We start from the raw sequence: 144,179 nt of genomic DNA, 5'->3' as shown, positions 1-144,179 counted from the left end.
TTAACCCTAAACCTACCTCATTCCTCACCCTAGTCCTGACCTCTAACTCCTTAACCCTAAACCCACCTCATTCCTCACTCTAGTCCTGACCTCTAACTCCTTAACCCTAAACCTACCTCATTCCTCACCCTAGTGCTGACCCCTAACTCCTTAACCCTAAACCTACCTCATTCCTCACCCTAGTCCTGACCTCTAACTCCTTAACCCTAAACCCACCTCATTCCTCACCCTAGTCCTGACCTCTAACTCCTTAACCCTAAACCTACCTCATTCCTCACTCTAGTCCTGAGCCCGAACTCCTTAACCCTAAACCTACCTCATTCCTCACCCTAGTCCTGACCTCTAACTCCTTAACCCTAAACCTACCTCATTCCTCACCCTAATCTTGACCTCTAACTCCTTAACTCTAAACCTACCTCATTCCTCACCCTAGTCCTGACCTCTAACTCCTTAACCCTAAACCTACCTCATTCCTCACCCTAGTCCTGACCCCTAACTCCTTAACCCTAAACCTACCTCATTCCTCACCCTAGTCCTGACCTATAACTCCTTAACTCTAAACCTACCTCATTCCTCACCCTAATCCTGACCCCTAACTCCTTAACCCTAAACCTACCTCATTCCTCACCCTAGTCCTGACCCCTAACTCCTTAACTCTAAACCTACCTAATTCCTCACCCTAGTCCTGACCTCTAACTCCTTAACCCTAAACCTACCTAATTCCTCACCCTAGTCCTGACCTCTAACTCCTTAACCCTAAACCTACCTAATTCCTCACCCTAGTCCTGACCTCTAACTCCTTAACTCTAAACCTATCTAATTCCTCACCCTAGTCCTGACCTCTAACTCCTTAACTCTAAACCTACCTCATTCCTCACCCTAGTCCTGACCCCTAACTCCTTAACTCTAAACCTACCTCATTCCTCACCCTAGTCCTGACCCCTAACTCCTTAACCCTAAACCTACCTAATTCCTCACCCTATTCCTGACCCCTAACTCCTTAACTCTAAACCTACCTAATTCCTCACCCTAGTCCTGACCTCTAACTCCTTAACCCTAAACCTACCTCAATCCTCACCCTAGTGCTGACCCCTAACTCCTTAACCCTAAACCTACCTCATTCCTCACCCTAATCCTGACCCCTAACTCCTTAACCCTAAACCTACCTCATTCCTCAACCTAGTCCTGACCCCTAACTCCTTAACTCTAAACCTACCTAATTCTTCACCCTAGTCCTGACCCCTAACTCCTTAACTCTAAACCTACCTAATTCCTCACCCTAGTCCTGACCTCTAACTCCTTAACTCTAAACCTACCTAATTCCTCACCCTAGTCCTGACCTCTAACTCCTTAACTCTAAACCTACCTCATTCCTCACCCTAGTCCTGACCTCTAACTCCTTAACTCTAAACCTACCTCATTCCTCACCCTAGTCCTGACCTCTAACTCCTTAACCCTAAACCTACCTCATTCCTCACCCTAATCTTGACCTCTAACTCCTTAACTCTAAACCTACCTCATTCCTCACCCTAGTCCTGACCTCTAACTCCTTAACCCTAAACCTACCTCATTCCTCACCCTAGTCCTGACCTCTAACTCCTTAACCCTAAACCTACCTCATTCCTCACCCTAGTCCTGACCTATAACTCCTTGACCCTAAACCTACCTCATTCCTCACCCTAGTGCTGACCTCTAACTCCTTAACCCTAAACCTACCTCATTCCTCACCCTAGTCCTGACCTCTAACTCCTTAACCCTAAACCTACCTCATTCCTCACCCTAGTCCTGACCCCTAACTCCTTAACTCTAAACCTACCTCAATCCTCCTGTTATTCCCTAACCTTAATAGCTATAGATATATAGCTTCACCCACAACACCAACAACACACTCATCCCTTCACTCTAGTACTCACTGTAGCTATAGCTCCACCCACAACGTCAGCGCCAACCTACTGATTCCTAAGAATGCGATTTATGAATTCTGAGAATATCTTTTACAGGAAATTAATATAAATCATGCAGCAATTTCTAGAATTCCTATACAGTAACACAGGTACTAACTTTAACAGAAATCAACTTGAATGATTATTTACAATTCAGTGTCCAGTTTGTGGCATTACAATTTACATTACAGTCATTTTTACACAAATCACATTGGTTTACGGTGGTATTAAAGCATGTTAGATAAAATAATCAATAACTATCTCAATTAAAAAAATCAGATATCAACTCAAGCTCTTCTGATCATCACTAGTGCTCACCTTCTGAAGCAATAATGGAAGAACTGAAAAATATGGAGATCCGAATCTTGCAGACTGGAGCTGTTATCTTTATAATGAGATCTCCACATCACATCAAATTACCTGCTCTTACAGACGCTTTAACACACCGAGATGAGACGTCAGCAGTGGATTGACTTTAAGCATCTCCCCAGAGGGTCCCGAGAATCAGGAGAGCAGGAGAATGCACTAACAGCTTTCAGACTCCAACAGACTCCCAAAGAAAATAGGTATGGGTGAAAGCCATTGTGGAGAAATGCACACATAATGTCCACTTTCTGTTCAGCTCTTGTCTAGAATCATAACGCAAGCCAAAGGAAAAGGACATGAAAACTAGAAAAGAATCTCTTCCATGTGTCATACACACGTTAGCGCCACTGACCATACATGAGCACTCTGTGGCAGGAAGTACCTGGCAATAAACAGTGCCCCCTCTCAGTGACCCCCTAATTTAAAAAGACTTACTACAACAAGCCCTTCAACCGTAAGCTTCATACACTGAGATGTATGTGTGTGTCATTACGTTATGAAAGAGCAGTAACACGTCCTGTGAATCCTGAGCAGAGTAATAATGGAGCGCCGAGCGAACGCAGTGTCACCTTCACGGTGATGTGCGCGCTCAGCCTGAGGCGAGTCTCTGCCCTCGGAGAATTACTTCGTTTCCCAGCATGCACCTCCACGTGGCCCTCCTCGTGAACTCCTGTTGCTCGAGGCCGTTTGAAGGCGCTGAGAGTTTGGCTGGCACTCGGTCCACCTTGACTCCTGTCCTCTGCTTCTGCTAACGCTAGCAATTAGCACCTCCGCCCTAACAAAGGTATCAGGACAAGAGGAGGCCAGCTGCGGTGGGACAGAAACAAAAGGATTTTAAGAAGAAAGCAACCTCCAAAATCAATCCTTAGCATATTTGTGTGTACGCCATCCCTGTTTAACCCTTTCTACAGTAACTGGATTAGCTGCTATTTCTGCCATTGCTTCTCCAGCCCTCTGTTATCAGTATGACGTGAGGCTGATGTTCTGCTTGGGTTTGATGTGGAATGACCACACTCAAATTAGATATTCATTTGGTTGGTGTGACCAGAAATCGACTGCGTTTATGTAAAGTGGTCATCTTTTATTGCTTCAAACGCCATTCTGAATAAGCTCTCACTCACTCTAAATCAAACACAGGGCCTCCAGCAGGACAGAAAGTCTGTAGTGATAGGAGACATGGAGCAACCAGTGCTCTGATTCTGCTCTGATTATTTCACATGCACACACCAGGGCTCCTCTAGCAGCAGAATTACACCAGGAGAAAAAAAAAAACGGATCCAGCCAGAAATGTAAAGAATCAGAGACTTTAAAAAAGAAGAGGTCATATGTCAGTTAATGTAAATCTCCCCATTCTTGTCCCCTCAAGATGAAGAGAGAGAGAGAGAGAGAGAGAGAGAGAGAGAGAGAGAGAGAGAGAGAGAGAATGTCAGGAATAGACTGAGAGAAAGAGAGAGTGAGACATATATCCAGAGAGAGGGAGGACAGACAGTGAGAGTGAGAGAAAGTCATTCAGAGGCTGAATAAGATTACACCAGCCCAATAAAGCCCTCATTGCTGCTCACTCTAGGAAGTGTGTGGAGCATGTGGCAGATTACAGAAATAAAGCAGGACGCTAATGTCTGAAGTTCCAGATTTAGATCATGGCATCCCTCTGCCAGCAGCAACAAACTGCTCAGGCAGGAGATAGCGCTATAGTGTTAAAGCCAAATAAATTCGCTCTAATGTCTCCCAATATAACGCCTCCCTAAGATCCCACTGTAACATTCCTTTGCCTCCTTACGTTCCGCACTGACACACTATGGACACAAGGGCAGCATTCGCAGGGCTAGCTGAGGCTTACACACACTTAAGCGGTCAGGGAGACTGAATGCCCAGCAGGATGTAGTGGACAATGGCACAAATTAAAAAATCCCTCAGACTGGCTGGTTATATCACGACAAAAACAAATATTCCTCCATTTTCTCCCTGGTTTGACCGGTGTAAACAGTAGTGAAAGTTACAATGGTATTTAAGTCACTTTCATTACTTTAGTATTTAAGTATCTTTATAATTTTCTTTGAAGTATTGCTGTGATGCACTTTGAGCTGCATCGATGTACAAGTATTATGCAAGTGAAGCTTATTATTATTATTCATTCATTTATTATCTGTAACCCTTATCCAGTTCAGGGTCGCGGTGGGTCCAGAGCCTACCTGGAATCATTGGGCGCAAGGCAGGAATACACCCTGGAGGGGGCGCCAGCCCTTCACAGGGCACTTTTGAGTCGCCAATCCACCTACCAACGTGTGTTTTTTTTGGACTGTGGGAGGAAACCGGAGCACCAGGAGGAAACCCACGCGGACACAGGGAGAACACACCAACTCCTCACAGACAGTCACCAGGAGCGGGAATCGAACCCACAACCTCCAGGTCCCTGGAGCTGTGTCACTGCGACACTACCTGCTGTGCCACCTTGCCGCTCTTATAATTATTATTATTATTACTATTATTATCAGTAGGAGTAGTAGTATTAGTAGTAGTAGTGGTAGTGGTAATATTATAACTTCTAGGTCCGTCCCTGGTCAGAATCCCAAGAGAGCGCTTCTGGTGCTGTCTTCCTTCACCACTCCATCACTCCATATAATGCTTCACCTGTGAGGTAAAAACAACAGACCTGGCTACTTGCTGTTCTCCTCCAAAACTGTTGAGCTGTTTTTGTTTTGCTAGCATCAGTTTGAAACATATAATGGATATGATTAAATTAGACTCAGGAAGGTGGGTGAATCTGGCACTGATGGGAACACAATAACCAGTGACCAGTTAAAAAATAAACGTACCTACATCTCGCCCCCTACATTTCACACCCAAAATGTCCAGGCAACACATGTTTCAGCTCGTTTTTTCAAGGACGTCTGTAAACTCTACACAAAAGCTAAGCATCTCTGCTCATGTATATAGCGCAAACGTAGCCATGCGACGAGAAGGTTGCGCTGAAGGTCATTGAGATTACTGGGAGTGAGCGAGTGAGGAGGGGAAATTAGATGATGAGTGTTCAATTACAAGCCCTCTCCCCCAGGAGCGGCCCAAGGAAAGAGGCGAGATGGAAGATGTGTTGATAGAGATCGCCACCTTGATCGTCAAGCACTGTGAAATCAATTTAGTGCCAGTCTCATGCTTTATACATCATGTATTTTTAACAGTGTCATTTAGAATGCCCTCTTCGCGTAATATTAAATGATGTCACCATATGGCGGCGACTGGGATCGGTCCCATGCTTCAGCTGCTCTGGATTAATTCATCACCATCAGTCATGTTACTTATCTGTTAAATGGGAGCGGATAAGAAAACGCTTGGACTTTCTGCTGCTGGTAGAAAGGAAAATGCCCACTGACCTTCAGCTGCACTCTTTAAAAACAAAGCTCTCCAAATGCTTCCAGGCTTGGCGGTTCGGTTAATGATAGGTGGGGGCTATTTAATGAGTCCATATCTTATATTTACATTGGGTATGATCTCCCTCACACCTCCCGGGGTCAAGCAAAACAAGGACTTTTGAGTTACAGTGCAGTGAAAAGCTCATATCGGTTGACATTGTGTACAAAAAGAATATGTTCATCTCAACGATAAGTAACTGACCATGTATTTCCATGTATTCTATACATTGACATTGATATTAAGCAACAAATCTAGGGCTTTACCTCAGCGTTTTTGCTCCTGGGCTCCCCCTACAGCTGCAGAGGGTAATGCACGCTTACAGCACTGTCCTGAAATTTAAAAAATGTGGGGTGGTTTCCTGCCCACTTCCAAGATACATAGTGTAGATTCTGCAGTGCTGATCCCAGAGTAGCAACAACAGAGGCTCTATTTTCCCTATTACAGCTCAAGGAAGCATCACAATGAAGCTGTAATTGTAAGATAAATATATATAATGAGCTCTGTTCTGATTGGCTGTCCTGTGTTTTGCCTCATGCATGAATAGGGAGCTCAACTCTTGTCAGCAGAATATGCAAATCATCACTGTCCAATTAAAATCATGCATCTCGTACTTTAATGACTGGAATGTGATATAATTACATCATGGCGATGGGGTGACTACATGCACCAAGTCGTATTCTATTCCCATGTCATTAAAATTAAAGAATGCTCTTTATATCACTGTACCTTTAAGACTGACACATGTAAATGAGCTCTGCTTTGAGTGGCTTACCAGAAATGAGCCTCAGTCAGAAAGGAACAGTAGTTGAAACACTCCGTATAACGTGCATGGGTGGAGCTAAAGTTCTCCACCCCTTGCTTGGCAGACTAGGGTTTGATACCCTAGTCTATGCTTCTCTGCATAAGATCATCAGCATAATGCGAATAAAGACAAACGCACATGGTCCTCCTCTGAGTTCTGCCCCAGGAGGGGAGCCCTACACTGAGAGCCTCGGTGGGGGGCGAGGCTTTTCTGGAAGCTTTATTTTCAAAAGTTTGAGAAAGTCTGGGGATGTATACGAGGAAAAGTGAGTGACATGGAGCCCCCCCACAGACCCCCACCCACTCCTTCACTTCTCATCCAGCCGAGGTTACATGACAGCGAGAGGTCAGTCTTATTAAAGAGTCAAAGCTGTGGACGAGAAGGTCCTGTTCCCTCGCACTGTGACACCCTCTGTCACTTAACACCGGCCATGTCCTGTCTGTTTGAGCCTCGCTCTCACCTCCAGCACAGAAACCAACACTGACAGGCATTTGACAAGTGTGACAAGGGCGAGAGAACTGCGGGGAGAGAGAGAGAGAGAGAGAGAGAGAGAAAGAGAGAGAGAGAGAGAGAGAGAGAGAGAGAGAGAGTAAGAGTAAGAGGGGGAAAGGGGAGGTGGAAGTAGGTAGGGATAGAGAGAGAAGTGATAGTGTAATGTCACAACTGTCAAATTCCCATAGAGCTGGATGGAGAAGGAATTAGAGAGAGAGAGAGAGAGAGAGAGAGAGAGAGAGAGAGAGAGAGAGACACTACAGTCCCTCATGCTATCATCCAGTTGGTGAGCGCAGGCACGCAGACGCTCTAAGTAAACAGTAAATCAATGATGTGCAGAAGAGCTGGACGCTGCTCTGAGAGACGCATTCAGACCTTTATATGTCCAGACGCCTCCTGGTCAGACTAAAAGGCTCTGGACATCGGACGGTTGCTGTCAGAGCAGCGATGGACGTAGCACTGGAAATGATCTTACAACAGTGAGTCAGCACATTAAACAACAGGCTATCAGACATTCATCAGATTCGTACCGTCCAAGGGTTAACAGGCGCCGCTTATAAAACATGACCTCAGCAGCTTTAACAGACACCGATTATGGACAAAGATGACTTCCAGTTCATACCACAGCATCGCTAAAGTAACATGGTGGTTGTTTTTTATAAGATGGAAAAGACAGATTGATGTCTTTTACCCCCTGATATAAACCTGCTGATAGAGGAGTCATGGCACGTGTATGTTCATGCTGCACACAGTGATATAAATCAGAGTAGAATCAGAGCTCTGTGTTGGCTTTGGGGTAAGTGCAGGAGCTATGAAGTGGTCAGAACTGACCCCGGTTGTGTTTAATCAAAGGAACGGCCTAACCATTTCTGACTAACAAAATACAAACTGCTTTTTATAGCTACACTATATATATTTTTAAATGTTTTATTACACATGGTAGAACTGAAACCTCTCATTTCAACACAGCAGCAACTACAACCACCCAGGACTGCCAGTCCAAAGGCTTCTTCAACTGTTTCTGGCTGTCTTCCCAACAATGCTGGAATAAAGCCAAGGTCAGAGCCCTGGCCTTTCAGGAAATAACCTCCTAAACTGAAATTTCCACCGCTTGTCGGGATTGATCCTGTAGGTTCCTTGATAACCTCCCACTTTGTACCTCTCCAAGACGGAGTGAACGCTATCAGCTGCCAGAACTCCAGAAAAAGACAGTGTTTCAGAGTGGCAGAGCTGGCGGAGATTTCAAATGTCAGCTCCTGCTTCTGCGAGTGTTTACAGATGGAGCGGAAGGCTTTTGAAAGGGATTTTGTCAGGATTCAAAGACTTGTTCCAAAGCGAGGCGATGCACTCCTTCACGCTGGTGTTAGAAAGTGGTGTGTTCTCACACCTGGGAATAAGCAGCTCTCACAGTTTTAATTTATATAGTTTGTTGAGACTGTGTTTTTCCTGACTCCAAAGTGGGATAATGTTTGTATGTCACATTATTCACCATTTGGTGCCAAGGGATTCCGACGTCTACAGCGTAATTTGTTGACGTCGGCGTAATGGGTTTTACAAATGGATGTCCCAGTCATGTGTGGGTGGTAAAGAACCCACCAGCCCAGGAAGTATGATGCTAGTAGCAGGAGCAGTTTGGTTTTCTGGAAGCTTATTTACACACAACTATTATTACTCAAACTCAACACAGCCTTTCAGAGAGTCTCTATCTCTTGCTGTCTCCCCTTGGTTCTCCAAGGCTCTCTCTAACGTATACCCACCTTCATTCACATGAGGACGATGTTGGCAGGTAATCAGGGGGAGCCAGAGTGAGTGATTCACATGGCTTGGGTCTTGGCATTCAACAGTTATCCTCAATCTCTGGGTGGTCCCCAGTCTCCTCGTCACTATGACAGTGTTGTCTAGCATAGACATCTGTCAGCTGGTGTGACATACCTGGGCAGTTTGCATTCCTCTCTGATATGCTAAACCTTTCAGTAGAGTTGAGGTCAGCTTCAGCTTCAAAAAGAAGTGGTGGGCTGGCATCCCATGTCTTCGCATGTTCATCCCCACCGCCCAAGGATGGTGGCATGGAGTGACAGAGCACAGGCTGCCATCAGTTCCTCACAGCAACGTTCCAAAATGTTGTAAAGCCTTGCCAGGAGATTAGAAGCTGTTACCAAGCTAAAGGAAGCATAAACTATTTTTAAATACCCCTGATATCCAAAAACAAACAGGTTCCTACAAATTCCTGACAATACCGTGTATGTTAGAAAAACCAAAAAAGTCTGTTTTAATAAAGTGAGGATGACTTTGTTGGTGGTCACTTGTACAGAAGCACTGCCCCAGTCCTGCTTAGGATTCTGGACTACGTCTCCCATCAAGACCGTCTCCCTTTTCTCTCCCAACAAAAAGGCATTATTTTATCTAAATGTATTCATTCTTTGATCGCAACAAGCGATCAATATCCATTTAGGCACTATAGCATTGATTTCCATAATGTGCAGCCCCCCCCCCTACCCCCCACCCCCACAACCCTCCACAACCTCCCTGCTTCAAAATGAATCCACTGACATTGTTTTTGAAGCATGACCTGAATTAATGCAGTTGTCTGCGATATGAGGAGAGTCTGCAGTCGAACGTATAGCCTTCCCATTAGTCCGACACTGTGCGCCTGAAGTCCGATAATATCAGCGTTCTTAGATTCCTCCCATTACTTCATCCATTATCGTTAGATGAATATTAATAACCGTGAATCATAAACACTGCAGGTGTTGTTGGATTCCTTCTTGGATTAGTGACTTCATTCTCAATGAGTAGCACGAACACCTGGACGTTCCTTTACCTGACATTGACACTGAACATCTCCCCCATAATGTTCTACCAATCCACCCACGTCCAGCACAGTCAGTGATCCACCAGATGAGGCTCCTAAATGTTCTCTGATAGCCCTTTGACTTTAGATTTTTTTGGGTTTTTTTCAGGCATTTCTTCCTCATGCGCATGACAAGACTGTCCTCCTGAGTCTTGATTCCTCTTAGTGTTCCTCCTCATGCTCTTAAGGGCCTTCTGAATCTTCTCTGTGGTTCTTTTGTGTGATCTTAGAGACTTGGAGCTCTTGGAGATATTAGTGTTTTTAAGTCTTAGTTCTTCTCTGTGATTCTTTATTCTTCTCTTAAGAGTTTCTCGTCCTGTTCTCTATTCGCTCGTGATCTTCTTAGTGTTTGTCCTCATCCTGAGTCTTGGTTTCTCCCAGTGTTTTTTTTTTATCCTCATTCTCTTAGTCTTGGATCATTTTTTGTGTTTTTTCTCAAGAGTCTTTTGAGCCTTGACTCTTCTTGATGTTTGCTCTCATGCCCTTAATCATCTTATGAGTTCTCTTAGTTCTGCTCAGTATTCTCCCATATTTCCTGAGAGTCTTCTGAATCTTGGTTCCTCTTTGTGCTCTTACTCATATTCTTAAGAACCTTTTTTTTTTATTTTGGATTCTCTTTGTGTTCTACCTCATATTCTTTTTAAAAATGAAAGATTTTTGAGTCTTGGTTCCTCTTGCTGTTCCTCTTTTCAATATTCTTTTGAGTTGTGGCTCCTATTCATATTCTTCAGTGTCATTTAAGTCTTGGATCCTCTACTAGTTCTACCTCATGTTGTCTTTTTCCTCTTTGTGTGCATCCTCATGCTTTTAGGAGTCATGGTTCTACTTAGTTTTCTTGGTTTCTTCCAGTGTTTCTTCTTCATATTTTGATAACTGTCTTCCGAGTCTTGGTTCTTAAGAAGTTTCTTCTCTGGATTCCTGTTTTGTTGTTGAGTCTTGTTTTTCTCCTCTCTCTCTCTAAGGGAGTTTCTCGTTCCGAGCTGTGACTGAAGACGTTGACAAGATGAGTCGATACTCCTGTAACTGTCCGCTGATGGTGTAGACCCCGTGGTCAGCGCTGTACGCGGTAGTGTTTACTTGGAAGCGGCTAAAGTTGTGTTTATGTTCTCTGACTCCGCAGGCAATGGACGGTCAGAAGCTTCCTCTGATTGACAGGTTCTCCACAGCAGCTCTGACCGGCCGCAGTTTGGAGCCGACTCCGCTGCCCTTCGTTTCCTGAGTGACAGACCACCGCTGACGGACAGTGAGGCTCATCGGATCAAAGTCAGAAAGTGATGGGAGAGAGACAGGTGGTATGCTGGAGGAATACTGGACCGAGAAAGAGAGAGAGAGGCTTTTTTTTAGGACAGTGTGGATCTTCACTGCACTCTGGTGAAACTTCAATGTAGTTCCAAAAGTTTGGGGACACCCACTCACCCAGTAAATGTGAAATGAAGGGCTTTAACAGGTATCTTTGGTTAGCCACAGAAATTAATTTAAAGTTTGCAGAACAGAAAAAGGACCCAACTTATTTGCGTGTGTTTCTTATAAGTTCGCATCATATTTATTACACGGCATGTTTATGAGCATGTTTTAAGCAGCACTGGTGGGGAGGGAAGCCTGCTGAGTTGCGCAGAGCTGCGCAGGCCACACGCTGATGTGCATAATTTGAAGCAACCAGGTTTAATACAGCTCGGCTCAGCAAGGTGCCCCAGGCTGCGGCGGCGGATAATAATGAGATCCATCCACTTTAAAGACACTTCGGAGGCCAAAGGCGCCATTGGCTGAAATTAAGCAAATTAGCCAGAGGTGAGACATAATGGCCCTCTCTCTCTCTCTCTCTCTCTCTCTCTCTCTCTCTCTCTCTCTCTCTCTCTACATTTCCCCTTTTTCTCTTTCTCTATCTTTCTCCCTCTCAGTCTCATAATTTTTTTCTCGTTTTTATTTTTTCCGGTTCTCAATTCAATTCCATTCAATAAGCTTCCATTTCTCTCTTTTCCTTTCTCTGTTCTTTTTCTCTAATTATTTTTTTCTCACATTCTTTTCTTTTTGACTTTCTTGCTCTCAACCCCCTACCCCCTCTGTACAGTGAGATCAGAGAAACAGTAGATCATGAGAAACAGTAGGAAATGCTGACTGTCCAGAGAGAGAGAGAGAGAGAGAGAGAGAGAGAGAGAGAGAGAGAGAGAGCGAGGGAGAGAGAGAAACCTCCTCAGTTTTCTGTGTTGGCTCAGAGTCACTGAGCTATTTGAATCTGGAAGCTACTCACACAGTTCACCCTTTTCCTTCTCTCTTTCCACCTCTCATCTATCAATCTCTCTCTCCCTGTTTCTTTATTCATTTTTTTTTCTTTTCTCTCTCTCTCTCTCTCATTCTGGAGGTTTGCTGAGGGCAGAGAAGGGCAGAGAAGGTCAAGGTCATGCTGACCAGTGCCTAGTGCGTGTAACAGGATCGTCTCTCTGCTGATCGAGCGTGTGCTTTTCCAGACGACTCGGTGACAGACAGGAAACGTGGGGGAAAATATACGACTTTCCATCCTGACGAGCTATTGAACGGCCATGAGCCCCGCTGACCGTTTCAGATGCTGGAGAAAAATGACCTCTGTCTCGATGCCCATTGATTTTTTTTCTCCACACGTAACGTTTTCTGTGGCTAATAACAGTAATTCTAAGACCCAGTGACCACCGGCCGTAACAGAGCTTTGTGGCGATGGTTTATGGAAAAAACCAACCCTGGACGATCCATCATCGACGTCATCTACAATCCCTTACTGCAGCAAACTAGCACCATTCCTTTTCTCATTCTTTCTAAGTCTCTCTATCTTTCTCTCTTTGTATCAACCCCCATCTACCTGTCTATTTCCATCCCTTAAAAAATCCCTTCTTCTGAGTGAGACACGTGTTGTGTTCGCTCCGTGTCCACTACACCACCCCAGTGCTACCTTCTCTGGCCATCGGCATTGAATGGAGTCTGAGTCTGCTCTTTAACTCTCCACAGTGTAAATATTGACCCATACACCTCGTTTATTTTCAAAGGTTGAAGGGTCCAAACAAATCAGAGAAGAGAGGGGGGCTGAGAGAGAGAGAGAGAGAGAAAGAGAGAGCGAGAGAGAGGTGCTGAGAGAGTAGAATAGATGCAGGTAAGGGCAGGTGTTATGTGAGTCCTCAGGGCCTTTAAATCCTTCTTGTCTCTTCCTCGATCCTCTACAAACCTCTGCAGTAACATTCGGAGAAGAAACCGAACGTGCCGAGGCCAAGGCCCCCTGATAGCTCACCGCGCGTACTTCATTATATTCTAAATCGATTCAACTGCTGAGCATTCTGGGAGGGTGGAGGGGAGTGGCAGGGGAGCGAAGACGGAGAGAGATATGCTGTAGTTCAGCTCAGTCCAGACTCTCCCACTGTACAGTGATCCAGCCAATGAAAGCAGCCATTGTCAGCGACTAATAGTTCCTGTCAGTATTTTACTCTTTGCTCTTCCCCAGTTCAGTTGTTAGCGGGGTCGTCTAGAGAGTGTGAAAAAACAAAAAAATAATAAACATTTGGAGATAAGAATTAAATGTTCTGTACTTACATCAATTAATTAAAATTAAAATATTTGAAAGACAAAGAAATAGAAACAGGAAAATGCTCCGTCTGTTTGCTGTTGTCAGGGCCATGCGGAGGCGGAGGCGGAGTAGTGAAGAGGAATTGACTTCCAAAGGTTCTTTGAGCATCTGGCAGTCTTTCATAAAATTGAGACTGGAGCTGACTCAGTCTCGGATTGCAGCGCCTTCTAAATAAATGCAAAATGTATTTGAACAGTGTGGCACAGTTGTGCAGCGGGTAGTGTCGCAATCACACAGCTCCAGGGACCTAGTGGTTGTGGGTTCGAGTCCCGCCCCTGGTGACTGTCTGTGAGGAGTGTGGTGTGTTCTCCCTGTGTCTGCGTGGGTTTCCTCTGGGTGACTGTCTGTGAGGAGTGTGGTGTGTTCTCCCTGTGTCAGCGTGGGTTTCCTCCGGGTGACTGTCTGTGAGGAGTGTGGTGTGTTCTCCCTGTGTCTGCATGGGTTTCCTCCGGGTGACTGTCTGTGAGGAGTGTGGTGTGTTCTCCCTGTGTCTGCATGGGTTTCCTCCGGGTGACTGTCTGTGAGGAGTGTGGTGTGTTCTCCCTGTGTCTGTGTGGGTTTCCTCCGGGTGACTGTCTGTGAGGAGTGTGGTGTGTTCTCTCTGTGTCTGTGTGGGTTTCCTCCGGGTGACTGTCTGTGAGGAGTGTGGTGTGTTCTCCCTGTGTCTGCGTGGGTTTCCTCCGGGTGACTGTCTGTGAGGAGTGTGGAGTGTTCTCCCTGTGTCCACATGGGTTTCCTCCGGGTGACTGTCTGTGAGGAAAGTGGTGTGTTCTCCCTGTGTCTGCATGGGTTTCCTCCGGGTGACTGTCTGTGAGGAGTGTGGTGTGTTCTCCCTGTGTCTGTGTGGGTTTCCTCCGGGTGACTGTCTGTGAGGAGTTTGTTGTGTTCTTCTTGTGTCCGCGTGGGTTTCCTCCAGGTGACTGTCTGTGAGGAGTGTGATGTGTTCTCTCTGTGTCTGTGTGGGTTTCCTCCGGGTGACTGTCTGTGAGGAGTGTGTTGTGTTCTCCCTGTGTCTGCGTGGGTTTCCTCCGGGTGACTGTCTGTGAGGAGTGTGTTGTGTTCTCCCTGTGTCAGCGTGGGTTTCCTCCGGGTGACTGTCTGTGAGGACTGTGTTGTGTTCTCCCTGTATCTGTGTGGGTTTCCGCCGGGTGCTCCAGTTTCTTCCCATGGTCCAAAAACACATGTTGGTAGGTGGATTAGTGTGAGTGTGTGAGTGAATGTGTGAGTGTGTGTCACCCCGTGAAGGACTGGCGCCCCCTCCAGGGTGTTTTCTTGCCCTGCTTCCAGTGATTCTGCTCCGGACCCACCGTGACCCTGAACTGGATAAGCTGAATGAATAATTTTGGATGTTAATGTTTTAAAATCTAACACAAATTTAGGCAATTTTTGAAAGTTCTTAATAAAATTTAAAAGACTAAATCTCACAATAATTATTTGACTAAAACTAAATAAGTATCAGCTGCCAAAACAAACAGTGCATACCTCTGTACAAATTCACACTCACCCAATCACTCTTCCAGTTCTCCAGCTACAGCTATCCCTACGGAAGCCTGGAAAGAGACATTTTTTGCTTGCTCCAAAAGAAACACACTGCAAGCCTTGGCCTCAAAAAAAAAAATGAAAAAGATTTCTCTTTACAGAAGATTAAGTCTTGGCGCAGTTTCAGGACGAAATACATGTTTCTTTCTCTCTCCTTTCTCCTGAGCGCCGTCTGCCGACTCTGAGTCAGCCTGCCTCGCCTTTTCATATTTCATGAGCCCAGAAAAGATCTGCAGCTTCCTCTCATTGTGATGGTGATTTCCCCCTTTTCTCTTTAATCCCGACAAACCAGATTATGAATGCTCCTCTCCTCTTAAAGAAGGAATGGAAATGGAAATACAACTAGGCTTCCTCTCCCCCCCCCCACCACCATATCCTCCTGGTAGGAATGACAGGTCTCTCTCTCTCTCTCTCTCTCTCTCTCTCTCTCTCTCTCTCTCTCTCTCTCTTGTGTGAATTAATTAGCCAGATTTGTATGAAAATAGGTTTGGCGTGACATCTGGTCTGGCTGGAAGTGCTAAGTGCTAATGAGGCTTATTCAGATGATCTGCGTCTGTTGACTGTGTCTGGCAGAGCAGAAGCAACTGATGACCTGCTAGCCTTATATTCTCTCTCTCTCTCTCTCTCTCTCTCGCTCTCTCTCTCTCTCTCTGTCTCTCTCCCTCTCTCTCTCTCTGTCTCTCTTTCTCTCTCTCTCTCTCTCTCTCTCTCTCTCTCTCTCACTCTCTCTCTCTCTCTCTCTCTCTCTCTCTGTCTCTCTCCCTCTCTCTCTCTCTCTCTCTCTCTCTGTCTCTCTTTCTCTCTCTCTCTCTCTCTCTCTCTCTCTCTCTCTCTCTCTCTCCCTCTCTCTCTCTCTCTCTCTCTCTCTCTCTCGCTCTCCCTTTCTCTCTCTCTCTCTCTGTCTCTCTCTCTCTCTCTCACTTTCTCTCTTTCTCTCTCTGTCTCTTTCTCTCTCTCACTTTCTCTCTCTCTCTCTCTCTCTCTCTGTTTTTCACACACACACACACACACAAATTATCACTTTCATTTTCTTTGTATCTCTTTCACTCTCTAAGTTCAGGTGAAACTCAACTGTCATATCTCTCCATTTTTCACTTTCTTACTGCCTCTCAAACGGCCTTTCACTCTTATATTCTCTCTCTCTCTCTCTCTCTCTCTCTCTCTCTCTCTCTCTCTCTCTCTCTCTCTCTCTGAAGCAGCTGACAGTCAGAGACTCTTATAAAAAGGTTCTTGAGCTTTTTTTGGCCTTGCGTTCCTTCAGGAGACGAGGCTGCAGCTCCAGATCAGTGCAGCAGGAGAAACAGAAGGAGCGCTGGACGGCAGGCAAAGCTCAGTAGAGAACGATACAGAGCATATTTGAGAAAACGAACCAATGAAAGTTTACAGAATAAGAATAGGACAGGATTTGTGTGTGTGTGTGTGTGTGTGTGTGTGTGTGTGTGTGTGTGGCAGGGGCAGTTGCAGGCCTGAGTGTTTTCATGACCACCAATGGGCCAACACTATACGCCATCTTTACTGCGATAAAGCAGCAAACACTGTTCATGAATGTGATTATTTATGATTGTGACATTTATCACACACAGTGCAGCGCATGAAGAATCAACTTGCGCTGGAGTCCCAGAATGAGCTGGTTTACACTCCACGGGGTGGACCTCTCATTTCAAAACCACTAGGTGTCAGTTTAATGAATGTTCCATATCATATTTCTACATTCATGCACTGTTTAATGCGACTAGCCTGTTACCTACAGTGCTTTCCTCAGACTCCTGTTTCCCCCCCAGTCCAGCAGTAAAGATCAGACCGGCACAGAGGCCTGTGTAAGGCACGGTCTGATAAGCTGCTGTTTGTGTGGAGTGGGTTGGAGAGTTGTGTATCTGCAGGTACTTCAGCTAAAGATAGATAAGAGGAGCACTCTCTACTACTTTAAAGCATTATCATCCTATAGAAGTCATGGTGCGTTCCCATCAGAGCAGAGGGTGCACGCATTCGAGTGTATGGGTGTATACAGCAGGGTCTACGTATTGGCTAAGGGTTATAAAAATGTCTAGCTTAAAGTAATGACTTCATTTTTCAAAATAATGACTTGGTTTTACTGAATACATTATTTTAAAGGGGACATATGATGAAACACACTTGTTGTCCAGCCATTTTTTTCGGTGCTGTCTGTGTGGATTGTGGTGTGTTCTCCCTGTGTCTGCATGGGTTTCCTCCGGGTGACTGTCTGTGAGGAGTGTGGTGTGTTCTCCCTGTGTCTGCTTGGGTTTCCGCTGGGTGACTGTCTGTGAGGAGTGTGGAGTGTGGTGTGTTCTCCCTGTGTCTGCGTGGGTTTCCTCCAGGTGACTCTCTGTGTGTAATGTGGTGTGTTCTCCCTGTGTCTGCTTGAGTTTCGGCCAGGTGCTCCAGTTTCCTCCCATGGTCCAAAAACACATGTTGGTAGGTGGATTAGTGTGAGTGTGTGAGTGAATGTGTGAGTGTGTGTCGCCCCGTGAAGGACTGGCGCCCCCTCCAGGGTGTGTTCTTGCCCTGCTCCCAGTGATTCTGTGTAGGCTCCGGACCCACCGATATGCCATGAGTCTGAATTTTAAAAAAATCTGATTTGCATTCACATTTCTCTGGAAAAATCTGATTTGTATCAAAACGTTCAAACCCTGTTATGTGAACACAGCTTCAGTCCCTCCTCACTCCTGCTGTTCCGATGCTGTTCTGCTGCGTCTGAGAATAACTCATCCCAGTTCACGGCCCCATAAACTGGCACAGGGGCTGGGAAAGGATGTTTTCATTCTTTCTCTTTTTTTTTCAAGGAAGGTTTTGTTTCGCTAAGCATTGTGGAGGCAGAGAATGGGCAGCGGATTGAGCTGAAAAAGGAAAGCGAGAGAGAGAGAGAGAGAGAGAGAGAGAGAGAGAGAGAGAGAGAGAGAGAGAGAGAGAGACGGAAATAGATGGCGAGGACGCCCTTATTCAAGGTTAACCCCTCAGAATGCGATCTATTCCCACTGTACCGTCGGCTCAGCACTTTTCGCTTCAGTATCATTTATCAAGGAGAAAGCCGAGTCCAAAGCGTCCGACGCCTCGCCGCTCCGTCCAATCACCGTGACTCACGCAGCTCGCTGTCTGAAAAAGGAGATTTGGAGATTTGGATTGGGAAGTTATTACAGGCATTCACACACTCCATGGATAAGTGTGTCTATGTAATGTTGGTTTAATGGCACTGTAATCCTGTATGAGAGGTGTTCAGTAGGTTCTCTGTACGGATACAATCTACTAATCCTGCAGGTAATTTCTGAATTGTAGAAAGTACAGTTTCTGAGGGGCTACAAACAAACGGTTCATTTCGATCATTAGTTGAGTTATATTCACTACGAAAACTAAACTAACGTCACGTCATAACGTCAGAAACGTAAACAGTGTACTAAAAGGCCATACCTTTCATTCATTATCTGTAAACGCTTATCCAGTTCAGGGTCGCGGTGAGTCCAGAGCCTACCTGGAATCATTGGGCGCAAGGCGGGAACACACCCTGGAGTGGGCGCCAGTCCTTCACAGGGCAACACAGACACACACATTCATTCACACCTACGGACACTTTTGAGTCACCAATCCACCTACCAACATTTGGTTTTAGACTGTGGGAGGAAACCAGAGCACCCGGAGGAAACCCACGTGGACACAGGAAGAACACAACACACTCCTCACAGACAGTCACCCGGAGCGGCAATCAAACCCACAACCTCCAGGCCCCTGGAGCTGTGTGACTGCGACACTACCTGCTGCGCCACCGTGCCGCCCAAGGGCATACATACTATAACGTATTCATTTGTACGTAGTCGTTGCCGTGCGCCCCCGGGATATATTGACAACATGCGGTATTCCAACCAAAACACCACACGGACATGGCGCCGGTGTTGCCATGGTGCTAATTATTTGTTGATGAAGGTTCAAAAGTGAAAGGCTGACTTTGTGATGCTGACTTGTGGGTTTCTAAATTCATTGGTAAAACAAGTAATAGTTTTGCACCTTACACTAGCTAGCTTTAGCTCAACTAATACCTCGTATGTCGCTACTCTGAGCCGCAAGTCATGTGTTTTTAGACGTGCTTGTATGTTTTGTCGCGGCATATGGTGAGTAGTGGAGTAGTAGTCTGACCCTTAATGAAATGCCCAGTGATGCAAATTGACTGATTTGTCGCTGGCCTCACACGTATTAGTATTAATAAACCGTAAAACATCTAGCTACTTCCGAATCTGTAGCTTTATAATGAAATCTCTTTATAAGTTCATAGGCAAGCAAACGTTCACATTTATCACGTTAGCTGGATTATATATATATATATATATATATATATATATATATATATATATATATATATATATATATATATATATATATATATATATGAATTTTAACGTAGTTAACTGTACGTTTTATCTGGTGTGGTGTTTTAGTAGCATATACATGTTTCAGCCATGATATCGGGTTGAGGAACAGTGTGAGCCTGGTACTGTGTGTGACTGTGGATCCCAGGGCATTAGTCCTCCACCCTGTGTTTTCAGAGAATGGCTACATATGACAAATGCACATAAGTGTGAGTTAATAGGAAAATAAAAATATAGTAAATTTCAGTTTTACGTCATACCTTGGCCGAGAACTTCCTGAAAACCCTTCAAACACCTGGCCTTCATTATTTGGGAATACCTAGCTTTACCCATACACACTTTCTATATTCTGAAGTCAATGGTATCAACAGGGATGTTTTTTACCCCACTTGGGCTGCAGTAACAGCCTCTTCTGAAAAGGCTTTGGACTAGATGTTTGAACTTTGCTGTGACACCTGCACTTTTTAATCCGGTTAAATCAAGCTCTGGTACGTTTTCACCCTTGGTGCGGTTCACTTGGGCAGGTGTGGAAGAAGTAATTGCACTCGGATGTGAATCAAAACAACTGCACCGAGACCCCTGAGTCTGGTCTCAGGGGTCTGGTCTGGTCCCGAACGAACTGGTGTGGTTTGTTTGTGGTGAGAATATGATATGACCTCGATCGGAGCCAACAATAAGGTGTACGCCACAGGTCGGTGCTAAATGCCATTTGTAGCCAGGGTGTGCTTTGCTTATTGGATGCAGCAGGAAGGTGAATGGAAAACTGGGTAAAGTTTAGCGGCTAATCGAGGTAATGGGTCAGAAACGCACTAGTCCACAACACAGGACCTTCTTCCTGTGTTTACATTCTTGCTCTCGCCTCAGTCAGGTTTGATCAGTCCACAGTGAGAACATTCACCGCTGATGTGTTTTGGTGCACTTGGATTTTTCAGTATGTGAAAACAAACCGCACCAAGGGGAAAATGCCCCAAAATTAGGAGCTTCTTAACTGATTCGGACCAGAACAAACAAACTACAGGTGTGAAAACACCCTAACTCACCCGAAGGCACTAGAATGAGCTCCTCTGGTTCACAGTCGTGATTTATACGCCTCTAGTTGAAACTCCCATTCAAAGCGTCCCGTCCCATTTCATGTTTTACTCAGGTCCTGGGTTCCGAGTGTGAATGGATGTCAATATTAAGGTCCTCATAAAAGCACAGCATACCCACTTATCCAGACCCCATCACATCGCTGGGATTCCATGATGTTCTGCTCAGTCTGAACAATGGTGTTTACCTGGATCTACCTGATGTTAGCCCCCCCACCCCCACATACTGGGCGGGACCACCCTCCTCACCCTCCATCTGCTTTTGGGCATGAATCTTTAAAGCTTCCAGTCAGAAGCTATCTCCTGCTCTCTGCCACAACGGAGCCGATATACACACCCTCGCAGCTGCTATGATCACCAGCAGTCCTCCAGCAGCAGGGAAGGAGGTAGGAAATACACACACACATCTTGTATTTGTGAACTGTGAGGACATTACATAGACTTCCATTCATTTTGTGAAGGCCTACCGTGAACCATTGCATAAGTACCATAACCATAACCCTGACCTCAGCCTTAACCTTAAAACATGTCTCCGCCTCAAAAAGTAATGATTTCCATTGTGAAGACCAGCTGATGATATTCCTGGCTCTCTCTCTCTCTCTCTCTCTCTCTCTCTCTCTCTCTCACACACACACACACACACACACACACACACACTCTTAGATCCACACTCCATAAGACCCCGAGAACCAGACAATAAAAGCATGCCCTGCGGCCTTATTGAATCCAGTTCTCCCTTCGTGGCCCCTTTGCTGTGAGGGCGTGCTGTTATAACTCCGCTAATGACACAAATTGCACATGGATGGCCTTATTACAACAAAACATACCATTACACTCAATATGCCCTGGTTCCCACTGACGCCTCCCTCCCTCCGCCGCTGCTATTTTGCCTGCTGTAAAACATTTGTCTAGATATTAATCTCAAATCCCACAATCCTTTGTGTGAAATGTCAGATCCAGATTTGAGATTCAGAAAAAGCCTGAAGCAAAACTACTGCTCTGAACTGCACTACACCTGTACCTCCCTGTTCCCCAATCACAGCCTGTATTTCATCCGTCGATCTGCATACTTTCCCAGCCCTCGTACTTCAAAGCACAGGACACCCCCCATAAAACCACCACAGGACAGTGCTGACACATAGGTGTTGGCATGTGTTGCGCTGGGACGAGTGGATCAGACACAGCAGTGCTCTTGGAGTTTTTAAACCCTGTGTCCATTCCCTGACATTGTTGCTCCACCTTGCAGATGTAAATTCAGAGACAGTAGCTCATTTGTCGCTGCACAGTGTGTGTTTTGTCGTCCTCTCGAGCTCCATCAGTCGACGCAAGACGCTGTCGGCTGGATATTTTTGGTTGGTGGACTGTTCTCAGCAGCACTGCTGTGTCTGATCCACTCGTACCTGCAGAACACATGCTTAAACATCACCACCATGTCAGTGTCACTGAGAATAACCCGCTGTGTAAATAATAAACTTCCTGCTCTGTGTGAGTCATGTGACAGTCCTGAGCATTTAAATGAACAATGAGCGTAGAAACAAGGTGAATTTTTGCTAGTTTTCCTGGAGAAAGAGGAAACGTAGGGCTGTAATTAAGAAGTCGATCCAACAGCAGTGGTGGTGATCACACAAGAGCTACAGTGCCTCCATCATCTGGTTGGTGTTAAGTGCATACAGTGAGTAATCAACACACCACACCAGCTTCCACAAGCCTCCACCAGCATCCGCCCCCCTGAGCTAGGCGTCTCCTCCCAGCTCTCAACTCCTCTACCTGCACTCATCACTGCCTGTCTGAGCCCGGCTCCATCTGTTGATCTGGGGGAATGTGTGTGCATATGTGTGTGTGTGTGTGTGTGTGTGTGTGTGTGTGTGTGTGTGTGTGTGTGCCGGGTGGGGGAGACGGAGGGTGCCGTGCTTTTAGAACAGATGTTGCTGTTCTGCTCTTGATCCACCAGGGCTCAGGTTGTTGATTTGTTTAAAGCACGGCTCTCTGGTGGGTCTCATTGTTTATTTGCGTGTCTCCCCCAGTAGGATGCAGGCGTTCCCATCCTTCCCTGTGGATCCCAGATCCCAGTCAGCCTGTGTGGTGGCTGTGGATATTCCAAAATACATCCGGATATCCGCATGTGGGATCTATTTAATTCATCACACATTCAAATAAGGATGAAGGATGAAGGAGAACATATATATGCCATGGCCAGACGTGCAAGAGGGAATTCAGCTACACTGGCCATAAGATTTTGGACACCCGCTAATCCACCAAGAGATTGTGCTCTTTTGGGACAGCGTCAAACTAGATTTTGTGTCGATTCTATGCCATTATGGGTGTTAGTGATCACTAAAGCCATTGCAAATCATCCCAAAGATACTGGATGATCCATCACTTCACAGAATACAGCTTCAATGCTCCACAGCAGAGGGCAGGAGGTGCTTTACAACTCTGCCCCACACTTGACATTGAGCATGGGGACCTTTGCATTTAATTCTCTGTGGAAATTATGGATGCTCCGCTTAAAAAGAAGAGAAGAGAAGAGAAGAGAAGAGAAGAGAAGAGAAGGGAAGAGCAGAGGGGAAAAGAGAGAAGAGAAGAGAAGGGAAGAGCGGAGGGGAAAAGAGAGAAGAGAAGAGAAGAGAAGAGAAGAGAAGAGAAGAGAAGAGAAGAGAAGAGAAGAGAAGAGAAGAGAGAACTGAAGAGAAGAGCCGAAGAGAAAAGCAGAGAAGAGAAATTAAAAGAAGAACAAAATAATGGTTAGGAAGAGAAGAGAAGAGAAGAGAAGAGAAGAGAAGAGAAGAGAAGAAAGGAAAGAACAGAAAAGAAGAGCAGAATAGAAAAGCAGAGAAGATAAATTAAAAGAAGAACAGAATGATGGTTAGAAAGAGAAGAGAAGTTGAGAGCAGAGAAGAAAATTAAAAACAATTCCCACAAAAGAATAAAGGTTAGAGAAGAGGAGAGAAGAGAAATTAAAAGAAAAACAAAAAAAGGTGAGAAAAGAAGGGAAGACAAGAGAAGAATAAAGGTTAGAGAAGAGATTAGAAAAAGAGAAGAGAAGCGAAAAGAAAAGAAGGAATAAAAAGAACAGAATAAAGGTTAAGAAGAGAAGAGAAGAGCTGAGTTGTAGAAGTTGGGAAAGTTGAGAGATGTTCCAGCAGAATGAAGAGGTGGAGTCCAGGCCTACGGCGGCAGGACTAATCAAATCAGAGAAAACGCTGAGTCTCTGCGCTCTCCGTCTCTCTCTCATCACTTCATTAAGGTCATCGCAGTTGGGGGGGTGGGGGGGGTGCGGGAGTGCGGCTGCAAAGTCTCCCCCACTTCCATCTGCAAACCAAATTATTCACAATCCACTAACGAGAGGGGCGCTGCAGTTTGTGTGTGAGGGGCGGGGAGGTGGGAGGTGGGGTAGGAAGGCGAAAGCACCCCAGGAAATACCCCCTGGCGTAGCTGTGGAGGCACCACTGATGATGCCCAGTGTGTTAAATACCTGCTACTGCAGCTGTGCACAGCTGGAGAGTGTAACTCAAACCTCATTTGAGTGTGATGACTAGAGCAGAACTAAAAGAAGCACAGTGAAGACTCCGAAAGCTGTTACAGTGATGCACCGCCCAGTGACAACAGACATTGTTTTCTGAACATTTTCAGACAAGAAACATATCAGCAGTCAGAACACAACGTCCGATTATGTTGTCTTTTTCTGTCTGGCCTGATATCTCCTGAAACACAGTCCTTGACGTTGACCAATAGAGGGACAGAGCACTCTCTGGTGCACACAGTGACATTGTTAGACATGTTTTAGAGGGGCTATAGATTTCTTTAGCCCCCTCTAAGTAAGCCAACCCATAAAATATAGAGTACAGTAAAATATTTCAAAAGTAAAAGACACTAATAAGTGCTCGACTTGTCTTGTACAGGGTGGGCCATTTATATGGATACACCTTAATAAAACGGGAATGGTTAGTGATATTAACTTCCTGTTTGTGGCACATTAGAATATGGGAGGGGGGGAACTTTTCAAGATGGGTGGTGACCATGGCAGCCATTTTGAAGTCGACCATTTTGGATCCAATTTTTGTTTTTTCAATGGGAAGAGGGTGATGTGACACATCAAACATTGCGAATTTCACAAGAAAAACAATGGTGTGCTTGGTTTTAACGTAACTTTATTCTTTCATGAGTTATTTACAAGTTTCTGACCACTTATTAAATGTGTTCAAAGTGCTGCCCATTGTGTTGGATTGTCAATGCTAGCACAGGCTTCCAGTATCCTTAGTTTCAGGTTCTGCACATCTCGCAGCTTCACAGCATAGACAATTGCCTTCAGATGACCCCAAAGATAAAAGTCTAAGGGGGTCAGATTGGCGAGACCTTGGGGGCCATTCAACTGGCCCACAACGACCAATCCACTTTTCTAATCCTAGGAATGCTCGAACCTGACACCCGTAATGTGATGGTGCACCATCTTGCTGGAAAAACATTTTATTAAGGTGTATCCATATAAATGGCCCACCCTGTATGTCTGAGGTGACCATTAAGATGGACGACTCCTTTAAGACAGAAACAATGCTCCAGGTGTTGTGGTCGGTGCCTGGCGGGGTGTGGGTAATAGTGGATCTGCCCACCTGCCTCCAACAGCCACAGAAATAAATGTATATTGGTTTCTAATTTATACTCTCTGTTAGTATAGAAATAAATGATACCACTCTGCGTCTTTCATGATAAGTTTTGTTTATCTTTGTTGTGTTCTTTAATTTCTCCACTCCAGCAGAATTTACTTTTCTCCAGCTCCACTCCTGCCTCATCCTGAGTGCTAATCTATCGCGCAATTTCTCTGTGATTGATTTGGGAGTTGTTAGCAGTACAGACTTGGCTAAAATGAAACCAAAATCAGGCTTTCACATGTGTAAGGAGCAGAGAGAGAGACAGAGAGAGAGAGAGAGAGAGAGAGAGAGAGAAAGGCTGTATTAATAAAAGCTAGTTAGCTAGCATGCTATATTCGCAGCCATCCACATAAAGGACAAGCTGAAAACACAGGAATTTTATTCAGTGCAGCTATAAGTTTTTTAGTACACTCTTAAATATAAAGCTGCTAAAAGGTTCTTTGAGTAATGCCATAGAAAAACCTCGTTGTGTTCTATAAATAATATGTTTAAATTGGTAACGACAGTGTGATGGATGTTTAAACCTTTAAATGTTAATCACACATGCATTTCTTATGTGATAAAGAAAATGGTTCTTTATGGAACTAAAAGTGGTTCTTCTATGGCATCGCTCAAAGAACGTTTTGATTTTAAAAGACTGTATGACAGACCGTTTTTGTTTCATTAGCATACAAAGTTAGCCTCAGCCCAGCAATTAACACTTAAAATGCACAGTGTAGGTTCCAGAAGCAGCCACAGTTCCTGAGGAAGAAAAAGCAGAAACCTCTTCCTTTTGTCATGCAGCAGAATGAAAGGTGATCTCCCCAAAGTACTGGGGGTTATGGGTGTTTCAGTTATGGGGCGGCAGGTAGTGTCGCTGTCACACAGCTCCGGACCCACCGCGACCCTGAACTGGATAAGTGCTTACAGTCAATGAATGAATGTTTTTCACCAAGAAACCTTCAGTGAAATGACAGAACAGAGAATTAAACAGAGAACAGGGATGCTGCGGTGATGCTTCCTGTTTCTGGCACATTAGTATATGGGAGGGGGGAACGTTTCAAGATGTATGTATATATGTATCTTTACACTTATATAGCGCCTTTCTAGACACCCAAGGACTCAGAACACTCGATCCACACATACTGGTGAGAAGCGGCAGCCAAACGCACACAGTGTACTCTCGACCAGGAACGACCGTCCACCTGGAGGACTGCATTGGGCACATCGAGCGCCAATCCATATCTGGGCTCACACACATTCACTCACACATACAGACATTCATTCATATACACACACATTCACTCACACACCAGGACAGTTATTAGAGAAGCCAATTCACCTACCCTCCATGTTTTTGGACTGTGGGAGGAAACCGGAGCCCCCGGAGGAAACCCACGCAGACACTGGGAGAACATGGAAACTCCACCCAGATGGGACTTGAACCCAAGATCCCAGTGCTGGGAGGGGAACATGCTAACCACTAAGCCACCGTGCCACCCATGATGGGTGGTGACCATGGCGGCCATTTTGAAGTCGGCCATTTTGGATCCAACATGGTGATGCAGGGATGCTGCCATTACCTCGCTTCTCTTTGAAAGACAGGAAGATTTGTCCTCTTCATGACACCCAGGAACGGATCCATATTAACAGGTCTGAACACAAAACCGTTAGCATCCAACACTTTCTCGACATGCCTCTACAATTACATCTGAAACATGTTTTTATTTACAACTACAACTACAATTACAACAAACATGTAACATTGCCACTTCCCTGAGCACGCATGCACCATTAATATTGCCTCATCTGACCACAGTGACCACTGTGAACGGCAAATAAACATTGTAAATTCTGATCCTTGATCAGTTTCACCCAGTGATAACGTCATGTGGGAATAAGCCTTTATGATAGGCTTACGTCATTTGTCATGAACTGCTTTTGTCAGTGTCATGTAGCTGTTCCTGAAGACATCACCCACCCCTGTGCAGCAGGTGCAGCAGAAAAAAATCTCCCTCAATCTGTTAGAAATGTGCTGTAATCGGCATTTCCGAGCTTAGTCATGCTTGCCTCGCTTTATCCTCGCAGCGCAGCCTGCATACCAACACACTGTGGAGGCCTGGAGCCTGCAGCTGTAGGGGCTGAGACAGCACCCTGGTTTCTACCAGTCTGGGTGTGTCAGAGTTTGTAGACATCCCTTGTTATTAGTGGACATTAGTGGACATAGTGATTCAGCTGTGGACACCATTTATACTTAAGTAAAGCTTCAGAATGTTTGTGATGCTTCATTGAGCTGTAGTAAGGAGAATGGAGCTTCTGTTGTTGCTACTCCAGGCTCAGCACTACAGAAACGGCACTATGTCATTTTTGGGGAGGTTAGCAAACCACTCCCATCTGCTCCATTTTGTCCCCATCCCCCTTGATTTCAAGACACTGCTGTAAAAATTAATTACACTCTGCAAGTGTAAGGCCATCTCAAATCTTACCTAGTGTTCCTTTAAAAGGGAACAAACACCTGTGTTCACTGTCCGCTACATCCACAGCCAGTACTGTAATAAATATCATGCTAATCACGTAGCAGCTGGGCTTGAGCAAAGCAGAATGCTACAAACACAAACACACACAATCTATAACTCCAGCATCTAGAGGGATCAAGAGAACAATGCCAAGGCCTGTCGTCATCCATCAGCTCAAAGGCCAGACGTGGACCCGCACTGTGCATCTCAATCCGTCGACATGTTGCCCTTTTAAGAGCCACGTGCCTCTCCAGCTTGATATGCATCAAAGCCAATTACATGCATAGGTGCCTCCTTATTAACCAGGGTTGATCAGTGTCAGTGAGGACGACTCGATAATTAAATCAATTTAACAATCAAGCGCTAAATGAGTGTCGCTGACATTAAAATGAATCTCGGGCCTGAGCTGAGGGTCTCCATAGAGCAGCGCTGATGATGGGGGGGAGCCCATTTAAGATCTGATGCAGAGGTGTGGAGCTGAATCTTGCTCATTAATCTTGTTCTGTTTTTATGTTTACATGCTTTGTGTCTGTTGTGCTCGGTCGTATTTCTGGAGAGAGTGTATGTACATTGAAGATTCGCAGGCAAATTCATTACAGGGAGCATATTCTACTCTTTAATGAAATGTGTGTGAGCTCTTTTGGTTAAAATATCATCAGGCTTCCCCTTTGTAAACTGCTCGGTTCAGTGACTGTTCTTTTAAATGATAATGAGTCGCTCGCTGTTCACCATGACCCCGAGTGCACAGCAGGGAGGTGGGAGGAGCGGAAGCTCTGTTTTTTAGCCGTTTTAGCTCTGTTCTCTTTCTTCTCTGTTCTCGTTTTCTCTGTTTTTACTCGTCCTTGCACCCTCGCATAAAAGCAAGTCCAGCGCTATGACTGAAAGGACAATAAAATGACTGACTGGTCTAGTTTCACAATAGGGCTGTCCCAAAACATAGTGAGCATAGGTAGGCACTGACTGCATAGACATCTGTTTAAGTAGACAACGTTCTAACGGTCATCTGTCTTCATGAGGAAGATTATTGCGATGCTCTAGTTAAAGCGCGATTGTGTCAATCTTCCTGTTTTAATCATGATTTAAATTATTTTTGCTCTGGGAAAAGAGCGAAATAGATGGGAGTTGTTCTTGCGTTGCATCATGGGATTGTCTTCACGGCTGAGGATGGGTTCAATGTTGCCTTAAAATTCGGCCAAATGAAGATACCTTAGAAGACGGCGTAATGAGGTGTCTAAGAACTGGGACAACCTACGTGTCGGGGGCCCGCACCCTGTGACGTAAAATGTTCTGTAGTTAGACAGCTCACTAGGTTTTGGGACAGACCCAATTTGTGGGTTGGTGGGCTCCAGATCATCACATGCACTGAACAGATCCAAAAGTGTATAGACATATTATAATTAGTGATATCACCTGCTTAAGGATGCACAGTGTGTGTTCAATTTTGCAGTTTTATATCCCTATAGAGAGCCATGAAACTGAACAGGCTGCTATTTAGTGTAAGTTCAACATGCTCAATGCCAAGCGCCACCAGGAGGGTTATAATGTACCACAGGTTTGGGCTGTGGGGGGTTTCACTGTAGTTGTATCTTGATTAAATGTTAGACTTTCTATGGCAAAAGAAAGGTACTGGTAAAAAAGAATATGTGTGTGTGTGTGTGTGTGTGTGTGTGTGAGAGAGAGAGAGAGAGAGAGAGAGAGAGAGAGAGCGAGAGAGAGAGAGAGAGAGAGAGAGAGAGAGAGAGAGATGAGTCCAGGTGAGGATTGTGGCTGCAGTGCAGAGGCTAATTGCAGAGCCCAGCAATGTGCTGCAGCAGAGCTCTGAGCCTCTGGGAGCAGCTCATCATACATTTCTCTCCACTTTTACTTTTACCTCTTCTCCCTTCTGCTTGGCCAAAAGACTTTTCCAAATTTACCTCTAACATCAAGAGCAACAAAAGGGTTTGAGTCTCCTTTGTAGCAACAGCAACTTCCCCTTTAGAAAGGCTTTAGATTAGATTTAGAAATTAGTCTCAGTATCATTGCTGCTTATTATATTTTTTTTACATTTGTCATGTGTTTCTGAAGCCACTGATGGTCTCACAGTAAAAAAAAATCTAACTTTAGACAGCAACCAGTGTCTCAGTAATTTGAGCTTGAACACCTACTTTAAGATGTTTAAGATGCCCTATTACATCACTGGGGATACCTCAACTGGCTAGCAGAGGCATGTGACAGATCTGGGCAGTTTGCATTCTCCTCTGGTAAATTAAGCTGTTCAGTAGAACTATGTTTAACAGCTGTTTAAACAGAAGCCGTGGTTTGAACTCCAGTGTCTTGAGGGGAAAATTGGCAAAAACTGGCGATAAATATTTATTTAGAAAATGAGAGCTTAGCAGTTTCCAAAGTGGAAAAATACTGGATAAGTGCTACAGAAAAGTAGTACCATGTCATTACTACAATGTGAGAAGCTACTGACTTCACGAAGTTGCCCCAGCCGCTCACTCTCCAGGTTTAAATGTAAGTCCCCAGTGCAGCGGGGGGTCGATAGCTGCAGCCAAGGAGCACCAGCAGTGAGAGCGAGTAAAAGCATCAATAGACCAGAGCGACCTGTAAAAATCTTTACTGTGTACGCAAGTATAGCCCAAAGCTGACAGGGGTCGAGGGGAGGGTCCATCTCAGTCTTTCCTTGATGGGGTTGTTTCATAGAGCGCCCCCTGGCAGCCTGGAGGAACAGTGACAGACCCGGAACACTTTAACACCCAGCAATTTCTCTGCTCTGATTTCAGAGAAGCATCCATAAATTACGCTTGTTGACTATTGACAAACGGCCGGCTTCAAAGCCGGCCTCCTCCAGAGAGATGGAGATTAGCTGCGATATTGATGGCCATGCTTTAAACTTTTATCTTTTCACCCCCCCTGTTTTTCTCATTGGCTGCCAGTTCTGAGAGAAGCCCCACTTTTGTGTCAATACCAGTGCTTTTCTGCCTGAAATATTTAGCGCTCGCATCATTAAGCAGAGCGTTCTTTTGTGTGCTTTCTGGGCTCCTCTCCTCCTCCCCTCACCCTGGGACAACTCTGCCGCAATTCTTCCGTGAGACGTGAGAGCGGGACGCGCATCACCATGGGAGCGTTGTTAAATTCTGAATAACGAAGCTTGGATCGCGGTGGAAATATTGAATCATTAAGCGCGGATAAGCACATTCTTCCCCTGGACGCTGCTTCCGAGCGCCATCCAGATATAATCCTGCAGAACCAGGGCCGCGCTCAGCCTTCACTCCACTCCGTTACATTAGATTAAAGAGGGAAAAAGGCATTAAAGCAATCTGCCTCCTGACAAGATTAAAAAACTAACCCTGAGTTCAGTCTCATACTGGCCATTTTTTTTTGACAGAATGACATGTTGGCCTGTCACTGGCTCTGCCTCCATTACTACTGAGAGAGAGAGAGAGAGAGAGAGAGAGAGAGAGAGAGAGAGAGAGAGAGAGAGAGAGAGAGAGAGAGAGAGAACGAGAATGGAATGAGCTCCTCAAGCAGCTCGCACTTGGCCACATCACTCATCACTCTCCTATTCACTCACTATTCACCCACCCGTATTCCACCGCTCATCACTCAACGTTTAATGTTTGTTTCACACCTTTTCTGACAAACTCAACTCCTCTGCTCAGGATTGGCCCCTTCTGCCCCGCCTCCTGGGCAGTGATTGGCGAAAAACCTCCACTGTTCTGCCTCTGGAGCTAGGTTTGGCTATTGGTAACCAGTGTCCCTTCTTTTGGGCTAAATCTGGCTAGTCAATAGCTCGATGTGTTCAGTGTTGGGTCGTCTGTGCTAATATTTTCTACAAGTGTCCAGTGATCTCCTTATCTAGGATTGGCTAGAAATCTCCAGTGCCCTGCCTTCTTACTTAGGAATGCCTAGAAGTGTCCAGAGTTCTTCCTTCTTATTTAGGATGGGCTAGAATGCACTCTCAGACCAACTGTACAGGTACCTTTAAACGTACAATACATTCTCTTCTCCAGAAGGAGAGTGGGATGTCTGTAACTTTCATTATAGTGTGTGTGAGTGTGTGTCCAGAGACATGCCTCATTATCTAGGATTGGAGAGAAGTGGTCAGTGCTCTGCACATCTAGGAGTGGTTAGTAGTGTCCGGTGTCCTGTGTTTTGAGTTAGAATGGGTTATTAGGATCCACCTTTCATCTTCCCAGATGTGCACTCTCCTGCCTGCTGCATTAACCCTGACCAATCATGTCATGCTGTCCTCTATATATATAAGCCAGTGTCCAGAACTGTGCATTATGATTGGCTAGAACCTCCAGTGCCCCGCCTTCTGAACTAGGATTGGCCTAATATTTGTATACCCATATTTTGTGACCCATTCTATAGATCCAGTCAATGAGATCCAGGTTCTGCGCTGGGATTGGCTAGTGTTATACCAGCCCTTGTGTTAGTAGACACTTGGACCACAGTAGCCAATCCCAGAGCAGGAGGTGTGACTACGTCGGAATATGGGTTGGGAATAAACAAATAAATAAATAACGGCAGCGTGACGGATGGTGGAGTATGAGCGGAGGCAGGATGGATGGATGGGCCAGTGTGGGAACGCTGCTGGGCTGCCTCATGCATCTCGGCGGACATTAAGCTGCTCGTGGAGGCTGACATTTGCCAGCTCCTCATATTTCCTTCGCAGCACTTGAACTGAAGGACGTGACATTGAAGGCTTCACTTTATCTGCAAACACAGTGTGTGTAGTCTTTAACAAATATACACAGCTTTGCGTAACAGCCTCAGGCCTCATCCCTGGCTCTGACCTGTCCCTTCGGAAACTGGCCACGTTCACTAGCTGGGAATTAGCTGGGAAGTCCAGAGGTGCTGGGACCCTGAGGACCTAGCGCAGGTGTTTAAAGACCCTGAAACACCAAGCTGCTCCTCAGCCAACTGCTGGCAACTGCTGACATTTTTTAGCATTTTTTGAGCAGGGCACTCAACATTACAAGGCAGTTTAATAAAATGTTTATCAGATAATATTCACAATTCAAATTTACAATCATTAGATTACAATATTTAAAGCCACAGGTGTGAGTGTGTGAGTGACTGGGTGAGTGTGTGAAACTCTCCACAGGTGTGAGTGTGTGAATGACTGGGTGAGTGTGTGATATTTGTCACAGGTGTGAGTGTGTGAGTGACTGGGTGAGTGTGTGAGTGACTGGGTGAGTGTGTGAAACTCTCCACAGGTATGAGTGTGTGAGTAACTGGGTGAGTGTGTGATATTTGTCACAGGTGTGAGTGTGTGAGTGACTGGGTGAGTGTGTGATATTGTCCACAGGTGTGTGTGTGTGTGTGTGAATGACTGGGTGAGTGTGTGAGTGACTGGTTGAGTGTGTGAAACTGTCCACAGGTGTGTGTGTGTGTGTGTGAATGACTGGGTGAGTGTGTGAAACTATCCACAGGTGTGAGTGTGTGAGTGACTGGGTGAGTGTGTGAAACTATCCACAGGTGTGAGTGTGTGAGTGACTAAGTGAGTGTGTGAAACTATCCACAGGTGTGAGTGTGTGAGTGACTGAGTGAGTGTGTGAAACTATCCACAGGTGTGAGTGTGTGAGTGACTGGGTGAGTGTGTGAAACTGTCCACAGGTGTGAGTGTGTGAGTGACTGGGTGAGTGTGTGAAACTGTCCACAGGTGTGTGTGTGTGAGTGACTGGGTGAGTGTGTGAAACTCTCAGCAGGTGTGAGTGTGTGAGTGACTGAGTGAGTGTGTGTAACTATCCACAGGTGTGAGTGTGTGAGTGACTGAGTGAGTGTGTGAAACTCTCAGCAGGTGTGAGTGAGTGTGAGTGACTGTGTGAATGTGTGAAACTCTCCACAGGTATGAGTGACTGGGTGAGTGTGTGAAACTCTCAACAGTTGTGAGTGTGTGAGTGACTGAGTGAGTGTGTGAAACTCTCAGCAGTCGTGAGTGTGTGTGAGTGACTGTGTGAATGTGTGTAACTATCCACAGGTATGAGTGTGTGAGTGACTGGGTGAGTGTGTGATACTGTCCACAAGTGTGAGTGTTTGTGAGAGTAACTGATTGAGTGTGTAAAATTGTCCATGTGTGTGTGTATGCGTGTGTGTGTGAGTGACTGGGTGAATATGTCACAATGCCCACAGGTGACTGGGTGAGTGTGAGTGACTGGGTGAATGTGTGACAATGCCCACAGGTGACTGGGTGAGCGTGTGATGCCCTGGACACAACGACCTGAATCAGGATGAATTGGTTACAGAAGAAACCATTGAAACCAATGGGAAATTGGATTTGCCATTGACCGCCTGCAGCCGACATGAGCTGCACCCCACACTCAGGCGGCTTTGTCGTGTCGCTTCACTGGATGCTGCAAAGCTGTTGCACTGTAACCATCTGCAACAGTCTCTACACCTCCTTCAGCTGCCACCCCACCAATATTCAGTCTGAAAGCCATAGATCGGCCGTCTGTTTCGAGTATTTCTTCCCAGTACTCGTCTCTCGCATCAATCCCATGCTGCAACACTGCCCTGTTTATGCTGCTTTAATTACCATTCCACTGCGCTGCTCGTCTGCGGTTCGGTTTGAAGTGCAGTAATGAGTCAGGCTTGGGGTTTTTTTCTCTCCCCCTCTTCCCACAGCCCCCCTTTTCCTTCCAAAAAAAAATGTGCTTTGAATATGGTGCTGCTTCAATCAGCAGCTGGCTGCCTCGGCCCCCTCTGGGTTGTCAAGGCAGGCAGCGTTTAATCTATTTTAGTGAGGTGTTCTTTTGCTTAGGTGAGCTCTCGCTTTGTTTCCAGAGGACGTCAGGCCTGATCACAGTGTGTGTTAAGTAGCAGTGTGTGAGGAGCTCTCTATGTTCTGGATGGCAGCATTTTAACCCCTAGGTTTTATTCAAAAGCCAATCATATGTCACACACGTCAGATCTGTGTCTTGAGACTTCAGTGGAGGGGTTTAGAGTGCTTTCTCTACACCTCTTAGGTCACTTTTTATAATCAAACAAATCTAGGTTACATCGGTTAATCACAATCACTTTCATTTACAGTAAATCTAGTCAGTGCATCTCCTACTCTCATGAGAATGTCATTGGAAGAATGTTATAAGATTCATTTTCGGAGTCTATGACCATGGCCACATGTCAGATTTGATGTGTATGTATGTTGCTATTAGTATCTTTGTGATAAATCAGTACGGAAACATGGTTCAAACAATTTCTGAATATCTGGAGTCTGCCCTTTCCTTACATCTTAATGCAGTATCATATGTGACTCACATCCAGAGTTAGGAGGCTTTGAACTGGGGCTGGGGTACATGAGGTATACGTCATCCACCTCCCTTCACGTGAGATCACGGGTGGATTCACGTGTCCGTCGTCTACATTCTGCATAAAACTGTCCAAAGGAACTTTGGTTTTTACAAGAATTAAGCTTTAAGCAAGACTAGGTACTATTTTTACCTTAAAATTGCAGCTTCAGAAGTGTTGTGATGGTTCACTGACCTGTAATAGGGAGAATAGACCTTTGTCTTTGCCACTCTGGGCTCAGCACTACAGAAAGTGCTCTATTAGCGCTTACCCACCAAAAGAACTCCAGTTCTTGAACCGGTTCTGTTCCTGATTCTTGGAATCTTGGTTCTTTCCAGTGAATTGCCCCACATTTCTACAAGTTTAGAAGGTAACCAAGGACATGTCATCAGCAGGGGGTGTCCCTGTGGCTGAATACAGCGCCAGAGCCACAGATAAACTGCAGAGTCATGACAGAGTCATTGTTTATGTTTTTTTTACTGTGGAGTCAGATCAGAGTGAGATATAACACTGTGTAAATGTTGCTAAGTTCAGAGCCGTCCTCCTGAGCTTATGACCAGCGGAGACACGTAACGCAGAGCCACTGCTCTGACCAACGCACATGGTGTCACACCAAACACAGCCTCAGAAACACACAGAAACGGAGCATGTTCCTGTTTTATTTCCTATTATTTACATTTACATTCATGCATTTGGCAGACGCTTTTATCCAAAGTGAATTACAAAAGAGGATCTAACATTCAAACTACAGCACAAATTATACAAAATACCTTACATTAAGTGCAATATGCAGGAAGTAATAAGTGCATTAAAGAAAGACTTTCAGGGCAAGAGATACTCTCGGAAGAGCTGGGTTTTCAATGATTTCTTGAATGCGGAGAGGGTTCCTGTTGCTCTGATAGTGCTTGGAAGCTTGATCCACCAGCGTGGTACCAGAGATGAGAATAGCCTCGACTGACCTGTACGGGGGGTTGGCCGCGTTAGTTGGCGCTCCTTTGAGGAACGGAGAGGGCGGGCGCTAACATATGGTTTTAAGAGTCTATTGAGGTAGATGGGAGCAGAGCCAGTGAATACTCTGAAGGCCATCATTAGTGATTTTAATTTGATGCGAGCAGCTAAGGGTAGCCAATGCAGCTCAACTAATAGGGGCGTGACATGTGCTCTTTTAGGCTGGAGCTATTTATTCATATGAAATGTTGAAAATGACTCTGAACCTCAACACATCCACGTACGACATCATGGTTCATGCTGAAAAACCAGCTCTTCTGTTGGTGGAAACACGGCAAACGATTCCAAATTTAGCTTTGTGAACTGAAACAGTTCCGGTTCCTCGTTGGTGGAAAAGGGCTATATGTAACTTTTGGAGGTGGGTATAGCATCATGGCTGCCCTCATGTGGGAGACCCCCTCCGTAGAGCATAAACCGAGGGACCACTCCTTTAAATATAAAAGGACTTTCATCTTTACAGTGCACACTATTTACAACAGAGAGTTTTTGCATTCCACAGAAAGATTTGCACATGAAAGGTAGCCGTGAGTAGATTTCTACCCATACACACAACACACATACAGCACACACACAGCACACACACAGCACACACTCTGTCCAGGCTAATGACTTCAGCACGGCACGTTTCATCACGCTTCTCGGCGTGCAAAGATATTATCATTTCACATGAAGCCATTCCGTGCATAAACATCCCATCTCCATACATAATTACCCAAGCTCTAGAGAAGGGAAAGAGGCGGCAAACTACCAACTTTCACTAACCCATCCACGTCGATTCCACACAGAGAGACTTGGAAAACATTTCTGCTGTGTGAAAAGGTCTACTGACTTTCCGTCCAAACATTTATAAACACTTCTTCTAATGAGTAATATCTCTACAGCTGCGTACACACAGTTTGTCTTTGTAGAAAAGCATTAAAACAAACATCATCCATGCCAATCCCCATCATGTGATGTTACCAACCTGGGTGTGAAGGCAGTACAAGCTTCCCCGAGACATCAAGGTAGCTACAACTTCTTTTTAAACTGCTGCTAACACATCAAAACACTTGGAGGAGAACACTCTCCTCAGGCCGAATGTTGACAGAGTCTTGCCGAGATTGTTGAAGTAACAGTGGCTCAACCCATGAGCTGAGGTGAGGTCTTCACCTGGTCATGGAGAGTGTGCACTCTCATATCTGTGAGCTCGCTCTTCCGGCCGCTACCCAGAGCTCATGAGAACAGGTTATGAGTGGATAAGGGATGCTGCAGGGGACAGGGATGTCTGGGATAATTTGATTGACTTGTTAGCAGTGCGACCCTCGAAGGGATCAAGTGGTAAAGAACATGTGATGAGTTAAGATGAGATGAGATTAGATGAGATGAGATGAGGTTAAATGAGATAAGATACGACTGAGTTGAAAAGAGATGAGAGAGGATGAGTTAAGATGAGATGAGATTCGTTGGGTTGAGTTTAAAAGAGATGGGGAGATGAGTAAGATGATATGAGTTGAGATGGGATTAGTTGAGTTGAGTTCAAAAGAGATGGGGGAGATCATTAAGATGATATGCGACAAGATGAGATTAGTTGAGTTGAGTTCAAAAGATATGGGGGGATGAGGAAGATGATATGAGATGAGACTTGTTGACTTGAGTTCAAAGGAGATGGGAGATGAGTAAGATGATATGAGTTGAGTTGAGTTGAGATGAGATGAGATGAGATGAGATGAGATGAGACTAGCTGAGTTGAGTTCAAAGGAGATGGGGGATGAGTAAGATGATATGAGATGAGATGATATGAGATGAGACTAGCTGAGTTGAGTTCAAAGGAGATGGGGGATGAGTAAGATGATATGAGATGAGATGAGATGAGATTAGTTGAGTAGAGTTCAAAAGAGATGGGTGAGATGAGTAAGATGAGATGAGATGAAACTAGTTGAGTTGAGTTCAAAGGAGATGGGGGATGGGTGAGATGATATGAGTTGAGTTGAGATTAGATGAGATGAGATTAGTTGAGTTGAGTTTAAAAGAGATGAGTAAGATGATATGAGATGAGATGAGTTTATATGAGTTTAGTTCAAAAGAGATGGGTGAGATGAGTAAGATGATATGAGATGAGACTAGTTGAGTTGAGTTCAAAGGAGATGGGGGGATGGGTAAGATGATATGAGTTGAGTTGAGATGAGATGAGATTAGTTGAGTTGAGTTCAAAAGAGATGAGTAAGATGATATGAGTTGAGCTGAGTTGAGTTGAGTTGAGTTGAGATGAGATGAGTTGACATGAGATGAGAGGAGTTGATATGAGAAGAGAAGAAAAGAGAAGAGATGCGATGAGATACCTATCAAGGTGTGAATCCAAACCTAGCCCACCACTTTTAGGGGACACGTTACTACAGTTGCTACCGATTCTAAGCACGATGCTGTGGATCATTTTGTGCTCTGGCAGAATATTTTTAGGCCGTATTCTAGTTTGGTTCAGAATTCCAGGCCTGATTAAAGCTGTAGGTCTCACTTCGGAAAACTATGTGCCGTGTTCCAGGGGCCGGTGCTTTTGCCCTGAAGCTCTGCTGAGAGCTCCAAGAGCTGAGAGAGCTGAAGTATTGCATTAGGCATTGAACAAGACTGCAGTGAGCAGAGTGGTCTAACGAGAGCGGGAATACTGTCGGCACCGTGTGAGGGGAAGTGAAGTTGAGATGTTTTCGCTCGTGTAGGTCCTCAGTAGGGTTAGGAGAGTGCCGGAGAGTGGGCTAATTAACATGGCAGTCTTCCCTTCCTTTGCTCTCATTGATTTCTCCTCCTCTCTCCCTCTTTCTCTCTCTCTCTCTTCATTGCCAGGGATTAGGGCTCACTTTCATGAAGCTATTATTCAGCTTGTGTGAGATAATCATTTTTCCAGTGCACACTATTTCTTACATTGAAATCCTGAGGTGAAAGGGAGTGAGAGAGAGGGAGAGAAAGATAGAGAGAGTCTCTTTGGGTGGATGTAAGCCACTGAAAATCAGGACTTTAAATATATGCACAATCGCCTAACAAAAAAATAGGCTTTAAGTTAAACTTAAAGTTAAATGAACCCTAATACTAAACTTAAACTGAAAATCTACTGCCCATAAAGTTAGAAAAGCAGTATTGTGTGTTTGAACAAAAAGTCTGAAGTTGTTGTGGCTTTTCTTTGGGAACATAACAGAAAGTTTGAGCGTAAGTAGTGAAACAGCGCCACCAGTGGATTGGGGGCTCCCTTAGTGAATGTGCAATATGTATTATCTGTAAGTGCTTATCCAATTCAGGGTCGTGGTGGGTCCAGAGCCTCCCTGGAATCATTGGGCGCAAGGCAGGAATACACCCTGGAGGGGGCGCCAGTCCTTCACAGGGCAACACACACACACACACACACATACCTACGGACACTCTTGAGTCACCAATCCACCTACCAACATGTGTTCTTGGACTGTGGGAGGAAACCGGAGCACCCGGAGGAAACCCACGCGGACACAGGGAGAACACACCACACTCCTCACAGACAGTCACCCGGAGGAAACACACACAGACACAGGGAGAACACACCAACTCCTCACAGACAGTCACCCGGAGGAAACACACGCAGACACAGGGAGAACACACACACATACCTACACACACATACCTACCCTGAACTGGATATTGCAGTGAAAAGCCCTCATGGTGGCGGATGGTGATTTAGCTGCTGCACACTTTGGAGACTGTCTGTCTTTGCATCAGAAAGAACATCCAGTCGAAAAGTTGTGTCAATTTGAATGTGTGGATTTGTTGATCTGCTCTTCTTACCCCTAACTGCAGCAGCCAAACATGGTCTACATATATTTTTCTAGAGCTTTAATAGGGTTTGAAATGTTGCCCCAAATCCAAAGAGCCAGAGTAATTACTGACTTACTGTCATAACTGCAACGTTTGTGTACGTGGTTGGTACAATGAGTTTGGGCCAGTCTCGGGCCACATTTTGTTCACCTCAAGTCAGATTCAGACATTATCTATCTATCTATCTATCTGAAAAAGAAACTTCATTATGAGTCTGAGACTGACTTGAGGTGAACAAAATGTGGCCCGAGAATGGCCCAAACTCATTGTACCAACCACGTACACAAACATTACGGTTATGTTTTCAGGGTAAGCTTTAGTGATATGTTTAAGGTTGCTTGTTTTATGTGGGGTTGCCTTGGTCTTTGAGTAAAATATGTACGCTTTGAACTTGATACCAGCCTGAAATCTACCCAAGCCCAATGTATATTTAGGAAATGATGTGAACAGCAGATTTGTATCAGATTGGACACATATTTGAAGCTCTAGGTTATCCATACTCACAGAGCTGACATAATGTGGCGCTACTGCTAAACATCATTCATCCTGATGGCAGACACTGTGCTGAGACATCAAAGCTCATCTGATCCAGATAAATACACTGTTTATTCCAATGTAGACTCACACTCCGAACAACTCTGAGCCAGCACCTCCTCGGAAAAGGAGAGTTCATATGGGCTCCAGCAGTGGTTTTCACAGACGGATTAAAGCCTAGGGCCTGGGCCTAAAAAGAGTTCGGAACAGCGTCAACTGACGCAGTGTAAATGAGTTCAGAGCCAGGGTTAATCTATGTTCATAAGCCTAGCCCCAAAAATACCCTCCATATGACAGGTCAAGATAATAAAAAGTGCTGTTCGGTTCCATACGTCTCTGTAGAACAAGCCATCCACTGAAAACAGGTGCACCTTACTGATTTCTCTGCACTTTTGGGGAGGTTTAGCAAAGAAGGAGGAGCGGAGTGAGATGCACACACACACACACACACACACACACATACACACAGAGAGAGAGAGGGGCACTTTGTATTTACAGTGGGTGATGTATGACTTTTAAAATATCCAGGCATACAAACTAATTTCAGCCTTCTGTTGTCCACAAACACAGAGCCATTAGAACTGACCACTTCTGTGTGATGGTTTAGCAAGACTGACCATGTCTATCAAGCCTGGAATTGGGGTCTTTTCCCCTGACCGTGAGGTTAATAACAACCACCAAAGAAGAGGGAGATTCAAGGCCTTAAACAATTACCATCACTCTTCAGGGTACAGGGGCCTGAGGAGAGAGAAACCACAACAGCAAAGGGTTAATAATAAAAGTTAGTTCAATTGGCAAACACTCTTACAGAGCATTTTCCTTTTTTCCCCTTTCCCTTTTTTCTTTTTTGTAATCATGTAATCAAGAGGTAGGCTAATGTGTAACAATCGGAGTCTAGCCCAAGGACTCTTCCTGATATACCATAGTATTCCTGTGCAAGCTGGGAATCAAACCCTAGCCTGTAGTGTGGAAAGCAGTTGTGTTACTCACTACTACATCTTTCATAAAGGCTTAATCGTGATCAGGGTCGCTGTGGGTCTACAGCTTGTCTGGGCTCCAGGTCATCACAGGTCATCACACAAAAACACACACACTGATAACAGCCAGTCCACCATCCATCATGTGTAAAGACTGTGGGAAGAAACCTACGCAGACACATAACTAACACACCAAACTCCTCACAGATGGTGACCTGAGGGGAGGATCAAACCCACAGACCCTGGAGCTGTTCCACCCCAAGTTGGATTCAGAATTAAGTAAATGCCGCAGCTTGTGAGTAGCATTAATGAAGCTGGAATACTGCCAAAGCTTCATAATATCCATTATGTCCAAAGCTTTCTGAAGCTGGACTGAGGTGCCCTTCACTCTGCCTGCGTTAGGTCAGCTTGTCCAGGCAAGATTCTCTCCACTGTGTCTGGCACTGTCTGATTTTCGGTCAAAACTAAGTAAGATTTTCCTCACTCAGAAGAAAGGGCAAGCCTTTGGAAGCTTCAAGTCGTGACAGAGGAATGCTTTAATCTTTCTGGGCTATTTCTCTAGGAATTCATGAACCAAACCTATACATTTATTTTTTTTAGCACAATTTATATATGGAATGCAGGTGATGGTAAAATAGAAATCTTTAAAAAAATGTTTTCTTTAGGGACTATTTGGCCACAGAACCACCTCCATGTGCCCTTCCATTCAGAGGGAACTCCTATGTAGAAGTGAACTTAAAAGACTACGGACAAAGCATTTGCAAAACAATGCAGCACTTGCTTTGAGGCTTTTAGGCTATGCTCTCTTCACCAGGCTGAAGGGACTGATATTGCAGAGTTGTGCGAACACGTCAAATCAGATCATTTCTAATCAGATTTGAGTCGCTGTGTGTGAACGGTCAGATCTGATTTCACATTTATGAATGTGAACCATGAAAACAGCCAAATCCCATCTGAGCAACAACAACAACAACAACAAAATATAAGAATTGATTAATTAGACTTGTAATGTGAACGTAGTCTTAGAGACAAGCTCTGGACGTCTGGTTCCATTCACCATCGCTGTGAACAGTTCTGACTCTCTTCAGGTTTCTTAAGACTGGCGCATTTCACACCAATCAATAGCTCTACTCGAGCGCAGCAGATCTGGACATCAGTGCCTAATACAAAAAAGTCTGGACTTTTACAGCGCTTAGGTCAAATATTCCAAAGCGTATTACAATTTAAATGCTGTCCTGAGACAGGCAAGTATAGTGTTGGGAGTCTTGACCCATGACCCTTATAGGGTTATTGTTACTATCCTGCCTGACCTGGGATCTGAACCCTAGTCCTGTGCTGTGGAGGGCAGCGCCACACTGTTATGTTACGTCCAAAAACACATTCACTAGCCCATGAGAGCGTCATTTGGTGATGTATTCTTACAGAAACCATTTAGGCTACTGTTTGTTAGATGGTTGTTAGCAACGTTAGCCTTACAGCTTTTGTTCTAAACAAAGGAAAATGTGAACTTCAAACATGGCCGACTGACTACATTGGTGCTAAACAGAAATCAGAGTCATATATAAACAAACAGAGACATATATAATTATATTTACATGCTCTGTATTGTTTTAATTTGCATATTCATCAGAACATCTGCTGGAAACTCTAGCTTTCGTATGTTTTTCTGTTTTTAACAGTGTGCTTAGCCTACCGAAGTAGATGTGTAATATACTGTGTGTAGTATATATGGACTGATCTTTGCTGCCGAGCGTTAGCAGCATACTCTTGGTGCGTCTCCGAGGCGCTGTTGTTAACTCATTACGGCAAATGTCTGTCTGCCTGAGCTCCGGGGGCCAGACTGGGAGAAAATAACGCGATTATTACTTCCACGTAAATGCGTTAGTGTCACATCAAGCCAGACGGCATGTTTCCGAGGAAGTGAGCAGCGCGAGAGCAGTGGAAGCTGAGCAAGGGATTAGACGGAGGAGTGCTGCCTGACAGACGGCTTTCACAGGCCTCACTTTCAGCTCTGCGCCATTTTTAGATGAAGTGAGATGTGTGTGTGTGTGTGAGAGAGAGAGAGTCTGAAGGGTATGTATGTATTTTCCATGAAGCGAGAGACAACAGACGCTGATCTGAGTCATCCTCACAACTCCACTGTTTGGCAACGTCTTACTCCTTTTCCTCTCCCAAGCACTACTCCTTATTTTACAGTGAAAGGGTCGATGTGAATTTATATTCTTCTAAATATGGAAATACCACTCATTACACCGTGCCTGAATTCTACAACTTGCTGCACGACCAGCTTCTGCTCTGTTAGGGAGATTTTACACTAGATGCTGGAGCATGCCTGTCAGAGTTTGATGGCATTGTGTAATGAGAATATTAGTGAGGTCTAATATCGATGTCGAATCTGTCGTTCTGGATCAAAATATCCATTCCAAATTATATCAAAGGTACTCAGTGGAGCTCTATCACACGAGATAATGCTACGTTATACCCCACTAGCCAATGCTTGGAATTGTGCATGGACACTGTAAGGTTATGCGCAGTTTGCCCTTCTGCAACCACAGTACAATACAAAACATTCACATGTCACAGTATCTCTCTCTCTCTCTCTCTCTCTCTCTCTCTCTTACACACATACCATCAAGGGTAGGACAGCATAATGTGGCTGAATCTGAGACCTTGTATCTGCCAGGCCTGCAGCAGCACTGTGAGTTGGACAGCTGCTCAGACACAGGGCTGATGGATGGTTTGCAGCTGGACCCTCCAGAACATTGAACATTTTTTTTTTTTTTTTTAAAGAAGCTACAAAAAAAGTTGAAGTTCATACCACCCATAAATAGAGACTAAGCTGAACAGAACAGTTGGGTGGTGAAATTACACCATCATTTGCAAGCCACTTCCAGTTAGTCCTGTATTCATAAGATTTCATTCATTCATTCTCTGTAACCCTTATCCAGTTCAGGGTCATGGTGTGTCCAGAGCCTACCTGGAATCATTGGGCGCAAGGCGGGAATACACCCTGGAGGGGGCGCCAGTCCTTCACAGGGCAACACAGACACACACACATCTACAGACAATTTTGAGTCACCAATCCACCTACCAACATGTGTTTTTGGACTGTGGAGGAAACCGGAGCACCCGGAGGAAACCCACACAGACACGGGGAGAACACACCACACTCCTCACAGACAGTCACCCGGAGGAAACCCACGCAGACACAGGGAGAACACACCACACTCCCCACAGACAGTCACCCGGAGCGGGAATCGAACCCACAACCTCCAGGCCCCTGGAGCTGTGTGACTGCGACACTAACCTGCTGCGCCACAAGATTTCAAAAATACATTAATAAGGTGTTGTTATTAACCATTAGAGAATTAATTAGGTGTTAGTAGTGGACCGATACCATGGGGGCGTCTAATAGAGCATCCAATCCATCTACATCAGCCCTGTACTTTCCCGCTGATCAGAGTCGTTGGCTGAAATGTATTTTCTCCAACAAAACTGAGGAGTTCTTAACAAAACCTTTACAAGGCAGAAATAAAATGAGTCTTTGAAATACTGTTAAAGTAACAGCTCGTTTAACCGTAGCGTATAAAGAGAATCTCATGCAAAACGGTCATGTAAAAATGAGTGATGAGTGTTTGGGCTACATTCAACCCCACAAACTTTATAATTGGACTCTGGAGAAACAAATAATATATGGGTCATTATAATACACTCTCACTGGACACTTAATTAGGTACACTTACCTTATATCCGCACTGGTTCCCTGTCTGTTCGGGTCTATTTACCATAAAGGTGCACTTTGTAGTTCTGCAATTACAGACGGTAGGCCATCTGTTTCACCGCATAATTTGTTAGCCCCTCTTTATCCTGTTCATCACTGTGTCAGGACCCCACAGGACCACCACAGAGCAGGAATTAGTTAGGAGCACTGCAGTGAGGAAATATAAGTACATTCACTTGCATAAGGAAGAGACGAAGAAACAAATGTAAAAAAAAAATAATAAATAAAAAATCTGTTGTTTTTTCCAAAGTGTTTAAGGACTGATTATTGATTCAGAGAAAATGGGACTTTTAACAACCGCACAAGACGATCACGACAAAACTGCCGCCGTCAAATTAACCACATTTACAGCTTTCATCGTTGAGAGAGACGCGAAAATGAAGTCAGATTAGAACACATTCACAGCTGTATCCAGCCTCCCACTGTGGGAAGAACAACTCGACACTATGGGTCTGAAAGGATGTGGAGCCTGATTAGATGATGTTAGTGGGGAAAACGTGGGAAAAGGCACAAAAGAAAGATGCTGATGAATCTCAAACCCTTCAACTTCCAGCCCCAGAGCCCAGACCTCCACCTCGTTTAATGTGTTTGTGGGAAATCTGGGTCACGAGCACTGAAATCAACAGCTACGACTGATCTTTGAAGGTGTGGAGGAATACTGTATCGCCACAGATATCCTTTTAAACTGACAGTGAAAAAAGATTAATTTAATGGCTGTTTTAATGAAAATCTAAGAAAATACAACGATCTCTGACTTACACCAGTACTGTGTGTAAATAGACCAGTGTCCACTGGGCAGCACTACGTTAATGGCCCCAACAATCCACCTTCGGTGAGCTGAGTTGAATAAGAGAGAGAGACAGGAGGAAATTAAACAGATACTGAGATGGAGAGAGAAGCAAACAGATAGATAGAGGCCAAGGTGCGATTCCACAGAATTAATTCCAGTTTCAGAGCTCCGTGATGCATAATGCATTGTAAATCCACCAGATAGAGCCTATTACAGTCAAAGCTAATGAAACCACGCTGATTAGCAATCTCTCAGTGCTGCTCCACCATATGCCAGTCGACTCTCATTCCCTGCCACTGAGACACCAAGCACATGGACACACACACACACACACCACACATACGAATCAGCAGATTTGTTTCAACCCAACACCAGTGATATGCCATCAATTAACGCCTGTGATCAGTATCAATAACAATACAGAAAATAGTTCCATTTTGAAACATTTAATGAAGCAGGAGGTGCGCTTTCTCATAAGAGGTTTGTTGTTGCTGGTTAAAACAAGCTTTAAAATATGTGCTTTCTTTAACTGTATTCTACTACAACGAACCTGTTATGAGAAAGCAACGCACCTGCTTTATACGTAAAGAAACACAGACAATATAACACTGTAACCCTTATCCAGTTCAGGGTCGCGATGTGTCCAGAGCCTACCTGGATTCATTGGGCGCAAGGCGGGAATACACCCTGGAGGGGGCGCCAGTCTTTCACAGGGTAACACAGACACACACATTCACGGACACTTTTGAGTCGCCAATCCACCTACCAACGTGTGTTTTTGGACTGTGGGAGGAAACCGGAGCACCCGAAGGAAACCCACACGGACACGGGGAGAACACACCAACTCCTCACAGACAGTCACCTGGAGCTGTGTGACTGTGACACTACCTGCTGCGCCACCGTGCTGCACTAATTACTAATAATTACTATTATAACTATTTTCCATAATAACAGCACAAATTAACATATGTTATAAGTTAAGGTTAAGGTTTTCTCATTGTACTGTAAAGCTATTCTACTTTAGCTGAGTTCTATCTACTTAGACTAGTATTTATACTCAGACTCATCTCAGAATAGGGTTAGGGTTTGGGGTTTAGGGTTTAAGGGTTAGGTTTAGTAGCTAAGTAGATAGTATTTGTACCATCTTGGTCTCAGTAGAATTTGTGTTAAGACTTTCACACCCCTCTTTAGAGAAACTCTGGAGTATCAGGTCAGAAGACGTCCTGAAGCGATCCTTTCACACATTCAGCGCAGAGCCTGAGATCTTCTGTGTGAGACATTCTCACAGCAGGAAATGTGCCTCGTGCTTTAGGCATGGGGTGGCACCTGTGCAGGAGATACTCCAGAGCTTTAGAGGGTCTGTGTTCACATGCGCTGACTCTAATAGGGGGCTAGGAGAATAAAGTCTGCGTAAAGTCCGGGACAAATGTCGCATGTGTTTGCATTCACACATACAGCTCCTTCGGGGAAAACTCCGGAACATTGCTGGGTTACCATGCATGTCTCTGTAGTATTTTGTAATGGATGGTTTCATCCATCCCCTTCTTTTAGCAAGATCTCTCTCTCTCTCTCTCTCTCTCTTTCTCTCTCTCTCTCTCTCTCTCTCTCTCTCTCTCTCTCTCTCTCTCTCTCTCTCTCTCTCTCTCTCTCTCTCTCTCTCTCTCTCTCTCTCTCTCTCTCTCTCTCAAGCTGCCAGCTGTTGGTCAGTGATCTGGCTGTCTCTGATCTTCCCAACTGCCCCCTCTCACTCTCACTCTCTCTCTGACAAATAGTAAGTATGACAGGCTCTTGGCTGTCCTTCCCTGGACCTCCTTCTCTCGCTCACTCTCTCTTTCTCTTTCTCTCTCTCTCCCCATGTATGCCACAACTGTAGCACCTCGGCAGCACCACCACCAATCTTCCTACCAATCCCCCCTCCGATTCCTCCACCAGCTGCTAACACGTGTTGGGCCATGCCACTTGCCCTGCAGTCTTCCTGCCCCAACATCATTTCCCACCTGCGAACGACTGCTGACCCCGGGTGACCTCTGCTGGCCGCGAGTGCCTGTGCCCGCCAGAATGCCAATGAGGGGAAAAACGGGATCGGGCAGGTATGGAGGAGAGCTGGCAGCAGTCGGGAATGCAGCCCAGCGGAGAGGAAAGATTTAGCACTGAGCTGAGATAATGATGAGGCCTGATTATTAGTCAATTACGGCCACTCTGTAGGGCACAGCTTCAGGAGCTGGGGTGGGGGCGCTGTGTGGAGGGGGTTTGGGTGGGGGTGGGGGGGTACGGATAATCCCATTATCTAAGATGTCGGAATAATGGATTTTGTCTATGGGGCTTTTTTCTTTCTTTTCTTTTCTTTTTTTTAAACACTGGGTATTGAGTGTTCGGGAATATTATCTTCCAGAAAAAAAAGGAAACCTGTAATGATACCTGTGGGCCTGACGATATGTGAGAGGAGAAACTCATTTCGAAACCGAACAAGTGCCATCATTCCTGTCCTTTAGGAAGACAGTCTTCTGCCACACTCAGCGTCTCTCTCTCTCTGTCACTCAATCTCTCCTTTCTATGCTTCCCCACCTCTCTCCACCAGCTGATGGCTCTGACAGGATTGTTATTATTGTCATTACTGCCTCTCTTGCTTAGCAGACACTTCAGGCTCATGTGAATTACATGGTTTGTGGCTGGCAGGAGCAAATTACCAAATTATAACGTCAAGCCAGGGTCACCTTAAGTCCCTCAGTCTAGATAAGTGTCTCCCAAGAGCTCTTTTACACACACACACACACACACACACACACACTCATATATAGCAGTCAGCTATTTGGGGAGATGTTCCGTCTGCGTATCTAACACTGATCTATCCAATCTCCATTACTTACAGATCAATATATTAAGGCCATAAGACACATGACGCTGACCAAAGCCCTGTTAATGTCCACTGTAAATAAAGAGGCTGTCTCTGTGGTGTAGACGAGCTCTCACACCGAAGTTTCACTCACCTTCCTGAAGCCTGAAGCATCCAGCTGTGTGCAAAGTGTGGAGTAGACCTTCTCAATAGTAAATCAATTAGAGTTTTAAAACAGTGTTAACTTGAGAAGCTGATTTTGAATTTCGAGTTTTATTCTTAGTCTTTTGTATATTATGTTTTTGATCGTCTAGAATCAGTCGACAAAAGCTAAACATGTTTTAGTCTAATTTCAGCCCATTAAACAGTTTATAGCCTAATATTAGTCTTTGGCTTACACATGAACATCCAAAATACATGTTGCATTTGCTTTATAGAGTTATGAATCATTGGCCAAGCGTTGACACCAGGGACTCCCTGACGCTCGAAGAATCAATTCTTTGGGAGTTGACTCATTTTTGTCGTCGTTGCCCTGGAAACAGCAAACAAATTGAGTTGTTGCCAAATAAAATTAAAAACAATTTATCAGTCTTTCACGTTATTGTTTATTTTTTTAACGGCAATTGCTAAATATTTTATGGTTCTCGTCTTGTCAAATAAGTGATTTTTATTTAGTTCTCATCTAGTTTTCATTGTGAAAAACAGTTAATCAGTAAATATTTTGCAAAGTTTTTTGTTGAACAATTTAACACTACTTTAGAAAGATACACAGTTCTGGGCAGAGTTCTCTCCCATAACTCCATCCGCACAGAGCAGCAGGCCTGGCTTTAGAGCGTCAATAGAGCAATGCCTCATCAACTAATCATCATGCCCCACTACACCATTTTCTGCATGCTTCTGCTTTGCAGCTTGTTGAAAATGATTAATATTATAAAGCTACTTCAAGTTCCATAAGTGGGCTTGTGTGCATCAATCTGTATTGGTTGCATTTTAAGGAAATCAAAGTTTGGAGATGTGTGGTAAAATCCAGAGCTGCTGAAGCCATCACTCAGTTCAAAGATGGTCATTTTAAAGCCTTGTACCTTCCCTGAAAGAAGCTTCCAGACCTCACTAATGTGGTTGTGCAAACAAATCCTCACAGCAATGTTCCAACATCTAATGCATGGCAGTCTCTTACAGTTCACTGTTACTGCAGCAAAAAGTGTTAAATTCCCAATAATTACCTTGATTTCAAGTGAACAATTTGGACAAGCAGGTGTCAACAAACTTGGCCACGCAGTGTACACAGTAGTGTGCTCTACACAGACTTGAACTAAGTGGACCATTTTGAGCGGTCTTAATAAGTGCATATTATGTAGTGCTTGATTCCAGGCGTATCGTGAGATTGTTGGTGTTTTGTCCTTAATGGCATCCATCTTCCACAGAGGTTCTTTCTGCCGTTCTGCGCCACCGCCTTCGTGCAGCCGTTCAGGACTTTATGAGCGCTTTACAGCTCATTCATACATAAATGCATGGCGGAGAAAATGGGACACGTTTAGAGCGTTTGCCCCATGCTCTGCGTTGCTTGTGCTTGGCTGCAGGAAGCTGCTTTCATTATGGACGACTGGCATCATATCCTCACCGTCCCCCTCTAAGCATATAGGACATCCTGTCTGTGTCTGACACTGACTTCTTATCACATGAATGAAGAAGACCACAGGTGAGTGGGTGTCCATCATTTAAGGCAACAAATAGAGGATCTGCTCTGGCTTTGGCTGAATTGACTTCGGAATTGGAAGGTTTTTAGAGATCTATATTCATAAAAATAGGGACGTTCATGTCGATATATTTGCCCCCAGCTAACATTAACATTAATAAGTCCAGTTCCATATCGGTGACATATGCTAGGCTGAAAAATACTACACAATTAAATTTAAAAAAGAATGAACCCAGTGTCTTCAGAAGACTACAATTAAGATTAAATCTAGCACAAAGTTGTCCTATATTTATCCTATATATAAATGTGTTTTGCCCAGCTTTTGGGGGTGTGAAAGCATAGCACTTCATGGTCCCTCAACATCCACAGCTGGAGTGGCCTTGAGCAAGACGCTTAATTTGATATTCATGATTTAAATCCAATAAACGTTTTACTAAATTCAGAGAAGGCTTCCTGACAGTTTGCTAACTCTATGTTCATGCACTGAAACAAGTGTGTACACAGCCCTGGCTCTGTAAACAGGGAAACTAAGAATGTGACTCAATCCAAACTGCCTCAGGATCTCTCTCTCTGCATCGCTGGCTCAGGCACAGCCTAGAAACGTCATTTGGATGGTGCAGAGACCTTACTTTTGCAGTTTCAGATGTGTTACATTAGGTGGAACTGACTCCAAGTTCCACTGACTAACTTCTTATTCAGAAATACCGTTCCACCTTTAAAGAAGTGGAGCTTGTGTAGGAACAATACAAATTTGCACAGTTTAACAACAGCTTTTGACTTTGAAGGCAATTCTGTGAGATTTGATTTCATTCAGTTACAAGAACATTAATGAACTCAGGTTCTGATACTGAATCAACATCGTGATTCAGACTTGTTTACGTAATGATGTCATGCAGTTACCCATAATATGGCATGTGTTCTTTACATGAGTCAGTTAGCCACAGTGAAGTACACAGTGGAAAGTGACTCTGAGGAGGAGGAATTTGCTTCAAAAAGTGGAGTGGCTTGTGGAGGTGGTTTGGTTCTAAATTATCAGACGTACAATAAACAATGGCATTATCTTAGAAATGAAAGAAGCCTTTAATATTATTAATATATATTAAATATATTTAACTTTATATAATTCATATTAGGGGCAGCACGGTGGTGCAGCAGGTAGTGTCGCAGTCACACAGCTCCAGGGACCTGGAGGTTGTGGGTTCGATTCCCACTCTGGGTGACTGTCTGTGAGGAGTTGATGTGTTCTCCCTGTGTCCGCGTGGGTTTCCTCCGGGTGCTCCGGTTTCCTCCCACAGTCCAAAAACACACGTTGGTAGGTGGATTGGCGACTCAAAAGTGTCCGTAGGTGTGAGTGAATGTGTGTGTGTGTCTGTGTTGCCCTGTGAAGGACTGGCGCCCCCTCCAGGGTGTATTCCTGCCTTGCGCCCAATGATTCCAGGTAGGCTCTGGACCCACCGCGACCCTGAACTGGATAAGGGTTACAGATAATGAATGAATGAATGTATGTCAACAATAAAGTATAAAGTGCATCCACAAACTTTGGACATGAAGCCATCCTTTAAATTGTCCACCGTGGTCCACCAGTGGCCAGTGAAAGAGCCGGCCATGACAGTGAAAGAGCCGGCCGTGACAGTGAGCGGTAGAAGCTCATTACAGACACTGCAGAGCTCAGGGGCCTAATTAACAGCAGCTCATTTCCTACCTGAGCGAGGAAACACCGGCCCGTCATTTTTCATTATTAATACTTTAACAGCCACTGACCGACACGCCGGCCGAGACGAGGGACTTTCAGGGCCATCAATTAACCCGGCCACAGGCAGCCTGCAGCACCGGGGCCCCGCGAGGGCCCATTGATAGGCCCCGCATATCACACGCATGAATATTAATCTCTCACCTTTACCGTTCGGGAACACACTCCTGGCCCAAGGCGGAGCAGGACAGCAGGGCCTCAGATCCGCAGGGGGTCCACCAGGCCTCCCCTAAGAAATGACCCCTGACCCCAGCTTCCCTCCCCTGACCTTGCCTTCAGCTCTTTCTGAGGAAAAAATAAAACCCAGCGGGAAGATGTCTGTGATCACCTCGGCTTGACTGACCTCGTCTCTTTTTAACGGTGACGGCTGCGCAGACACAGTGTCCACTAAAGGCTTAGCCAGGGAAAGTATTTAAAACTCATAATGTGTGCAGCATAATCAGTCTTTACAGTGAGTGTATTAATCTACAGGTGTGAGTGTGTGTGTGTGAGTATGTAAAAGGGTGAGTGTGTGAAATTGTCCACAGGATTTGTTTTTTTGTGTTTGTTTATTTGTGTGTGTGCGTGTGTGTGTGTGTGTGTGTGTGTGTGTGTGTAACCGTCCACAGGTGTGTGTATGTGTATGTGTGAAAGTTTGTGAAATTGTCCACAGGTGTGTGTGTGTGAGAGAAAGGGTGAGTGTGTGAAATTGTCCACAGGTGTGTGTGTGTGTATGTGTGAAAGTTTGTGAAATTGTCCACAGGTGTGTGTGTGTGAGAGAAAGGGTGAGTGTGTGAAATTGTCCACAGGTGTGTGTGTGTGTGTGTGTGAGAAAGGGTGAGTGTGTGAAATTGTCCACAGGTGTGTGTGTGTGTATGTGTGAAAGTTTGTGAAATTGTCCACAGGTGTGTGTGTGTGAGAGAAAGGGTGAGTGTGTGAAATTGTCCACAGGTGTGTGTGTGTGTGTGTGTGAGAAAGGGTGAGTGTGTGAAATTGTCCACAGGTGTGTGTGTGTGTGTGAGAAAGGGTGAGTGTGTGAAATTGTCCACAGGTGTGTGTGTGTGTGTGTGTGTGTGTGTGTGTGTAAGAAAGGGTGAGTGTGTGAAATTGTCCACAGGTGTGTGTGTGTGTGTGTGTGTGTGTGTGAGAAAGGGTGAGTGTGTGAAATTGTCCACAGGTGTGTGTGTGTGTGTGTGTGTGTGTGTGTGTGTGAGAAAGGGTGAGTGTGTGAAATTGTCCACAGGTGTGTGTGTGTGAGAAAGGGTGAGTGTGTGAAATTGTCCACAGGTGTGTGTGTGAGTGAAAGGGTGAGTGTGTGACATTATCCACAGTTGTGTGTGTGTGTGTGTGTGTGAGAAAAGGTGAGTGTGTGAAACTGTCCACAGGTGTGTGTGTGTGTGTGTGTGTGTGAGAGAGAGAGAAAGGGTGAGTGTGTGAAACTGTCCACAGGTGTGTGTGTGTGTGTGTGTGTGTGAGAGAGAGAAAGGGTGAGTGTGTGAAACTGTCCACAGGTGTGTGTGTGTGTGTGTGTGTGTGAGAGAGAGAAAGGGTGAGTGTGTGAAACTGTCCACAGGTGTGTGTGTGTGTGTGTGTGTGTGAGAGAGAGAGAAAGGGTGAGTGTGTGAAACTGTCCACAGGTGTGTGTGTGTGTGTGTGTGTGTGAGAGAGAGAAAGGGTGAGTGTGTGAAACTGTCCACAGGTGTGTGTGTGTGTGTGTGAGTGAAAGGGTGAGTGTGTGACATTATCCGCAGTTGTGTGCGTGTGTGTGTGTGTGTGTGTGTGTTTGCTTATTTGTGTGTGACTGTGTGAATGTGTGAAATTTTCCACAGGTGTGTGCGTGACTGGATGAAGGTGTGATACTGTCCACAGGTGTGTGTGTGTGAGACTGGGTGCATTTATGAAAGTGTCTACAAGAACGAGTGTGTGAGTGACTAGGTGACTGTGTGAAATTGTCCGCAGGTGTGTGTGAGAGTGTGTGATGAATGAATGAATTAAGGTTCTCGACTGCAAAGCTACATTTCTGGAGATACAAGACTTTCCCCTGGCAGCAATGCATTTTGTCCCATTGTATGTGTGTGTGTGTGTGTGTGTGTGTGTGTGTGCGTGTGTAAGGTCCTGATTTACACCTGTGGCTAGATTTTGATTGAAGGTGTGGATTGTTTTTCCATCCAGAACTAGTCTGGTTCCGATCGGCCCTGAGCTGCCTGAACTCCACGAGCCCGTCTCCCTGAAGTGACCCATCTAACGCTTTTAACCCGCCGTGTGATCTCTGATCCGCTCTGAACACCAGGCGAGTTTTTGCGACATTAGTGATGCAGCTGTCCAGATGCAGACGGCCTCTGAATGCGGAAGGGGGCTTTCTCGGGTCCATTAGCCCTCCAGAACGTTCTGTCCTTTTTAAAAGTTTCTCAGTGAGCGCTGAATACCAATGAACGACCAAGGAGTCGGTCATCCAAGACTGTTGTGATGGAACGGCGTTCCGCTCTCCCGGGGGTCATGCTGGAGAGGCGGGGAATCGAGAGGCGGTTCTGTTGGACCGGAGGAGTCTTGCTGTCACTGGAGCTGAATATGACGCTATGTATTAAACATGTCGTGTTCGGAGAACGCTTTGGCTGCGTTATTTGCATCTCGGCTGTGTTACAAATGTCAGCGGAGATCTGAACCCCTGCATCCTTCCATTCATTCGTTCTCCTTGCGTCCCTCCATCTGTTCATCCTTATTGCATCCCTCCCATTTCTTCATGTCTCCATCCATTTGTTCTCCCTGTATCCATCCCATCCCTCCACCCGTTTGTTCTCCATTTCTTCATCCTCCCTGCATCCCTCCATCCATTCCATCTTTCACACAGAGCCCTCATCTATTCTCTCACTCTTTCGTATTTAACAGGGTCCATTGATTCTCTCTCTCTGCTGCCCTTTACTGAGCCTGCTCAGATTAGTATCTCTCTCTCCCGCTCTCTCTCTCTCTCTAACACACTCACACACAGTTAAACTGTGACCCCCCACCCCCACCCCACTCAGTTTCTCTGTGGGGACCAAGGCATGTGCACATTTTAGTGCACAATATACTGCCATAACCTTTACACAGGCCAGAGGTAATGGTTAATCGTTTAGGTGCCAAACCCTTCATGGAATTGACTTATAACTCACTCTCACTCACTCATGTTTAACAACCAGCTCCACAGGGGGCGCTATTTAGTGCTTCGCATAATCCATAACACAGTGATGGTGCATTAAAACATGCAGCACAGTGAACACTGTAAAGGGTGTGCTGCTTTGCTAATGTCACTTACTGAACATGTCCTTTGAGCTGGGGCACAAACTTACATGAGACAGTATTCTCTCTCTCTCTCTCTCTCTCTCTCTTTTCCAAGCTCTATATGACCTTGCTGTGTGGCGAGGGTGCCAAAAGGGCTTCTGGGGAAAAAAACATACAGGCCTTGCAATGCAGCTGCTGTCACCGGTGTCATGACCTCAAACACACACACACACACACACACACACACACACACACACACGGCTCCATTTCCCGACAGCCGAGAGCCTGAGTTGCTGCTGTGCTGTGAGGTAGAAGAGAGCTGCTGTTTAATTTCACAGAGACTCTGAGCTCCAGGCAGATGTTCCAACTCCCTCTGCTCCCCTTCACCTGCTAGAGCTAACGGGAATCAGCAGCGACAGGGAGCAGAGCACCATGCTGCACTGGAAAACACGCACACACACACGCACACACACACACACACACACACACACACACTCTTCAATAGGCAAACATTAATGTGTTCACACAGGGAGGTTTGCTTCAATTAAAGGCAGTATCTAAAGAAAAAAGTCATCAAATCCTTCATAATTTTGGATGTTAACATTTTTAATGTATCAATTTTTAAGCTATTGTTTATGAAAGTTAGTAATAAATAATATTTCTAAAGGAATAAAACATTTAAAAATACAATAAGTAAAATTAGGCTAATTTAAATTTACATTAAACCTAGAAAAACAACGGACCTCGTTTACCTCTTTCGGATGTTGGAGCTGAAAGTGACGTTACACACTACATTCAGAAACCATCTGGAAAACCCTATGCCCTAGGTTTTCATCGTTAGCCTGTTCACATTTAGCGTTCTTAGCAATCACTACTGATAACAGCACATTCTGTAATATTTTGCACGTCCTAGGAGCACGAAAACACAACCACAAACTGTAGTGGAACAGTACAGTGCATATTTAATGAGACGCTAATAGATAGACGCACTTATAAACTGAATAACATGCTTTTTACACACTGCTGATGTGCAGGCAGCCATCTTGGATTCTGAACTCAGGGTTGGTGAGGCTCTCCTGACATTCCGAGTAGGAAATCCAACTTGTGGGGGCATTCCAGCTGAAATCCAACGGAATAATCTGATTTCAAATGGAATGTAGCATGTCTGTGGTGGTAGTGCCAGCCTTTGTGACAGTTTGGCTTATGTTGGCATTAGTTATTCCAAATATTCAGAGGTTAAAGGAACACTAGGTAGAATTTTTACCTTTGAATTACAGCTTCAAAATCACCGTGACGCTTCACTGACCTGCGATATTGAGAGTAGTGCCTCTGCTATTGCTGCTCCAGGCTCAAAACTGCGGAAACTGCACTGTGTAACTTTTGGAGAAGGGTAGGAAAGTAAATTGTAAGTAGAACCAATAATGCTCACATATGAGCTGCTTAATTCATGCATTAGTTTTAAAAATTGACCACAGATTTAGGCATTTAACGTGTTGAGATTCCGTGTGGCTTCTGTTGCATTAAAACAGACCCCTGCTATAACACATTCAAACCCCAAAAATGAAGAAAATTACATCAGAAACAAAATGGTCTCCTTTATTTCCAACAGCACAAATGGCCAAATATTCAGCTCAACACATGCAGACAAACTCTGAACAGTTTTAAAACTCTGATCACTGCCGTCCCCTTTGCTTCAAGGCCAAAGTAGAGACCTGATCAAAAGGCCCGTATTCAACACTAAACGCTCCAACTGGACAGCACTGCCATCCAGGTGCCTGCGAGACCCTGGACAGACTTGGCCAGAGAGCCTAGACTCTTCTCTGCCACACACTTGCTGCGCTCACACACACACACACGTCTGCAGGTCAGCTGCCAGCCACACTGAACTCAGCCCAGCAGTCTGTTCCTACTTACCCACAATGCACAGCGATCTGTTTACAACATTATACAAACACCACACACAGAACCGTGCAGAATTTTCATTTCCTGTCAAGGCTATTCAGGACAAATCAGTTCTTTTGCGGTAGCAGATATAACCCACAGAATCAAAACTCCTCAAAGATCCAAAGCTGATATCACAGTGACACATTGAAGGCTTCTTTCCAGCTCCATGTCCTTTCAGACCCACACCGCTGAGTTGTTTTTCCCACTCTCAAAGATGAAAGTGGCCTTTATTTCATGGGGAGAGTTTTGATGTTCCACCAGGTCTTTTCTCTCTGTCTTTCAATGGAGGTCAATGTAAGGTCAATGGAGCCTTGATTCTTTATATAAAATCTCATAAATATCCCTTAATAATGAATAACTTGTGCTTAATGGCAGTTTGAATGGAAATGTAATAAAAGGGTGGGCACTCTTTGACCCTACTGTGTATTTTATTCATAAAAAACACTAAGTCACTTATCCAAGCTCCACCCACCCAAGCACTTGATGCATAACACTGAGCTTCTAGTTTAAAATGCAGTCAAGCTGAACTTTGCCCTCATATCCATTGTTGTTGATTCCCAATATGGAAACAGTAGCTCATATTCAGCTGTATTCTTCTGACTGGCAATTTCTAGATTGGCTTTACACAGGTACAAAATAAAACACAGTCATTGTACTTTAGACGAAATGCACGTTTCTCGTTCTCAGTCTTCTGCAAAGGCTTGTCCAACCTAGCAACAGTTGCCGTGAGGAAAAAGCAAGAGCATGGATAAGCCCTTAAAAGACCATAAAAACAGGTTTGAAGATGTCTTTCTCAATAAAAGAAGTTTGCTCTGCGCACATCTTCAATAATCCGTAATAAACCGATGCTTGCTCATCTTCGACGTTTGGTTTGTGTTCGGTTCATTTCAAGTGTTGTTCTACAGCTGCTCTCAGACTACGCTTAAGGCACATCCTGTTATTCATTTTTCACTCACTTCTCCTTCACTCATTTGTCAAAAAAAGGGGAGGGGGAGGGAAGTATCCGTGTTTATAAACCCACATTAGTGTTTGGCCCAAAGCCTTGCCAACAGCCAAAGGGGCTGAATTAAATTCACATTAAACTGGAGATGGCCTGGGCATTTCTGGCTGGGCATGTAATTAACTGATGGAAAAAAATAAATAAATAAAAATAACAAACAACACAATCGACACAATCCCAAATCCAGGTCCCAAAAACTTTTCAGACTTCTGCGCTTCTTCCTGGCAGTGGTTAGATAAACAGCTGATCCCCACTTTTCCCCAACCAAGGCGCTGAAAGACGAGAACAACCAGTGATCCCTGGCAGCGTTCCGCGCTCGTTCCTGCGCTGTAATTCAGACTCCGCTTCATCGAGAGTCTTCGCTCTCATCTGTTTATGACAAGAGATGCTAAACTGCGCGGATGGGGGCAGGGGACGGCAAGCGGCTTAATCTCGGACGGATTTATACTCTCCGTTCAGTACGGTGTGCTTCGGAAACGTCTCATTAAAATCACTGGAAGGCCAGGTGGTGAGATGGAAGCGGAGGTTGGAGACGAAGGCAGAGTGAAGCAGAGCTGCAGGGTTGAACAGAGGATTTTGCTAATGCTAATGAATGCTAATGCTAATGAAGGAGGTCCAGAATCTTTCCTGAGCTAAAGTTACTCCTGGGTTCCACTGAAAACTACAAGCTTTAGCTGGTGACACATGGCGGTCTTTAAAGGAATCCTCCAGTGTTTACCAAACTAGTACAGCATTACTGGAAAGTGTCTAGATACATTTTCTTGTATTCACAGAAGAAAACCTACTTAAACATATTAGTAACGATGCCAAAACGTTGCCTAATTCTGGGACTAAATGATTAACATGTGACCACATGAAACTAATCGGAAATATTAATAATATCCTCTAAAAACACAGGTGTTAGGATGAAATGGGCTCAGAATGGCTAATCAAAACGGTGCTTTTGAAGTTTCCATGCGGAGTCGAAGGCGAAAACTCCAGCCACATCTGTATATGGATAACGAATTATCATAACACTCTTCCCTGTGGAAAATACGGTGTTTCCCATTGGCCTCTAAGGAACTGGGTTTTCTGCACAGCACTGGTTCCAGTTATTCCTGGTCCACATTTTTGTATTCCTCCCGCTCCAACACACGATACAACTAATGAACTCATAACAAGGGTTTCCTGAGGTGTACTGCGCATACAATATGTAAAATATAAAAACGAAGGATATCCAGAAAAGAGAGACTTCATCAGACCTACATCTGACGACCATGGTTAATTCATGGATGTATTGGGTATAAACATTAGCAAGTCACTAATTTTCCCAAATATGATCATACAGGAACTTTCAATCCTTACTTTAAATGCCCAACGAATGTAATATTTGGAATTAATTCCATATATATATATATATTGTACCTAACATAGATGACACTGCCCTAAAAGTTTGGCTGTTGAGCCACGCTGGTTGAACATGCTCAGAGGGGCGGGGTTTCAGATTTCATCACCTGTGATATCCCAAAAGATGCACTTACAATATTATTATTAATAATAATAACAATAATAATAATAATAATAATAATTTTTTGCAATAATTACTCTTTCAGTAACTGAGAGATTGTTCCTAACTCTGGAGCCAACGCAAGGGAACACAGTGATGACGTGTGAGTTAAAACATATTATTTGTTGAATAAAACGTGCAAATGAAAACTATTTACTGAGGTTATTTCCCTAATCTTATGCAAATTCAAGACTCTGTTTCTGACACAGGCCAATCCAGGACCAGGGATGAGAACCAGTGCTGTACGGGAAAACATAAGCCTACTGTCCATGTTAATAAACCATAATATAAATAGATGTAATGGATAAAGACTATGCTGAAGTATTCCTTTCATTTGTGACTCTGCCTCAGAGGCAGAGAGGCTGAGTGTGTGTGTGTGTGTGTGTGTGTGCGCGAGAGCTTTATTGGTTAATGCGTGTCCTCGCTCTGCTGTAAACTCCACGACTCTAAAGTGCTGCGTTCACTGCAGACTGACTTCTCTATTCTCCGCAGACCAAAGAAACCCACCTGCTTGCACTCGTCTCTTCTCATCTGAATGAGCTGTTTCCTTCACTCCGCAGCAAAGGCCTTCAGCAGTGGAGGAGGGTGAGGGTGGGGGGGGAAGCCCTTTAATAATTTGTGCGTCTGCTGCTGTTCCGAATCCGCTACTGGCGCACTTTTTTCCCCTGACATTCTGCTGATGGAACGGCATTCAGAAATGCTTATCATTACAAAAACCCATCTACCACCTTTCATACTCCCCAATATTAGCTTGGGTAAGATCTATAAACATGAGAGGATAAATAAACCATGACCCCACCCCCCCACCCCCCTCCATGTCTTATTCGCGCAACATTTTCTGGCACTTAACAAACGATTTTGGTCTCTAGTGCATTGCACCGAGATTGACACAAGAGACAGAGACAAAAGGACAATGCCTCCGGGTCAGAAGAGTTGCAACAGGAATTCAGGGGCCCAGTCCATGGCGGTTTGGGCCACTGCCAGGGCAGCTGCCCCCAGCGTGGCCGATAGACCCCAAACTGCCATTTTAACGAGCTGGTGGGCACCGCCGCCGCGGGCACTGGCCTGAGTCAAGTCGAGGGTGGCGTTGTGGCGCTGGTGATGCTGCTGGCGAAGGACAGAGTCCGGACGCTGCTGCAGAGTGGACGTCTGGAAGTCCTGAAAGGAACTGATGGCGATGCTGAAAATAGAAAGGGAGAGAAAGAGAGAAGGCATAAGGAACTGGAGACTGGGCAGAGACATTCCAGAAGTTTGCCTTTACAATTTAAGAAGATAAATAACAAAGGCATGCTGTAATTCTACAAAAACTCTAAGGAATAATTCATTCATTCATTTTCTGTAACCTCACTCTCACTCACTCACACAGTCACCCAGTCACTCACACATGTGGACAAGTTCACACACTCACCAAGTCACTCACACTCACACGTGGACAAAGTCACACAGCAACAAAGATGAGTGTTTTTTGTGGGAGGAAACCCGAGCACTCGGAGGAAACCCACACAGACACAGGGAGAACACAGCACACTCCTCATAGACTGTTCCCCGATGTGAGGGTTGAACCCACAACCCCAGGACCCTGGAGCTGTGTGGCAGTGACGCCTTATGGCTAATTTATACCTCTATGTTGATTCCGCACAGAGCCTACACTACTACAACACTAGGGCTGAATCTCAAAGTTCTTCCTCTATACTGAGTAGTACACACTGCTGTGGTGTAGTAGAATTACTTTTATACATTTTTAAAAAGTGCTTCTGAGTGAGTGTGTTTCTGTACTTCTTCGGTTCAATTTAAAGAATGTCCATCTGACTACAGACCAATCAGAATCGTTGAGGTCTGCGTTGACATGACGCATAGTTACATTTTTGAGAGGTGCGCATTAGGCTACGGCGTAGGATTTCGCGGCGATGCGTTGCCTACGGTGTAAATTTGACGCTGAAGTATAAAAATGTCAACTTCAAGTAGCAACATCAAAGCAAAACCTGTTGGCTTCTAAATATTATACAGTGGAACCTCTACCTACGAACTTGATCCGTTCTGTTGCCCGGTTCGTAAGTGGAAAAGTTAGTTTGTCGAGTCCATTTTTCCCATTTAAAATAATGGAAAAGCCATTAATGGGTTCCAGCCCCCACCCCGAAAGTCACCGTTTTTGCACTGATATATGTTTACAACACTCTCAAATTAGTAAAAAAAAAAACATGTAGCGTTACTAAAAATAAAAAAGAAATACAGTGGTAACAGTAATAAAAAAGAAAAAAGTTTGAAGTGGTTACACATCGCTACCTTGAAGACGTGACGAATGGCTGGAGGAGTAACACTGGTGGAATAACTGAGAGTAGGCGGTGAATGTGGGGAGACGAAGATACGGCTTAACTTAGCACGAATTACGATGTCTGCTATTTACACTAATGCTAAATTGCTAAAACTACAAAGTGCTAATCTTAAACGCTCACTCAAGTCTGGGCGCTGGGAGACTCGCCTATTGGGGTCAGTGGCCATTTCCAGCCGCCGGCTCGGCGGAGGCTCAGGTTCGTTTCTAGAGTCATGGTTCGTTGGTGGAGGCAAAAAATATTCAAATGCCGGGATCGTATCTTGGAAAGTTCGTTAGTATAGGTTCCACTGTATATATATATTATTTATTTCAACTTATAATATGACTGTGTCCGAAAAGTCCTAATTGCTGTCTCCTAAAGCACTGGAAAGGGAAGAAAGAGCCGAGTCAATTCTGGAGCCTGCATTTTGTCCCATTATTTCCAAAGTTGTGTGTGCTCTGGCTAGACAGCATTATCCTGATAACATTATGGTCTATTTCTGCCTTTGAAGCGTGTCTCAGACGTGATTCGTCCAAAGGTACCTTCTGAGGCAGTGACTCATGAGGCAGCACGAGTAGCAAGGCCTCAGGTTTGCCACGTTCTGTTCCAGACGCAGCCCATATACAACCATAGTGCTTCAAGAGCTCAGAGAATCCTTCTCACTCCAGTGCCAACACATGAGGATTCTTTATTTCATTTCACACATAATAAGAGTGTAAGTAAAACAAATGAGAGTCTTCAAAACTGTTTGCAGAGGCTAATGACTATTAGTTTTGGGCTGATTAGGAATTTGGAGAAGGTAATAACTTCAAATCTCTCTTGGGTCTATAGCGAGAATCACCCTTATGTTCTTTAAAAACATCAGCGAGTGCAATATTAATGCTATTACTGTATTAACTGTAGGAATGAGTGACGTGCGGATTAACTCCTACATAAATATACCACAGAGGAGAGAGAAAATAAGAGCAAAGAAGTATGAGAGGGAGAGGGAGGGCCTGGCGGGGACAGGGGATGCCTTCTAGCCTGCTTTGAAAGGACAGAACTTTTAATTTTCAAGAGGAATGTACCCCAATTACAATAGTGAGGCAATGCGAGCGAGCCTGTGCTGAGGGCTAGAGCACGTACGGTTCCCTTCAACAGAAAAACATCATTAAAAAAAAATAAAAAAAATCATAAAATATTCAATTCCATTTCATTATCGTCCCTCTGGTAGAACAGTAAACACCAAATGCAAATGCAGCTCTCTCCTGACTAGAAAATGCCCAGGAAAAATAAAGACTCCACTCTGGAGCACACTTGACGAAGTGGCTGTTGTGAGAAAAGGACTGGGGGGCGCGAGCTGAGGGGCTCAATGTCTTTAAGACTTCACTTGTATCCTTTCCCCACCTCCCCGTCCTTTCTCTTTCACTTCCCCCCTTTTTCTGCAGCTCTCATTAAGATCTGCAGCTAATGCCGTGCGGCTGAAAATAGCTGACAGGTAACAGCAGAGCAATTAACTTTTAAACTCTCGCTTTAAGAGAGTAACACCCGAGAGAGACAGGCTCCACGCTGATGAAACTGCAGCCTAATCTGTGACACACGCTCGCGCAGTTTCCGTCACTTTAAACACTGTTAAAGGTGCAATAAGGACTTTTTTCACACGTGCCTTGCAAGTCCCATATTACTTGATTGCAGCAAAGTCACAAGGTGGGAGTCAAGAATTGCCCTAAACCTGGAAGGGGAAGTAACAGTGCATTCGGGTAATAGACTTAACTTTAAGAAAACTGCCTCACGTTACCCCAAATAGTAACCATGACCATGTACTGTTTGTTTGGACTTTTCCAAGTTGTGCTACGAGTTGTAGCTCACTGCTACATTGTACAGTGTACTGCCCTCATACTCATGGATTTCCACCACAAGAAAGGCATAACTACAGGGCTTAAAGTTACTTGTAAATATAGAAAGATTTCAAATCTTCCAATGTCTTGCAGTGTCCAAAAGCTTTTCTTCAAGTTAGCATTCACACCGATCCATCCTGATTGACACACACACTATTCAGTGGTGTTTATGTAGTCAGTGACCATACAACATGACCTCGGCTCCATCTTAGATGTGCGTTACTTATATTTTATAACAGGGAATGTACTTTTAGGCACTTCACAATGTGTCAGCCCCCACAAAAACCAATGTTCAATCCATAAATGGATTTATTAGCAAATAAATATATAAATAAACTATTTTTCTTCCACATAACCTAGCCCTTTAGCACAGAGCACTGTTGCTAGGCAACGTGAGGACAAATGTTTAACTGTAATGACGTGGAGTACCCACACCATTAAACTAAATAAGTCCATTCAACATTTTTTAATTGTGTATAAATTATTTTTGTCCTCTTCCTGAAGGGACTCTTACTGTAAAGGAGAAGTTGCAGGAAGTATAGGACTAGCCTGAGGCTATGTTTTTAGCGATTAGCTCAAGAAGTTAATGCAGCTGTTAGCCTCCAAAATATATCAAAATGTACCTCAAAACTTTCCAAATTTAATATGCTTGACCCTAACAGGGTGTAAAACAATGTGAGGTGGTCAGAGGTCTACACAGATTCTGCATTTTACACCACTGCTTTGAAGACAGTTCAGCCAATCAGAATTATCCGTTTTATAATCCACAAGAAATGACTGTTGATACCTGACTTCTGTAGTCAGAAAATGTCCTATTAAACACTGACAAAAAATAAACTTTGGACAAAACATTTTAGGAAAAATGTTGTGTAACAGTAACACAATATCATTTATATTTACCTTCCACAGAGGAGTTTTACAGTGTCCTTCAGTAAAAGAGCCCTGAAAGGGAGCTGCCGCCGCTGTTTTCTATTTCTAACGTCTGAAAACCATTGATTAGGTTATAACTCATATTCTGTCTGTGACATATCTAGGACTTGCAGAAGGCCTAGAGTGACGTGTTCCCCTTTTTTCTGCACAAACTATATCACTTCTCTAGCCTTCTTACAAATGATTTAGCTGACATCTGCAAAGAGAGATATATTCTGAATTTAGCAAAGAAAAAAGTACCATATTTGAATCTATCTCATAGCAACCGTTTATTTCACCTCCCGTCACAGTGCCATGTGTCTTACTGACTTTGATCATTTTTATATATCTCCCTCTCTCTCTGCTTTTGCTGCTTCCCTCCCCCTATCTATCATCTCTCTTCTCTAAAGCAGCACATAGGGTCACCTCTCTCTGTTCTTCGCCCTTCTTCCTGCTGTCCAATCTGTTGCCCTCATCTTGCTGGCTCAGACACTGAGGATAAAAGACGTTAGCTAGCGTTATATGGCGGCTTTGACTTGCGCTATAACATCAGACGTGCTCACTGTTTAAAAAAGAATATTCTAATAGTATATTCATTCCAGATCTATTATTAGACGCTTGCCGCAGAGATGGTAAGCCCAATTAACCATAAATCTGTGTTCCCCTACTGTGTGTGTATATATTCCAATGTATCTGTGTGTGTGTGTGTGTGTGTTCATTCCTTGGAGGTTGCTATGAATCAGCAGCTCTCTGCTGTCCTGCTGTCCTCATGACCCATAAGGCTCTTTGTGCGCTTGAGTGAGCGGCTGCGAGAAATGTGACACAGTGACGCATCACAGGACACTGTTCACTGCACTAATGCAGGAGCAACAGTAGAACACACACACACACACTCACTCACATAAACATATTTGTATTTGTGCAGTGGCAGGACATGGGGTTAAACATGTGCCATATCTATTACACTCTATGACAAACTCACACCACAGTGAAAAGTAAGACACTACCCTTCTTTTATTTTCCATTAATTTGTCCACATCAGGAACCACACAGTAGACACCCAGAAGCCCCTGTAGAAAGTGAAAGGGGTCTTTTAACGACAGTAAGTTTTAACACCTTACTGTTGTTGCTAGTGTCCACTTTTCTGCAAGAACATGCTACAGAAGCTCGTCTCTGGGTTCGGACCAGCCACATTAGCCTTTGCTCCCCACAAGCATCAATGAGCCTTGGATGAATCTGTCACAGACTCACCACTTGTCCTTTCTATGCACTAACCACTGCATATTGGGAACCCCCCTCCCCATGTTGGAGATGCTCTGTCATTGTTAAAGTGGCATTATCAGGTGTAAATAGTGTCCCACGTTTATATATCTATAATTGTTCTTACTTCCAAAATGTAATCTTTATTCCAAGACTCAAAAATAAATAGGAAACTAATTGAATCTTGGATTTTTTTAAGCTTTGTATTATACCTGAATTTATTAGAGTAAGGACATTTCTGCATAAGAGCAAATCACACACACACACACACACACACACACACAAAAGCACACACACCCATACATTTAAAAACATTAAAATCCCATTCGATAAAGCTTAAAGAACAGCGCTCCTTCCACACCCACAAAAAGTAAACCCACAAAAGCAATCACAGAACACGTGCTAAACACAAAACCACCGCCGATGCCTCTCTGTACAGTAGCAGGTAAAGCTTAAAGAAATCTCTCTGTATTGGCAAGATTAAAGCTTGTGTGTGAGATAAGCCAGCAGCCTCAAAGCACTCATTCTTCTGCTGTGTATGAGAGAGAGAGAGAGAGAGAGAGAGAGAGAGAGAGAGAGAGAGAGCAAACCCCTGTATGATGTGACAAGCTCTGCTAAATCCTGTATTGGCAAAGAGTGAAATAAATAAACCACCCCACATGCTTTTAATAGAAGCAGAGGTCAATGCTTGTCCTACAATGTCACTACAACAGAATACTCCGCTATGCTCTACCTGTAGCATCAGTGGCCTACTGTTGATGATGCTTCCTTTATTGTTGGATGCACTGTATGCGCGGACAACACTTCAGAAACACCCTGAGGTGATGTTATAAAAGCCAAGCTCTCTCCTGCAGCCGTTTCGAGATAATGTGGTTTAACTGTTCTCCAGCGTCCCCAGCTTCACCGTTTCAGCGACACTAGAGGACACAGAGAGTCACGACCTTCAGAGACGACCTGACAGAAGCAGGAGAGTCACGGCAGTGTGGAGAAAGACTGCTTTTACATGATCAGATGTGATGGAAATGCATGAGAGCGCACTGCTGAGCGTTCTGAAAGGTGAACTCTCCAGTGATCCCTGCGTGCTTTAAAGAGAGAGTACATGCAGAGACAGGGACACATGCGCGCACACACACAGAGAGAGAGAGAGAGAGAGAGAGAGAGAGAGAGAAAGAGAGAGAGAGAGAGAGAGAGAGAGAGAGAGAGGAGAGAAAGAGAAAGAGACATGAGACCCCCGCTGACGGATAAAAGCTGTGCCTGAGGTGATACCATAGTCAGTCACTGGAGCAGCTACAGTACTGACACTGCTGCTACTGCTACACACACACACACACACACACACACACACACACACACACACACACACACACACACACACACACAAATTTAAGTCTAAACCAAAACTCACACATAACTTATATGATATATATGATATTATCTCAAGAACAGAAAAAATTGATCTAAATCTTTTTTAGCAATTTTTCCTGATGGAAAACATAATGAATGCAGCGACCAATGAATTCTCCTCGCTTTCCATTTTCAAACTACTTCATTTTTAGGTTAGTGTTTGTTGAATAAAATGACAATTGTAATTTTAATACTATGCATTTTATTTACCAGAAAATGACAAAAGAGCAATTGTCATCATCATCTCTTCTATTCCGCTTTTCCATTTCAGGGTCGCGGTAAAAGAGCAATTGTAATTTTTGAATTGCATTTTTTAAATCACAATTATTTTACAAAACCGGTTTGTACACGTAATAAAGAAAACAGCTATAGCTTTGTGTTGGAGACACTAGGGCTGTGCCATATCGTATCGCTCGCAATAATATCGTCAAAATTGTTTTAAAAATCATTATCGTGATATTAATGATATTCAGACTTGTTTACGTAATGATGCCATGCAGTTACCCATAATACGGCATACGTCCTTTAAGAGTCATTTAGCCACAGTGAAGTATGGTGGAAAGTGTCTCTTCTTAAATATAAGAGGTGGAGGAATTTGCTCCAAAAAAGGGGAGTGGCTTGTGGAGCTGCAATAAACAATAAACAATGGTAGAAATGAAAGAAGCCTTTATTCATTCATTCATTCATTATCTGTAAGCAATTATCCAATTCAGGGCCGCGGTGGGTCCAGATCCTACCTGGAATCATTGGGCGCAAGGCGGGAATACACCCTGGAGGGGGCGCCAGTCCTTCACAGGGCAACACACACACTCACATTCACACCTAAGGCCACTTTTGGGTCGCCAATCCACCTACCAACGTGTGTTTTTGGACTGTGAGAGGAAACCGGAGCGCCTTTAATATTATTTATATATATTAAATACCTTTCACTGAATATAATTCATATTAATATAACAATGATTTTGTTGCAATTTTCTGTTTTTGAAATTAATACAAGTACATTTCAGTGTTTTGTTTGTATCGCCAAGAATATCGTTATCTCCAAACTACCCTGAAATATCGCGATATTATTTTAAGGCCATATCGCCCATCCCTCGTAGACACTAACCTTTGTTTCCTACCAGCCACAGTAAAGAATTCAGAATCAGCAAGTTCTGCTACAAAGCACCATTTTCTATTAAATGCCAACAGCTGATTTATGCAGATTGTTTTAAATATGTGTGTAACTGAAACTCTTTGATCAAATTAAAACATTGTCTTCCCTCGTGTAAATAATGTGATGTATTAAAACACCTACAGCAGCTCGTAGGGATCGTCTGAGGAAGTCACAGACTTCATGAATCCTAAAAAGACACACAACAAGCCGCAACAGCAAAGAGAAGGAGAACAAGGCCAAGGTTCTCATCAGATTAACAACACTTTGTTTGAAAGCTTAAGCATGTTACAGCTGAACACAATCATCAAGCCAGAACAAAGGGCTGTGCATTGAGGATTCACCATGTGTGTGTGTGTGTGTGTGTGTCAGACAGGGGAGGAGGTGTCATTGAAGAACATTTGGGGGTCAATGCCATCAGGGGCACTGAACCCTTGGCTCATTACTACACACTGCAGGGTCAATCCACACAATACTACAGCAGGCTACAGGTCAGAGCTTGGGGACTGTGCTCATTTCGACATCTCAAAGAACAATGCCGCGGAACATACACACACAGAGAGACTTGTTTTTATGCAATGTCAGGACACGGGGTCACACGTGTCCTCTAGATTTACATTCAATCTCTTATACGTAATAATAATAATATGTCACGTTTATAATATATATCTGTAAATACCTAGATATATTTCGAATGATCCAAGCTTAACCTCAGGAAGCAAACAGAAAGCCTTATGCTTTTCTACATCACTCTGTTCTAAATCATTGGGCCGGACACCGCAGGTCACCCCTAATTTTCTCTGGATTTCCTCCAAAGTCAGGACCTTCTCGTCCTGACAATGCACAAAAACAAACCCACGCACACACAGCCCACCTCCTTCTCCTTCCAGAGAGGCCGCAGATGCAGGAAGGGGGTGGGGTTATGCAAAACCAGGCAGGCACATAATTACCCAGAGACTGGGGTTTGTTTATTGGAGGGCTGCCCTGTATTACGGGGCCTCATGTTCTCATCTACAACAGAAAAGAGAGGAATAAACACCCTCTCCCTCCCTCCCTCCCTCCCTCTCTCTCTCTCTCTCTCTCTCTCTCTCTCTCTGTCCCTCTCCTCCTAATCTGCCACAGCAGACGCTGGTGGATCTAAACCCAGGCTGATTTCTGCACTGATGGCTTTTCCAGCGCTGTGAGAGATGGGTGAGAAGGGAAATATTCCCCTGAATGCGGAAGGTATCAGTTAACTCCTGCCATGTGTGATAATATCATAAAAGCAGGTCTGCTTTGGAGAGAAGTGCCATCTAGAAAGTCCGTCTCCAGACTGACAACCAGCACTGAGACATTAAATTAAAAAAAGCTGAGACGCAGACTGTGAAGGCTTAATTGTCCTCACATCACAATAGGTGCTCAAACAGATCGAGCTGAATGAAGGCGAGAGGAGTGGGATATAACACTCTATAGCTCCACCTGCTGGACACACAGAATATTAAGCAACACTAACACGCCAGTGTGGAGGTCTCTGCCCCACCTGGTCCCACCTGTGAGGACTGTGTGCTTGGGAAACACTGCCATGTTTTTTTACTGACAATACAAGAAAACTGCCAGCTAGGTAAAACGTTAAATGCCTCCATATGATCTGGGGAGCGGACCGTTCTCAGCACAGAAATTACACTAACATGTGGGTACCACGGTTGAGTGTGTGTGACACTGCAGCATTGCCAGACACAGGAGTGCTGCCAAGGCTTTAAAGCAACTCTAAGTTGAATATTTACCTTAAAATTACAGCTTCAGAATCACTGGGATGCTCCACTGACCGGTATTAAGGAGGATTGTGTGTTTATCGTTACTAATCTGGGCTGAGCATTGGAGAAACTGCGCTATGTAAATTCTGGAGGAGGGTAGGAAAACACCCTGCCTCCCTTCTCACTCCCCCTTGATTTCAGGGCGATGTAGAGGAAGCCCAGAAGCAACAAGTACCTAACCTTAACTAGTGTTCCTTTAAAACACTGGCAAATACGAGTGTACACCAACAGCCGTGTGTGTGTGAGTGTGTGCACGTGTGTGTTTCTGACCTCTTGCGTGACTCCAGGGCGGCAGAGCGGGCGAGCAGGGTGGGTGGGTAGCGGATGAAGAGGCTCTGGGCCTCAGAGATCAAAAGCTCATACGGCAAATCCTGAGGAATCTTAGATAGTAGGTGGTGAACGCTGGCCATGTCACACTCGCTGCTCTTCACCTCTCGCTCCCGATACAGCACTATCTGAAAGAGAAGGAGCCATTACACACAGCGGACATGCGTTTATTTAAAAAAAAAAAAGCTCCATAATCCTAATAAACTGATAAAAGGCAAGGAACTGAATAATAGGCTACATGTTAATTAATCATAAACAAACGTCAGTTACAGCTCACTTCACACACATCAGAGGTTCCCTGATGATTATCACCCTTTTCTATCCACTACAACAGTCAGGTTAAACGTCTACTGTCTTCCTGAGCCGCTTGAGCTTCAGCAGCACTTTGTTCTTCCACTAAATGTTCTTTAGTGTACCTGCTGGCAGATGCTATAGATGGTTCCTCTCCAGGGTAACCATCTGCCCTGTCAGCGCTGTTTACAGCAGAAACAGCCCACACTTTCACCCTGCTGTGTCTTCAGGAGTGTTAAATCACAAAAATAAATCACTGAGGATCAGCTGAGATTGACACTATATCGACTAAAGGAGGGGTAGGAGTTCTATTCTGGCGCCTTACAGTAAACAGGATGTGTTCACACTGCTTTAATGTGGATCTGATTTATTCAGGCGTGTGTGAACACGTCAAATCCGATCTTTCCAAATCAGATGAGTCCTCGATCCGATACGTTTCCGTGAACGTGCATTTTTCTGTCGTACGCATACGCTTAGTGCTGTCGTCATCAGGCTGTGTCTCAAACAGCTCCGTGCTCCCTACAAAGTGCACTCCGCAGGTGATGAATCTACAGCTTCTGAACCAAAAGGATGCACTGAATGTTAGAAAAGGAGCCGTGAAGGTGAGAGCTGAGTATAAATGGATTTAAACAAATTGCACAGTACTTAGGTTTAGAAGCTGGTATTCAAGAACTTATATCGTGCACTACACAGGGCTTAGGGACCCATTTGGGAACGTATCAAAGGGAGAACGTGTGAGGATTCAGGGACAGATCCATTCACATTAAAGACACTTACATTTTTGAATGTGAACTGATCTGAGCTCCAAATCCAAATTGATAAATGACAAAGGGTAGCCTTACAGTGTTATTGTTTTATGCGTTTGTTTACAAATTACTGCTGTTCTTATAAAAAATCAATACATCGTCTGTCACTTGTGATCTTTGAGGAGCCAGAAATGTGGATAGAGAATATTTGATACTGGTTAGAGTCTTGTCTAACCTCTGGGGTGACTCATACTTCAGATTTAAAACTACTCCTAGTGTTTGGTCAGCGGTAACATGTCTAAACACCACTCCGTCGACCATGAGCGGTCAGTGTCGAGTGTCCGTGGCTGGAGGCTGAGAGGCTCCTTTTCGAGAGCCCTGCTGCCGTTATCCGCCAGCGCTCGGGGAGTCAAAGCCCTTGGCTTCAACAACCTAAGAGGCAGGATGAACTACATTTCCTGCCCGCTTTGTTATCAGGACTTCAAAAGGCCCTGGCCCCCTCATGGTTTGCACGTTGCTCTCTGGCAAGGGAGAGGCTTATGGAGAGACAAGAAAGAGGGCCAGTTAAAGCAATCTAGCACAAACACAGCCAGCCCCCCCCCCTTCAGATAAACCTCTGGTGAGTTCATTAGAGATGTTTAATTAACTGGTCTCGCTACAACAAAGTGCCCTGGATTCTCACAAGAAAAGGAAACCAGTTTACACACGCGTGCACGCTTGCCATCTTTTGCTTCCCTTTGAAACAACTTCTAGTTGTTGTGTTGACGAGCCAGCGATCCGACCGAAAAGTGTGTTTACAAACTTGCAGCCAATAAAAAAAAGCTAGTAATAACCCCACAACCCTGCTCAAGATCGTTTTTTTACTACGAGACGGATATGATTCATTTCAGACAAGTTTGGAATCAATGCGCAATAATCATTAGTGTCAATCATTCTGGGCCGCCTAATGGAGCGAAAGTCATTTCTAATTGTTCCGTTCATTATGTCCAGAAACCGCTTCGACGACCTCATCGGGGGAAAGCAATCAATGACTCACTAATACACCCTCACATATTCCCAGGCTCAAAAACACACACGGAAAAGGTCACAGTGAGCTGTTCAGTATGCAGAGGAAGACACGAGAGAAAAGAGGGAAAGGAGAGAGAGAAACCGAAAAACAGAAAAAAGAAAGGAAGAGCGAAACAGTTAAAGGGAGTCAAAAGGATCCGCTCTTACCACAGCAGCGAAGTAAATGGCCATGAGCGGGTGGGAGGCCAGGAAGAAGTCGTAGAGCCGTAACACGTGCCGAAAGTCAGACAGGACATGACCGTACCATGTGATCAGCCAACTGAGGGCAAAGATGGTCCCAACCTCAGCCCTGTGGTACATACAGAAACAGAAACATGAACTTTTTAAATAATACTTTGACTTTGTTTTTATTTTTCTCAATGTAATCTTCATCAGGGCGGCACGGTGGCACAGCAGGTAGTGTTGCAGTCACACAGCTCCAGGAACTCCAGGTCGTGGGTTCAATTCCAGCTCCAGGTGACTGTCTGTGAGGAGTATGGTGTGTTCTCCCTGTGTCCGCGTGGGTTTCCGCCGGGTGACTGTCTGTGAAGAGTTGTAGTGTTCTCCCTGTGTCTGTGTGGGTTTCCTCCGGGTGACTGTCTGTGAGGAGTTTGGTGTGTTCTCCCTGTGTCTGTGTGGGTTTCCTCCGGGTGACTGTCTGTGAGGAGTGTGGTGTGTTCTCCCTGTGTCTGCGTGGGTTTCCTCCGGGTGACTGTTTGTGAGGAGTGTGGTGTGTTCTCCCTGTGTCTGCGTGGGTTTCCTCCGGGTGACTGTCTGTGAGGAGTGTGGTGTGTTCTCCCTGTGTCTGCGTGGGTTTCCTCCGGGTGACTGTCTGTGAGGAGTGTGGTGTGTTCTCCCTGTGTCTGCGTGGGTTTCCTCCGGGTGACTGTCTGTGAGGAGTGTGGTGTGTTCTCCCTGTGTCTGTGTGGGTTTCCTCCGGGTGACTGTCTGTGAGGAGTGTGGTGTGTTCTCCCTGTGTCTGCGTGGGTTTCCTCCGGGTGACTGTCTGTGAGGAGTGTGGTGTGTTCTCCCTGTGTCTGCGTGGGTTTCCTCCGGGTGACTGTCTGTGAGGAGTGTGGTGTGTTCTCCCTGTGTCTGCGTGGGTTTCCTCCGGGTGACTGTCTGTGAGGAGTGTGGTGTGTTCTCCCTGTGTCTGTGTGGGTTTCCTCCGGGTGACTGTGAGGAGTTGGTGTGTTCTCTCTGTGTCTGTGTGGGTTTCCTCCGGGTGCTCCGGTTTCCTCCCGCGGTCCAAAAACACACGTTGGTAGGTGGATTGGCGACTCCAAAGTGTCCATAGGTGTGAATGTGTGAGTGAATGTGTGACTGTGTGTGTTGCCCTGTGAAGGACTGGTGCCCCCTCCAGGGTGTATTCCTGCCTTGCCCCCAATGATTCCAGGTAGGCTCTAGACCCACAGTGGCCCTGAATTGGATAAGCGGTTACAGTTAATAAATGAATGAATAATCTTCATCAGCTATCATCTATAGTGTACGGTACTACTGAATTTTTTAAACACAATCTTGTTGAGTGCCCTGGCATTTTTTAGTTGAAGCAACTGCCCACTGGCTTCTGTTACAGTAGATTGAGGTCAGTGTTCTTGCATTTAAAAAGTAGAAGCAAATGCTTCAAAATACCATTCACATTAAGTGACCGTGTTAAATACGTTTACAAAGGCGTAAATCAAACACATATCCAAATGTACCCAGAAACCCTTTTTTCTAATTAGTGAACACAGAAGACGACAGGACGAGGACATGGAGAAGCTGGACACAATCCTAAATTTGCCTAAATATCCAATGCCAAGGGACTGCTAGAAACGTATAAAGCCCCGCCTCTATTCTGTTCTCTGGAGTGACCAAGCTTCACCCTTCACTACATTCATGGACGTGTATGAACTACAATTAGCATTTTCATCTAGTCGTGAGTGAGACGTGAACTCCTTCCAGTCTCTGTGAAATACTTTGGATAACAACCCAAATTACTTGGCTTCTACAGCGAGCGTCATTAACCAAACGGCAAGGTGGGCATTCACTTTGAAGCTGGATTTATGACACCTCTGTGAACCGCTCTATTTACTTACACTGTTTTTAGAACAGACAATTCATACAATGATTGTTTTTTGTACCCTGTAGAAAATAAGAAATAAACGGAGAAGAAACTGTATCTCGTTCCAGGTGCGTATTTCACAAACCACTGGGGTTCATGCTAAGTACACTGTGAAATACCTAATCCTATATACTGTTTTATGATACATTTTATAAATGGTACAGTACACAAATGGGCTTTATATATTTTTCCTCATCGAGCTGATGTTTGCTCATAAAAGCAAATATAGCAATGTCAAGTACGTTTTTCACTTTCAAATCGATCCTGTCATATTTCAGTTCTGAGGCTGCACCAGATTTTGCACAGGCCACGGGAACAGCGCCCCCTGTTGGTCCCTGTCAAGTACTGACCAGGCCCAAGCTTGCTTAGGTTGGCTCCAGTGGATTTGCATGCGCTGGTGTTCAGGTGCTGTGACTGCTGGCAGCAACGATGCTGCCGCAACAACGTATTTTATTTGGTAATAGGGCAGATATAAACATTGCACCTTGTAATCAAGTGACACAAATCAAATTGACAGAGACAGAGGAACAAAACAGAGTGTGTTTAGCCTGCAGGGAAGTACAATGCTTGAACAGCCCTGTCGTGGCTAAGCAGGCGTGCGAGCATGGCCAATGTGTAAGAAAAACATTCTGAACATCGCTCTCAACATGGATGACCACATGGATGATGTAACGGCGCCGTCCAGTCGCCCACGTTTGCCTCCTTAGCCACGGTCCGGCACTCCGGCCTGCGGGCGGCTCAGATGCCACTCCGGCTCCACGGCTAGCGTGGATGACCTTTCAGAGTGGCTGTAGTCTGTGGAGCAGGAATAACAGGCTTTCGGCTTTAAATAAGGGGGCGGGAGGATGTGTGTGTGAGCTCCTGGAAAAGCCTGAAACGGATTTAAGAACAGCATCCGGAAACATGGAGAGATGTTGTTGTTGTCTAAATAAAGGAAGGCTGTTTAACCGAAGCCCTGCTGACAGTGTAACTGGAACAAACAAACAAACAAATATATAAAGAAATAAATCAGCCTGAGGGTTAGTTACTCCAGCCACAGATTAATCCAGGTCTTGGACTCAATCGCCAGTAAAAAAAACAATAAACAAAACCATTGGTTTGTACACGGTGCCAACATCTTCATCGCCGCTCCATTCTGGTAAATGTGTTCTCTCACCATGGGTCGGGGCAAATGGAATAAACCCTCACAAATACGGGCAGTACACCAGCAGGACGGTAATGCTGGCTAATATTTCGGTCCTCCAGATTTATCAGCACCAAAACAACCCTACTGATAAAGCATCAGCGTTTAGCTGCACATTTTCTATTATAAAAACCAGACAGCTCTGATGTGAGGAAACATTTCATGAAAACTGCTGTGCATTAAACTAACAGCCACCCCTTCCTCACATCTGTTACAGCATCGCGGGCTGAATACAAAACACTCTCATGGCTTTCCTAACTAACACATGGAAAACGGATCTCCTGCACTGGGACAATAGTGTTATAACACAATCAATTAGTCTGTGAAGACAACTGGGTTTGACCTTCACAGTGAAACAGTGATGATGTAGTGGCTGATGAACACCCATCAAACTCAGTGTCAAACTGTTTACCCTCGTGTCTCCTGCCAAACTAAGTTCCATACAGTTCATTTCTTTTCTCTGCTTAATCCTGATCAGGGGTTCACACACTCACCCAGTCACTCACACAGTCACACCTGTGGACAACTTCACACACTCACACCTGTGGACAACTTCACACACTCACACCTGTGGATAACTTCACACACTCACCCAGTCACTCACACACTCACAACTGTGGACAGCTTCACACACTCACCCAGTCACTCCCACACTCACACCTGTGGACAACTTCACACACTCACCCAGTCACTCCCACACTCACCCAGTCACTCCCACACTCACACCTGTGGACAACTTCACACACTCACCCAGTCAATCCCACACTCACCCAGTCACCCAGTCACTCACACACACCTGTGGACAGCTTCACACACTCACAGTCACTCACACCTGTGGACAACTTCACACACTCACCCAGTCACTCACACACTCACACCTGTGGACAACTTCACACACTCACCCAGTCACTCACACCTGTGGACAACTTCACACACTCACTCAGTCTCACACACCTGTGGACAACTTCACACACCCTGTCACTCACACCTGTCACTCACACCTGTGGACAATTTCTGTGGCCAACCCACCAACCAACGTGGGGGGTGATAAACCCAGCACCCGGTGGAATCCCATACAGCTACATAGAGAACACACAACACCCCTCACACCAAGGCGTGGTATGAAACCAGGACCAGAGGTCCCTGGAGATGCGAGGTAGAGAAAATACCTGTTGCCCACATTACATTATCATTGGCCAATTTTTCATACGGTCTGTCCATCTCTGCATAGAAAATAAACTCTTTTGGTTTGACGCAAATAAACATCTTCCAAAAACAAGTCGGACATGTCCGAGTACTACTCTAAAGTTTGGAAACGTCCAGTGCTCTGGAAAAGTGGTCTTGGAAAGTGGTCTCAGCAGCAGCACCTGAATATGATTTGCCATTAGACCTGCAGGCCCACGCAGCACTAGACACAGCTCCCAGGACGGAGGCATGCAATATTTATCAACAGTCTCTTATTCGCTACATTTTAAATGACAAGCCATTAAAATAACTTCCTTTTATATACAAGGCTGGGGAATAAGCACGCAACAGAGTCCGCTCCAGCTACTGCCTCCAACTACAGGTTTGTGCTGGAACGCATGCCACCACATACACACACACACAACCACAGATACACACACTGATGTGCTGCAATATGCATGAGGAATCAAACGGTACGAGTGTGTTTTTCCACATCACACACAGTAGAGTGGTTTAAAAGCAATGTTGCCTCACACTTATCAAACAAGACACCAAGGATAAAACGGACCAGCGCTGCATCTCAGGAGCCTTGAACAAGCTCCGGGAGGGCGGACACACAAAGAAAATGAGGAAAATATAACATGTCCGAATTCACACATGGCTGAGAAGTTAAATAACCAGCCAGTGGCTAAAACAGCACTGTCACGTGGACAAACCTAAGAGAGCACAGAGCCCCTCCTATTGGCTGACAGATGCTTTGAAGTAAGACCCTGTGCTTTTCTCCCTGGGGTCTGTGTCATATGCCTGGTGTGTGTCCTTGGAAGAGAAACAGTTTAAACAAAGAAAACAAAGAAAAAGGCAAAGTAAACAAGAAATCTGCTTCTCTGGCTCCAAAATGACCAACAGTGTTGGTTCACACAGAGCCAACGGCTACAGAAGCTGGAGAGAACCAAACGCTACCCTTTGCTGCCCCCTAGGGGAAGATTTTACAATAAACCAATAGCTTATTTACTCTGTAAACCCATGGGAACAACAAGGCTGGGAATTTAACATTTAACAATTTTTTTTTTTTTGTTAAATCCGCAATTTAACAAAAATGAGTTTTGAGAAGAGAAACTATTTGTAGTTCTCACAGTTCTGAACCTGATCTATGAGGAACTGTTCACATCAGTAGAGCAGTTGAGGAGGGATGTCTAGAACAAGGATTTTGTAAAGATCCGACGTCCGTAGCTGGACAGTTAAAAAACTAACAAAACTTATTTGTGAACAAATACATGAGTGATGCTCTGCCAGACTTATGCACTGTACCATGTACCCTTTAAAACTCCACTGTGCTGTTGTCTTTTGGACCCGTGTGTAAAAGAAGCCTACGCCAAATGAACATAACCCACAATCGGTGTAACTCAATCCTTCCTTACCTCTGCATGAAGTAATGCAGTTCAGGATCAACCTGCTCCAGAATGGGCATCAGGTAGTTGAGGATATGCTTGGTACTGTCCATAGTGGGGTCCATGAAGTCCCTAAACAAACAGCAATGAATTATTAATACTGATGCTATTAGTGCCCTCCCACATATATCATCCGTATGAGTGGGGTTTAAAGGACCTTTGAGTCTAAACAGCAAAGGCAATGTCTTGATGATGAAGATAACAAAGGGCAGCCAAAAGGGCTTGTCTGGACTTGTTAAAATAAGTCTTATTTCATCTCCTCATCAACCTGGACCACATAGTTCAGAACAAAGTGTGGATCTTAAACACGATGCTCAAAGACATTATAGATTTGTGGTTCTAAATAAATAAATAATAATAAAAAAAAGAAGAACCAGTTACAAAGAAAAGTGGGCTGCTGTATTTCAAACCTGAGGTGGTGGTTGGATAGTGTCTCGACCATTGCTATGGCCATCCGCTCTCCTACTACCAGCAGGAAGGTCACCACTATATCATGATAGCCCTGGTAGTAGTGTAACTGAGGGTTTCTCCGTAAAACGTCCAGAATTATGTCTATCAGCTGCTCCTGCAGCACCCCCCTCTCATCAGCACGCATCCCTGAGAGAGAGAGAGAGAGAGAGAGAGAGAGAGCGAGAGCGAGCGAGCGAGCACGAGAGAGAGAGAACGAGAGAGAGAGTGCGAGAGAGAGAGTGCGAGAGAGAGAGAGTGCGAGAGAGTAAGAGTGCGAGAGAGAGAGCGAGAGAGAGATCGAGAGAGAGAGCGAGAGCAAGAGAGAGAGAAAGAGAGAGCAAGAGAGAGAGAGCAAGAGAGAGAGCGAGAGAGAGAGAGAAAGAGAGAGAGAGCGAGCGAGAGAGAGAGAGCAAGAGAGTGAGAGCGAGCGAGAGAGAGCAAGAGAGAGAGAGCGAGCGAGAGAGAGAGAGAGTAAGAGAGCGCGAGAGAGAGATCGAGAGAGCGAGAGCAAGAGAGAGAGAGAAAGAGAGAGAGCAAGAGAGAGAGAGCAAGAGAGAGAGAGCAAGAGAGTGAGAGCGAGCGAGAGAGAGCAAGAGAGAGAGAGCGAGCGAGAGAGTGAGAGCGAGCGAGAGAGAGAGCAAGAGAGAGAGAGAGCGAGAGAGAGAGAGAGCGAGAGAGAGAGAGAGCGAGAGAGAGAGAGCGAGAGAGAGAGAGAGCGAGAGAGAGAGAGAGCGAGAGAGAGAGAGAGCGAGAGAGAGAGAGAGCGAGAGAGAGAGAGAGAGCAAGAGCGCGAGAGAGAGAGCGAGAGCGAGAGAGAGCGAGCGAGAGAGAGAGAGCAAGAGAGAGAGAGCGAGCGAGAGAGCGAGAGAGAGCGAGCGAGAGACTGAGACTTACTTGTTTTCTGGACTGAAACCAAACATCAAAGTATGAGCCAATAACATGCTTGTCTCATGTGTCCCAGAACTCCCAGGACACTGGTTACACAACGTCCCAACGGCATTTCAAAAGGTCAGTAAATGAAATCAGAAGAAGAAGAAGCATGAGGCACATTTTCAAATCAATGGGTGACAAAGGTTACCTCTTGGGAAACGCCGCATGGAACGTCTGACATCCAGAAGCACCTGGTTGAAGTCTTTGTGGTTCTCCCTGACATTTTTAGCTAAGAAGGAAGAGGAAAGGTGAGGAAGGCATGAGAGATAACACATGAAATATAACTGTGACTCAATTACAATTCTTTCTGCAGTACCCAGCTCAGGATTCTCACACACACACTCACCGGGTTTGGCAGGCAGGTCAAACACATTCACACTGAGCAGCTTGGGCCAAACTTTCCTTCGCACATCATCAGTCAGTAAGCCTCCCTCACTAACAGCTGCTCTCCGCAATGTCTCAATATCCACCGGGTCATTGTTCAGGGCCTGGTGTATGTCCACTAGCTTCTGTTTCTTCCAGGACACATGCTCTGCTAAAAATTCAGGAACACACATTTTACAAACACAGTGGTCACAAACTAATATTTCAGCTTAATATAGGAATCAAACTTCCAAAGCTTATTTTTTTATATAAAAAAGTATTACTCTGTATTTGCAGATGCGTTGTCTGATGTCTGGAGGAACATGCAAAGCATTGCAAAGGCATTGAATATTACATTTATTACTATTTTACGATTCTCAAAGTTACATATAATACCTCAGAAGACTCAAGTGGGTTCAGTTGTTAATTTGGGTTCAATGGTTAATTAAAACAGCTAGATTTGTGTTGTTTACGTCCTGACCGCTGGCTCCTATCACCACCACCACTGCAGAGAAAGGTTCTTGGAGTTCGGAAGTTTCTCTCGTCATTTACTTTCACTTCAATGTAAAGTGTTTTAATCTTTTAAAAGGAAGGAGAAGAGCATTGGATGAATTCCTTTTCTGATTTTACTGGGAAGAGATTTGTTCTGTTTGAGATGATATGTTGTAATAGGTTTCAATAAATTAATAAGTGAGTTTTCCCCGTGTCTGCGTGGGTTTCCTCCAGTGGCTACTCCAGTTTCTTTCCGCAATCCAAAACTACAGGGTGTAAGGTGAACTGCCTCAGCAGACCTGTCCACACAAGTGTGAGTGCGAGTGTGTGATCTTGGGCAATGAACTGGCCCTGGTTCAAGATGTGTTCCTATTAAAAATTGATATTCCATACATTTTAAATAATAATTATTAAGGGTCAGCTAAAACAACAACAACAAAAAAATCCTTATTAGGGTCAGGAAGAAGCAGTTACAGAAGGGAAATTAATGAATGAATATTAGTTTCAATAAGGTTTATAAGGAAGTGTGGAGTATTTTTTTTTTGCCAATTGTGTTGTAGTAATTAAATCATGGTTACAGAGCTGTCACCACGTTGTCTTTATTGTTTCCACGTAGCTAGGAGTGGACACGTCGGTGAGGCTGAATCCCAAATGGATAAATACGCCCTATGTTCAGCATAGGGTAAGGTTTCTACGCCCAAATGATTCACTCTATGTTACAATACGTTAAATGGGAAGCTATTGCTGAATATACATAGCGTTATATTAAACTTATAGCACATGTGGAAGCAGAAGGTATTATTTCAATGAAATACATAGAGCACTATGTAGGGTGTAGGGCGCCATTTGGGAGCCAACCTCTCACTTGCTGGACTTAATGGCAGAGAGCCCAGTTAGGCAGCTAGTGACCTCTATTAGGACATCAGAAATGGATACAGTTGATGTGTAATACCGTTTTAACAGCAATATCTGTGTTATAAACCTTAAAAGACACAATGTTCAACACTGTTTACCTTCGTTTCTATTCACACTTCTTGCCCCACTCTGCTGCTGCTGGCGTTTCTTCAGCTTTTTCATTTCCTTTAAGCTTCCGGTTTGCTAAAAGCAATTCGACATGCTAACACAAACACATTCCGGCGATATATTAAAGTAAACGGCGTCTTTGAGTGTAATTTTAATAGCAAATGAGGTACAGAAGCGGCTCTGCCTTACAATTTTTTCCTATTGGTCTCAATGCGCATGCGCAGTACACAAACCTTACCACATTCAAAGGGACGCCCAACTTTCACCTGATTGGTTAAGCACTGTCCAAATTCGTTATTTGATTGGTCCATTGTTCTATCAATCTCTCAGGTTCTCTTACTGAAAACAAATGAGCGCGTGGCTTTATTTACAAACGGCAGGTGATTTTTTAAAAAATAATTATTAAATTTTTTCATTTGTATACTTTCTTTTAACCAGAGAGGCCACTTTCTATTAAAATATTTATAGTTGATTTTTTACGTAATTTTCCGAAAGAAATATTAATTTACTCCAGCTTAATTATTTTGAAGTTAGACAGTATTCTGGCATATACAGCTGCCAAAAAGAGAAATTAAAAATAAAATGAAAATGTTTGTCCTCTACGTGGAGGCAATGTGTTTCCAAAGTCCATATTTTCAGGGTTTGTTTTTATATAGAATTCGATATTGTGGACTTTGTACTTTGGTCTTGGGGAAATTGTCCAACAATGGGAAAGATTCTCAAATTGTTTTCATAAAGATTAGTTGCGGCTGATCAGTTTTTCTGATGTAATTAATTTCCCAATCTTGTGTTCTTCAAACCAAACATACATTAGGCCACATGTTCCCAGTAAGCACAAGTTGCTTTTTTGAATGTCTGAGATTAGGCCCACCATGCAGCATGCTATAGGCACCCAGACAGGCCTATCCTATCATATATCAGCTCGAGAAACTGATATCTTTCCATCTGATGAGATTTCAATCAGTCGTCCTCATGAGGACTCACCTCTGCAGTGCTAAAAATACATCAGCCATTGAACTGTGTTGAGTGTAAGTGTCAGTGACTTTAAAGAAGACTAAACCACCCATGACAGTATCTCACCAAATAACTACTAAATGCGTTAATTTAGCAGTTGTGCAGTACACAATTGAAAAAGCACACAAACAAATAACAGGAGGTGTGAGATTAAAAGGATACATCCCTTTCTATTTCATTCATTTACATGAAAATGGGCGGGGTTATAACTTGTAATGCAGCCAACCACCAGAGGGCGCCAGAGAGGTTTTGGCGTCGCTTCTCAACATTTATCTGCCCTACAGTCTATGGGCCAAGACATGATACTAGCAATGAATGCAGTAAAAGGGAATAATTAATACTGCATTCATTTTTTTTATTTAGGAAGATGTTAATTAAGAAAACATACTAGGTTTGTGAATTAAATCATTCACTTTTTAAGGAATTTTCCACTTTAAATAGTGCTGTTTTTCTAAAACCATTAGTTTAAAATCCCAACATGCAGCTAAACACTCACAGCAAACCTGGATTACCGGGACCATCGCCCAGGGGCCTGCGACTGCCAGGCTACAGCACTCGTGACCGCCCAAAGTCTGAGGATTGGCCAGTGACCCTGCAAAACTACATGAGTGTAAAGCCTTTCAATATGTAATGGATAATCGATTTATGCACAAGCCACAACACTGTACCCAGCTACAATCTCCCTGAAACGACAACTGTATGCACATAAGCAAGAGACATGCGCGTGCCCTCCTCCCACAACTGCGCAGCGTCGCCGGCTCGATTCTGGTGAAGGCTCCCTCCTCGTTTCTGTCACACCCCCTCCCCCCTCCCTCCTCGTTTCTGTCACACCCCCTCCCCCCTCCCTCCTCGCTTCTGTCACACCCCCTCCCCCCTCCCTCCTCGATTCTGTCACACCCCCTCCCCCCTCCCTCTCCCCCCTCCCTCTCTGACTCTCTGACTCAGATGTTAAAGCTCGGCTCGGCTCGGAGGGCACGAGAGACTCGCGCAGTTGCGCCATGTGCCGCTCGGCGTTCACTTAGAGCAGAAAGATGGGCGACCGAACCGAGCGATGCGCCGCAACGCGCAGGCGGAGGACCACCATCACCTCCGCGGAGAGCGCGAGGCAGCAAAACGGCGGCAAAGCGGCGACGGCGCGCGCGCACTGCAGCGCGAGCGACGGGCTCAAAGACCGACTCAGGTAAACACACACACACACACAGCCGAGGGGGTCACGATGTCAGGAGGTGGGCTGCATGCAGCACGGCATATGTGTGCGTACTATTTGCGTAGCATTTATTCAGGAGATCCAAGGCATCAGTTGTATATCATTAGCTGTTATTCTCTGAGTACAGAAGGCAATGTGGGACATCAGGGGTCTTATTTGATGATGTAGGACCTGTATATAGCTAATTGGGCTAATTGGGATGGGCTTGTATTTCAGGGTAAACAAACTCTATGCAGTGGAATGCAAACGTTACGACACCTGGCCAAAGGTCACGCTTTGTTGATGTTGTATGTAAAGGTGCAGGGGCATGTTCCCTGTAAAATGCACTTGCTTTCTCTTAGAAACCCAACCCCAAAGCTGTGATGGGGACCGGTTTGGACTGGCGTGGTTGTTAGGAGTCCTACTTTCACAGGAAAAGGTTTAGTTTTATGTTTCCTCATGCCCCTGTATCTCATTTCCCTTAGAAACACCACCTGAAGAACCTAGTGTATAATGTACAGATGCCTTTAAACAGTCAGTTATTTCAGGGCCACGCTGGGTCCAGAGCCTACCTGGAATCTCTAGGCGCAAGGCAGGTAACACACCCTGGACTGTGCGCCAGTCCATTACAGGGCAGTCTGAGGTCAATTTCACACACTCACGTCTGTGTAGCGTCAAGTGTTTTGACAGTGGGAGGAAACTGGAGCACCTGGAGGAAACTGACACAGACACAGGGAGAACACACTACGCTCCTCATAGACGGTGACCCAAGGCCAGGTTAGACCCCAGGGCCCCAGGAACCCTGGAGCTGTGTGGCTGTGACACCTGTTGCACCTGTAGTGCTGCCCCCTTTGAACAGGGTTTATTCAAATCAAATACAAAATTGTTTAAATGATGCAAAGCAAAATATAATTATAGATTAATAAAACCACAATGTAGCAAGTTAGTGTCGCAGTCACACAGCTCCAGGGACCTGGAGGTTGTGGGTTCGATTGAGTCTGTCTGTGAGGAGTGTGGTGTGTTCTCTCTGTGTCTGTGTGGTTTCCTCCGGGTGACTGTCTGTGAGGAGTGTGGTGTGTTCTCTCTGTGTCTGTGTGGTTTCTTCAGGGTGACTGTCTGTGAGGAGTGTGGTGTGTTCTCTCTGTGTCTGTGTGGTTTCCTCAGGGTGACTGTCTGTGAGGAGTGTGGTGTGTTCTCTCTGTGTCTGTGTGGTTTCCTCAGGGTGGCTGTCTGTGAGGAGTGTGGTGTGTTCTCCCTGTGTCTGTGTGGTTTCCTCCGGGTGACTGCCTGTGAGGAGTGTGGTGTGTTCTCTCTGTGTCTGTGTGGTTTCCTCCGGGTGACTGTCTGTGAGGAGTGTGGTGTGTTCTCCCTGTGTCTGTGTGGTTTCCTCCGGGTGACTGTCTGTGAGGAGTGTGGTGTGTTCTCCCTGTGTCTGTGTGGTTTCCTCCGGGTGACTGTCTGTGAGGAGTGTGGTGTGTTCTCCCTGTGTCTGTGTGGTTTCCTCCGGGTGACTGTCTGTGAGGAGTGTGGTGTGTTCTCCCTGTGTCTGTGTGGTTTCCTCCGGGTGACTGTCTGTGAGGAGTGTGGTGTGTTCTCCCTGTGTCTGTGTGGTTTCCTCCGGGTGACTGTCTGTGAGGAGTGTGGTGTGTTCTCCCTGTGTCTGTGTGGTTTCCTCCGGGTGACTGTTTGTGAGGAGTGTGGTGTGTTCTCCCTGTGTCTGTGTGGTTTCCTCCGGGTGACTGTCTGTGAGGAGTGTGGTGTGTTCTCTCTGTGTCTGTGTGCTTTCCTCAGGGTGACTGTCTGTGAGGAGTGTGGTGTGTTCTCCCTGTGTCTGTGTGGTTTCCTCAGGGTGACTGTCTGTGAGGAGTGTGGTGTGTTCTCCCTGGGTCTGTGTGGTTTCCTCCGGGTGACTGTCTGTGAGGAGTGTGGTGTGTTCTCTCTGTGTCTGTGTGCTTTCCTCAGGGTGACTGTCTGTGAGGAGTGTGGTGTGTTCTCCCTGTGTCTGTGTGGTTTCCTCAGGGTGACTGTCTGTGAGGAGTGTGGTGTGTTCTCCCTGTGTCTGTGTGCTTTCCTCAGGGTGACTGTCTGTGAGGAGTGTGGTGTGTTCTCCCTGTGTCTGTGTGGTTTCCTCAGGGTGACTGTCTGTGAGGAGTGTGGTGTGTTCTCCCTGTGTCTGTGTGGTTTCCTCAGGGTGACTGTCTGTGAGGAGTGTGGTGTGTTCTCCCTGTGTCTGTGTGGTTTCCTCAGGGTGACTGTCTGTGAGGAGTGTGGTGTGTTCTCCCTGTGTCTGTGTGGTTTCCTCAGGGTGACTGTCTGTGAGGAGTGTGGTGTGTTCTCCCTGTGTCTGTGTGGTTTCCTCAGGGTGACTGTCTGTGAGGAGTGTGGTGTGTTCTCTCTGTGTCTGTGTGGGTTTCCTCCGGGTGCTCCAGTAGGTGGATTGGTGACTCAAAAGTGTCCATAGGTGTGAGAGTGTGTGTTGCCCTGTGAAGGACAGGCACCCCTTCCAGGGTGTATTCCCGCCTTGTGCCCAGTGATTCCGGGTAGACTCCGGACCCACCACGACCCTGAACTGGATAAACGGTTAAAGACAATGAGTGAATGTATTTTGGAAAAGAGTGAACTGCTTTCAATGTCAAGACATGTTTATATACTTTGTTTAATATTCCAACAATTTTAATAACACCAGAGTTAATACAGCTCCATATCGACACATTTCATTCATTCATTCATTATCTGTAACCGTTTATCCAGTTCAGGGTCGCAGGGGGTCCAGAGCCTACCTGGAATATCAACACATTTCTACACTATTAAAGTGTGATCTCAACTCTGACCAATTGTTGGCATATCACCACTTGAGATCTAATGAAAATGTTCTGGACTTGAGCAACATTAGAGTTCTAGAGTTTTCCCAATACAAAATGCTCTCAGTTTTCCAATCGGTATTTCATAAGATCCCCATCCACAGATTTCTAACTGCACTGAGGATGTTTCGACACATGGAGGGCTGCCGGATTAAAGGATGCCTTTAAGATACTTGGTGGTCTTTGGTGAATAGTGTCTGTATTCAGGGTCAGTGTTATGGACACGGGCGGGTGCAAACGTACACATCAAATGAGTTACTCATCCGTGTCCTCATTTGCATAAGAATGGTAAAAGTGAATGCAAATCAAGAGGACAACCATTGGCTCAGGAGCTGTTGGTGAAATAAATGACAAATTAAATATGTCTGTGTCTCTTTTCTCTTCAGCTGCCATCGGCTCCAAGAGTCCCTCCTCAGCTCAGAGAGCGGCTACAGCAACTACAGGGGAATTCTCAACTGGTGTGTCGTCATGCTGGTAAGTGCCCCGTGCCTGAGAACGTTCTCGCGTTCTCATGTTCTTAACCATGACATGAAGCAAAGTACGTAAAACGTCCTTATCTGTATTAAAGCCATGGTAATGCATAGACTCTCGTGGCTTCTTGCTTTTATAAAATGACAAAAAAAATATAATAGAATAAAATACAACAAGGTTTAAATAACAAATGAATATGTTGCGAAGTTTATTGTAAAATTGTTTACAATAAAGATTTCTTCCGCCACGCAATATAGTCCCTTTGCGGTAAGCATGGTCAGTGGTAGATTCTGGGTCCTTTGTTGTCTCCTGAGTTAGACGGAAGAGTTTAGACATGAAGGAACCTGTTACCTAATAGTGTTTGAAACACACTTTGAGTGAGAAGTACATCACACATTCGGAGGCTGGTACATTAACGTTCGCTAGCCTTTAATTACAACGTTTAGAGCTATATGAGCAAATCATCTGTGATCACTCCAGCAATTTTTGCTCTGGAATAATATAAAATTAGAATAAACCTAATGTATATAAATATATAAAAACATTAAATGTATATGAAAATACTACTAATAATATATAGTACATTTTAGTGATCGACTGATATGGGTTTTTGATTGCCGATGTCGATCTTTAGACAGCAGCAGTGGCCGATGGCCGTTATATAAAGCCGATATTCCCATTCCTCGGGCACTGAATAAACAAGAGACATTATCATGATTTATTTTTACAGAAAACCCTTCAAATTTGTAAAAGAAGCCATTTACAGTCCTGAAATACATATGAAGTGAAGTCCCATTACGTTTTTTTTTTAAAACTTGTGTCTCCAGGGGTCTATTTTCATCAGGTAAAATTTGGAGTTGATGGTGTCTCTTTAGACCCCAAGCTCTCCTTAAGGAAAATGGTTACTTTTACTGTAAAAATACAGTGTACATATCTTGTACCTAATGTCAACATCTTAGTGTTTTTCTTTACTTTCTATGAGAAACTCGTCTCCTGTCCCTCACCAAGTGGCCATTTACCCCTCACCAAACATTAAAAACCCTGTGTTTTATTCTGATGTACTGAGTTTATTTCTGATGTTTACACTTGTTTCTCACTGAGTACAGTGTTCCTTTAAATGACTGACATGTTAAAATGCGAGAGCTGTACTCTGATTGGCTGTAGAGCGAAGCAACCTCCCCCACACCCCCTGCTGCATTTAAATGCCCTCAGTGGGGGAAATGTAACTAGTAAAAGGCATCTAAGCTTTGAAACATTGTGCTCAGTGATGTCTGCCTGTAAGATGGCAAAATGGACGCAAGGGTTGCTCTAACGGCCAGAATGAGCTGCCCACAGCATTGCTTGTGTGCATTGTGTAAATATCAGCCTCTTGCGCTAATATATCGGCCGATGACGATTTTATAAAAAATGCCAAAAATCGGCCAATTAATCGGCTGGCTGATATATCAGTCGATCACTAGCAAATTTATTAAAATATGTAATAACATACAAATGTATGATTTGAGACAGGCTTGTATGTACGTATTTTCCGACTTACACCGAAAATCGGTTTTACGACGCAATGTAGGAACTAATGTTGGGGCTAAGTAAGGGCTAATATTGTTTAATTTTTTTTTTTTAAAGAAAAACAGTCATTTTTATACAACGCAACTGTTAAAATACAATGAAGAAAGAGCAGGAGAATATTTGAAGGATCCCCATCAGGCCGCGAACTAACAATACAAATGATTGAGAGAATACTGCTACAGTACATAGCATTTATGGCATTTCAGACACTATTCAGGCACCGCTGAGTATATTACACAGGTTTGAATGTGTCTCAGTCAGTGCGATGTCTGTTTTGTAAATTGCGTTGTATTTGGTGCCTTTCTTCCACTGTAAATAACGCAGAGTTACATTCGTGAGTTGTTGCATAATTTACAGTGGAAATGCCTGTTGTGAATAAGGCCCTGACAGGTAACTGAAACTAACCAGATGCTGCTCTGGACTCTTTTGGCTCATCTGGTGTCTCCCTGGTGTTTGACTCTGTGCTGAGGATTGTACTCTGTTTGTGTTAGAACCCTTTTTTAAGGTGATTGTGAAATATTTTTTGTTTAGAAAGGGACTTATTTACTTACCGTTAACTATAATTTGCATAACTGTACAAATTCAATAGAGGGTCATATATATATTGGGAATAATTTCACAGTTATGATGATATACTGTGCTCAGCTTCAGCTCAGAACGGAGACCCGATCACAGCGATGATGTTATTTACGTCATTCGTCATAATGCATTCCTTCTCACGTTCTGTTGCTTAAACGTACATTTCTTGTCATAGTTCTCGTCCGTCTATGTGCCGCTGACCCAGTGTGAGAAGCGTAATATCGCGATCGTTGCAGAAGCCTGGCAGTAAAGTGACAATAAACAGCATCATTGTAGGTCAAATGTTGATTGTGTCAGGCTTTATGGCACAGGGCAGTGTTTCTCAACCCTGCCCCAACAGTATTGCAATTCACATTCTTTGTGCATTCTGCTCTACTATTCAGTGCAATGTTAACCGCACTAGTATCTGACTTCACTAATGGTTTTGTGGCTATTTTCTATCAAATCCTCACCGGAATGTTCTGACGTCCAATGTAAAGTCTTCCCAGAGAATTAGAGATTGTTTCTGTAGTAAATAAACACACCTGACTCCTCTGGGGTTGAATGAGGCAGTTTGTTTGTTGGAGGCAGTGCAATGATACCCTCGCCTGGACCTGGCAATGGCTCTAAACTTCTTCAGGGTAATAGTGGTTATTTTTGTCTGTGCTGTTCAGCTCTCACTTTGTGTGTATTTAAAGCCAGGTGGAGGGATGCCAATATTCATCAAACACACACACACACACACTGTTGTGCTACTTTCAGAAAACTTTCTAACCCTGGTTCTCAAGCATTAACCCACACTGTGCTTTTCCTGCCCTGACCTACCAGTCTAAAAAATCTTATTAAAGCAACATTAGGTAGTATTTTTACCCTGAAATTACAACTTCAGATATCATTGTGATGCTTCACTGAACTGTAATAGGGAGAACACAGCCTCTGTCGTTGCTACTCCGGGCCCTGCACTGCAGAACCTGCACTTTGAAAACTAATGAGGAGGTTAGGCTTCACCCTCAAAGGTTGTCTCTGATTGCAGGGTACTAGCTGCCTGTCTGGGGGACTTCCTGATGATTAGTGATTGTAAAGAAGATTGGGATTAAGCATATAAATATACATGGCAAAAGATAAAGGGGATGTCCAACCACATTTTAAAATCTGTGGGCAAAAAAGTTACGGAGAATGAAATAAATAAAAGGTGGTCTCTGACTTTCACACAGTGGATCTGAGCGGTGGAACCTAAGCATGACCCCTGGTACAAAGGTACAAGAACTGAGCCAGGGATGGGTTTATAACACAGTATATAGCTTTATAATAGAAAATAGTGGTGAGGAGATAAACATCTGTGACCTGTCCCATCTCTAGATCACAGTGCTGATTAACCCTTTCAAACAAGTTGTAATCAACACTCTTAAAATAAAAGGATTCCAATAGAGTCCTTTGACCAGCCAGTTTCAACATTTATGAGGTATAAAGCACTCACCATGATGCTAGCTAACGTGGACTGCTGATGGTTAGCAGGGTTGGGCAGTTAGTGTGCTCCTCCAAGTGTGCTGAGCTGTTTATTGACCTTACAGGTTGTTGTTGACAGTTGGAAAAGGTTGACTGGGGGATACGCAGATATCAGGTGGAATTGGCAGTGATTAAAAATATATAATGTACTTTTTAAGTGCTTGAACTTTCTCTAGGTTTATTGGGTGTCTGTCATGACCCTTAAATGAAATGCAGGAGTGGTGCAACTGCACAAGAGCATGAACTCCATTGTGAAAGCTGTGGCTTGGATGACATTAAAGTGACTTTCTTATTTTACAGATGGGCAATGCTTGATAAATAGCTAGCTTTTTTTTTCATTCTCTCTCTCTTTCTCTCTCTCTCTCTCTTTCTCTCTCTCTCTCACACACACACACACATGCCAACACAGCAGTGTGTGTAGATCATATTTTGTCAGCAACAACCCTCTGTAGAATGACATTTCCTGTTTCACCCAGACTGACATAAAGGAAGTTAGATGCCATTTCTCCTGAGTCTGTATTTTCAATTCTCTCACAGCCAAGGAGCTGATGTACGACAAGTTTTCTCCCTTTTCCAGGGGTTTTCAGGGGTGTTTCTTAAACAAAAACAGCTGCTTTTCATATGGTGTGGACATTTCCTGACCAATAGGCATGCTTTAAATAAACATGTTACATTGACATAAGTTAAAGGGTTAATAATAAGTTAAAGGGATAGTTCTTGGGAAATCCTAATGGACATGATATTCTGCTGACCCCAGAGGTGGTTGACTGGCCAAAAATGAGTCAGAATGTTGCGTCATTAGTTTAGAACAAAAGCTGCAGTGCTAATGTTGCTAACAAACACTGGTTGTCAATAGTCACCCAAATAGCTCAATTTGTTTCTATGAAAATACATTAGCAAAATTTGCTCATAACACACCCAGGTCTGACAGACTAGCTTACGTGTTTTAGGACACAATAATAATCACTCTGAGCTTTCAAACTGAACGGGTTTTATACACATTACAGCTCATCTGTTGCTGTTTAAAAACTCCAGCAGCACTGCTGTGTCTGATCCACTCATAACCAGCACAACGCACCAACACGCCACCACCACATCAGTGTAACTGTAGCGCTGATAATGATCCAGCACCCAGATCATACCTGGAGAACGGGGTGAAAGGGGACTAACTAACAGAGACAAACTCCAACAGCACCCCCTTATAACCTCCTCAGCCTTTCCCCCACTCTCTCACCCAGTGACTTCTGACTGACTTCACAGGCTGTCCACTGAGAATCCAGAAACTGTCACAACATGCCGTCTGTGTCACTGTGAGCATGGCGTGTGCAGCACTCGAATAGGCTTTACACTATCATTCAACAATTCATTTATAAATGTGTTGTTTTTGTGATGTCACACAATCAATACATTTACATTCTTCTACCTATTCAGCCTACATTGGTTTAGCCCCGCCCACTATAAGGAAGGATTCAGTTTGGTCGGCTTTATGGACAAGACAACCAATCAGAACGTGGATCATTTACATATGTCTTAAAGGTACATCAACAAACGCAACACACAAGTCGACACACACATGGTCTGGGACTACAACCAGATTGGATTTGATGACTTATGAATGATTCCAAGCTTATTTAGCCCTGGGCTCTTTAAGGAGAATCTCTTTAAGTTCTCGTCCCTCTCTGAGTCCTGAGGCATCTCTTGGAGCTCTGAACTCTAATCAAAACTTAAACGTTTTCAAAGGGGAACTTTAATGGATGCTTGAAAGTGCCACATGGCTAAAAAAACCCCAGCCGTTTCGCCTTGAAGTGCGCAGAGGAGAAAAGTGGAGCGGCGGCACAGAGAGAAGCACAGTTTCAGAGCCAATATTAATCCACTCTTTGAAACAAGATCACACTGATTTACTCTCCGGGATTCTCACAAAGTCCCAGCATGCTTTGTGCCTCTGTGATGAATAATTATGGACGTTAAGTGGGAAACTGCTGGTATTTGGAGATTCTGGGGGAAAATGGAGCTGGTGGAGAGGGGGCGGTCCTCGGAGGGATTATCACATGGGATAAAAAAGAAGCTGAGCCAATGAGGTTGTGGGGTTTGATTCCTGTTGATTTTTAATTTTTTATGAAGCATTAATTGAAACTGAAACTTTTTACCCTTGGATGTAGGGACGTTCCGATCCGATCTAAAAATCGGTAGCTGGGCAGATGAAGGCTTTTTAACTGGTCTGTATTGGTTTTATTTATACGCAAACCATAGCCCAATCCTTTGTTTTATGTCAGCAATTAAATCGTAAACAGAGAGAGCGGTTTGCAGCGTTTAAAATGTTTACACTGTGATTATATAAGTGATTTTCTCAGTGTTCTAGATTCACTACTGAAGTGTGTTGCAGTCACACAGCTCCAGGGGCCTGGAGGTTATGGGTTCAATTCCCGCTCCGGGTGACTGTCTGTGAGGAGTTGGTTTGTTCTCCCTGTGTCTGTGAAGGTTTCCTCCAGGTGCTCTGGTTTCCTCCCACAGTCCAAAAACACACGTTGGTAGGTGGATTGGCGACTCAAATGTGTCCGTAGGTGTGAGTGTGTGAGTGAATGTGTGAGTGTGTGTGTTGCCCTGTGAAGGACTGGCGCCCCCTCCAGGGTGTATTCCAGCCTTGCACCCAATGATTCCAGGTAGACTGTGGACCCACCGCGACCCTGAACTGGATAAGGGTTACAGATAATGGATGGATGGATGGATGGAATGATTTTAATAGCTATAATGTATTTGAAGTGTGCATTGTGCAACAGAATCATCTAGAAAAATACAAGTACTGGATCGACATACAATACTGGAAAATACACAATATTAAATGACTCGGACTGAGATTTGGGACCTAATCAGAAATACGTAGATGCTACATCCTTAATCTAATGGAGAATTAAGTCATTTCTGTCACCAAAATGTACATTTTTTACAACACTTGTGAGATGAAGAATCAAATATTGTTGTGGTCACTAAATTTTCCAGTTTATGCTTCCTAGAGCGGGTCCCTCACATGAAGACAGCCTTGATTAAGAGGCCTCCAGGACACTAGGTGTCAGTGTAATGACTGTTTCATAACGTGAAGAGGAATCACTAGAGGAAAGTTTGTTTTAAGGAACTGAAAATTTAGGTGGCTTCTTTATTTTAAAGGTGTTTTATTAATATTACTATGGTATTACCTTAAATCTCTGATAGTAGGAGCCTTTTATTATTGCACTGCTTTTGAGCTTCAAAAGATGGTAAATATCCAGCTGTTTGTTGGTGGTTTGACATGAGAATAGACCCTCATGTGAATGTATAAGGTGTGAGTTTAAAGGAGGCCTGAGGTTTTTGGGTAATCACTATGACTTGTGTGTGTGTGCTGAGGTATTGAGGTCAGGCTGGAGATTGGCAGTGTGCCCAACACACAGTACCCACATACCCTGCAGCCACAGCCGTGTTAAAGACATCACACACCTTCCCTTTTTATTACACTGTTTCCTGCTCTCTACACTTGGTGTTATTCTGCTGATAACGGAAGCTTTATGTTTATTTCTCCCCATTCACTGCATATTAAACAGATAGTGCTGTGATGGAGGCTTATACCAAGAGGTTAAATGTGGCTGGAGGCCCACTGGTACCGCTAGTTTAGTTAAGTATTGAAATCAATAGATGTTTTAGTCTCATTTTTAAATTCAAATTTTATTACATTACTTCCTAAAAAAAACCCTCTCTGAAATCTTTTAACCTGTCAATTAAAAGAGCAATGATTTGTCTTCACTTTATGACACCTAGTGGCCTGGATATATCAGTGATTCTATATTTAAACCTGTTTTAAACATAGCCAAGGTACATTTAAACAGATCATTGAACTTAATGAGGGTAGATGTAGTAATTATATAACTGTATTGGTCCAAAACGCAATAGAAGAGTACACTTATATTGTTTAAATCCTTTGCACATGGCTGACCCCTAACAATTAAAATCACTTTGATCAGTCTTAAAATCTAACCCCTTGAAGTATCCACCAGTTACCCAGTAAACAAGGAATGTCCCTGGATGTTCAAAAAAAAAAAGTAGTCTGTCTGTCAAGGACATATTTTAAACGTCAATGGACGTCCAAAATTTATCTTAATAAGTTAGTTAAGTGGTGACCAATCGATAACGTCAGTGGACGTCCAAAATGCGTTTTATACAAGTCATTTATTTCGGGACCAATTAATAACGTCAATGGACGTCCAAAATACGTCTAATAGTCGTCTTTTCAACGTCTGTGTTTGGACGTCTTTTCAACTTTCATTCTCAACCTTAAGAGAACGTTGATTAGACGGTAGTCGTTACGTTATTTCAACGTTGAATCAACGGCTAAATGTTTACTGGGTAGCACCAAAACTATTGACACAGCCCTGTAGAGTTCTGAGTCGATCTAACTATGCTTGCAGTTGGTTTCATCTGTGATTTACTGATGTGCGTTGTGCCTCATTCAAAAAACAGATCAAGGGGAAACAATCCTAATAACTTCAGCATGATTATGTGGATGAATGACATCACAAAAAAAAAAACTATTAAAAATGAGTTGGGTTTCTATATGCAGCCTGTATGTGTTAATTGTGTGAATTGTGAAAATAGTATTTGTTGCAAAACTATTGTTTTAATGAAAGTAATGGTTTTAGCGGAGTACACTCCTTTACAGCTGCTATATCGGGTGGAGGATGGATTAGTTGATAACGCAGCCAGGTGCTTTGTATTATGAAGACTTTGATCCCTGAGTAGTTCCACCCTGTGATAATGAAGATCTCTACAACTCCACTGTGATAAACTGTGATAATCACAAATGAAAATAATCATTAACTACAGCAGTCTGTAAACTAACAGTAGTTTGTTTTTCTCTCTTTCAGGTTTTGTCCAATGCACGTCTTTTTCTGGAGAATCTTATAAAGTAAGTGTGGGGAAGATCACCTAAATTTACCATAATATTGCTATATGTTGCAATACTGCGTTTTACATCTAGTTAAAATATTCAAAGATTAAGTCACATAACTGAAGTTACACAGTCAAATAGTAACCTCAGCCATTACAACATACAATGAAAACCCAGTTAAGCAACTTCCCACTACAGTGGCCTTGGGTTTTATAGCTGCAGATTGTGACTGTTTAGGTAATGCCATACAAAACAGCATCTTGTCAAAAAGCGATAGGTCTTTATCGAATTTCCAGTTCAAACAGCCGTTTTATACATTCTTAAGGTGGTTCTTCAAGGGTTCTTCATTAAAAACAAGGGTTCTATATAGAACCACAACCACTCCGAGAATAATTTGCATGTTTAAAGGATTCTGTTCATTTTGAAAGCATTCTTCATTCATTCATTATCTGTAACCGCTTATCCAATTCAGGGTCGCGCTAGGTCCAGAGCCTACCTGGAATCATTGGGCGCAAGGCGGGAATACACCCTGGAGGGGGCGCCAGTCCTTCACAGGGCAACACTCACACTCAAACATTCACTCACACAATCACACCTACGGACACTTTGGAGTCACCAATCCACCTACCAAGTGTGTTTTTGGACCGTGGGAGGAAACCGGAGCACCCGGAGGAAACCCACGCGGACACGGGGAGAACACACCACACTCCTCACATACAGTCACCAGGAGCGGGAATCGAACCCACAACCTCCAGGTCCCTGGAGCTGTGTGACTGCGACACTACCTGCTGCTCCACCGTGCCGCAGCATTCTTCAGATTGATGGAAATCATATCTGTTTCTCTATAGAACCATTTAAAAAAAATAGTTCTCTGTGGTACAAAATAGGTTCTGCTTTTGACACAATGTTAAGCTACATATTTTAAAAAATATTCAGTATTGGACCATTCCCAATACATTTTCCATTAATCTGAAGAAGGCCTTGGGGAAGGATGTGGCACTGTCAAGAGGCCCGTACTGAGAAAAGGAAATAGACACAAAAGAAAAACATTTGCAAGTCAAACAAACAAACAAAGAAGACGTCAGTGTTCTCTGAGCAATTGATGGAACCCTTTGCCCCAACCACAGCCCTACCCCTCCAACTTGCCTTGGGGTAAGGGGTCTCAATTTAGTTTGACTAGAGGGGTAGGGCTATATGGCCCACTTCAAACAGGGTTTTATTAATGCCTTGTGAATCACAGGCAGGACAAGGTGCAACAATCAAAGAAACACACTAATGTCAGTTTTTTATTCTTAAAAAAATAAAATAAAATAGGATAATCAGTGTATTGTCTTAGTTTAATGTAGTTTTAATGTATTATGTCCCTTTACTTCATAACAAACATAACTTAATTTCCAGTTCCACCTTAAATTATGAAGCAATTACATTCTGGTACATGACCTATTGCAACATTTAAGTTGGAACTGATAATTTCAAGTAAATTGCTGGCAAATAGAAGCTGAATTCAGCTTTATATCACAGAGAGTTAGGAGCGAGGTGATGATATACGATTGATGAACACTTCTAAAGGTGTATGACTCCATAAATGTAACTAAAGTCCAGCAACTCCTCTGATATCACTGCAGACTGGCAGAGCTGCTGATGACATATCAGGCCCTTGAAGGTTTGTCTCATTTCATAGGGTAAGATTTTAAACACTGCATGATGTAACTCAGTTCCAAGGGGCGAGGTGTAAAAATAAGAAATGTGATTGGGCCCGAGTCTCCTGAATACAGTGGAAGCAGTAAAGAAAGTTTGGGGCGAGGCATTCAGCTTTGAGTAAGAATAGACTGTAGAAGTAAAAGTCTCTAACATTAGTTTGTTATTATGTTTTGAACTCTACAGATATGGGATATTGGTGGACCCCATCCAGGTCGTGTCTCTGTTCTTAAAGGACCCGTACAGCTGGCCAGCTCCATGCCTTGTTATCGGTAATCCTACAGGACAGTTTAAAAATAAAAACAGGATTGTTCATGCACCAAAACCTGCTTTAAACCATCCACTTTGAAACCTGCGTTCATGTTTGGATCCTCTGTATGGCTGTTCTCTCTGTTTTGGCTTCTGGATTTGATGCACTTATACATTTCAGAACCAATCCTATTCATTCTGCTTCCTCCTGTAACATGTGATGTGTGTATTTGTTGTTGCAGTGTCCAACGTGTTTATAATGGCAGCTCTGTACACTGAGAGGAGGCTTGCTGTGGTGAGTTTTACACAGAAATCACTTAAGACCATAAAAATGTGTGTAGAAATGTGTCTTTTAAGAGGACGCATCAAGCCTTTTGATGTCTTTTCGCTGGCGGTCACTCTTTCCAGGGCACTATCTCAGAGGGCACAGGCACATTCCTTCATTGCGTTAATCTTGGGGCAGTTCTGTGTTTTCCTTCAGCCACCGTCCTCACCGTAGGCTCCATGACTCCAGGTAAGATCACCAATCCCAGCAACTACAACTGACATTTATACCGCTGCTATTACATGCTAGACTTCAGAGGTTTCTCTTTGGAAATATCAATTTTTTTTATTATTGAAGGACACTTTGTATATATTTGTTCTTTGTAGTCGGCGGGATCTATGCTCTGGGGGTCTACACCATCGTATTCCTGAAGCTCTTCTCCTACAAGGATGTTAACAAATGGTGCAGGGAGATGAGGCAGGCCAAAGCACGCACCATGTCTCGCTCCAACTCCTGTGAGTACAAATTAACCCCCTCAATACAGACACCAGAACATACTCTGGACATCAGAAATTCAGCAGATATTTTAAGTTTGTCCAAAAACAACAAAAACATAAAACAGATACGCGCTAAACATATATGGCATATTTCTGTTTAAAATTAATTGTTCATCAAAGCATTTTCCGTGGTATCAGGAAGTTTCCTGTTATCAGCAGTTTTGCTATAACAAAAAGTTGCGTAATCAGAAATGAGGCGTGTGATAGTGTTAATAAGGGGCTGGAAACGTAAAGCCTATAAAAATATTCTGTGCTTTTTTTATTATTATTATTATAAGCCATATATGGACCTGTATATTTATACGTATTTACAGTGCATTTTGCTCAAAATCACAGAACAGTCAGTTAGCATCATCTTAGCAAATGTATTATATTTTTTGTAGGTCCACATTAATACGGAATAAAATTCAACATATATTTACACCAATTGATTTTATTTATTTTTGTAAGGTCATGTGGGCTGCCTCTGCTCTTTTGCTGAGAATAAAGAACCTGCATTTTTCCTCTGAAAACATTTGGTGACCCGCAGTCTTTAAAACAAGGGAAATTAAGTGTGACTAAATGATGGCTTTGTTTACTTTTATTTACTCTGCAAGGCCTTCTGTGTTTGCACATTTAAACACTCGTTCCAGAGTAAACTGAATGAACAAACAAACAAACAAACACACACACACACACACACAGTGGTGCTGGAGATAATCTTGAGTTCCTAGGCTTTAGAACACTGCCATCTGCTGGAGAGATGACTCATTTCACCGTTTGGTTATTTTAATATCGTATACAGGAAATCATATATCAAGTACATCATATAATTATTTCATTTACATGTATACACTTCATGTATATACACAATATTCCTGAATTATGGATAGACAGTAGTCAAAAGTATTTAGACATTTCTGCCATATTTCAATCTGCTGTTGGAGCTTTGTTGTTTTGTTTTTTTGTTCTTTCTAAATGCAAAAGCCCTTTCTTCCTGTTTCTCTGAAGGCCCCTCTGTTCACCGAGCCAATGGCAGTGCAGTACACAGTCATGTGACCTACCCTGGCAATCTCACCCACAGAGGTAATACAACAGAAAACATTTGTTTACAAGCTGAAATAGTACATTTTAATTTACACATTTTGTAAAACTTATGGTCAACGTTTGCATAACTTTTGTGTTATTTATGTTATAGTTTTACTCTTATTATTGTCTGTTATTCTACAATGGTTCCTAGATGTGGAATATCATTAAAAATATCTTGTGTCTCAATTTTGATTTTACTTTTTAAAAAAATACAGTATTTTAAAATGTTGTTGTACTTAGGGCTTCCAGTGAATTCCTCTCTTTGTCTTTAGATATGTACTATTTCATGTTCGCCCCAACACTGTGCTACGAGCTGAACTTCCCCCGGTCTCCACGGATACGCAAACGCTTCCTGCTCAGGAGACTTTTTGAAATGGTGCCACTTTTAAGAATTTTTAAAAAAATGATCACAATTACATTACATTTTAAGTTTGAATCATTTCTCATGTTATTTATTTCTAATTTAAATTTAAATAAATAATTTTCAGATTTACAGACTGTATATATCTGTATGGTATATGTGTTAAAAAATTATGATTTTAAAATGGTCCATATTTATTACAGCTATTTTTGATGCAGTTGCAAGTTGGATTGATACAGCAGGTGAGTCTGGGCCCTGTAACTATTTATTATTTTCGTTGGTGGTCAGTTTGTGTTCTGTTACTAACAGTACGTCTGTTTTCTAGTGGATGGTCCCCACTGTCCAGAACTCCATGAAGCCGTTTCAGGTAAAGCCCCGTTATGTTTATCTTCCTATGATTTTTCCTATGACAACTTACTATATTTCAGTGTTGTATTCATGCACTATTCAGACTCATATTCACACGTAGCCCAGCTGTGGATGTGAGGGTTGATAAGTAACTCCACACAGTCTGGAGTTTTATAAGCCTGTCTACATTCAAAAGTGATAAATTTAGCAAAGCCATAGGCATCCAAAAAAAAAAAAAAACTGGCCTCACTCACTCACTAGCGCAAAGCTAGCCAATACAGGCATCTCTTCACTGACGTAGTTAGTGTTCTCCTCCACTAACTATGCCCAAGGGCGTTGTATCCATGGGATGTTAACAGCCCCACTCAGATATTGAGGCTTGACTTAATTTGGGCCAAAACTGGGCAGAAATAATAAGAATATTATTATGGGTGTGATTTTATGGAGCAGGAGCTCTGTCTCTGCTCTGGAGTGTTTGGTTTAGCATTTAGAGTGAGGTAATGTGTCTCTTTTGACAGGACATGGACTTGTCCAGGATGGTGGAGCGCCTCCTAAAGCTCGCTGTGAGTACTGCAGTTACAGTTGTTTCTGTGATGTTTGGTGTTGGTAATGATTCTCTTTGTTATTATGGTGTTTAATACCTCATCTATACTTCTCATTGTTTTCTTCCTCTTTTTACCCACTTCTCACCTTCATCCTCACTTATCTCTTCTATGTTCCTCTACTCCTCCATGTCTCTTCCTCTCTTCTTCTTTCCATTGTCTCTTCCTCTCCTCCAGGTTCCCAATCATTTGATATGGCTCATCTTTTTCTACTGGTTTTTCCACTCCTCCATGAACTTTGTGGCTGAGCTGATGCAGTTTGGAGACCGAGAGTTTTACAGAGACTGGTGGTGAGTTCAGTGTCTCGTTGTCGGTCTGGACTTGAACTTTGTTGCTGTAAATAACACTAACCTCTTAAGAGTTAACTTTTAAAAATAAAGGTCCTTGAACTCTTGTGCATTTTGGCATGAACTTGGACATTCTTAAAACATTAGACACTCCAACATTTATGCAATTAGTTCCCTTCTCCATTTCCACCCACCTCCAACCCCTGCAGCTCTAAAGCCCCGCCCTTCAATTCGATTGTGATTGGTCCCTTAGGTTTGTGACGTATGAAACCCTGATTGTCTTTATCTGTGTTTTTGAGACTGTCTTTGGAACGCTGCTGTTTCAAAGCAGAAATGCTCAGCCATGATGTTGACTAATTCTCTCATGATATGTCCTCTAGTGCATAAACAAGGTTAAAGACTTGGATTTCACTAGAGGGGCCTTTAATAAAGTTTCTATCCATAGGAACTCAGAAACTGTCCCCTATTTTTGGGCAAACTGGAACATCCCTGTTCACAAATGGTGCCTGCGGTGAGTCTGAGTTTGCTCTCACTGTTGTACACGGTGGGCCATTTATGTGGATACACCTTAATAAAATGGGAATGGTTGGTGATATTAACTTCCTGTTTGTAGCACATTAGTATATGGGAGGGGGAAAACTTTTCAAGATGGGTGGTGACCATGACGGTGACCATGCTAGCCTGTGCTAGCATTTCTCCTGCAGTGTTGCTATCAGTGTTTGAAGAGTGGGAGAAGAGGGTTGCATTGACATTCCAACTCAATGGGCAGCGCTTTGAACACGTTTTATAAGTGGTCAGAAACTTGTAAATAACTCATGAAAGGTTATCAAAGTTATGTTAAAACCAAGCAGCAAATTCCCAATAAGTTTGATGTGTCACATGACCCTCTTCCCATTGAAAAAACAAAAGTTTGATCCAAAATGTCCGACTTCAAAATGGCCGCCATGGTCACTGCCCATCTTGAAAAGTTTCCCCCCTCCCATATACTAATGTGCCACAAACAGGAAGTTAATATCACCAACCATTCCCATTTTATTAAGGTGTATCCATATAAACGGCCCATCCTGTATATCAGTGCTACAATTATTATTTACGTTTGTATTGTATTTCTATTGCTTTACATTTAGTTATTGGCCTCTGGTTGTTAATTTCCCTCAGACATTTCTATAAACCGATGCTGAGAAGAGGAATGAACAAGCTGGCCGCTCAGACAGCAGTCTTCCTTGTCTCAGCTTTCTTCCATGAGGTCAGAAAAGACAGCCACGGTGTCAAAAAATCACTAGCACAGAATTTATTGACTGCACAAATGTAACTAATATCTGTATTTCATATGATAAAATAACTGTCCATTTCAGTTTAGCACAATGTGAACTGTGGGGAACACTGGCCACACGTGTTGTGATATGTTTTTTTAATCTCTTCTAGTACCTGGTGAGTGTTCCACTGAAGATGTTCCGGCTGTGGGCGTTTATGGGAATGATGGCCCAGGTAAGGCTCAATCCCTGGATATGAATGTCGTTGTTATTATTATTGTTAGCTGCATTATAGGTCTGTACCAAAACCAAATGAGCTGTCTACATAGAGAGCATTTTATGTTGTAGTGTGCATGCATCCAACACGTCCCAATTCTTAGACACCTCATTATAATGCTTCCTGAGATATCTTAATCTGGTCCAATTTTAAGGCAGCATTGAACCATTCCTCTGCTGCGAAGGCAATCCCATGATGCAACGCAAGCCAAACCCGTCTATTTCACTGTTCTCCCAGCTGTAGAGTAGTGGAAGGGTATTCTCTGAAGAGATGGAGCTCCATCCAATATCCTGAGGATCACTTGGAGTGGCTTTTATGATACAGATCATCCATCACTAGTGCCTGACCTCACGGACATTGTCATGCCATCAAATGTTCACAGAAATGCTCTGATTTCAAGTCTAAATCCTTCTCAGAACACTCCCAAAAACTCTATAAAAATAGCCTTTATTAAAAAAAAATAATTGTTACATATCAGTTATGTGTTATATTTAAGCTTTTGTTGTTGTTTCAGATTCCCCTTGCCTTGTTCGTGGGCCGGTTTTTGAGGGGTAACTATGGCAACGCAGCCGTTTGGATCTCTTTGATCATTGGTCAGCCCATCGCCGTTCTGATGTACGTCCACGACTACTATGTCCTTCATTATGGAGGTGTGTCAGAGGGCGGGACTAACTGAGCCTGCTGTAATAAGCAAAGAACTGGACGTTCAAGAGAAACCTATTTTTGAAGGGGAATTACAGAAGATTTTTAAGGAGTTTTTACCCTTTTAATAACAAAGCAACAATGGCGATTTTAGCCAGTCCCTTTCTAAAGCACTTTATGAGCTCGGAGAATGTGCAAACGTCCCCAGACACTGCCCAGCCAAAGCCGCTCAGCATCGCAATGCCTTGTTTTTACATTTTCCTACTTGAAACTCTCGCACTATGATCAATGCAAAGGTTTGTACATTTGTGCCAAAAATGTGATCCCATTTTGGTGTCGTCGTCGTTCTCTGAATGTTAAAAGTTCTTGAACATTTCATGCACTGTGTAAAATGGTTTAATTGCCAACTTTGTTTTTATAGTTTTGCTATTCACTGATACAAAGGCTTTTCCATTTTTTTTCTTTTGCACTTTACCAACAAATGCATGTAGTTTTAAAGACTTTAAAATGATTAATTTCACATCAGTTATTATTTCATGAAGTATATATAAATGACTGATAATTCAAGTGCATATCTGCGTACACACATTGCATAAGGTATGTTTTAACACAAAAATGCATTATTGTGACAGCTGATATTTTTTATTTATTATTATTATTATTACAATCCACTCTCTAATTGTGTGAAAGATTGGCCGTATCATATTAGTGGGAAAAATACATCATTATCAATTTTGAGAATAAAGGCATGATGAGAAAAGTGGCAATATTTCATAAACAAAGTTAATGCCATATTTCCTGAAACAGTGGCAGTATTAAATAATATTACTGAAGCGTAAACACTGTACACAAATATATCTTTGCCAAATCTAAACCTAAGTTTGGACACAAAGAGCGCTGCCTCCTGCAACTCGCAGCCAAAGTGTAGCTAATTTACTTGGATATAATTATTAAATGTATGACTTTATGTCTTTACTATTTAAATATTGCTACTTTTTTCTCGTAATATGACCATTTTATAACCCCCCCAAAAAATGTATATTAATTATTCCAAAAAATTTTAATAAAGTTTTAAAAAATAGAATATTTTTTGAAAACTTTGTCCTCAAAATGTTATGAATTTCTCAATGTATTCTCATCTAATCATGTTATTTTAATAATACTGTCAAAATGTTGACTTTATTCTCAAAATAATATTAATAATAATTATTATTATTATTATTAATCAATGCCCTTACAATGCTAATGAAACATGCTGTATCTTACTGTGCTGTATTTTCATGTGCCTGAAACACTAATCAGATGAGAATGTTTCTAAAACTCACTCAGGCTTCACATTCTGTGGTCAGCACTGTATTTTGATACTTGGCCACAGCCTGTATTTACAGAGCCTCCCTCATCTTGACACTTCTTTCACACAGTCCAGTTAGATTTGACTGAAGGAAATAAAATGGAGTACGTGTAACTTGTATTCATGGGAGACTCCTGCTCCATTGTCACATGCTGTTGCCATCTGACAGTAATTATATTTTCTCTTTTTGTATAAATATCAGATTCTAAACCGGGTCTATTTATGAAAAAGAAACTGCAGAATACACACACACTTCAAAACAACGTTGTGTGTGGTGTGTGTGTATAACATGACAAATGTATGTGGTCAGGAAAAAAAATAATTTACCAAATGTAAAGAAATATGACTTTTATAATGCAGTCGGACAAGATTCGTTTTTATATTTTTGTATTGACAAGAGCTCTTGAGGCATCTGTATACAATTTTCCCCCCAGTGTTTAATGTTAAGTCGTTTACAGACTTGAATATTAAAGCGTTTATGCAGATGAGGCTGGGAGAAAGTTTTGATAATGAAGATCCAGTACTACATTCCCTGCATTGTGGCAGCTGACATTCCACTTCAATAAAACCCTTAACTAACTGTGTCTCTCATGTCATGCCAGAAATTCATTCATTCATTCATTCATTGTCTGTAACCCTTATCCAGTTTAGGGTCGCGGTGGGTTCAGAGCCCACCCGGAATCACTGGGCGAAAGGCGGGAATACACCCTGGAGTGGGCGCCAGTCCTTCACAGGGCAACACACACACACACATTCACTCACACCTATGGACACTTTTGAGTCGCCAATCCACCTACCAACGTGTGTTATTAGACTGTGGGAGGAAACCGGAGCACCCGGAGGAAACCCACGCAGACACAGAGAGAACACAACACACTCCTCACAGACAGTCACCCGGAGGAAACCCACGCAGACACAGAGAGAACACAACACACTCCTCACAGACAGTCACCCGGAGCGGGAATTGAACCCACAACCTCCAGGCCCCTGGAGCTGTGTGATTGCAACACTACCTGCTGCGCCACCGTGCCGCCCCATGCCAGAAATTATACATAGTTTTTATTTTTTTAAACTATTCCACAAGGTTTAAATTATGTGTGAGATGTCTTTGGTTGTGTAAAAGCTACCGTTACCTGTTAGCTAGGTTCTCCTAGAAACATATATTAGATCCAGAGCCTGTCTTGACTTATTGGCTACATTTTTGAAAAGCGCCATTTTAATTTAGTTCTACATGATAAACTCATGCTGTGCATATAAAATGTTTATTTAATGGGGAACAAACACAGAAACTAATCACGTTTCCAAAATAACATTAAAAATACAAAGCAAAGAGGAGGTTATTAGAAATGTGGCTTGAGTGGAAAACCTGCAGATAGAACAAAAGTTAGGAATGAGGAAAGGTCTTCATAAGTGCCTCTTCACTGCTGTAAAAAGACAAAAACAGAAAGAGACATTAGTGAACATCAATGTACTGGTTTATTCCCACAAACCTTTTTTACATAATATAATGAGGAAATAGCATATTCACACATTGTAAACTTACCTTTGCTTTGTTTTGCACCGGCAAATAGAGTTTAAACTCTGCTGGGAGCTCGTCCTCTGAGTACAGTCTGTCAGAAAAGTACACCCTTCTTATACGACAGTTTGCGTGAATCTGAAAGGGACATGGCCACTCATTAGTTTCTTTTGATGATTCTGTAATATGGAGTTCAGCATCAAAAATTAAACATTATATACAAAGATAGGGTCCAGTTTTCCTCCAGACCCTGGAGGGGGCGCCAGTCCTTCAAAGGGCAACACACACTCACACATTCACTCACGCACTCACACTTACTGACACTTTTGAGTCGCCACGCAGACACATGGAGAACACACCACACTCCTCACAGACAGTCACCCGGAGGAAACCCACGCAGACACAGGGAGAACACACCACACTCCTAACAGGCAGTCACCCGGAGGAAACCCACGCAGACACAGGGAGAACACACCACACTCCTCACAGACAGTCACCCGGAGGAAACCCACGCAGACACAGGGAGAACACACCACACTCCTCACAGACAGTCACCCGGAGGAAACCCACGCAGACACAGGGAGAACACACCACACTCCTCACAGACAGTCACCCGGAGGAAACCCACGCAGACACAGGGAGAACACACCATACTCCTCACAGACAGTCACCCGGAGGAAACCCACATAGACACAGGGAGAACACACCACACTCCTCACAGACAGTCACCCAGAGCGGGAATCGAACCCTGCTGCGCCACCTTGCCGCCCTCAGCTGCTCTAGTGATCTACAATGTTTTACTGGTATTAGAGCAATCCTGCAAACTGACGTACCCTCAGAATCATCCCGCAATTCTATTTTATTATTGTACACTGAGAGAAAAATGCGATGATATTATTCCAAAATGTCTGCACTTGCATGACACCAAAAAGCTTTGTCTTTTACATAATGTCAGAAGAAAACAGGCTATTTATAACCTCTCAAAGCGGCTTTCTAGGCCGCAACCTACTCTGACCCACACAATTACCGCTAGGGTGTTATGTTCTATTTTCAGAGGTCAGTAACTGCTGTTAACTTGCTTATAAACAAGAAACTCACAATAGTTGGTAAATATTTAGCTGATGGAGTGTTTGAAATTGGTCTTCTAAGACTCAAACCCTGAGGAGAGTGGACAGAGCTAGGGACACAGTGTTTCTCTCTAGTTCTTTTAAATAACTGCTTAGGCTTACAGACTACAATCACTATAATTTACATTTCTATAATCTACAGGAGTCATTTCTTCTCAGCCTCCACTGCCCACCTGTACACGGAGCGTCTCGATGTAGTTGGTGCCATAAGCTCTTCTTGTGAAGTCGGACAGATTGAACTGGATCTGGTTCCAGCCGTCGTCCAGCCGCATGGGCATGGTGCAGATGAACGGCTTCACTCTGGTTGTGCTTTGGTAGTTACTTGCTCTAAATCTCCGCCTCACGTTCTTATCGTCCAGCAGCTGAGATATGCCAAAAAAAACAGCAGCGATTAAACGTGTGGCTCTTCATTACTCTGTCAAACAAAAGCGATAGCAAAAAGCACAGGCTCCATTCACATGCAGAGGGTCCTCCGTACCTGAACTTCAAATGTGAAATATTTCTTGAGATTCTTGATTATCATCACCAAGAAGGGAAGTTTGATGCCAAGAGTTTTCTTTGGATCTGCCGGACAGGTGATGTAGGTCGTGCTGTGGATGGGAATCAGAACACAGTTAACTTTAGCAGAGTCTTATTCACAGTAATGAGGGCTACTAACTACAGAAAAGAGTTGTTAAAATGCAGGCTTTTTAAAACTGTACAAATATCTGAGACCACTCTATTTATGTTCTAGTTTGTTTTAAATGAGGGCTCAGTAACTATTACCTGACATTAGTCCCTTCCACCTCAAGCACCAGAGACTGGATGTCGTTGTCTGTAATCCGCTTTATGTGTCCATTTCTCACCTGTAAGAACATTTCATGCGAGTTATGCTGAAGAAAGCTTCATTTCATCCAGTGAAAAATAAGTGTATAACTATTTTAATTTTAATGTGGTGTTGTTGATACAATAGAAGACGAATCATGAGTGAAATAAGTGGTCAGAGCCATTTCCTCTTTGAAACTACAGTGGTCCAAAGACAGTCTCAAAGGGGCAAATTCAGACAGCCAGTGTTTCTTAGGTCACAAATCTAAGGAACCAATCATATCAGCTTGCACGTCAGGGCTTTGGGGCTGCAGGGGAATAACAGAGAGATGCATGGGGATAGCTGTGCGGACTAATAGTATTTTCATAGATCTGTATGTACTGAATGGAGGCATAGATTTAGGCATATTTACATATACACACACACACACACACACACACACACACACACATTCCTGTAGTTTGGCCTGATCTGCAGTGTGAATGACAGATCAATCCATCAAAACAGGGAACATTTACATAACTTACATCAGTGTTAAAGGCACAGTAACCACAGAAGTCCGTTTAAGGCTAAAGAATAAAGGACCTAATTTACAAATACTTTAATTAAAACTGGTTAGAAGGTTTTTTTGAAGATTAAAAATCACAAGCGTCACTAATACAGGAAAAAACGTTGTGTATTAGACCTTTAACGTTAACTACACAACTGTCATTTGTGGCGTTGCTTACCTTTTTATCCCATATTTGAAGAGGTTTACTCCCAATACTGTACAGAATGGACAAGAATCCGCTTTGGAAAGTGTTTTTAAACATAACTTCTCGCCAAAATCTAACTGTTTTCAGAAACAGCGCATTAAACACGGCTTCTCTGTTTACAGCAGGTCGAGCCTGGCCCCTGGCGCCCAAAACCGCTCCGTGCAGCAGCAGCAGGTTCACTGCAGTTCCGCGACTGAAAAATAACCAGAAATGACGGTTTAAAGGTTAAAATAACGTCTTAAATGTCGTTTGAATACCCACAGCTTCAAACGGAGACTATGGTTTACCAGTGAAATCCGAATAGTGCTCAGTCCCCTTTTCTTTGACTTTATTTGTACTGTAAATGTAACGTTACTCGATGTTAAAGGCGGTAGGTTTTCTTACACACGCGACCGCAGTGTCTACGCGTAATTTAGATGATGTTTGTCAGTTACTTCTTGTCAAATCTTTTCTCCGAAAGCGGTGTATCTTCCTCGCCGCTGGCTTTTCACCATCTCCGTGTTGCTACGTTACCCGACGCGGTTCACTTTCCATGTCGGACCCTTGTTGTTGTCACACCGGTTGTCATAGCAACATGAGGCACGTTATGTCACTGGTTACTTGGTTGTGCTGATAATGAATTACACCGATGGATCAGCCATAATATTACAACCACCTTGTCTTTTCTACACCTACTATCCATTCTCCCAGCTCCACTGACCATAGAGGAGCACTTTGTAGTTCTACATTTATAGACTGTGGTCCAACTGTTGCTCTGCATACTCTCTTATCCCCATTTTACCACGCTGTTGGTTACCCTGGTCAGGACCACCACAGAACACTGCAGTGACACTGACGTGGTGGTGGTGTTTGTGTGCGTTGTGTTGGATTGGACACAGCAGTGCTACTGGAGTTTTTAAACCCCCAGTGAGACATTATATATATATATTATATTTAATTTAAGGACATTAACCCTGTACACAGAACAACAGCCTCATTCACTTTATTTTTGATGACCTGAATATTATCTGAAAGTGGGACACCATTACATATTTGAAAATATATAATGTATAAATCAGATATATATGAACTGTTCATTGTCCACTGTACTGTACTGTGCAACAACTCTCAATAGCTTTAGACATAGCAACACAAACAAAAATGTCCAGTAATTTACAGATCTACCTAAGAGTAAGATTATAAAACAGACATCTCTAAATCTCCATCTCAGACACTGGCCAGACACAAAGAGGCATTTGTGCCACCAAAGCCAAAAGAGTTAGAGAGAGCTATTCTTCTGCCCTGTGTGCTCCAGGGCTGAGAGACACAGGGAACATAGTTCAGGTCAAACTCCGGTTCAGTCCGGTCCAAATTGAGTGTCGGAGGCAGGTTGCCATGGTAACAGGCCAGTGCCGTGAAAGCCGCCTCCAAGGCACCAGCTGCCCCGAGAAGATGTCCGGTGGCTCCTTTAGTGGACGAAACCGCAAGCGACGGTGACTTTTGCTGAAAGAGTCTTTTTATGGCAGCATTCTCTGCAGCATCCCCTAGTGGTGTGGAGGTGGCGTGGGCATTCACGTATGTCACATCTGATGGAGATACGCCAGCATTACGCAGAGCTGCTGACATGCACCTGTAGCCAAGAAAAAAAAAAAAATACATAAATACAGCATCTATTTTATCCACTGCCGTGATGTCTTAATCTTAAAATGTTTGTTCATGCATGTTATAACACATTACTTTCATTCTTAATCTATGCTGGAGGAGTAGATGGATCTGTATTTATTACTTTATCTTCTATAAAAGCTTTATCCAGTTCAGGGTCGTGGTGACAAGGCAAGAACACAACCTGGACAAGGCATCACACACTCACCCAGTCATTTACAACTTTGTACAATGTCATACAGCCAATCCACCTACTAACAGGTTTTTGGAATGTGTGCGTATATCGCTACCTGAAAGCTCCATCTCCATCAGCAGTGGGAGCAGTGATGTGACTGGCATCCCCTGAAAGCCCATAACCCAAAACCTCAGCATATATTCGGGCTCCTCTCTCCAGGGCATGTCGGTATTCTTCCAGAACCAGCACCGCAGCTCCCTCACCCATCACAAAGCCCTCTCTCTCTGGGTGGAAGGGTCTGGAGGCCAGTGTGGGCTGATGGTTCCAGCTGGTGCTGAGGGCCCGAGCCCGAGAGAATCCTGCTATGGACAGAGGACTGACACAAGCCTCCGTGCCTCCAGCAACCATCACTGTGGCATCTCCATGGGCAATGAAGCGGGAAGCGTCACCAACAGCGTGAGCACCAGTGGTGCAGGCGGTGGACACAGCATGGTTGGGACCCTTTAGTTTGTGTTTGATGCTGATGTGTCCAGCTGCCATGTTCACCAAAATGCGAGGGACAAAGAAAGGACTCACTTTGTTGTACCCTCGCTTCTCAAAGGCTGCAGCAGTGTTGGAAATCTCGTCTAGGGGCACCATGCCCATGCCCACAGCCACACCTGCTGTCAGTTGCTCCTCAGGGCTTCTGGGGTACCATCCACAATCCTCCAGGGCCAGCTGGGCAGCCCCCAGAGCCATAACAGTGGCAGTGGACATGCAGCTGATCTCCCCTCGCCCAACAAACTTTTCCTCTTTAAACTCACCATCATCATCTCCTCTTGGTACTCTGGCAGCTACCTTACAAGGCACAGTCTTGTATTCCTCTGCGTCCAGAGCAACTATCCCACTCTCACCTTTGATCAAACGCTGCCAGGGCAGAGCTGTTCCTGTCCCAAGAGGAGACACAAGTCCAATTCCTGTGATGACTACTCTCTTTGGGCAGTTTATAGTGCTGGTTTGGCTCAAATGCCTCAAAGAAGTTATGACCCTCATGGTTCTGGCATAAGAAAAGGCTCTGTAACACTGCTTCAATGTCAATGACATTTCTCACTTCTCCAGATTTCTCCAGCTCTGGAAGGTATGACCTGTATCAAAAGAAGCACACTTTTTACTTCAGAGAAACTAGTGCATCTGGTTACAACTTAATAAAAGCAACGTAATACCACAATACAGTTGTACTGGTTTATTACTTGTTTTTCATAACAGCAAATATACTGCAGAAGAAATATTTGCTAATGTGAGGATTATACAATATGAGTTACTATTTTCAAGTATGTTTCATAAAATAACCAAAAGAAACTAAGAACAAATTTAACACGAAATTTGAATGTTATTCGAATTTTCCGCACAAATGTGGCTGTAATGTTGCACTGTTTAAGGTGGAAGGCAGAAATTCCAGATATCAGCGAGCGAAAAAAAACAAAAGAAACAGTCGCGTACATTCTACACCAACATCTGCTTATTACACTGTATTATATATATTTACTGTGGATATGTAACATATTTATGTAAAAACTACTTACAGCGCTTGAACTAAACACTGCTCACATGAAAGTAAATTCTGTAGTCTTTTTAAAACACTACCGGACTACAATCATTGTATCTATCAAAATAAAAGTCTCCAATTGCAATCGCATTTTTACGACGGAGTTTTATATATAACTCGCCATTATTCCGAGTTTTTTTTCTCTGAATTATCCCGAGATTTTTTCTCAGAATTATTCCGAGATTTTTTCTCGGAATTCTGACTTTAATCTCGGAATCTTCTTTTTGTTTTAACGCTGTGTCCCTAAAACTCCGTCGTACATTTTAGCGCTGCTTTACATTTTCTACCTTATTACATTTTTCATTATATATATATATATATATATATATATATATATATATATATATATATATATATATATATATTTATATATATATATATAAACGCATTTTTTAAAGAAACAACAAAAGACTACTCACATTATACAAGTGATTCCCAGCAACAGTTCTGCAGCTGCCTCATGTTTTCTAAACCTACATAACATTTTGAGCAAGGAAATATTTGTATTTGATTATTAGATTGATATTTCCAAAATTCGTGTAATATGTCTTGCCATTTATTTACCATGGATCATCCTATTTCCAAAGTCCCTTTTAGAATTTCCCTTATATTTCTTTAAATTAAGATAAATATATTTATGAAAATATTATTAAAGGAAACTATATTTATTTAAGTCATTATATATTTTTTATTATAAATAAGAAAATATTAAAAAATTGATACCAGTGTGTGTCCTAAAATCTGCAACACATCTAGGCCACTATACATGACATGGCATGACTTGAGAAAGAATCATAGGAGGTAATGACTTACTGCTGTAACCCAGAGGTTTCACTTTGAGTTTTTAAACCTGAATTACTGAGAAACAGACTATGAATAAACCCAGTGGCATTCTGCACTGCTTTCAACTCTACCCCCAAAAATGATTCCCTCATTATGAATGATCCAGTGCTGAGGTTAGTGATATGACTAATTCAGTAAAACCTGCTTCCTAGAGTCAAAGTAAGTCTTACTAAAATTGTACAGTTGATAGAACTGAAAAAATAAAATAAAATCAGGCAAATTATTTTTTGGGGAGGAAATCTGCAACAACATCATGTAATAATCGACACTACAGAACCACAATTACAGAAAAAGTCATATATCATGTGTTGTAGATATATGTATACTAAGACCATAGTGGTGATTTTACTCAAACAGCAACATCATCAGTGTTTTAAAACATAAAAGGAAAGACACATTTGTTTCAACTTATGAATGTTAAGGAAGTATAATGGACATTAAAAATGATCAGTTGAAAACAGGTGATCATCCAGTATGGATTCCCTTTCATACTGTTCCTGTTATTACATTCATGTTATGTGGAATCATTTGGCCTAAAGTTACTGTAAAGTTACTTTAAAAACAATCTGTACTAGAACATAAAATTTAAACCACTTACTAAACTTTACCTAAGAACTTCTGAGGAAAATGTGTGATGATTTAGACAGTTGTTGTGATGCTAATATTAGATACTAATATAATACAGGGAATGTAGCTAGCTAGCTTAATTTGCTAACTGTAGTCTACAGCACTTTTTTGATATTTGTGATTATCAACATGGTCCCAGACAAATTACCACAATATAATTCTAATTTAGCTTCATAGTTTTAGCACAAAACAAGAATTTGTTTACATTCATGTATGTTTTTAGCCAAATTAAAGCTTGACTTGAGAGATCCACCTCATTTCCACCTTAAATGCTGTTCTACCTCACACCTGAACTGTACTCCATTTTCTTCTCTACTGGGGAAGATGTGGAGAAATTACATTAACCGGAGTCTTGGTGGAGACTAAACGTGTCTCCTTCACAGTGGGTCATAATATTAGTATTAATATTACATTTAAGCAATAAATTGCTTAAAATGTTTTTGTAACAAAAGCCTAAAATAATTTGGTACATGTGATTTTGAGAGGTTTAAAGTACTTTTACTCGAAACTAAACGAGTTATTCATTGTTGACCAAAAGGTGGCGCAGTTTACATCCTAATTCAACCGCAATTACATCCTAATTCAGTGAGCTCTCCTGTTTTTTGCAGATGGCTTTTAAAGATATATTTTTTTAATTTAAATGAGAAAATCACATTTTTTATGTAACATTTAACACATAAATATTTTATGTCAGAAACTTGGTTATCCAAAGTATCTTCTGAAAACACCGAATTCAATGAGGTAATTTGTCTCTTTTGTCTATTTTACTGGAAGGTCTTTGACTCTTAAAGGTGGAATTGCATCTAGCCACAGGAGCAATGGTGACGTCAGGTACTGACGTCGAATGAGTTCTGGGTCACAAACGCAGCTCCATCTCATCTCACTGAAGTTCTCCATGGAGCTCTGTCACTCCAGTGCTACAGAGATGGGGTGGATACACAGCACCTACTCACCTACACGTTGATCTCAGTCTCATTTGTGAGACTTTCCCATTTAAATCATTCCATAAATAACAATAAACTGCAGCAATGGTTATGTAAAAAGCTTTATATATTTACAGCATTTATAAATAGCAAAAATATAGATCTCATATACAGTGTTGGGGCAGAAGGCTTAATTTGCAGTGTAAAATACATAAACAGGTTATTGCTCAAGAGTGCACTTTAGAAGTATACATTCAAGACTAGAAAAACAGAGATAGAGGGAAATGGGGACACAGCAGGAAAAAGGAAATGGAGAACACAGTAAATGGTCATTATCTAAAACAAAGCCCTTTTACTGCCGGTGATGAGAGATGGTGTGCTTCCCACCGTTACAGACATTCTTTAAACACTTTGCAACTTGGAAGTGCCATTATCTTTGGACGTCCTTAATCAAATGATTTGTGCTTTTTACATATATACATCAACAGTTCTGCATAATTTAACATAGTAGTTTTAATTTACAAACTCTTGGAATAAATATTCTTTACAGAAAACCAGTGACCAAGCTAAAACTAGCCATTTCAGCTCCAATTACACAAGACCCTTCCACCCAGGACACATGGTTTCTCACAGTACTCAGTTCAGCAGTATCCGGTTCTAGTGGTCCATTAGTGTGCTATGAGAAAACGAACACGACGATGACAAAAGTAAAAACACAGAGTCATTATGAACCTCTGAACAGTTTACAGTGGTGCCTCAAAAAATCTGATGTACTGTACTTCTTTAACACAGTGGAAACTGTTAATTTAAAGTGGCCTCCACAGTCAAAGCATACGGAATCCAAGTCCCGGGGTAGGGTAGGAAGAGAACCTTAAAGTCAGTGTGGCCGTAGAGCCGAAGTGACTGCCAGAAGATGACAAAATGAAAGCCTGGCTCAGTGAGCACCTGGTCGCTTCGAACCAAACCAGTCGACCTCCCATTTGTGTGTGTCAGGTCCGTCAGTGTGAGGTCGGTCGCCAATCCACAGCTGGACAAATCTATATAAGGTATCCCTGGGTCCCTGTTGACGAGATGCTGTTCTGTGAGAGTTTCTTCATGGGTATTGTGCTGTCTTTGCCATTCTGTGCCACGTCTCCGTTTTGAGCGCTGGGCTTGGCCCCTTCTACTGTGTAGCGGCCCATCTTGGTGTTTTTGTAGTAGATCGAGTAGATGACGACGAAGATGATGGAAATGCTCACCACCGCAAGGGCAACAAAACCTGCAATCAGCGGCAAGTAGTCCTCTGTGTCGAAAGAAACAAAAACACAGCAAATAAATAAAACCAAATTAATTACAGTGTAAGTAAATGTGGATTAAACACCCCTCCCCCCACAATCAGTAATAAAGAAAATCCAATTTATCACAGAAACATTGAGGAAGGGAAAACAAGGTGAAGAAGTGAAAACTCCCTGCTAAAAACTCCCACGACCCACCCACACCAAATATGCTCAAATCCATGGCTGCAGTTAAAATTCCATGCTGAAGGCGTTAGGGAAAACATGATTTATATTCCACAAAGAAGCCCAGGGGTTTTAGACCACACTATCTCAAGATAATTCAACTGAACTACCACATTCACAAATGTGTTCTGTCCATACGTCAACTGACATCTCCGTCAGAGGAACTGTAAGCATGGATTTATAAACCGCCTCCCTGTGACAGGACTGACTCTGCGTAGGAGTGAGATGAGAAATGGCTCCTGAAGAAGTGTGCAGTAGTAATGCTTAAGTGTAACAGACCGAAGCCTCATTAATCATCAGTGTTGTGAAGTAAATATGGAAAATGTCTGTTAATTCCCAAACCTATAAATTAACATTAAGCACAGGAGCCTTTTATAAAAAAGGTCTAAAGCTTTGTAGAACTTGAATGCTTTTTTATTGTCACTGCACAGTGGTACAGTTATAAAGGGGACTCTATATTTAACCCATCTGTGGGAGAGAAAACACACACACACACACACACACAACTGAGTAATTTTAGCACACACAGAACAGAGACAGCCACAGCACTCTGGGAACAGTTGCGGAGTTAGGTGACTTGCTCATGAGCACTTCAGTCATGAATGTTGACGGAGGAAATATCACTGTAATTGAGTATGGAACTGAAGCACAGTCTCATGAAATAGGTCATTTGTATTTTACTGATTTGGAAAAGGCTTAAATAGGATTGGTGATGTCTTTTTTAAACAAATTACTTAGGGTAGTCGGTTAATTGACAGTTCCTGTTCTAATATAAAGTATCGTATGTCTTATCCGCTACATCTTGGGAGTATGGAACGTTTTGACTGTGTTTTAATTGCGTACTTAATACTAATTCTAATTTGTTGTTGAGTATGTTTTATTTTTACATTCATTGTCTGTAACCACTTCAGGGACCGGACTCACGGTGGGTCCGGAGCCTACCGGACACACCCTGGAGGGTGGTGCCAGTCCTTGTTGAGTATGTAATAGAGCAAAAGTGTCAAAGTTGAGTATACAATTATATACATAGTATACTCCACATAATTTTAAACTAATACCACTACCACCAGACAGTGCACTAAATGTTAGACATGTCTGTAACCGCTTATCCAGGTCAGGGTCACAGTATGGGAACATTATTTTAGCAGTGTGGAGGGAGATATTTCAGTTTCCGCCTTTATTTTAAAAAACGTCTCACAGCATTGCAGCTGCAGACTGTATGACATGCGTTGTCATAGCAACAGTTCAATTGTATGTGTACAAGCCTGTCAATTTTGTTAAAATATAAAAGGCACAAGTGTAGATTTCTCAATGGCAAGACTTTTTTTTGGTTAATTTGCAAGAACAAACTAGCTAGCAAAAACAAAAGAATGTAAAACACACTTATTGTGGGAGTGAATAATGGAAGGTACCTTCTGCACTGTATTGCATTACTGAATACTCAACGCAAGGTAAACAGTGGAAATGATGTCAAATAAAAATGCATGATCACACAGTATAATATATTTTTAAAAATCCTGAATCCATACAAGAAAGTGTTTTTAAAGCTAGAGTGTTTATATTTCAAACAATAGAAAAAAGTGTTCCCAAAAAAGGAATTATTACCTTTCAAGGTCACTTTTACAACTCGGACGGTGGTGTCGACATCATTGCTCGCAGTGCAGTTGTATAAACCAACATTCTCGTTTGTAGCTTCCGTTATTGTCAGGTTTCCTCCTTCAACTTTAGGAAATCCTTTGTAGCTCCATGTGATAGTAGGCTGTGGATAACCCTCTGCTTCACAAACCAGCACCTCTGGATAGCCACGGAACACTGGTACCTCTGACGGCAGCTTTGCCTCATTGATAACAGGCTTGTCTTCAGAAATAAGCAAGAAAATGCAAGAGTGGGAAAAAGAGAGAATCAAAGTCACTGCATGTAGAAAACACTGTATTTTAAAGATTTAATTCTATATTGTAATTGACATTTTACTTTGTTTTACAGGAAGAACTTAGATTAAATAACCCAATGGAACTGTCTAGAACAGTGTGAAATTAGATGACTAGTCTGCAACATTATAAAAACCATACAGAACAGCGAGGAGGTAGAAGAATATTCTCAGAGAGGGTAATGGAGGCCATTCTAGAACCCAATGAACATAGGAGGCCATTCTAGAGCAAAGGAATAATTGTGGACATTCTAGAACTGGAAGGTTAACAGTGGGCAGTCTAGAACAACATGAATAAGGTCACTCAGAAGGCCACTTTTTGAAAAGAAGATAAAGGAGGGCAGTCTAGAACAGAGAGGGTAAGGAAGGGCACATAGAACAACGTAAATGGAGGAGCACATGCTAAAGGAACTGTATGCAGGGGAACATTCTAGAAGAGCAGAACAGTAGAACGGTGTGACTGGAGAAAAGCGAACTAAAATCATGTATGTATAGCATAGGAACCAAACATTTTGGTTTGCTGGTCTTTGGTGGAAAAGTCTGTGACAGTGTACTGTGCCTTTAGAGTACGTTTAGGCTTCTTTTTAATGAGTGAATGATCAGGAAATAAAACTTACAGTGCACAGTGATGTTGAGCGGATCAGATCTTCCTATACTAAGCCAACTATATTCTGGTTTCTGCTTGACGGCTGCCTCACATCTGTACTGTGTTCCATTTTCTTTCCTGTGGTGGAAGACTTGAAGTGTACCATTCTTCCGAGTTTCAGAATTCTTCAGATTTTCAAAAGTTGTATTTTTCACTAGAGTCTCGTCCTTGTACCATCTGAGATTGAGAAGATGAAGAGGAGGAACATACTGAACTTCACAAAACAGCTCATATTGTCTAGACTCAATAAAAGGTCCAGAGTGAGCACCAGTGCTGATGGACACCTTGCTTGAAGTATCTGAAAAAGAAAGCATATAATGTCAGTTATTAATTATTCCATCAGTTATCTGAAGGTATTGTGTGAAGCAAGGTGTGTATAATATGGAATAAAAATAATTGTATGCATGGTTTTCATGGGTGTTGCTCTCTTTTTTCGAAATTCATTCATTCATTCATTCATTCATTCATTATCTGTAACCCTTATCCAGTTCAGGGTCGCGGTGGGTCCAGAGTCTACCTGGAATCAGTGGGTGCAAGGTAGGAATACACCCTGGAGGGGGCGCCAGTCCTTCACAGGGCAACACAGACACACTCGCACATTCACACCTACGGACACGTTTGAGTCGCCAATCCACCTACCAACGTGTGTTTTTGTACTGTTTTCCCGGAGGAAACCCACACAGACACAGGGAAAACACACCAACTCCTCACATACAGTCACCCGGAGGAAACCCACGCATACACAGGGAGAACATACCACACTCCTCACAGACAGTCACCCGGAGCGGAAATCGAACCTCCAGGCCCCTGGAGCTGTGTGACTGCGACACTACCTGCTGCACCACAGTGCCGCCCTCTTTGTTCATAATGCATCATAAAAAAATGTTCTCAAAGGTTACACAGTTTTATTTCTGTCCTATGACCCATCCCTTTTGCAAATTCTTTCCAAGCTTGTTATCAGTCAATAACTAATATGAATCTATGATGTCAAATATCAAGTAGTAGAGTGAATGTCATATATATGAAAACATATACGGCAGGTTGAGTTCATCAAAAAAGGCCTGTGACCATATATTTAATCACGATGAAAATAACTAATCTGTAAAACTTGACTTAGCTTGCTCACCATTCGTTAGAAAATCTATTAAACGTTAACTATCCGTGTTCTATTATTAACTTGGTGGTTTATGCATTCACTGTTAGTGGTTATTTTTAAGTAGAACTCTTGGGGAAAGATACAAAAATAAATCTCCTCATAGTTTCTACTCAACAGCTTCTAGTTCTAAATTAAAGACAAACATTAGTACCCATAGGAAACAGAAATAGATCTACATCTGTGGTTCTCACAGTTTAGACAATTATAATGAGCAAAAGAGTCATAATCTCACATACAAGTCCTCCCAAGCCCTCAAACCCACATTGTACGCAAAGGATTTGAAGAAGACTGCTGATCACAGATTTGAAATCTGTAAACTCCAATATCCTACCACCACACACTGGAATGCTGGGGTATGATGGAAAACAACAAAATGTCTGCATACATGGTCTCTCCAAACGACCCCAATGAATACAAAGGTCTTGCCCAAGCTTAAAAACATGGTGTTCAATGATTAGGGTAAATATACTGAAAAAGGAAACCCCCCCTGCTCCTGACATGGGCTCCGGTGTTTCCTTTTACATTCTTTACTGAAATGTCAGGTCCTGTCTGGTCTCGGACCAAGTAAAACGACCCCAGTGTAGAATACTCAATACTTTAACTAACACAACACCACTCCAACGTATTGAGACTTAAGAACATTGTTGATGTAGGTTAGGATGTCTCCTGTGTCTTATAACTAAGTCTTTCCAGCGTATTACAAGGTATTAACCACTTAAATAATGCAAACACAATAATAATTCCATATTTCGTTGTACTATGTACACTGTGTACGCGGTGTATAATGACATTAAAGGCTTTCTATAAAAGGCATATCTCCCCAAACCTACCGGTCGAAGACGGACTACCGTTTCCCGTGAAACAGGGAAGGGAAATTAATAAAAGGCACAGAATTAACCCGCGGCGCAGCGTCAGCGATTCCAAAATAAGAGAAGAGTCAGGTTTTCGTTCTTGGAGCCATTTCGCCATGGTTTCTTTTATGCCAAAATATTACGTTATTTCTCAGAAGTTGTAAAGTAAAGTGGCCGGATGGAGACTTCCTTTCCACGCAGAGGAGAATGGCTGAAGTTTTCCCTCAGCTTTTAAACGACTGCCCTCCAACAACATCCACCTCAGGAGAAAAAGGAAACAGCTCCACCCCAAAACGAACTACTCCAACAAAAAGACTGAAAGAGCCGAGTTAAAATCGCCCTTTGCCTTTTAAAGCAGCCATTCTCTATAGACCAGCCCCGGCTGCTCGACATGAGGAAAAAAAAACCGTTACAGGGATTTATAACGGCTCCTGAGTCATTTTCAAAACATCAATACGTTTAACGTTAGCAGCAACAACTTACTTTTAAAACAAATTAAAGTAGTCGTTGCTGGATGTACTAAGAGCAAACCTAACTTGTACTTACGCTTTCTTATTTTTTTAATGTATTATAATTTATATTTAAATAAAGTAACACTGCTTTTACTTTAAACCCCCTTTACAGAATTTGAAGATTAGAATTTGAATCTGTTTTCATCATAAATACATATTTAGAATTTATTTCCAAGAAAATTTCTAATCCTCTAATGTCTTAGAAACCGCTTAGATGTCACCGTCATTCGGTAAAATCTGTGAATATAGCCCCTGCTTCTATGTCCACACACATTCAGTCCCTGCAGCAATCTTGCATCCTGCAACCTGACTGGGTTGGTTCCTTAGGTCTGTGATGTATGAAACCCTGGCTGTCTGAATCCAAACTTTTAAGACTGTTTTTGGAACGCTGCAGTTTTAAAACAGAAATCCGTAGCCACAGTGTTGATACACTGTATGTACACAATTGTATTTCTGTGTCCACAGTGGGTGCATTAGTGTAGCAGAACTCACTAATTATACCAAAAAAGTGTACCAATTTTTATATATTTGTATAAATCTACAAAGCATATATATTTTTATCACACTACAGATGATGTGATCCGCTGGTATCATGAACACTTACCTTTCATGTCAACACTGATAGACTTGTTCACATTCCCCAGGTCATTAGAGGCAATGCATTCATATGTGCCAAGGTTTTGTATAGTGGCATAATTTATATACAGTATAGACACCCCGTCAACATCCTCAGTCTTCACATTGGACATCGGAGGGTAATTCCATGTGTATTTTGGAAGTGGCCTGGCTGCAGAAGAACACTTCAGGACTTCATTGCCACCATATTTTAAAGATTTAATTTCCAGCTTTTCAATGCTGGAAGGTGGATCTGTGAAAATAACACATCAAAACATTACCATATTAACATATGGAGAGGATAAATCAACAGTGAAAACATACATTACAGTCAATGAAAAACAGTCATTCACTTACACAACACCTCTATTTTCAGCGTGTGATTGGTCGTTTTGCCTGTGTTGGTGTTGATCGCTATTAGCGTATAGTCTCCTCGTTCATTTCGGTCTATTTTTTGGGGGAAATCCACTTTTTCTCCTTCCTTGTACCAAGTGGTGCTAGCACGTGGATATCCTATCACAGTGCATTTGGGTGTAAACGTTTGACCTTCTATAACTGTGATATTGTGTGAACATGAAATCTCTGGTCCATCTGCAGAAAGGAGCAGAAAAAAATAATAAGTTGATATATTACTACCATTAATTACAAGTATAAATAGGGGAAATGCAGTAAGATTACAGTCAAGAGACATTTACACAGGACCCTCAAAAAATAAATACGGCAGCTTTTGCCTTTATTGGCGCTTTGATTTTTTTAGGGGGAAATTCTTGCATTCAGCTTTATTTTTAAGAATCTACAGCAATATTTTAAGACACCTCCAAATTTCAGACTTTGAAGTAGGTTACATGTTCTGCCCAGTAATAAATACAGAGTTTTGAGGCCATCAAATTGTCCAGTTCCTTTGTTTTGAAGTATGTGAAAAATATCAACCCTGTCTAATCCTAACCCTATCTGCACTGACTCACAATTTGTGCAGCTCTATTACAAACCATATATATGTATATGAATGAAGATACACATAATAAATTCACTACTATATCACAGCAAAATATCATCATATTCATTCATTCATTGTCTATAAGCGCTTATCCAGTTCAGGCTGTGGGTCCGGAGCCTACATGAAATCACTGGGCGCAAGGCAGGGACACATCCTGGAGGGGGCGCCAGTCCTTCACAGGGAGTCACACACTCACACATTCACTCACACACTCACACCTATGGACACTTTTGCATAGTCAATCCATTTAACAATGTGTGTTTTGGACTGTGGGAGGAAATTGCAGCACCTAAAGGAGACCCACACAGACACAAGGAGAACACAACAAACTCCTCACAGACAGCCACACGAAGCAGGGCCTCAAACCCACAACCCCAGGATCGTTGTATTGTTGCACCACCGTGCTCCTCCTGTATCTTCCTATCTTAAAAACCCTGCATTAATATGTGAAATATGTGAATGCAAACTTACAAAACACAGTAATGACGAAGGGCACTGATTTCAGTGAAGGAGGAGGTTGAGGTCCTTCTGCTCCTAGATCCAGCTTTGCCTCACACCTGTATTGTGTTGCATTGTCATCTCTGCTGGGGGAGATCTGGAGGGTTTCTGATACATTCACTGGAGTCTTGGTTAAGTCAGTAAAGGACTTCTTTTCCACTAGAGTGTCTCCTTTAAACCAGTTGACAGTGAGGAACCGAACAGGAGCAACATTCTGAATTTCACACTGGAGCTCATACAGTTTGCCCTCAGTCATCGGCCCAGTGTGATTCACAGTGCTGATGGACACAAGGTCTGGAGCCTCTGATAAAATAAAAGAGATTCATTTTATTGAATGGATTATAACTTCAACAAGTATCCATCATGATATTAAGATTGATTTATTAGTAAGACAAATGACATCAGATATTTCTCTCTGAATAAAATACAGCTCTCAATATACAGGATATAAATGTATCTGTGAATGAATGCTAATATTGAAGTGAATGAATATTCAACTTTAAATTAATACTCAAAAGCTCCAACCTGTCAGTTTACTTCTGGAAAAAATTCCACTACTACTGAAAAATCAGTAAATAAACATAGCCTACTTAATAATAACTACGAACAGCATGCACTTGACAGCAAGCAGCACACATCATACTCTACAAACCCAAACACAAACCAATTATTCTTTTACTTCTAAGCTTAATTTTCTTTAAAACACACTGGCAGATTATAGATATGTATACCGACCCACACATGAATTCCTCTCTTTAAAACATACAGGGCCCTGTTAAAAGGATCTAAACCCTAAGATGTTTCTTTGAGAAACTGGGCCCAGATTAATTTCATAGTAGTTACTCAAATATAAAGGATTCAAAATGATAAAAACTTGATTCCAGTGAGAAATCTTGTCTATGCATGTGATGCTCCACTAAACTGTTTTAAAAAAGTTTTGTTCACTATTAAATGTCTAAGTGTGTCATACAGTGTCCTAAACCATAGCAGCAGGCCTTTTGAGCAGGTTAAAAGAAGTTTCAGGTATAAACTTAGGCCTAAACATAAAGCAATATCCTAAATAATAGTAATTTTGAAGTGAGAATTTTCACAAAGGTTACTTACTGTACACAATAAGGTTAAACACATCTTTAATTTGACCTGTCCCATTGACATTGACATAGCAAAACGGCTTTATGTTCCATTCTGTTACATTCGCTGTCCAGGTGAGATTCGTAGGAGAATTTTCAATGGTATTTCCTTGAGATGTCTCCCATGCCATGTTAATTATGTTGGAGAAATTTGTGCTGCATGTTGCAGAGAGAGAATCGCCATGTTTCACCACGAGCGTGGGTGGGTCAATCCATAGTTTCAGGTCATTTGCACCTGTGCAAAACAAATCATATCATTTAGTAAAGTAGCACTGTCTTTTTAGTGTATATATTCATTTTACTCAGTATAGTCTGTTTACTACAGTTATAACTTTATACTAACTTTACATAACATTAAATTGAATTAATTTAAAATGACCCTAGATGCACTATTATTAATTATTATTATTTTTACCTCCTTCTCTCAATCTTTGCTGAATACTTCCAGTAGAGAGATGAGAAGGAGTAACTGAATCCAAAATTAATGATAAATATAGGATTAAATGGCTCTTATGGACGGATTGAGTGTATTCCCAGTAAACAAGGAACGTCCCTGGACGTTCAAAATAGGTCTAAAAGTAGTCTGTCCGTCAAGGACATATTTTAAACGTCAATGGACGTCCAAAATACGTCTAATAGTCGTCTTTTCAACGTCTGTGTTTGGACGTCTTTTCAACTTTCATTTTCAACCTTAAGAGAATGTTGATTAGACGGCAGTCATTACGCTATTTCAACGTTGAATCAACGGCTAAATGTTTACTGGGCTAGAATTAAATGGCTCTTATGGACGGATTGAGTTTATTAGGACAGTGCGTAGGGAGCAGGGCGCTATTTGGGAATCGGTTTGAGTTTTCAAATGTCAGCAAAGTTATTCAATAGCGCCCTCGTTTGGTATAACGGAGTATTTCCACTTTTACATATTTTACGGCTGTCGTCAAATTTAGGGCACGATCTGGTTTCTTTGGACGAAATACGTTATCTTCCGCTTAAAACCACGGGCGATTTAGGAGAACTATGTTTACCGACGGAAACGAGTATTTTTGAGATTTCCCAGGAACAATTAATACTCTTTTGGGTTTATTTTAAAGTTAATCGTAAGTTGAATGGTAATTGATTTCACGTTAAAACATGACTAAGACGTTCTTATCATTCCACGTTTGCTAAAATAAATAAAGGACAAGGACAATTATAACGCTTTAAATCTGAAATGTGGTTTAATGGACGTTAACATTAATAAAACTGTGATTTATAAGCATTTTCTCTCGCGAAAGACGAAGCTCTTGCTGGTAATACTTTTTAAGCGTTTCTTTCTCAGTTTAATCACATGGGCTATAAATATTTGAAGATTATTTAATTTTTAAAAACAATAATCTGGCACCTCTAGATTGATATTAAATAGCATACTGCGGTTTAATCAACGTTATCAAAGAGATAACTTCTAAAATGTTGAACTATTTTCCATATAATAATGAGTTAAGACCAAAATGAATGTGGTCTCACATTCTGGTGCTTTTTGAACTGCAGCATGAGGAGCTTAGTTTACTACATCAAGCTATGTACAATATAAAAGGAGCAAAGTAAACAGCAACACTCACCTGCATTAGAGTACAAGCACAGACCGAGTAGAAAAATCTGTAGTAAAATCCTTTGGTACATCTGATCCAGAGATTTTAGAGCTAAAGGAATGAAGTAGTGAGAGGCTGGAGGAGGTGAGACTCCGTTAGTGTCAGACAGAGAGAAGGAGACTGAGGAAAAGTGAGAGTGAAGGACGGGTTTGGATGTGGAGCCCCTCCCTCCACCATCACATAGGAAGGATGTTTTGGGGTGGAGCTGTGTTCAACGCAACAAATGCCATAAGTTTTTTCCTGTAATCAAGTGAGAGTTGTTAAGTTAAACTCTTGACTTTACATTACAGTTTCCGGCATTTGGTCTTTGTGTGTCCTCATCAAATGCTGGTGGAAGTCTTGAGAAAAAAAGACATTTATCCCATAGTTATGACTTCCCAGTAAACAAGGAACGTCCCTGGACGTTCAAAATAGGTCCAAAAGTAGTCTGACGGTCAAGGACATATTTTAAACGTCAACAGACGTCCAAAATGCATCTTAATAAGTTAGTTAAGTGGTGACCAATCGATAACGTCAGTGGACGTCCAAAACGCGTTTTATACAAGTAATTTATTTCGGGACCAATTAATAACGTCAAAGGACGTCCAAAATACGTCTAATAGTCGTCTTTTCAATGTCTGTGTTTGGACGTCTTTTCAACTTTCATTTTCAACCTTAAGAGAACGTTGATTAGACGGCAGTCATTACGTTATTTCAACATTGAATCAACGGCTAAATGTTTACTGGGTTGACATCTCATAAGTGAAGATCTGGATCTGATGATAATGAGAATGGATTAGAATCACATGATTATGACTTAAGTAACTCTTTATTATAATTATTTGTTGTATAATTATATACCCATTTGATCGGGTGATTCTATACCTATAAATATGGGGGAAATTTCTTATTATTTAAACATACAAAATCTTTTTTTTTTTTTTTAAAAAAGTGGGGATAACAGACTTCAACCAATGTTCAGTTTAGATTTCCTCCTCCAGATTAAGGTGGTCGTTTCAGGGACTCATGGACATGAAGAAGCGATGTAAACTGGGACGCTGTGTTCTCCAACTCTGTGCTCATGTTTGTAGACGGTGGAACGGATGGATGCTGGTGTTTCAGGATGCTTTCATGTTTGTGTTCTCTTCTGGTCTCGGTCCCTGAAGTCGGTCTGTTACAGTCAGATCCTCAGGTGTCATCACACTATGAAAATGACTACATATGCTTTTCTTTGCACTCAGCCCAACTATGTTCAACTCATTTTACTTGAGAAAATGACAGTCCACTGATGAAAGATGGTCTGCTGGAAATTTTTATTGCCACAGATATTTGATTTGATGTCTATTTAGAATTTTTTTATTTATCATATTAAGATGTGCATTTACCCAAAACTTCTTTATATGGACTTTTTAAACCACATATTTATGCAGCCTTCAAGTCCTGTTCTAAATGTGGGTAACCAGTGGGAACACAGATTTTTCAGTGAGCCCTGAATATCCAAATTGGAGATCTTTCAGTAACAAAACAACATGGCAGCTGCAACCAAGATGTTGACTTGGCACAGCAAGACACGCTGAAATAAAAACACCCCTGTTTTCATTGGCCTTTCAGCAATGCAAAAAATTTACATGTTATTAATAATATACAAAACAAAAAAAAATTGTAGAAAATTTTTTTATTTTTATCTAATTTTTTGCCATTGTTTGCTCCTTGAAACAAAAAAAAACCTTGATTGCAGTGGGAACTTCCAGTGAGGAAACGGAAATTCTGTTTTCCTTATTCTACTAAAACACTTTCAACAAATCCATACAAGAGAATTTACTAGATAAAATCAAAGAAAGCCTGTTATCAACATGAAATAGTGTTCTCCACTCTGAGGTCAGCTTTGACTGAGGCACTCGGCAACACTCACAGTCAAGGGCCTCTAAAAACTACAACAACAACCATAAAAATAAACTCCTCTCTGTTTTTAAAAGTGATTGTCTTTAGAAAGAAAAGCCCATAGACACAGTACTCGGATACATCTATAAAGTTTGCCGTTTGTAATCAAGTGTTCTGAGACATGTGTCACTCATCACCGTGGTTACCAGCTACAGTGATATTAATAAAACATTCCTCCATCGTTGGTGTCCAGTTTATTTTGAGATTTTAGTTATGACACCTATTTCCTGTTTTAGCGAGGGCTTCAGTTTCATTACCTCTGCTGACTGTAACTAAAATTCTGTGGAAGCACTCATACAACTCCATAAAAGTCTTTATTACATCTGCAGAGTAGAGAAAGTATGAGAAGAAGAAGTGGCCTTTTTGAACTCTGTGTTTTCAGTTGAAGTGGGGTTATTTACAGCCAGCTTGATGTTTAATTTGGTGCGATTTAATATGTAAAACATCCATAACGCTTTACCATGTAGATATAATAACACCAAATACAATAATACAAAATGATCCTTGTCTCTATCAACTGTACACCACTTTAAACAATGAGGTTACACAGCAGTTTATTAACAGATTGATTTACACATTTATTTATTTTATTTTATTTAACCATTAAGTGCTGATGCCCTTCTAGCGTGACATCACCTCTGAGTTCTCACTGGAGCACAACAGCCCAATCATGGCTCAGGATATGGAAGACGTTCTGTGGGCTTTTTCTCCATAAAAAGAAAGATGAAGATCGTATGGCTCCCAAAGTCCTCATTCAGACCCGGTGTGTGGTTTATGAATATGATCACGTCTGCCCTAAATATATTTTCTTTTATTTGTGTTTTATTGTTGCATGCCCTAATTCCAGGTTTCCATGAGTCCATGACTGGCAAAAAATAAATATTCATTCATTCATTCATTAAATGTAAGCGCTGATCCAGTTCAGGGTCGCGGTGGGTCCGGAGCCTACCTGGAATCATTGGGCGCAAGGCAGGAATACACCCTGGAGGGGGCGCCAGTCCTTCACAGGGCAACACACACACACACATTAACTCACACCTACGGACACTTCTGAGTCACCAATCCACCTACCAACGTGTGTTTTTGGACTGTGGGAGGAAACCGGAGCACCCGGAGGAAACCCACGCGGACACAGGGAGAACACACCACACTCCTCACAGACAGTCACCTGGAGCAGGAATCGAACCCACAACCTTCAGGTCCCTGGAGCTGTGTGACTGCGACACTACCTGCTGCGCCACCGTGCCGCCCAAAATAAAAAAATAAATAAAAATAAATAAAAATAAATTAAACACACCTGCTATTTTGCTTTGATTAAACCAATGTTTACAGGCATCAAACTAAAATGTAAAATAATCAATAAAGGCCCAAGACCATCAAAATGCCAACACAAAGTGGAGTAATGTGTTTAGCAAAGTGGGTAATATCGCTGTCCCGCAAACCGCATATGAATATGGGTTTAATGCAGAGTATGAGGTCACCAAGACTGGGATTAGGAACTCCTTCCAGATTTTTGCTTATATTGTTTATATTATTATATTGTTATAGCAACCGCTCTGAGGATAATGATCTGAAACACACCGGCCAACCTGGGAAAGAACACAATTATTTATTTATTTATTTATTTATTTATTTATTTATATAAGTTTTTATAAACTTAACCAACATGGAATGAATCGATAAAAACTTAATTACAAAAGAACAGAATGGTCCAAACACACCTAAACACACCAGACTGTGTCAGGAAGTGACCTGTAGATGCTGTTTTCACCTCGTTAGTTTCTCATTCACCAGGTCATTCATCTTGTTTTATCAAGAGAAACTAAGGAGACGGAAATATTGATGCGTGTTTAATCTTCGTGAAACATTCGTGAGTCATTTTCCTGGGTATTTTCTGTTTAAAATAATGGGAAGTAGGAAGTACTAATAAATCATCCTGATGCAAGTGAGGGAGAAAATCTCATTCATTTTGTTGAACTCCCCCTCGCATTTGTTTCTGAAATGTGTGCATTGTTAGGTATATGCTTCACAGATGCTTTTCACTCCACCAAATCATAGGGAATATTTGCTGCTGCTATACCCTGCCTACACCTTCAAGTTCAGTGAGGAGCACAGTGTTAACGCCTCCACTCCTCCAGTCTATTTCTATTTCTACTCTAGTCTATATCTCAGCTCTAATTTAAACCTCAGAAATAAAAAAAGAAACCTGTGGCCTGACGCTGGATGATGTGCCTTTGAAAAACTGTGGTGCTGTCTTTCGGTTTCAGTTTTGGGTTCAAAGTTTTTGATGCTATTGTTGGTGGAAATTACCCAGCTTTTTTTGTTTATTTTTTTTAAATTGTATAATAGAAAGCAGTAGCATCACTCAGGCTGAATTAGTTCATTAGATTTTAACTGAAGCAAACCAAAGCAAACTTTGTAATTACCAGGTACAGTTAGTATTGAGAATCTACATTTGTTGTTTGGATGGATATTATTTCTGGGGATTTTAATGATTTGTTTTTGTCTGTTGTCTACTGTCTTGTAACGTCTGTGGGCCCAGCATCAATTGCCCCCTTGGGGATAAATAAAGTGTATTCAATTCATTCATTCATTGTCTGTAACCTCTTACCCGAAATCATTGGGCGCAAGGCAGGAACACACCCTGGAGGGGGCACAAGTCGAGGTGTTGGTAGGTGGATTGGCGACTCAATAGTGTTCGTAGGTGTGAGTGTGTGAGTGAATGTTTGTCTGTGTTGCTCTGTGAAGGACTGGCGCCCCCTCCAGGGTGTATTCTCACCCTGCGCCCAATTATTCCAGGTAGGCTCCGGACCCTCCGCGACCCTGAACTGGATAAGGGTTACAGATAATGAATGAATATTGCAATTGGGTTCTTCACATTCACAACAAAATGCTACTTTCAATGACTACTGCAGTCTCAGAATTATTCAAGCCCTTCAGAACAAGTATTGTTATAACTTAGTGGAATATACTTTTGCTGTTGTGACCTACTGTAAATGTGATGCATAGCCAAACATCAGTTTCTGATAGAGTTGTGTTGTGATCAATGAACCCCATGCTGGGTGCTCCGGTTTCCTCCCACAGTCCAAAAACACACGCTCGTAGGTGGATTAGCCTTGCCAAAGCTCCCATAGTTGGGTGTGTAGTTCCCTGAGATGGACTGGTGCCCTGTTCAGGGCGTGTTCCTGCTTTTTACCCAGTGATTCAGAGTAGGCTCCAGACCTACTGTGACTCTAACTGAGACAATGAATGAATGAATGAATCAACAGTAAGCACAGTTAATGGCCAGTTGTCCCTGCTGAAATATACATCTGGATAAATACATGCCACCATACAGTCTCATAGTCTCACATCTTTGAAACACACACACACACAAACACATAAACACACTCTTTCTTTCTCTTTACTTATTGTACAATTTGAAATTGTCAGGATGTCTGCTTCTTTACTTCCTCCACTCATTAACTCTAGAAATACTTTTCGGCCACTTAGTCCAAGTAGGGCACGGGTCTGATTCTGCACCAGAGCAGTGTCCAGCAGTGAAAGAGCCACAGATTGTGGAGGTGAAAGGGACTTAGTGTGAACTGTGTCTTCACATTAAGGACGGCAGCATTCACATTCCAGTCATGCTTCAGACACTGTCCAAGTATTAAGCCTTCCTTCTCTATCTCTCTCTCTGTTTGTTTTTTTTTCATTTCTCTCTCCTCTCCTTTTTTGATTAGGGTTCTTCTACATTTTTGTCACTTCTCTCAGTCCTCTATCACCATGTCTTTCATATTCTCTCTTTTTTCTGTATCTTCTTCTCACTTGGTCTTTCTTCACAACTCTCCACAATCACTTTCTGCTCTTTTCTTATTTTTCCTTTTCCCTCTCTTTTACTTCACTCTCTTTCATTTTCTCTCCTTTACCCTGCTTTTGCTTTCTTTATCTCTTTCACTTTCTATCTCATATATTTATTTCTCACTTTCCTAACTGTTTACAACTTCTTCACTTATCCTTTTCCTGTGTGTAATCTTCTCTTCCCTCTACCATCTGTCCTTCTCATTCATATCTCCTTGTCTCTTATCGTTTCTCTGACGTTTTTCTCTTTATTTCAACTCCCCTCTACGCTTTCCTGTGCCCGTTTAGAAAAAGGAAAAGTGATAAACTGCTGAAGTACTGCCGGTCATTCCCAGCAGTCTCCTGGTTTCTAAGAAGAAGTCAGGCCTCAGCTTGGATTTTCCCCAATATCAAATTCTCCTGTACCTATGACTACAGGCGAAGGAAATGCAGTGTGTAACCCACGTGTAGGAGGCCAACAAATAAGGCCAGGCATGGATATGTGGGTGGAAGCAGTCTTGGTTTATGCACTCAGTTTAAAAATAATGAAGTGGAATGCATGACAGGTAGAGGTGTGGGAGTTTAGGCAGTAGCTCCAAAGAAAGAGAAAGAGACAGAGAAAGAGAGAGAGAGAGAAGGAGGGAGAGGGAGTGATAGTGAGGAATTGAGGAGTGATAGTGTCCGATTCCATTAAAATACAGACCTAATTGTCCTTAGGCAATGGAGCGAGAAGTCTCGGGACGGACAGTTCTCAAGTGTCCTCTTCTACACAAGACGTGCAACCCTTTTTTTTAGGATTTACTAGGCTCCCTGAAAACTGTACAGAGAGTTTAGTCTTCCTACACACACACACACACACACTGTGCTAAAACACCCATAAAATGACTAAAATGATGTGTCATGTTAAATATGAACAGTCTGAAAGTGTTTGACATGGTAGGAGTCTTTCTCAAAACCTGGATGTCTTAGACATAGACAGCATTTTACAACATACTATGTACCCTCCTCAGAATAGACTGTCAGTTTTTGTTCCCCTTAAATATTCTGTCTTCTAAGAAAAATTCATTGGGTTTCAGTGCACGGCCACATTCATTTGGTTATTTAGAGCCCACCAACCCACACACTGTGAAACAAGAACACCCAGTACATTTACATTACATTTTACATTTATGCATTTGGCAGACGCTTTTATCCAAAGCGACTTACAAAAGAGGATCTAACATTCGATCTACAGCACAATTTATACAAAATACCTTACATTAAGTGCAATATGCAGGAAGTGCATTAAAGAAAGACTTTCAGTGCAAAAGATACTCTCTGAAGAGCTGGGTTTTTAAGGATTTCTTGAATGCGGAGAGGGTTTCTGTTGCTCTGATAGTGCTTGGAAGCTCGTTCCACCAGCGTGGTACCAGCGATGAGAATAGCCTCGACTGACCTGTACGGGGGGTTGGTCGTGTTAGTAGGCGCTCCTTTGAGGAACGAAGAGGGCGGGCGCTAACGTATGATTTTAAGAGTCTATTGAGGGAGATGGGAGCAGAGCCAGTGAATACTCTGAAGGCCATCATTAGTGATTTAAATTTGATGCGAGCAGCTAAGGGTAGCCAATGCAGCTCAACTAATAGGGGCGTGACATGTGCTCTTTTAGGCTGGTTAAAAACCAGGCGTGCTGCAGCATCCTGGATCATCTGTAGTGGTCTCACAGCACAGGCCGGAAGACCTGTCAGGAGGGCGTTGCAATAGTCTAGACGGGAGATTACTAACGTCTGAATGAGGAGCTGTGTTGTATGTTGAGTTAGGTATGGCCTAATCTTCCTTATGTTGAATAGGGAGAAGCGGCACGATCGAGCTACAGCGGTAAAACCACCAGCTGAAACAAATCGTTCTGATTTTGCTCTGCTTCTGACATGAAATTGTGACATGACCTCATCTCATCTTTGGGATGAGTTGGAGTGGTGTTTATGATGGAAAATGAATCCTGCAACATCAGTACCCAACCTCGTTCACGTATCCATCAAACCTCCACAGGAATATTTCAAAATCTACAGCAAAGTCCTCCCTGAAGAGATCAAATCTGTCACAATACACTTTATTTGACTCGAGTTGATTGGCAGGTGTCTAGATAGAGTCACTGAATATCACACTTACTGCACAATACTCTCAAGACGTTGTTTAAGTGAACCAAGACGGATTAACGACATGATCCAGGGTCAGCTGTGTTAAACATCACTGTAAAGCAGAGCGGCACGGCTTCACTGGGTTTAAGCACAAGCTGTGACCCACAGGAGAAACCAAAAGGACAGAACAACTACATAAACAAGCTGTCAGCATTTTGTTCAGTTCTAGCAGAGTGCTATGGACAGACGACCTGAACATCTGCCCTCTCCGGAGAAGTGAAAAACAGGACGGAGGAGGAACTTTATGACTTTTAACTCAAAGGCTCATCTGTGGAACAGACTGTCATGATCATGTGGCTCTGGATCTGGTTAATGTGGAACTGACTCACAGGGCTTTATTGCCAAGAGCAGTTCCAAATGATTTCAGAGGAGTAGGGTACTCTCCCACGCATTTTGTCATTCCACTTTGTATTTACATAATTACGTCGATAATTACACAGTGAATTAGATTTACATTTTATATTGTGTGTTTTTCTATTAGTATCAACTTGTTAAACAATCATTAAAAAATGCTTTGCGTGTTCATAGTCCTTCAGGTCATAAGTTTCTGTGAGGTATCTTTCAGAGGCATTAAGTTCATGAGAGAGCAGTACCAGCTCTAGAACAAAGCATGACAATGACCCAAAACACATTTACAAAACGTTGTAAGTAAACGTAACAGTGTTGTAGCAATCCTGGTAGTTTTGGTTTCACACGTTTGTGAGTGGACTATAAGACTTCACATGAAATACCAACATGTTGTCGCCATTATTTCTGTTGGTTGCGTCTCCCCTTACTTCACACTGATTGGTTGGAATAGGAACGTGTGTCTGCTGTAGTCGTGTTAGTGTAGTGGTTTGGTGTTACATTTGAATGAATAATTTTAGGTGTACAAATAAGTTTTAAATCATTTTTGTGTAACGTAATTATAATTCAGATTGAACTGTTGCATAGTATTTAAAGAGACAACTGATATTTTATTAAACAAAGAATATCCTAAACATTCATTCATTATCTGTAACCCTTATCATCTGTAACCCGGAATCACTGGGCGCAAGGTAGGAACACATACTGGAGGGGGCGCCAGTCCTTCACAGGGCAACACACACACACACACATCCACACTTATGGACACTTTTGAGTCGCCAATCCACCTACCAACATGTGTTTTTGGACCGTGAGAGGAAACTGGAGCACCCGGAGGAAACCCACGCAGACACAGGGAGAACACACCACACTCCTCACAGTCACCCGGAAGAAACCCACGCAGACACAGAGAGAACACACCACACTCCTCACAGACAGTCACCCGGAGGAAACCCACGCGGACACGGGGAGAACACATCACACTCCTCACAGACAGTCACCCGGAGGAAACCCACACAGACACAGAGAGAACACACCACACTCCTCACAGACAGTCACCCGGAGGAAACCCACGCGGACACGGGGAGAACACACCACACTCCTCACAGACAGTCACCCGGAGGAAACCCACGCGGACACGGGGAGAACACACCACACTCCTCACAGACAGTCACCCGGAGCGACACTCGAATCCACAACCTCCAGGTCCCTGGAGCTGTGTGACAGCAACACTACCTGCTGCACCACTGTGCCGCCCAAATTTGAAAATGACAAGTGAATATAATTTGTTGGTTGATTCATTCGTTATGAGTTCCATCAGGAAAAAGTGCTCCAAAAGCATTGGGAATAATATTGTATCCAGAAGATGGTGATTTTGATGTTAAAATGTAGCATATTAACACTTAATCTTCATGTTTTTAAAAATAAATGGACAATTCTCATTTTAAACACCACATGAAGAATGTTTGAATTTTTTATTACAATTCTACATTACACAAGAAAACATTTAAAGCTTTAAAATATATTTGTATGTCTAATATTTAATACTGTTACTGATTTTTGGCTCAAATCTAGTTGATATCCTATGAAAGACACAATGCTTACATACGCAGTGCTTAGCCTCCTTATTTACAAATTCCTTATTCACATTTTAAATTCCATCAAACCACACCCAGCTACAATTTATCTTCCAAACTATTGGGAACATTGAGGGAACATAAATAACAAGTGAAATGTAGACAGCTGTGATTCCCACTCTTACTTCTGCTTTACGCCAAACCACACATCGCCAATATTTGCCAATAATGATACGTAATCAGTTTTTTTTAGAGTATAAGCATGATTTAACCTCAAGCATCTTGAAGAACTTAACACAAAATCAAGAAAACGAAGCACTTGTAAAATGCCTTGTGAGGACAAAGTTTATCTTAGAACTATCTGTCTCACTCGGAGAGCTGAATTCATCCACAATGAGAGAAAACCTGTTGTGAAATTCCCCACAAAGAGAGACCCAACAAAGAATTCGCCCCATGTGGTCTTAATAACGCGGCCAAGCTTGTGGTGAAAGGCTACGGCGCGGCCCTAGTTCTGCATTGTTTGTGTTTTTAAACACCCAACTGGGGCCTGGACAGCCTCGCTGAAAGAGTATGAGTTGCACTGAATGGAATGTGTTGAGACAGCTGGACACCGAGAACAGATCAAGGACAGGTTTTTATCAAACAGAGGCCACAGCTGATAAATAAGTAACAGCTAAACTAAACAGAGGTATTCCCAAAGGGAGGGCAGTAGGAGAAGGGCAGCAGGGGTCAGTCATTCTCTCAGCTACACTGGCCATAGAACAGCAGTGTGTCGTACTGTGATTACAGTCCATGTGTTGCTCTGCATACTTTTTTGCCCTCTTTTACTATGTTCCTCGGTGGTCAAGACCCCGCCGCAGAGCAGGTATGATTTGGGTGGTGGATCGTCCTCAGTGTTACAGTGACACAGATGATGGTGTGCTAGTGTAGGCTGTGCTGCTGTGAGTGGATCAGACACAGCAGTGCTCCTGGAGTTTTTAAACCCTCAGTGTCACTGCTGGACTGCTAGAGTCCTCCAACCAAAAACAGCCAGACAACAGTGTCCTGTGTCCATGGCAACACACACTGTGCAGTGACAAATGAGCTACTGTCTCTGTTTATCACATTTTATTGTAAAATGTATACTACTTTACCTGCGTTTGCCAGATATTATCTCAACAAGCAGAGAAACATAATTTGTCTTGCCAGAGAGCTGAGGTGTTATCTACTGTGCTATTCAACCACAAACCACAAACCTGGTTATCTGCTGCATGTGTAAATTGTTAGTGATTCTTCTCTTTAGATCAGAGCTGAGATTGTGTAGTTGGCAACACTGCTGCCCTCCATCCAGCAATCATTCACTCTTTTTCTGAAACTGCTTCATCTTTTCCCTGTAGGTCCAGAGGCTGGAAACATTGGCACAAAGAGGGGACAGTCCCTGGACAGGCCACCAGTCCAACTCATCACACATGTGAAGAGTTTAACACTGTCAGTCAACTTACTGACATGTGTTTGTGATAGTGGAAGGAAACCGGATCTCCTGGAGGAAACCCCCCCATGACGTAATGACTGATCCCAAGACCCTGAGACCCTGAAGAATTGCAGGTCCTAGCCCCAAATGAGTGCTGCTGGGGAACCAGAGACAGGGAACACTATAAACACAGAGCACTTTATAAACAAAGAGAAGATTACAAACAAAGAACAGTGAATAAAAATGAGTAGTATAAAAACAACAAGAATTTTTCTTGAACAGCCAAGGCTGTTTTTTCCCCTTCTTTCTTTTTTAACTTTCAATGTTAGAAGGTGAGTCGTTAGGAACACACCCTGGAGGGGGCGCCAGTCCTTCACAGGGCGACACACACTCACACATTCACACCTCCTCACAGACAGTCACCCAGAGCGGGACTCGAACCCACAACTTCTAGGTCCCTGGGGCTGTAGGACAGCGCCACTTCCTGCTGCACGACCCGAATAAAAACATTTTGTACAAGTAATTATATTTCGGATATACTTTTACACACCAATCTATAAACAGCAGGTGTACAGTGATCAGCACCAAAGACTGTTCTGCAGCATGTGTAAAAGAGGAAGGATTTGTAAACAGAAGTCCAAGTTTAGTCTTGACCTCTGATTGTAACTTGGTGGAAGGTTGACCAATAAGATGTGCAGTGAAGATAAGGTCTTACTCTCGCCTTGTTCTCCATTGCCACCTCATTTGACTCATTTCCTCGGGTTTATTTATTTTGATTTTCCAAGCACCAATTTTTTCTTGAGCATCACTTCCTTCACTTTCCAAAGGTCAGCGCTGAAACACTTCCCCAGGAAATTTTGAGATGGAAACAATCCGTATGAACAACGACACACAGTCTGTCTGCTGTCTTAAAAAAATGTCAGGGCTTGGCTCTGGCATAAAATCTGGCAGAAAGGAGGGACAAGCTGTCTCCAAATTTGAAGATATTATAATCTATTAAGGTATAAAAATGAATAATTATATGACATATTAGCAGTCACACAGCTCCAGGGACCTGGAGGTTGTGGGTTCGAGTCCAGCTCCGGGTGACTGTCTGTGAGGAGTGTGGTGTGTTCTCCCTGTGTCTGCGTGGGTTTCCTCCGGGTGACTGTCTGTGAGGAGTGTGGTGTGTTCTCCCTGTGTCTGCGTGGGTTTCCTCCGGGTGACTGTCTGTGAGGAGTGTGGTGTGTTCTCCCTGTGTCTGCGCGGGTTTTCTCTGGGTGCCTGTCTGTGAGGAGTGTGGTGTGTTCTCCCTGGGTCCGCGTGGGTTTCCTCCGGATGACTGTCTGTGAGGAGTGTGGTGTGTTTTCCCTGTGTCAGCGTGGGTTTCCTCCGGGTGACTGTCTGTGAGGAGTGTGGTGTGTTTTCCCTGTGTCTGCGCGGGTTTCCTCCGGATGACTGTCTGTGAGGAGTGTGGTGTGTTTTCCCTGGGTCTGCGTGGGTTTCCTCCGGGTGACTGTCTGTGAGGAGTGTGGTGTGTTCTCCCTGTGTCTGCGTGGGTTTCCTCCGGGTGACTGTCTGTGAGGAGTGTGGTGTGTTTTCCCTGTGTCAGCGTGGGTTTCCTCCAGGTGACTGTCTGTGAGGAGTGTGTTGTGTTCTCCCTGTGTCTGCGCGGGTTTTCTCTGGGTGCCTGTCTGTGAGGAGTGTGGTGTGTTCTCCCTGGGTCCGCGTGGGTTTCCTCCGGATGACTGTCTGTGAGGAGTGTGGTGTGTTTTCCCTGGGTCTGCGTGGGTTTCCTCCGGGTGACTGTCTGTGAGGAGTGTGGTGTGTTTTCCCTGTGTCTGCGCGGGTTTCCTCCGGGTGACTGTCTGTGAGGAGTGTGGTGTGTTTTCCCTGGGTCTGCGTGGGTTTCCTCCAGGTGACTGTCTGTGAGGAGTGTGTTGTGTTCTCCCTGTGTCTGCGTGGGTTTCCTCCGGGTGACTGTCTGTGAGGAGTGTGGTGTGTTTTCCCTGTGTCTGCGCGGGTTTCCTCCGGGTGACTGTCTGTGAGGAGTGTGGTGTGTTTTCCCTGGGTCTGCGTGGGTTTCCTCCGGGTGACTGTCTGTGAGGAGTGTGGTGTGTTTTCCCTGGGTCTGCGTGGGTTTCCTCCAGGTGACTGTCTGTGAGGAGTGTGGTGTGTTCTCCCTGTGTCTGCGTGGGTTTCCTCCGGGTGACTGTCTGTGAGGAGTGTGGTGTGTTCTCCCTGTGTCTGCGTGGGTTTCCTCCGGGTGACTGTCTGTGAGGAGTGTGGTGTGTTCTCCCTGTGTCTGCGTGGGTTTCCTCCGGGTGACTGTCTGTGAGGAGTGTGGTGTGTTTTCCCTGTGTCAGCGTGGGTTTCCTCCAGGTGACTGTCTGTGAGGAGTGTGTTGTGTTCTCCCTGTGTCTGCGTGGGTTTCCTCCGGGTGACTGTCTGTGAGGAGTGTGGTGTGTTTTCCCTGTGTCTGCGCGGGTTTCCTCCGGATGACTGTCTGTGAGGAGTGTGGTGTGTTTTCCCTGGGTCTGCGTGGGTTTCCTCCGGGTGACTGTCTGTGAGGAGTGTGGTGTGTTTTCCCTGTGTCTGCGTGGGTTTCCTCCGGGTGACTGTCTGTGAGGAGTGTGGTGTGTTCTCCCTGGGTCTGCGTGGGTTTCCTCCAGGTGACTGTCTGTGAGGAGTGTGTTGTGTTCTCCCTGTGTCTGCGTGGGTTTCCTCCGGGTGACTGTCTGTGAGGAGTGTGGTGTGTTCTCCCTGGGTCTGCGTGGGTTTCCTCCGGGTGACTGTCTGTGAGGAGTGTGGTGTGTTTTCCCTGGGTCTGCGTGGGTTTCCTCCAGGTGACTGTCTGTGAGGAGTGTGGTGTGTTCTCCCTGTGTCTGCGTGGGTTTCCTCCGGGTGACTGTCTGTGAGGAGTGTGGTGTGTTCTCCCTGTGTCTGCGTGGGTTTCCTCCGGGTGACTGTCTGTGAGGAGTGTGGTGTGTTTTCCCTGTGTCAGCGTGGGTTTCCTCCAGGTGACTGTCTGTGAGGAGTGTGTTGTGTTCTCCCTGTGTCTGCGTGGGTTTCCTCCGGGTGACTGTCTGTGAGGAGTGTGGTGTGTTTTCCCTGTGTCTGCGCGGGTTTCCTCCGGATGACTGTCTGTGAGGAGTGTGGTGTGTTTTCCCTGGGTCTGCGTGGGTTTCCTCCGGGTGACTGTCTGTGAGGAGTGTGGTGTGTTTTCCCTGTGTCTGCGCGGGTTTCCTCCGGGTGACTGTCTGTGAGGAGTGTGGTGTGTTTTCCCTGGGTCTGCGTGGGTTTCCTCCAGGTGACTGTCTGTGAGGAGTGTGTTGTGTTCTCCCTGTGTCTGCGTGGGTTTCCTCCGGGTGACTGTCTGTGAGGAGTGTGGTGTGTTCTCCCTGGGTCTGCGTGGGTTTCCTCCAGGTGACTGTCTGTGAGGAGTGTGTTGTGTTCTCCCTGTGTCTGCGTGGGTTTCCTCCGGGTGACTGTCTGTGAGGAGTGTGGTGTGTTCTCCCTGGGTCTGCGTGGGTTTCCTCCGGGTGACTGTCTGTGAGGAGTGTGGTGTGTTCTCCCTGTGTCTGTGTGGGTTTCCTCCGTATGCTCCGGTTTCCTCTCACGTTGGTAGGTGGATTGGCAACTCAACGGTGTCAATAGTATGAATGTGTGAGTGTGTGTCACGCTGGAAAATGATCACGTTAACCTCAGCAGATACAGGCCAATATGCTCTCCCACTGGGTAGGACTTCAGGAGCAGAGCAGAAGGCCTAATTTGGAAAGGAACCTACTGGCATCATTTGGAACAGGCAATAATGACAACTCATCTGACAATTTGGCTTACAGTGGATGGAACCACAAGTTCTAGATATATCACTGGCTGCAGGAACTTTTGATACTGCCCCAAACATGGATTTTAAAGCAAGCTGAAACTGCAGCAAAATAAAAGCTTTGTCTTACCTGACACCGGTGTTTCATTTTCATTTTCATTATGAAGAACAGAAGGTCTATTCTTTGCTGTCTGTGGTCACCATGCAGCCGAGGCATTCTGTGAGGTCCTGTGTTCTCACTGACGGTTCAAGCAAACCACATAAGGTCTGTGACAACATTTTCACTGCTGCCACAATTCCAAAATTAGGCACACGGAGTGAAAGAGACGAATAAGACGCAGAGTGAGATAGACTCCATCACTGGGCTGCATTTAGTATGCTTTAAAACTAAAGAAAAAGGGCTTTTCAGAAAAAGAATGCTTTCCCGGAATTGTCCTCTTTAGAAAGCCCCTAAGTTTCAGTCTCTCTCTCTCTCTCTCTCTCTCTCTCTCTCTCTCTCTCTCTCTCTGAAGTGAAGTGCTGTCTATGTAACTTCAGTTTGTACTTAATTAAATTCGGCTTTATCTAATCCTCTAAATATTAAAAGTCTTGACAGTCCTCCAGAGAAACTCTACTCTGAAAATGATTCTACACTATACCCACGTATTTCTTTCTAAAGGCAGTAAAAGGTGGGTCCCCATTTCTACAGGTTTGAACATTGTGTTCCTGTAGAGACCGGATAAAACTCCTTTAAGGGAGTTATTTTCTAATATGCATGGAGCTTACAGGAAATATTCCCCTGACTGCTTGGCTGGTGGTGGATGATTTTCAGCAGGGAAGTTGCGGTACATTTCCTCATGACCTCCTTGAATCCCAAGAGAGGTATCATTTTCACTCGATCTAACAGCACTCCAAGATGCTAAACGCAACAATGCTGAACATCAGGGAGGGAGGAAATTAGTTTATGAGGGGTACCTTGCCTGGCCTACAGGTGGCAGCACCACAATAAAAGCATGGTTGCGATGTATATGTAACATTCCTACAAGCATTGCATGCTCCCTAGTGTCATGCTAATGCAAGTATTTGCAGGAAATCCAGTGGATTCTACTCACTAAACTGTTACCTGGGAAACTATTACAGCTCACAAAGGTTGCTACGTTGTTGTTAGCCGCGGCGTTTGAACTGTCTCTGCTTATAAGCCGTCCAGTGTATAGGATATAAATGCTTCACTCTGGACCAACATCGTGATCTAATCCTGTGGAGGTTGGGGAACTAAGAGAGTTTTGAAAGCTGTTTTTTTAGTAAAGGGACTTTTTCAGAGAAGTAGCATTTTCAGTTTAGCATGGTATAGGCCACGCCTCCCAAATCTAATCAGTAATATGCCCCATTTAGGTAGGACGTGAACTCCTGTGGCAGCTGTAATAACCTCTGATGTAGAAAATGGTCTCATGTGAATTCTGGTAACTTAATGTGAAAGTTTAGGGGGTTTTTTGTGTCCCTTATATTTATCTTGAGTCCTTTTATTTTCATCTCTTGTCTAATACACGCTGATGAAATAGACCCAGATCAAGGCCACAGAAAAACGAACACAAACAGAAGCCTCTGGAGAAGTCACGTGGTTTCTGGTAAGAGCCCCTCTGTGGAAGTGGGGTTGAGTCATGGATAGTCTCCAGCTGGAGGGAATGAAGAGAATTTCCCCAGCACCCCACCCCCAGAACAACACAAAAAAAAAAAAAATCCCTAAGTGTAATGCAGCATACCAGAGAGGGGAGGGTGAGGGTCTGCTCTTACAAAATCACCCCCAAACATTCCCTTACTGAGGGCCTCTCAGAAACATTAACATTCAGGACACGAACGTTTTTTAATCAACTGACATTTCAAAAGGCAAAAAGTATGAGGGTGTTGTTTGTTGTTTTGAAGTACACTTTCTAAATCGAGAGAACAATAATCGGTCGCACCCAGCCGCAGGACGCTAAACAAGCCTTTCCTTCATTTCTTTCCGTAATTAAAAAGAATGAAAGTATATTTAATAAACCATCCCTGCTTTCACTTCACAACGAGAAGCGTTTCTCACTGAAAGAGCAGGGGGTTGTGATCTCACGTCCCAATCAGTGCTGACTCAGCAAACTGTAGTGAGACTGATATCTCAGTGTGTGAGGTCTGTGTCGCATGACATCAAAGGGATGTGTGGGGGAAAAAAAAAGCACAGTGTGAAAGTGCTAGATGTGTCTACTCAGCGGATTATCATAACGTGATATTATTTCATTGTGAAAAACATGTTTTTTTATTAACTTTTGTGTCAGACAGATAAAAGCACAAGAGGATGTCCACATTTTTTTGGAGGATAATCGCTTCCATGTGTTTTACTTTCATTAACTTCACATAGGAACTTCACTGTATTGTTTTTGTAGCACACTCTCAGGCATCAAGCGCTGAGCCAAAAACAGCACAACACCGAATATTTCTGGTATTAGCTACAAGTGTTGAAGAGAATATTACAGAAATTGTTTTTCAAGTGAAAAACCAGCAGACATTATTTTCCAAGACAA

The 144,179-nt window shown here is 43.2% G+C and overlaps 5 protein-coding genes across 9 annotated transcripts; 1 reads left to right on the top strand and 4 right to left on the bottom strand.

The window, feature by feature from the left end:
* Positions 1-60,584: 60,584 nt before the first annotated feature.
* Positions 60,585-83,695, bottom strand: zgc:63863 (uncharacterized protein LOC393372 homolog). Of its 3 annotated transcripts, none has more exons than XM_066675352.1 (9): positions 83,587-83,695; positions 82,067-82,151; positions 80,545-80,733; positions 80,347-80,427; positions 79,229-79,415; positions 78,789-78,890; positions 73,067-73,208; positions 70,758-70,942; positions 60,585-60,959 (listed from the first exon to the last, which is right to left on the bottom strand). In XM_066675352.1, exons 2-9 carry the CDS (start codon positions 82,128-82,130, stop codon positions 60,704-60,706), a joined length of 1,206 nt encoding a protein of 401 aa, XP_066531449.1. In that variant the 5' UTR covers positions 82,131-82,151; positions 83,587-83,695; the 3' UTR covers positions 60,585-60,703. The 3 variants fall into 3 exon arrangements, with proteins under 3 accessions (XP_066531449.1, XP_066531448.1, XP_066531446.1); XM_066675351.1 differs by having other exon boundaries at positions 82,067-82,170; positions 83,587-83,637; XM_066675349.1 differs by lacking the exon at positions 83,587-83,695 and having other exon boundaries at positions 82,067-82,269.
* A 385-nt stretch (positions 83,696-84,080) lies between these two features.
* dgat1a (diacylglycerol O-acyltransferase 1a) lies at positions 84,081-105,683 on the top strand. The gene is made up of 17 exons (XM_066674771.1): positions 84,081-84,270; positions 87,524-87,611; positions 96,128-96,168; positions 98,035-98,120; positions 98,340-98,392; positions 98,506-98,611; positions 98,749-98,877; positions 99,910-99,984; positions 100,260-100,363; positions 100,552-100,590; positions 100,674-100,715; positions 101,215-101,259; positions 101,476-101,588; positions 102,031-102,096; positions 102,744-102,831; positions 103,011-103,073; positions 103,630-105,683. Exons 1-17 carry the CDS (start codon positions 84,122-84,124, stop codon positions 103,789-103,791), a joined length of 1,449 nt encoding a protein of 482 aa, XP_066530868.1. The 5' UTR covers positions 84,081-84,121; the 3' UTR covers positions 103,792-105,683.
* On the bottom strand, positions 105,531-109,848 carry cfap20 (cilia and flagella associated protein 20). Of its 3 annotated transcripts, none has more exons than XM_066674774.1 (7): positions 109,746-109,848; positions 109,285-109,504; positions 108,517-108,596; positions 108,230-108,341; positions 107,925-108,113; positions 106,652-106,762; positions 105,531-106,532 (listed from the first exon to the last, which is right to left on the bottom strand). In XM_066674774.1, exons 2-7 carry the CDS (start codon positions 109,366-109,368, stop codon positions 106,527-106,529), a joined length of 582 nt encoding a protein of 193 aa, XP_066530871.1. In that variant the 5' UTR covers positions 109,369-109,504; positions 109,746-109,848; the 3' UTR covers positions 105,531-106,526. The 3 variants fall into 3 exon arrangements, with proteins under 3 accessions (XP_066530871.1, XP_066530869.1, XP_066530870.1); XM_066674772.1 differs by having other exon boundaries at positions 109,599-109,846; XM_066674773.1 differs by having other exon boundaries at positions 109,696-109,844.
* Positions 109,849-110,288: 440 nt separating this feature from the next.
* Positions 110,289-112,779, bottom strand: oxsm (3-oxoacyl-ACP synthase, mitochondrial). Its single transcript, XM_066675410.1, has 3 exons — positions 112,690-112,779; positions 111,243-112,251; positions 110,289-110,920 (listed from the first exon to the last, which is right to left on the bottom strand). The coding sequence occupies exons 2-3, from the start codon at positions 112,208-112,210 to the stop codon at positions 110,518-110,520; spliced, it is 1,371 nt and encodes a 456-aa protein (XP_066531507.1). The 5' UTR covers positions 112,211-112,251; positions 112,690-112,779; the 3' UTR covers positions 110,289-110,517.
* Positions 112,780-115,218: 2,439 nt separating this feature from the next.
* Positions 115,219-126,791, bottom strand: icam3 (intercellular adhesion molecule 3). The gene is made up of 8 exons (XM_066675917.1): positions 126,532-126,791; positions 124,911-125,171; positions 123,780-124,109; positions 122,669-122,902; positions 122,301-122,564; positions 119,149-119,475; positions 118,210-118,461; positions 115,219-116,387 (listed from the first exon to the last, which is right to left on the bottom strand). The coding sequence occupies exons 1-8, from the start codon at positions 126,590-126,592 to the stop codon at positions 116,143-116,145; spliced, it is 1,974 nt and encodes a 657-aa protein (XP_066532014.1). The 5' UTR covers positions 126,593-126,791; the 3' UTR covers positions 115,219-116,142.
* Between the last annotated feature and the right edge of the window lie 17,388 nt (positions 126,792-144,179).

This window comes from Hoplias malabaricus, chromosome 6 (assembly GCF_029633855.1).
Source record: "Hoplias malabaricus isolate fHopMal1 chromosome 6, fHopMal1.hap1, whole genome shotgun sequence".
NCBI classification, from domain to species: Eukaryota; Metazoa; Chordata; class Actinopteri; order Characiformes; family Erythrinidae; genus Hoplias; species Hoplias malabaricus.
This window is presented reverse-complemented; position numbering and strand designations above follow the sequence as displayed.

What these genes read in the sequence shown, in the direction of transcription:
- dgat1a (XM_066674771.1), top strand. Translation starts at nt 84,122, where the DNA reads ATGGGCGACCGAACCGAGCGATGCGCCGCAACGCGCAGGCGGAGGACC. An exon ending in CGTAGGCTCCATGACTCCAG is followed by an intron (nt 98,612 to 98,748) that starts GTAAGATCACCA and finishes TGTTCTTTGTAG; the next exon opens with TCGGCGGGATCTATGCTCTG. An exon ending in GAGTTTTACAGAGACTGGTG is followed by an intron (nt 101,589 to 102,030) that starts GTGAGTTCAGTG and finishes TTCTATCCATAG; the next exon opens with GAACTCAGAAACTGTCCCCT.
- zgc:63863 (XM_066675352.1), bottom strand. Translation starts at nt 82,130, where the DNA reads ATGAAAAAGCTGAAGAAACGCCAGCAGCAGCAGAGTGGGGCAAGAAGT. An exon ending in AAGTGTGAATAGAAACGAAG is followed by an intron (nt 80,734 to 82,066) that starts GTAAACAGTGTT and finishes CTGAATTTTTAG; the next exon opens with CAGAGCATGTGTCCTGGAAG. An exon ending in CTATCCAACCACCACCTCAG is followed by an intron (nt 78,891 to 79,228) that starts GTTTGAAATACA and finishes CTGTTTGTTTAG; the next exon opens with GGACTTCATGGACCCCACTA.
- icam3 (XM_066675917.1), bottom strand. Translation starts at nt 126,592, where the DNA reads ATGTACCAAAGGATTTTACTACAGATTTTTCTACTCGGTCTGTGCTTG. An exon ending in GTTTAACCTTATTGTGTACA is followed by an intron (nt 124,110 to 124,910) that starts GTAAGTAACCTT and finishes TTATTTTATCAG; the next exon opens with AGGCTCCAGACCTTGTGTCC. An exon ending in GCTCAACATCACTGTGCACT is followed by an intron (nt 118,462 to 119,148) that starts GTAAGTTTTATT and finishes TTATTTCTGAAG; the next exon opens with ACAAGCCTGTTATCAATGAG.
- oxsm (XM_066675410.1), bottom strand. Translation starts at nt 112,210, where the DNA reads ATGTCATTGACATTGAAGCAGTGTTACAGAGCCTTTTCTTATGCCAGA. An exon ending in GATGGAGATGGAGCTTTCAG is followed by an intron (nt 110,921 to 111,242) that starts GTAGCGATATAC and finishes TCTTGGCTACAG; the next exon opens with GTGCATGTCAGCAGCTCTGC.
- cfap20 (XM_066674774.1), bottom strand. Translation starts at nt 109,368, where the DNA reads ATGTTTAAAAACACTTTCCAAAGCGGATTCTTGTCCATTCTGTACAGT. An exon ending in TTCAAATATGGGATAAAAAG is followed by an intron (nt 108,597 to 109,284) that starts GTAAGCAACGCC and finishes ATGTTCTTACAG; the next exon opens with GTGAGAAATGGACACATAAA. An exon ending in ATTTCACATTTGAAGTTCAG is followed by an intron (nt 108,114 to 108,229) that starts GTACGGAGGACC and finishes GGCATATCTCAG; the next exon opens with CTGCTGGACGATAAGAACGT.